This window comes from Budorcas taxicolor, chromosome 7 (assembly GCF_023091745.1).
Source record: "Budorcas taxicolor isolate Tak-1 chromosome 7, Takin1.1, whole genome shotgun sequence".
NCBI classification, from domain to species: domain Eukaryota; kingdom Metazoa; phylum Chordata; class Mammalia; order Artiodactyla; family Bovidae; genus Budorcas; species Budorcas taxicolor.
Genome location: NC_068916.1, coordinates 46,339,622 through 46,483,800, shown reverse-complemented (window position 1 = coordinate 46,483,800; position 144,179 = coordinate 46,339,622). Strand labels below are relative to the sequence as shown.

Below are 144,179 nucleotides of genomic sequence, written 5' to 3'. Positions count from 1 at the left end.
TGTATAATATCATATATGAAACGAATCACCAGTCCAGGTTCGATGCATGATACAGGATGCTTGGGGCTGGTGCACTGGGACGACCCAGAGGGATGGTATGGGGAGGGAGGAGGGAGGGTAGTTCAGGATGGGGAACACGTGTATACCTGTGGCAGATTCACGTTGATATATGGCAAAACCAATACAATATTGCAAAGTAATTAACATCCAATTAAAATAAATAAATTTATATTTTAAAAAAATTTTAAAAATGTGTAGTTTCTGTACAGCACTGTTGGATCCTGTATGAGAGTCAAAGAAATAATCTAAACAGAAAGAATGAAGGATTTAGATACAGCCACCCCCCCCAAAAAAGTGAATATATGTTTAGATTTAAAACATTAGATATTCAAAATAACCTTATGAAGATGTTAAACCATTCTGTGCAACAGATGAAGAAACCAAGGCTGAGAGAGGAGATGCATGCCCAAGTGACTTCAGCTGGTCAGTGAGGGAGCCAGCATCTGATTTCTTCTAGATCCTTACTCTTCTCCCCACCCTCTTCTCCATGTACACTCACTAAGGGGCACCCGATCTGCTCCAGTCAAGCTCGGGTTGCAGAGCTCCGTTGTCAATGCCCATCTCGCAGATGTCATCAGATATGGTTCACAACTGGACTGCTTGTGCTGGGGCTTTGCAACAGGGGTGATAAGTAGGAGACCACGCTCACTTCTTTCCTGGGAGCTCTTTAAGAGTCTGGGGTGGTGACGGATTGCCTGGCATTTAGAGGAAGGAAAGCACAGCTCTCTGGGCCCCACCCCATTTCTCATCCCCTTTAGACAAAGGATACTGGAGTCTCTGGTTTATTGATCAACAGAGGGGTTTCCCACTCAGTCTCTGAGCTATAGGCAAACTCCAAGGCCTGCTGGATGCTGACAGTGGGGCATGCCTGGTTGATCCCCTAGGCAGTGTGTGAGCATTACTCAGCAGCCCCTTGGGAGGCTCCAGACAGGCCACCCATCAACCCAGAGCAATTAGCAGTGGTTTCTAGATGGCATCAAAACCTCCAAACTCATATGTGGCTAGAAACCTGTCCCTACAAAATCCTCCAGTGCATCGTGAGTCTCTCCCACCTCTCACCTTCTCCCAGCTTGGCTACCACCTCTATGGCTTTTGGGTAGGAGAAAATCAGGTTATTTTTAATATGGCCCCATTGCCCAGGCCATATCCCCTCAATCCTATGTCATTCCAAATTTTCTGACATGTAGGTTTGGTATGCTTGGCCCTTTTAAACATCACGCTTTATGGCCTTTTGCAGTGTAATTTTGTTCCTGTCCTGCCATTCAATTTGAATTAAATATCAAACAGATGTGAGTCATTTTTTTGCTCTTTATAAAGAAAAAGTTTAATATTAGGGAGCATGCCCTCCTATATGATCAGGAAAGCCATTCGGAGAAATAAGCCCCTTCAAATTAAAAAAGAATCACATTGGTTAACGTTAAGATGCTTTCAAGTGATACATTTCGAAGTGCTAAGGGAAGGTGTTTCCAGCAAGCTATAAAGCAGCCAGGAGAAAGGAGGAGAAGATATACGGCCCCAGGCTGATGGGGAAATTGGAGCTCAGAGAGGGGGCAACCCCACCGGGGCAGGAAGCCCTAAGCATGGAGATGAGGTTCACAGATGATGGTGGGGGAGGCCATCTTCCCCAAAGGCCTGGGGGGTGGGTATGCTCTCTTCAGCCTGTGTGGTCAGCGTGGGAAGGGAGTCAGGAGGAGTTCCATTCTGCTCAGAGAGCCGACCTGACCTGGGTAACCACTCCCCATCCTCACATACTTGCACCAGCTTGGCACATCTCCCCCAACCAGCTGTGCCAGGGATGGGCTTATACATTTGAGCGTGCTGAATGGTGTAATCCCTTTGTTCCTACTACAGTCTTCTTGGATAGTGTGGTCTTTGGCCTCTTGTGGGTCTTGGATACCTCTGAAAATGCAGAGAAAGCTGTGGCTCCTCTTCGGACACAGAAACCTACATAAAGCTTCATACAGTCACAGAGGCCTATGGTCCCTGATTAAGACCTTCCATCCCCCAAGATGGTCAAAGTACAGGGCATTTTATTATTATGACCAAGACCCTCAGCCCACAGGACCAAGGCCCTTTTCTAACAGAGAACAGGCAACTATGTTCCTGAGTACCTACACGCCCAGCACCATGCAGGACCTTGGCATGCAATGTGAGAGCTGGTCAGTCTCCAACCCCCTCTGGTTTCTTGGCAACACTCACGCCTGGAGTTCAGCGTTATTGGACATGCCGCCATTCATGGCCATGAGCCAGGGCTTCTCCAGCGCCGGCTCAGGCTAAAGTGATTCCATGTGGTCCTTTGACTCACTGCACCTAAAAGGCAGTTCTCCAACTACAGCCGCTGACTACAAATGACATTTCCATGTGGTGGGGAGAGGGGCCAGAAGGCCTCTGACTCCAGCTAGTTCTGGACATTTTGGATCCTGAGACGAGGCTCTGCACACCCAAGGCTCCCCTCTAGGGATGATGTGCAAATGCCCAGAGGCCCTGCTTCATGGGGAGCGGGAGGCCCTGCTGACGAGAACCAGAACCGACACTTCCTAGAATTCCACAGACAAAAGAGAAGGTTCAGTGAAGGGATTTAGAGCAAAGAAAAGCCTAGACTCTGGAGTCAGATAGCCAACATCTGGATCTCAGCTCTACCACTTACTACCTCTCCCAGCCTCAGTTTCTTCCATCTGTAAAGCAGAAATACCTGTCTCCTAAGGTGTTTGGGAGGAGGAAATGGGTGGAGGCAGCACTTAGCATGATACTTGACCTACAGCAAGTGTTCAACATTTGGAAGTTATCTTTTTTGCTTTTCTTTCCAAGATGACAAGCCTCCTATCTGATGGCGTTTGTGGGGTCTGAGGTCTGGAAGGTAGGTCAGAGCCAAGCTTACTCCCTGCAGTAACCATCCTGATAACCACAAGGTGCAGGAGATGCAAAGGGAGGGGTTGTGAATTACTGTCTCATAATTCCTGTCTGTTGGGTGGGGTGGGTGGGGAAGAAGAGGTGGGAGGGAGAGGGGAGGAAAGCTGCAGAAATATTTACAAGTGGTTTTCAAAGAGGAATTGAAATTCACAAACCGTTGCTGCTATTCCAACCATTATTTTGCATCCAAGGCAATTCAATAAGAATGAACTGAGGTCCATTATGAAAGCCTGGAGGGATACAGAGGTGCAACAGAGAAAGGGTGAGGGGCCCAGGACCACAGCCAGATTCTAGAAGGGCTCTGAGCTCAGACAACCAGAACTGGACTGGTCAGGTTTCTGCTGGGAGGATGAAGCTGTGACTTGAACTATGGGGAGTCTGTTGAGAGAGAGAGACGCCCACCGTCTATGCCTTGCAGTTCACCAGGCAGGGGCCCGAAGATCAGGCAGGGAGCTCTTAGTTTAGGCTCCCTCCACCTTCCAATCCTCTTGGTCCCACCCAGCAGCCATTCATTTATGCTTCACTCAGAACAACAAGGTCCGTTCCATAATACTGCCCAGACCGGGAACGCAGAAAAGCAATGAAAATGCAGTTCCCCACCCTACCGCTAGGGGCAGCCGCGCGTCGGTCGGAATCTTGAGGACCGGGCCCAGGACCCTGTCTAAGCGACAGGGGCAGGGGATGTATGTAGGGATCTTGGGCAGTGAAAGGAGGCTGACTGATGAGGGCTCAGCCCCATTTCCCTTAGGACTTCCTGCCTAACCCTGGAAGTTCACGCGGGTGGCCACACACATTCTCATGAGCCTGCTTTTGTGTTCTCTGCATGGGCAAGGCCCCAGCTGCAGGCTTTTCTCCAGCCTTTGTGATCACATACTTTGTGTTCTGGACTCCTGAGGTAGGCTCTCATACTAGAAGAAACTCGATAACGTAGACACATTCATATCTATCTCTGTTCTCATTTAATTTTCATTTTTATTATGCATTTAAATATTGAATGACTTAAATATATTTAAATAAGCAATTACTCACATCTCCCTTCAGTCTTCTTCATACCTGTCATGCATTTTCCCACAGTCATAATTAGCAGTGTAGACTTGCTTTCTTCAGCTATTTCCTGAGCATTTGACTTGGCTTCATACTTGTCATACTGATCTTATTGGCTGTTCATTAATGGCATACCTCAGTGTATAACCAGTGATGGGCATTTTCATTGGTTACATTTGTGTGTGTGTGCTTAATTATTGTTGTTCCGTTGCTAAATCATGTCCAACTCTTTGCAACCCTATTAATTACAGCAGGCCAGACTTCCCAGTCCTTCGCTGTCTCCTTGAGTTTGCTCAAATTCATGTCCACTGAGTCAGTGATGCCATCCAACCATCTCATCGTCTGTCATCCCCTTCTCCTCCTGCCCTCAATCTTTCCCAGCATCAAGATTTTTCCAGTGAGTTGCATCTTTGCATCAGGTGGCCAAAGTATTGGACCTTCAGCATCAGTCCTTCCAGTAAATATTCAGGGTTGATTTCCTTTAGGATTGACTGCTTTGACCTCCTTGTTGTCCAAGGGATGCTCAAGCGTCTTTTCCAACACCACAACTCAAAAGCATCAATTCTTCGGTGCTCAGTCTTCTTTATGGTCCAACTCTCACATCCATATATGACTACTGGAAAGATCACAGCTTTGACTATATGGACCTTTGTTGGCAAAATGATATCTCTGCTTTTTAATATGCTGTCTAGGTTTGTCATAGCTTTTCTTTCAAGGAGCAAGTGTCTTTTAATTTCGTGACTTAAGATAATACTCTAAACTATTTATAAAATAATTTTCCTTTTGAATGATTCCCTTGGACAAGTTCCCAGGGGCTAGAGCCCAGTTGAGAGTGGTGTGAATATTCTGTGTGCTAGTTACCCACTGTGGGCCCAATGTTCTATGAATGGCCTCTTATTTATCCATGTGCCAACCCAGCAGAAGACCCTGGGTCTAATTCCTCGTTTTACAGTTGTGAAAACTGAGGTGCAGGATGGGTATCTCCCGTCTCATTTCCCAGCATGTGCTTTCCTCCCCGCTGGGGCACTCTGAGTTTAACAGGAGCCCTGAGTGCCTTTACCCAGGGTGATGAATGAGTAATGGTGGAAGTGTCCAGATGGCAGAATGGAGATAATTATGGGATGAAGAACACCACTTCTTCAGCCTCTGAAAGAAGCCTGCAGATGGCTGTGTCTGACCAAGCCCAAGGCCGCCCTCCTCAATTCCTCCAGGGACCCTTTAAGCAAGGGAAGGCATGCTTTTTGGATCTCTAAGCCCTTCAGAAGATGTGAAAATGGGGGCAGGTCAGCCACATGAAGTGCTGGCTACAATGTGTAAACACCACCTCAGGGCGCTGCTAATCTCCCAGGTCAGGGCCTGGTGCCACCAGCCACCCACTGCAGGCACAGGGGCCGGGGTGGCTCTCACCAAGGTGCCGATGTGATTTCATGGCGGTGGCAGGCAGTCTTTGGGCCCTTAGGATGAGTTGGGGACCCATTTGTGGATAGCTCTGTCTGCCCTGTGGCCCTGATCATCCTGCCCAGCCTTCTCTAGATGCGAAGCTGCCACAGCTGCCGCACCACAGAGGCCCCCGGGCTCACACAGGCATCCCTGGCCCCCAGTTGTGCCCCTGGGTGAGGTGCATGGGGCTAACCAGAAACACCTGTGTACATGGAATTTCCTGCCCCAGTTCAGCCTTCATTTCCTCCGCCAGTAAAAACCCAAGGCGTGCAAAGGTGAAAGAAACCAGCCAGTCAATCACCCAGACGACGGCCACCAGGGCTGCAGAGACGGGACTGTCTAAATTAAATTTTAATTTCCACCCGATGGCCTGGCCGGGACAGCCATGATTCAAACTGCGTAACGGCCACCACAGCCAGGCACATCCCCACCCGGGTCCTTGAGAGAATTAACCTCACCCCTGGGCCGGCGGACAGGGGCATCTGCCATGGCCATCAGTGTGTGGAATGAGACCCCAAGAAGAGAAGCACCCCCTTTCCCCTCAACCTCATCGTGCAGCTGCAAGGCCTGTCCAGCTGGTTAGCTGCTCACTGCCCCAGGCTGTTTGAATTATTAGGTGCTGGAGAGATCAGAGCCCACTGGTGACTGGGGGACATTTACCAAGAAAACATCAAAGCCAGGGGCGGCTGGGTCCAAAGTGTAGGGTAATGGTCAGAGCCCAAGGGTCTGTGCTCTGTCCTGGCCCAGCGGGTTTAGGTGAGGAGAGAGTCGTAAAAATGCCTCCGTTTTTCCCAAGAACATTTTTCCAGAGATTCCCGCTGATTGGAGGAGGGAGGGCTTGAAGCAAGAGATATTGCGCTACCTGTTGTATGATTAAACCCACGGAAGCATCATCAGAGATAATGGCTCGCCTGACATGATAGCTGGCTGGGACCAGGCTGCCAGACTGAATCCATCACTGGAGATGGAGTCACGACTCCCCTCTTCCCATGTCAGCCAGCGATGAAAAAGGTAGGGGAGTGGCCTTGATGGGGCGATCCTGGGGTCCACACAGACCTGAGCTCAAAGCCCAGACTGGGCTCTTACACAAGCTAACTTCTCTCCATCTCAGGCTCATGGTGATGAAATGGGAACTCATGATAGCCCCACCTTTATATGGCTGGTGTGAGAAAGTGCTCATGGGGTGCTTGGTGCTGAGGACTGTGACAAGCCAGGCAACCAGATGAGGCTGCTTTTGCCAGGAAACTTCTGATTTTCTGCTGATGGCATGTCAGCCATGGTCACTTCAGGAACAGAGGTGAAGACTCTCCCTTCAGGAGGACCTGACCCCATCCTGGACACCCACGGCCCCACTTCCTGCCATCTTCAGTCTTGTGCAAGAGACACACGCCCCCTTCCCACCCACCCTGTCTTATTGGTTTCTTCAAGGAATTCAGACACCAATATATGTCATCGGTGATGGCAAGTGAGCCAGGGTCTGGTGGGACTGTCAGAGATCCATCCAAGACCTGGAGAAGTAACTGGGGAGAGAACTTTCAGGGGAGTGGGCTGGGGGCTGGAAGACATGACCAACTTCCTAGAAGAAGCACTGTAGAGCCCTCACCAGGAAGTGAAAGCATTCAGATTTTTAACAACATCCATCTGCCATCTTTTAACAAATAGCTTTATGATTTAAAATCTCTATATGCTCATTATAATATACTATAACTAGACTCCATAATGTGGGTGAATCTCACCAACAATGTTGAGCAAAAGCAGCTAAACAGGAAAACAGGTCACACTGCATGCAAAACCATCTATATAAGGTTTTAAAATAGGAAACAGAATCTGTGGTGTGTAAATCAGGAAGCAGGTCATCTTTGAGAGCAGTGGTGACCGGACGGGAAGACAGGGGGACTTCTGAAGGGCTGCTGACGTTCCGTTTCTTGAGCTGGGTGCTGGTTACACAGGTGTATTCACTTAGTGACAATCCACCAAGCCATACGCTTGTGATTTGGGCACTTTTCTGTGTGTCTTTTGTTATATTCCATAATAAATTTCATTAAAATAAATTGCCAGGTCCATGGCAAAACTGTGTTAAAAACTAATATAAAGCATTCATGTTCAGTGTAGAAAAGGTTGTGGAAACTTGGAAAAAGATCCCTCATCCTACCATCCTAAGTTGCTTCCACTTATCTTTTAGTCTGTTTCCTTCCCACCTCTTGCCATGTATGATGCATGTGTATTGTATATATTTAGTATTATTTTTTATCTTAAAAGTACAGATGCGACTTTTATTTTCTCAATATGGTACTGTAAGGACTTGTGGACATGTCCTTAATGACTCTTGAAAGCTATCCTATGACTCTGTACATGCCACCAAATGGACATACTATCCTTTAACCGAGTGATTCTCAAAAAACCGAGTGATTTTGCCCCTTCCTTGGGGAGTATTTTGCAATGTCTGTGGACATTTTTGGCTGTCACCAATTGTGGCGAGTGGTGGCTACTGGCATCTAGTGGGAAGAGGCTAGGGATGCTGTTAAACATCCCATGATGCCCAAGATAGTGCCCACAACAGAGAATTATCTAACCTCAAATGTCAATAGCGCTGAGGTTGAGAATCCATGTAGGTGATAGTAATTAATAAGTAATAATAAATTATTAATAAGGCTGTTGTGCACCTCTGATTATGTCCTTTGCATCAGTTTCTGTGAGAGAAACTCCATATTATAGCCACTTTGAAGAGCTGGATATGTACTGCTAGTCTGTCCTCCAGAAGGGAGTTTTTATTTATCCACACCATCCTGATTCTTCCCAGGCCTCAGCCTTTAAGAGGCTCATGGACCTCCCATCCCTAATGATATACTTCTTTGCCAGGACTCCCTCTCTCACCATGGCCCATTTTCTGGTGCCTTCTCAACAGAGTTTCCTGAAAGAGCTGTCCATATCCCTCATCCTTCTCTCCACCCAGTGCTCAGGGTACCACAAAAGGACTCCCCACTCCCATTATTCCACTGAGACTATCCTCAGGGTTACTGCAGGCCCCTTGAACCAAATGCCCAGGTTGGTTTTTGATGCTTGGTCACCTGACCCTCAGACACCTAGGCCACAGGCACCTCTCCCCCATCTCTCTTAGAAGATTGCCTAAGAGTTCCATGCCTGCCACCTCTCAGGGCTGGTCCTTCCCTGGGCTCAGACCCCATCCTTTCTCACCTAGAAACACAAGAGATGATCCCAGCCCAGCCTGCTCTCCTGAATTTCACACCCGTATTTTTAACCAAAACAATGCAGCTTGGCCTCTCTCCCAAGCCAGGACACTTGAGCCTTTCAAACTTCACCTTCTCTAGTGACCTTTCTGAAACAAAGTCACAAATGTAATATGTGGGCCTGATTGGAATCCTGAATCACACAAATCAACCTTAAAACAAAAACATTTTGGGGACCATCTTAGCAATTTGAATATGAACTTCATATTTGATATTAAGAAACTACTGTTAATTGTGTGAGATGTGATAAGGCAGTGTAGTTGTATTAAAAAAAACTAAAGTTCAATTTCAGTATGGGTTCATGGGAGGTTCATTACACTCTTCACTTCTTACAAGATTTTTCAAACATTAAAAAAAAAAAAAACACTGCAAATCTGACCACATGGCTCTCTTGCTCAGAGTATTCTGTTATTCTCCACTGCTTAGAAGATACAGTCCGGACTAAAATGTCATACCAGCGCTCAGAACCTTGTCTTGTATTCTTCTCCAGCCTGCACTACTCCAGAAAGGCTCTTCTGCTCAGTCTGGCAAAAGCCAGGAGCAGGGGATGATTTGGGTTCCAACCACCTCCTGGAGTTGGTCATGCTGTCTTCTTTCACACCAATATTCCTGCTGCTGGAAGTTCCACTGCAAAGTGAATTGGCCATTGAAATAACATAAAAGATAAAATAATGAAAATAAAAGAGGACATTAAAAGAGACATAATGAAACATGAAAATTAATAACAAAGATTTTAAAAGATTTTATTGTGGGAAATGAAAATACAATAACTATTTGAATACATTTAAAATGTGTGTGTGTGTGTGCTAAGTCGCTTCAGTAGTGTCTGACTCTTCACGACCCCATGGACTGTAGCTCTCCAGGCTCCTCTGTCCATCAGATTCTCCAGGCAAGAATAATGGAGTGGGTTGCCATGCCCTCCTCCAGGGGATCTTCCCGACCCAGGAGTGGAACACAGCCTCTCTTCTCCTGCATTGTCGCTAGGTTCTTTACCACTAGCGCCACCTAGATAGGCCAAAATGTGTGTAGGTTTATGATTACAGTTGTACCTGGGTGTATCTTAGAGATCTTCCTTGTTCAAAGTTGATCACTAAGGGCTCAGGATCTAATGTCAGATGTATGCAATTCTTTACAATATGAAATAATCTGCCATAAACCTCTTCAAGTTTCCCTGGAAACAAATAGGTAAGAGTTTCTGCAATTTCTCAACCAATATGTGTAGCCCATATAACTGATAGTACTATTGGACTATATTTAAATGCTTCATCACATGTACAGTCTTTATGTTTCACCAAATCACCTAAGGCAAATTCTGTGCTAGTACCAAAATTCTGTCTACATCATGTTGAAGTGAAAGTCCCTTAGTCATGCCCAACTCTTCGTGACCCTGTGGACTGTAGCCTGCCAGGCTCCTCTGTCCATGGAACTCTCCAAGCAAGAATACTGGAGTGGGTAGCCCTTCCCTTCTCCAGGGGATCTTCACAACCCAGGTCTTCCCCACTGCAGGCAGATTCTTTACTATCTGAGCCACCAAGGAAGTCCCTCCATCAAGTTGCTGCTGCTGCTGTTGCTGCTAAGTCACTTCAGTCGTGTCCAACTCTGTGTGACCCCATAGACGGCAGCCCACCAGGCTCCTCCATCCATGGGATTTTCCAGGCAAGAGTACTGGAGTGGGGTGCCATTTCCATCAAGTTACCTACTATCAAATAGCAAAAATTTCCCCCACTATTTTCAAGAAACTTATACCAAATCATGTAACCATTTATGAGGGGGTAGGGAGGTAGGAAGTGCTCCATTCTTTTGCCCCCAACTTCTAATATCACAAGAGAGGGAATGCCCTGACTGTCCAATAGTTAAGACTCGGTCCTTCCACAGCACGGGGCCTGGGGTCAGTCCCTCATGGGAGTACTAGGATCCCACATGCTGAGTCCCACAACCAAAAAATTTGCATGATAAATTTGATAAAGATGGTATTAGGAAACAGTTAATCTAAATTAGCCGAAAGAATCAATTATCAGTGCTCTGGAAGACCGTTATGAATGACGAGCGGCCTCTTATATATGCACTATCTTTTACGACATTGAAACCAGTCACTTACTTGACCTTACTTACTTCACGGCAGAGGTGCCTAACGGCCAACTGGTGCGGTAAATTTCTCACGCGAAAGAATTTACCGCAAAGATAACCAGACGCGGGTCAGATTCTAGAAACAGAGTACGGTTAAAAAGACACATCTTGGGACGTAACCTGGACTTATTGACTCAAGTCTGTGAGTAGATTTCAGGAATATGCATTTCAGCAAGCTCTTCAGGTAAATTCTTAAGCAAAACAAAACAAAACAAAACTGTGGTAAATATATGTAACATAAAACATGCATTTAAACCATTTAAAAAATAATTTTATTTATTCATTTTTGGCCACGCTCGGTCTTGTTGCTGCGGGGGCGTTTCTCTAGTTGTGGCGAGATGGGAGCGACCCATGGCGGTGGCTTTTCTGTTGCAGAGTGGACTCTAGGGTGCACACAGCCTTCAGTAGTTGCGGCACGTGGACTCAGTAGTTACAGCTCCCCGGGCTGTAGGGCACAGGCTCAATAGTTGTGGTGCACGCACTTAGTTGCTCCTAGGCATGTGGGATCTTCCCAGGCCAGGAATGGAACTTGTGTCTCCCACATTGGTAGGTGGATTTTTTACTACTGAGTCACTAGGGAAGCCCAACATTTATACCATTTTTAAATGAATAATCCTGTACACGTGTTAATCGCATCAACACTTGTGTAGTCATCACCATCTATTTCCAAAACTTCTCTATCACCCCAAATGGAAGTTCTGTAGTCATTAAGCGATAACTCCCCAAACTTCTGGTAATCTTCTCTAATCTACTCTCTGTCTTGAGTTAGCCTTTTCTAGATAGTTCATGTAAGTGAGATCATACAATATGTGTCCTTTTGTGTATGACTTGTTTAACTTAATGTAAGTATTTTCAGTTTCATCCACAGTGTAGCATGTATCATAACTTCATTCCTTTGAATGACTGAATAATATTCCATCTCATGGATGTATCACATGCTGTTTTCCCATTCATTTTTCTACTGATTGACAAACACTCCCCCCTTTGGCTATTGTGAATAATGCTTCTATGAACTTTGGTCTTTGAGTATCTGTTCAAGTCCCTGTTTTCATATTTTTTGGTGTATATACCTAGTAGTGGAATTGTTGAGTCATAGATGATTCTATGTTTAACTTTTTGAGGAATGCCAAAGTATTTTCTACCACATGTTTCATTTTACATTCCCATGCACAATGGTTCCATCCCCGGCCTCACCAACACTTGTTATTTTCCATGTGTGTGTTTTTTTTTTAACTGTAAGCATCCTGGTAGATGTGAAGTAGTACCTCATTGCGGTTTTCTTCTGATAATTCTCATACATACTAAAGTTGGAGAACTCTACTGTTTAAAAAGGAGACAGAACTTTCAACAGAGAGAGATAGGACTCAGGTAAAGGGAAGGGAATCTTTGTCAGTTTTTCAAAGAGTGAGTTTTCTTCTTTGTTGTTTTAAACAAACACTGGTTCCTAGTGCTGAGTTCAGTGTCCCATCAACAGCACCTCATAGTCCTGAAGGAGCTTTGAAGAGTTTGGGAGTTGGGAGGGAGGGCATGAGATCTTCTAAGAAGACTGGGCAGACAGTGACTGACCTGGGAGCAGAGGTGCAGGATTAGTGGCGATGAAGCCCTGCAGTCGGGGACCCACTCTCGTGAAGCTCTTACCAGTGGAAGGGACAGAATCTGATCCTCTCTCCTGAGTCTAATGTTTTGTGTGTTGTCTTTGAAGGATAACTATGCCTTTTTAGGAAGAGCTACAATGAGAAACCTATATGCAGGTCAGGAAGCAACAGTTAGAACTAGACATGGAACAACAGACTGGTTCCAAATAGGAAAAGGAGTACGTCAAGGCTGTATATTGTCACCCTGCTTATGTAACTTATGTGCAGAGTACATCATGAGAAACACTGGACTGGAAGAAACACAAGCTGGAATCAAGATTGCCAGGAGAAATAGCAGTCGCCTCAGATATGCAGATGACACCACCCTTATGACAGAAAGTGAAGAGGAACTAAAAAGCCTCTTGATGAAAGTGAAAGAGGAGAGCGAAAAAGTTGGCTTAAAGCTCAACATTCAGAAAACGAAGATCATGGCATCTGGTTCCATCACTTCATGGGAAATAGATGGGGAAACAGTGGAAACAGTGTCAGACTTTATTTTTTGGGCTCCAAAATCACTGCAGATGGTGACTGCAGCCATGAAATTAAAAGATGCTTACTGCTTGGAAGGAAAGTTATGACCAACCTAGATAGCATATTCAAAAGCAGACACGTTACTTTGGCAACAAAGGTCCCTCTAGTCAAGGCTACTTTTTTTCCAGTGGTCATGTATGGATGTGAGAGTTGGACTGTGAAGCAGGCTGAGCGCCGAAGAATTGATGCTTTTGAACTGTGGTGTTGGAGAAGACTCTTGAGAGGCCCTTGAACTGCAAGGAGATCCAACCAGTCCATTCTGAAGGAGATCAGTCCTGGGTGTTCATTGGAAGGACTGATACTGAAGCTGAAACTCCAGTACTTTGGCCACCTCATGCGAAGAGTTGACTCATTGGAAAAGACCCTGATGCTGGGAGGGATTGGGGGCAGGAGGAGAAGGGGATGACAGAGGATGGCATGGATGGCATCACCGACTCAATGGACATGAGTTTGTGTGAACTCTGGGAGTTGGTGATAGACAGGGAGGCCTGGCGTGCTGTGATTCATGGGGCCGCAAAGAGTCAGATATGACTGAGCGACTGAACTGACTGACTGACAATGAGAATAGCCTTTGCTCATAGCTCAGTCGGTGAAGAATCTACCTGCAGTGCAGGAGACCCAGGTTCGATCCCTGGGTCAGGAAGATCCCCTGGAGAAGGAAATGGCAACCCATTCAAGTATTCTTGCCTGGAGAATCCCATGGACAGAGGAACCTGGCAGGTAACAGTCCATGGGGTCACAAGAGTTGGACGTGACTTAGCAACTAAACCACCACCACCATAATGAGAATTAACAGTGGGAAGAGTGTCATCCAACTTTTTAATAAAAATCTGTAACAAACATGTGAGACAGAGATGGTGAGAATAGCTCCTCTGCCTTCCCACCAGCAGTGTCTATGGAACAGTGCTTGGTGGGCAAGATATCAGGCTCTGGATCCATTTTGAGAGATGTCCAATCAGAGAATTTTTCTTGTATTCCAGGACTTAAGTCCAGGCTGCATGAAAATCTATCTGGAGGTAGGGGATCCTCCCCCATGACCCCTTATCACCCTCATTGAGAAGCTGCTGCCTATCAGCTATGGGAGTTCTGAGTGTCTGGGAAGCATTGGATGGGCTGCAGAGCTAACCCCTGTGTCCCCATAGAGGCTGCCTTCTCCCAAATGCCAAATCCTGCCAGAAAAAACAGTCATTTCAGGTGGAATTTTGCTTCTTGGGCTACACTGGGCCAATTAGCATAGCAGGGCTTTGTGGGTAAGCACACTCTCAATGGGACTTGTAAGAGCCACAGTCAGGAGATCAAATAACCCCCTTGCTCTCTGTGCAGCAGGCCTGGACTCCATCAGAAGGACACGCCCAGCCAGCCAAGACGTAACTTTGGTGCAGACAGCAGGGCAATGAGGCAAGCAATAAAAAGGCCTAATCTCTTAAGGCAACATGAATTGTTGGCGAGAACATAAGGGGAAAGCAACATTAGCCAAGGATCATTTTCCTCTTGTTATAGATGCCTGCTGACTGCTTGGAAAAAAAAAGGGGGGGTTGTGGGGGGTGGGGTGTGTGTGTGTTAAATCCTGCTAACATCAGTGGGCGGCAAGATGCAATTTACAGAACTGGTTTCCCCCAAATTTTAACACCTACACAGTTTTATTATAATAAGTATCAGTGACTACTGTTGACTGAGTACTCCTTCTGTGACAGGTATTTTCTATTTAATAGCTTGCCTAATCCTTGTGATCCTAAAAAATTAGCAGTATCATCATCCTATGTCAAGTTCAGTGCAAGAAATAAGTTCTAGGTATTTTGAGCAAAGGGGGATTTTTGTATCAGAAATCAAGTGCCAATAAGATCATGGTAAGAGCTGCATATGCGAAGGGGTGATAAAAGCTGTATCTATAAGGACCTATTACATGGCTGAGACATCAGGAAGCTGCTATAGCTGCTAACATGGCTACTGTCACATGACTTCTCCCAGCCTGAAGCTGATGACCCCTTTTTGGACTGCCCCTAGACTGGCAACAGCCAAGCATGCCTTGGCAGAGGAATTGGTTCCTTCCTTCAGCTCCAAACCTCCCATGAGAACCACCAACTAGTGGGACTTACTTCCCATCCATAACTTTAGCTGCAAGGGAGCCTGGGGAACTTTCCAGGCTCTCCAAGGAAGGAGGGTTGAATTGACAATAAGTGTGCCTCACCTTCTCATTTTTAAGGAGGTTAAGTCACTTGTACACTTCTAAGTCACTTGTACAAGGTCACATAGATAGTGGGTAGTGGAGCCATTATTTAAGCCCAAGATTGCAAGACCTGGAAGCCTGTTTTTTCTCACTGCTTTCTGGGAAACATAGGAGAAAAAACACTCTACATGTTCTAAGCATTCTTATTAATTATAATTACATCAGTGGTTATTATCAGATCTCAGATTAAATTGCAAGGAGATTATTATGGATAAAATGACTCTGGCAATCATGAGAAATGAATTGTTCCAGTACCAGGGGAGAGATAGTTCAGAGGGGGTGGTAAGAGAAAATAAAGGTGACTATTCTGGACTTTGCTGCAGAATAAACCTATATCCTCCTACATCTCTGTTCCAGGCTATAGGTTTCTGACCCTTTATCATGAGGGAAGAGTTATAGCACCCTTGTTGGAGGATTAGCATGGAAGGGCAGTTCTCCCAACTAATACTTACTAGCGTGTAGATTCCAGGTATGATGCCAAGCATATTTACAGAGATTAGGCTCATGTCACCTGCACAAGAACTTTTAACGTAGGTGACTGTATCCTTTGAATTTCATAGATAAGGACATTGAGTCTCAGGGAGAGTAAATCCTCATCCAAGGTCGCATAGTCAGTCTGTGGTAAAGTCAGAGTCGCACCCAAGTGTATCTAAGTCCATATTCTGAAATCCTTAGCCCCAGGCTATTCCCTGGAGAAGGAAATGGCAACCCACTCCAATATTCTTGCCTGGAAAATTTCATGGACAGAGGAGCCTGGTGGGCCCCAGTCCTTGGGGTCGCGAAGAGTCGGACACAGCTGAGCAACTGAGCACACACAGGCTATGTGTACACCTCCTGGACCCTCCAAGATCACCCCTCAGTACACACAGAACTGAATTAAGGCAAAAACAACTTGAACACCAGCTGGGTGGACACCGTTTGTAACAGAGCAGTGGTGACCTGCTCCCAGGAGGTCAATCTGGAGAACTCAGTGGAGGTGGCTTCCATCAGGTCTGGGAACAGCTTGGGACTTGAGCATCTGTCTGTCCCAGGGGTTCCTTTGTGATCTGTCATATATTGCCCCCACCACCCCCCATCTTGTGGGGTTTGTGGTAAGTCTTAAAACCTCATTGTTTCAGTTTGAGAGACCTTCATGGCTTGCTAGTCAAGCCTTTCATTGTACACATGGAGAAAGAGACAGACAGGGGAAGTGACCTGCCAAAGGTAATTCTCATGGCTAGAATCAAGGGGAGGGCAGAACCTAGGCTGCTTCATCTTCTTCTCAACTTTGGAGCTAATATTTAATGGAGGAGGCATCATAGCCCAAACTCAGTGCTGCTAGAATTCCTTCATCACTAAGAAATCCTCCCCAACCCTTACTTGTTAGCTTCTGAGATCGTGGTCATGTTCATTTTTTATTTCTTGATCTGGGTGATTGTCACATGTCTGTATTGACCCTGTGAAAATTCACCGATCTGGTTACTTATGGGCTCTTTTCTTTTTTTAATATTATATAAATTTCAATGAAAAAGTTTAGTTAAAAAATAATGTGGGCTGATTTGCAACAAACATGGATGAACCTAGAGAGTATTATGCTTAGTAAAATAAGTCAGATGGAGGAAGACGAATACTGTGTGGTCACTTAACATGTGGAATCTAAAAAACAAAACAAAAAACCCAAAATAAGTGAACTAGCCAAACCAAGTGAAAACAACACACAGATACAGAGAATAGAGTAGTGCTTACCAGAGGAACAGGGGCGAGGGAAGGGAGAGAGATGGGTAAAGGGAATCAACTTTATAGTGATGGATGGAAACTAAATTTTTGGAGATAAGTACACTGTAGTGTATATGAAGTAAAAATATGGTGTTGTACACATGAAACTTACATAATATTATAAACCAATGTTACCTTAATAGAAAATGAAATAATGTTGGCTGATTAGACTTCATGTAGGACCAGGAAAATATCCCATGTTTTAATTTAGAAGTATTTTCCTTCCAGTCTTAAAAGCCTGAACAAACCATTTCCAGTGCTGCTGTTAATTCAGGGTTTTTGAAAACTGAGGAGTGAAAAAGCCAAGAGGGTTTAGGGGCTCTTTGGCAAAAGCAAAGACATTGGTTTTACTTTTTCTTCAGAAGGCAGAAAAACAAAACACATACACATACAAATGAGGCCTGTGGCAAGCACTGAGCTATACTTCCTAGCCTCCCTTGCAGGTGGGGGCAGTCACGTGACTAGATTCTGGCCAGTGGAATACCCAGAGTAGGTTGAAGTGATGGATACAGATTCCTTGTTTGACCCATAAACCCTCCCATGTACAGCCCTTGCTTACTTTCTGTGTCTACTGGCTAATTGAAGAGTTCTCTGAAGAGGACTTACGTTTCTGTAAGACAGAAGGAGTCCAGGTCCCTGTGACATAATGTGGAGGAAGGCCATGTAGAAAAGTCACCTGATCAGGTAAACCGATGATAGACATTGCACAAGCAAGGAATAAATTTTGTTGTGTAGAGTGTTGAAATGCATAGCTTACTTGTTACAGCAGTTAGTCTAAATAATGCAAGAATCATTCTGAAATTAGACAAATCCTGGTCTCCAGATCACCCCTATTTTCACAACATAGAGCCATCTCTGAAGAATTTTTAAAAATCTGAGAAGCCAAAGTGGCCTCTTGCCTGTTACCAATTGACTTTTAATTCAGAAACAGTTGTAATAGGTACTATTTACCAGATTCCCAGATGAGTTAGGACAAGAGAGCAAAGAGGTAAGATTCATTGTAAGATAAGAGACTTGGCAGTCCTCTCTCTCTTTTTTTTTTTTTAATTGTTCTGCCATCTCCTTTGTTGACAAAGTTCTCAGAACAGCAGCATTCTGGATACGTTCACTGCAGGGCTAACAGTTCTGTACCACCAGAGGGCAATACTATATAATAGCTGGTGTGCGTATAGTAGCTGAGTCCTTGTGAAATGGAGAAATGAAGTCAATATTTATGAAAAAAGTCAAGCTGACACGAGGATTGTGAGAGGTCTCTGGATGATGGGGTGGGGGGTAGTCAGGAAAGCTTCCTTGAGATACATGCCTCCACCTCCATCTCCCTTGCAGTTGTTCCAAGGACTAGCTCTGCTTGTATTTTTCTCTCATATCTAAAAATTCTCCAACTGAAAGATCCAGCTGCATGATGTAAGGAAAAATTGTGCTGAAACTACCTTCCACCAAATATACAAACATACAGAGCTATTAGAAAACAGGCATTGAGGGGGAAAAAACAGAAATAAAAGGAGAAGCACATGAGAGGACAAAGTCCCATTTTGTTTTCTCTTGGGCTGGGGGCCTGCAAGAGTTTATAAGGAAACAGCAGTTTCTCTAGCAATACCCTGTGGTTTCCTATTAAAATCCAAGGCTGTGAGTTCTGCTTCCTGGAATGGGTAGTTGGGTGGGGGGCCAGCTTTTTTCCAGACCAAGCTTCTAGCTGAAAATAACTAGAAAAGGAGACAGATGTGTGTGTGTGTGTGTATATATATATATATATATATATATATATATATATATAATATTTTAAACTGTTTGATGGCATTAAAGAGCAACAAAAGATTTCCAGAAGCAAGATCTCAAAGAGAAGGGGAAGCCAGGAATCTGAGCCTAGTATTTGGCATCCCTTTTCTCCTTGAGATGTTTGCCAGTTGGGACTTTTTGACTGAAGCACTGATGAGAAAGCATAGAATTGTTGATAGCCTCTCACCAGGTTGCAGGAACGAAAGCTGGACTCAGACCTGCCAGTCAGGAGAAGATACGATGAACAGCCCAGGTTTTCAGTGGGGATTTCAAAAATCTGCTACCTAGAACAAGAAGGTCTTAGCCCAGATTTTCTAGAAGACAGAGCCAGAGGAAAAAACTTGCATGCTGTCACTTTGCTAGGAAACACACTTGCAGGGGAAGCTGGAGTGAGGAAGAAAGGGAGTGAGTCAGAGAAAGGAGAACGTGTGTAAAGGAGGGTATACTGAACTCTACAAAACACCAGTTCTCAAAACTCCCAAAGTTGTCCACAAAAAGGAAAATTTGATACTGTCAATGACTAGATAAGATGTGATGACTAAATGTAGTATTCTGGAACAGAAAAGGAACATTAGGAAAAAACGAATGGGAACCAAATAAAGTGTGAAGTGTTGTTAATAGTGACGTACCAGTGTTGGTTCTTTAATTGTTACAGATATGCCTCAGTAATATAAATTGTTATCAACAGGGCATAGTGGGAGCAAGGTATACAGAACTGTCTGTACTATCATTGCCACTTTTCTGTAAACTTTTTTTTTTTTTAATTCTTCACTTTGTTGTTGTTGTTTTTTTTTTTTAATTTTAAAATCTTTAATTCTTACATGTGTTCCCAAACATGAACGCCCCTCCCACCTCCCTCCCCATAACATCTCTGTGGGTCATCCCCATGCACCAGCCCCAAGCATGCTGTATCCTGCGTCAGACATAGACTAGCGATTCAATTCTTACATGATAGTATACATGATAGAATGCCATTCTCCCATATCATCCCACCCTCTCCCTCTCCCTCTGAGTCCAAAAGTCCGTTATACACAGCTGCGTCTTTTTTCCTGTCTTGCATACAGGGTCGTCATTGCCATCTTTCTAAATCCCATATATATGTGTTAGTATACTGTATTGGTGTTTTTCTTTCTGGCTTACTTCACTCTGTATAATCGGCTCCAGTTTCATCCATCTCATCAGAACTGATTCAAATGAATTCTTTTTAACGGCTGAGTAATACTCCATTGTGTATATGTACCACAGCTTTCTTATCCATTCATCTGCTGATGGACATCTAGGTTGTTTCCATGTCCTGGCTATTATAAACAGTGCTGCGATGAACATTGGGGTACATGTGTCTCTTTCAATTCTGGTTTCCTCGGTGTGTATGCCCAGCAGTGGGATTGCTGGGTCATAAGGGAGTTCTATTTGCAATTTTTTAAGGAATCTCCACACTGTTCTCCATAGTGGCTGTACTAGTTTGCATTCCCACCAACAGTGTAGGAGGGTTCCCTTTTCTCCACACCCTCTCCAGCATTTATTGCTTGCAGATTTTGGATCACAGCCATTCTGACTGGTGTGAAGTGGTACCTCATTGTGGTTTAGATTTGCATTTCTCTGATAATGAGTGATGTTGAGCATCTTTTCATGTGTTTGTTAGCCATCCGTATGTCTTCTTTGGAGAAATGTCTATTTAGTTCTTTGGCCCATTTTTTGATTGGGTCGTTTATTTTTCTGGAATTGAGTTGCATAAGTTGCTTGTATATTTTTGAGATTAGTTGTTTGTCAGTTGCTTCATTTGCTATTATTTTCTCCCATTCAGAAGGCTGTCTTGTCACCTTGCTGACTATTCTAAAATACAATTTTATTTTTAAAAAAGTAAACAGATAGGTTAAACCAAATGAATTTTTCTCTATTGAAAACATGAATAATAATAATGACTTGTGGGATTATAAACAATAATTTAACATCACTTGTCATTAAACTAAATACACATTAAATACTAATAAACACATATATTACATACATAATTAAAGCACAGCAGTAGCTCAAAGGCAAAAGGATGGGGATACACAGAGTTAAGATATCTTAAAATTCTTGTATTGCCTGGAAAATTGTTGAAATGTTTATTTATGTTAAATTTTAATAAATCGTAAGACATGTTGTGAGGAGATCCAACCAGTCCATTCTAAAGGAGATTAGTCCTGGGTGTTCTTTGGAAGGAATGATGCTAAAGCTGAAACTCCAGTACTTTGGCCACCTCATGTGAAGAGTTGATTCATTGGAAAAGATTCTGATGCTGGGAGGGATTGGGGCAGGAGGAGAAGGGGACGACAGAGGATGAGATGGCTGGATGGTGTCACCAACTCGATGGACAAGAGTTTGGGTGAACTGCAGGAGTTGGTGATGGACAGGGAGGTCTGGTGTGCTGTGATTCATGGGGTCGCAAAGAGTCGGACACGACTGAGCGACTGAACTGAACTGAACCACTTCTCAACAGTGAAAGATTGAGAACACAGTTGACCCTTGAGCAACATGGTGTGAAATGTGTGGGTTCACACACACACACACACACACATATATATACTATAGTATGAATTTAACACATATATATACACATTCCCTGATTGTTCAGTTGGTAAAGAATCCGCTTGCACTTCAGGAGACCCCAGTTCAACCCCTGGGTTGGGAAGAGCCCCTGGAGAAGGGAAAGGCTACCCACTTCAGTATTCTTGGGCTTCCCTTGTGGCTCAGCCGGTAAAGAATCCGCCTGCAATGCAGGAGACCTGGGTTCGATTCCTGGATTGGGAAGATCCCCTGGAGAAGGGAAAGGCTACCCACTCCAGTATTCTGGCCTAGAGAATTCCATGGACTGTATAGTCCCTGGGGTCTCAAAGAGTCTGACACGACTGAGCAACTTTCACTTCACTTCACTTCATACTACAATACTATACAGTTTGTTATTGGTTGAATCCAAGGATGTAAGACTGGATATGGAGGACTGACTGTAAAATTATACTAGGATTTCTGCTTCTGTGCAGTCAGTGCTCCTAACCCTCTGGTTGTTCAGGGGTTGACTGTACATTATTTTCAAGTGTATATGAACATTTGCCAAAATTGAACATATGTTGAGCCATAAAGCACATTTCAAAGAACTGAAATCATACAGAAGATATTCTCTAACCACAGTAGAATTAAGCTAAAAATCTTACGCAATCTTATGCAAATTTTAAGCGATAAACTTACTAGAAAATACTCAAATGTTTGGAAGTTAAACAATATACTTCTAAATAAATCTTGGGTCAGAAGAATGTCACAAGGGAGAGGAGAAACTAACTGAATCATAATGAAAATATAACATACTAAAACTCATGAGCTGCAGACTGAATGTTTGTGTCTCCTCAGAGTTCATGGGTTGAAGCCCTAATCCCCAGTGTGATGGTATTGGAGGCAGGGCCTTTGGGAGGTAATTAAGATTTAGATGAGGTGACATGGAGTTCTCATGGTGAGACTGGTACCCTTAGAAGAAGAGGAAGAGACAAGACCCCTCTCTGTTTTCACCACATGGGGATACAGAAGGAAGGTGTATAGACCAAGAAAAGGGCCCTCTCCAGGCTTTAAATCTCTTCACACCTTGACCTTGGAATCTCAGTCTCCAAAACTTGAGAAAATACAGTTTGTTGCTTAAGCCATCCAGGCTATAGATTTTGATATGGAATGGCTAAGATATGGGATATAGTAAACCTGGACCTAGAAGGAAATTGTTAACCCAGAATGCCTAAAAGAGGAAAGATCATCTGTCACCACGAAGTTAGAATATCAACAGCATATTCAACACTAAGAGGTCCACTTCCACATGCATGAAGTAGTTTGTGGCAAGGCAGTGCTCCCAGTTAAAAAAAAAAAAACAAACCTGGAAACACAGACAACTTATAAAGAAATCATATTCAAAAGCTTTAGAAAACTATAGAGGCAATAGAGGTAAAAGGATATAAGATTTAATTGAGGGGAGAAATTTTTACCAAATGAGTTCAGAATCCACATTATTTTCAAGAGACATGTATGTGGTCAATTCATTTTCAGTAAAGATGCCAAATCAAACCTGTGGGGAAAGAGAATTCTTTTCATCAAACAGTGTTAGAACAACTAAATATCCATATGAGATCAAATGAAACTTTACCTCCCTACCTCACACTATATATAAGATTTAATTTGCCATGGATCATAAACCTAAATACCTATAAAATAGTAAGGAAAATATCTTCATGATCTGAGGCTAGGCAAAGACTTCTCAGAACTATATATTTATATAACTATAAAATAAATCATTGATTGAGTGCAGTTTATCAAAAGCAAAAACGTCTGTTCATCAAAAGACACCAGGAAGAAAATAAGCAAGTCGCAGACTGGAAGAAAATATTTACAAGATAACTTGGAAAGAACTTATATTCAGAAAACATAAAAACTCCTACAAGTTGATAATTTAAAGGGAAAACAACCCCATAAAAATAAGTGAGAGGCTCAACAGGCATTTCACAAAGGAAGATATTTGAATGGCCAATAAATTTGTGAAAAAGTACTCAACATTATAAGGCATTAGAAAAGTGGCAAGAATGTAGAGCTACCCAGTCTCTCTTGTCACTAGTAGGAACATGAAGGAATACAGCCATTTTGTGAAAAACTCTGGCAATTTCTTAGCAAGTTAAATATGCACTTAAACACTTTGACCTAGCAGTTCCAATCCTAGTTATTTATCCAAGAGATAAAAAAACATACATTCATAAACCAACTTGTACAAGAATATGCCACATGTCTTTATTCACAATAACAAAAAATTGGGGGAAAAAAACCCCTCAAAACCAAATATTCATCAACAGGAGAGTGGATAAATCATGATTTATTTATACAGTGTGGGGATATTCAACAATAAAAACAATCGATGGACACAGCAACATGGATTGATAGCCTAAGCAAAAACAACTGAAGGCAAAAGAGACATACTCTCTAATTTCACTTTTATGAAGTTGATTGCAGCCATGAAATTAAAAGATGCTTACTCCTTGGAAGGAAAGTTATGACCAACCTAGATAGCATATTCAAAAGTAGAGACATTACTTTGCTGACTAAGGTCCATCTAGTCAAGGCTATGGTTTTTCCTGTGGTCATGTATGGATGTGAGAGTTGGACTGTGAAGAAGGCTGAGCACCGAAGAACTGATGCTTTTGGAGAAGACTCTTGAGAGTCCCTTGGACTGCAAGGAGATCCAATCAATCCATTCTGAAGGAGATCAGCCCTGGGGTTTCTTTGGAAGGAATGATGCTAAAGCTGAAACTCCAGTACTTTGGCCATCTCATGCGAAGAGCTGACTCATTGGAAAAGACTTTGATGCTGGGAGGGATTGGGGGCAGGAGGAGAAGAGGACGACAAAGGATGAGATGGCTGGATGGCATCACTGATTCGATGGACATGAATCTGAGTGAACTCCAGGAGTTGGTGATGGACAGGGAGGCCTGGCATGCTGCAATTCATGGGGTTGCAAAGAGTTGGACACGACTGAGCGACTGAACTGAACTGAACTGAAAACAGTCAAAACCAATATGAAGAACAACATCAAAACAATGGTTGCCTCCAGAGGTAGAGATTAACTGGAAAGGAACTCAAGGGAATTTTCAAAGGTGATGAAAACATTCTGTATCATGGTAAAGTAAACAATTAAGTGATGTATGTACTTGTCAGAATTGCACAGTAAAATGTGTGCACTTTTATGCATGTATATTTTACCTTAAAAGAGCTGTTAAAAATCACCATCAGGTTGGGGAGTTTGGGAGTATAGACAATGACAGAATTTAATTGTTGTAGATAAGTGATGAATATACTGGAGTTAATTGTATTTTCCTGCTTACTTTGTAAATGTATGACTTTTTGCATAATATGATTTATTAATGAAAATGAAATAAAGATATTAAGGAAAACAATATGAGAGAATTAGTTGTCAGCAAGTGTTTATTAAAAGAAAAAAACTAATGTATTTTAAAGAAATGAAAAGGAATCTATAAAAGAATAAATAAATGTATAACTGTAGGAAAGTAGGAAGTCAAGAGATACCTGGAGTAACAGGCAAATTTGGACTTGGAATACAAAACGAAGCAGGTCAAAGGCTAACAGAGTTTTGCCAAGAGAATGCACTGGTTATAGCAAACACCCAAATCCAACAATACAAGAGAAGAATCTACACATGGGCTTTACCAGATGGTCACTACCAAAATCAGATTGATTGTATTCTTTGCAGCCAAAGATGGAGATGCTCTATACAGTCAGCGAAAACAAGACTGGGAGCTGACTGTGGCTCAGATCATGAATTCCTTGTTGCCAAATTCAGACTTAAATTGAAGAAAGTAGGGAAAACCACTAGACCATTCAGGTGTGACCTAAATCAAATCACTTATGATTATACAGTGGAAATGACCAATAGATTCAAAGGATTAGATTTGATAGACAGAGTGCCTGAAGAACTATGGTAAGAGGTTCATGATATTGTACAAGATGCAGGGATCAGAATGGTTGTCTGAGGAGGCCTTACATATAGCTGAGAAAAGAAGAGAATCTAAAGGCAAAGGAGAAAAGGAAAGATATACACAATTGAATGAAGAGTACCAAAGAATAGCAAAGAGAGATAAGAAAGCCTTTCTCAGTGATCAATGCAAAGAAATAGAGGAAAATAATAGAATGGGAAAGACTAGAGATCTCTCCAAGAAAATTAGCGATACCAAGGGAACATGTCATGCAAAGATGGGCACAATAAAGGAGAGAAATGGTATGGACCTAACAGAAGCAGAAGATATTAAGAAGAGGTGGCAAGAATACACAGAAGAACTGTACAAAAAAAGATCTTCATGACCCAGATAATCATGATGGTGTGATCACTCACCTAGAGCCAGACATTCTGGAATGTGAAGTCAAGTGGGCCTTAGGAAGCATTACTATGGACAAAGCTAGTGGAGGTGATGGAATTCCAGTTGAGCTATTTCAAATCCTAAAAGATGATGCGGTGAAAGTGCTGCACTCAATATGCCAGCAAATTTGGAAAACTCAGCAGTGGCCACAGGACTGGAAAAAGGACAGTTTTCATTCCAAGCCCAAAGAGAGGCAATGCCAAAGAATGTTCAAACTACTGCATGATTGCACTCATTTCACACGCTAGCAAAGTAATGCTCAAAATTTTCCAAGCCAGGCTTCAACAGTACGTGAACCTTGAACTTCCAGATGTTCAAGCTGGATTAGAAAAGGCAGAGGAACCATAGATCAAATTGCCAGCATCCACTGGATCATGGAAAAAGCAAGAGTTGCAAAAAGCATCTCGGTTCAGTTCAGTTCAGTTAGTCGCTCAGTCGTGTCCAACTCTTTGCAACCCCATGAATCGCAGCACGCCATGCCTCCCTGGTCATCACCAACTCCCGGAGTTCACTCAGATTCATGTCCATTGAATCAGTGATGCCATCCAACCATCTCATCCTCTGTCATCCCCTTCTCCTTCTGCCCCCAATCCCTCCCAGCATCAAAGTCTTTTCCAATGAGTCAACTCTTCACATGAGGTGGCCAAAGTACTGGAGTTTCAGCTTCAGCATCATTCCTTCCAAAGAAATCCCAGAGTTGATCTCCTTCAGAATAGATTGATTGGATCTCCTTGCAGTCCAAGGGACTCTCAAGAGTCTTCTCCAAAAGCATCAATTCTGCTCAGCCTTCTTCACAGTCCAACTCTCACATCCATACATGACCACAGGAAAAACCATAGCCTTGACTATATGGACCTTAGTCAGCAAAGTAATGTCTCTGCTTTTGAATATGCTATCTAGGTTGGTCATAACTTTCCTCCCAAGGAGTAAGCATCTTTTAATTTCATGGCTGCAGTCACCATCTGCAGTGATTTTGGAGCCCCCCAAAATAAAGTCTGACACTGTTTCCACTGTTTCCCCATCTATTTCCCATGAAGTGATGGGACCGGATGCCATGATCTTTGTTTTCTGAATGTTGAGCTTTAAGCCAACTTTTTCACTCTCCTCTTTCACTTTCATCAAGAGACTCTTTAGCTCCTCTTCACTTTCTGCCATAAGGGTTGTGTCATCTGCATATCTGAGGTTATTGATATTTCTCCCAGCAATCTTGATTCCAGCTTGTGTTTCTTCCAGTCCAGCGTTTCTCATGATGTACTCTGCATAGAAGTTAAATAAGCAGGGTGACAATATACAGCCTTGACGTACTCCTTTCCTATTTGGAACCAGTCTGTTGTTCCATGTCCAATTCTAACTGTTGCTTCCTGACTTGCATACAGATTTCTCAAGAGGCAGGTCAGGTGGTCTGGTATTCCCATCTCTTTCAGAATTTTCCACAGTTTATTGTGATCCACACAGTCAAAGGCTTTGGCATAGTCAATAAAGCAGAAATAGATGTTTTTCTGGAACTCTCTTGCTTTTTCCACGATCCAACGGATGTTGGCAATTTGATCTCTGGTTCCTCTGCCTTTTCTAAAACCGGCTTGAACATCAGGAAGTTCATGGTTCACGTATTGCTGAAGCCTGGCTTGGAGAATTTTGAGCATTACTTTACTAGCATGTGAGATGAGTGCAATTGTGCGGTAGTTTGAGCATTCTTTGGCATTGCCTTTCTTTGGGATTGGAATGAAAACTGACCTTTTCCAGTCCTGTGGCCACTGCTGAGTTTTCCAAATTTGCTGGCATATTCAGTGCAGCACTTTCACAGCATCATCTTTCAGAATTTGAAATAGCTCAACTGGGATTCCATCATCTCCACTAGCTTTGTTCGTAGTGATGCTTTCTAAGGCCCACTTGACTTCACATTCCAGGATGTCTAGCTCCAGATGAGTGATCACACCATCGTGATTATTTGGGATGTGAAGATTTTTTTTGTACAGTGCTGTGTATTTTTGCCACCTCTTCCTAATATCTTCTGCTTCTGTTAGGTCCATACCATTTCTGTTCTTTATTGTGCCCATCTTTGCATGAAATGTTCCCTTGGTATCTCTAATTTTCTTGAAAAGATTTCTAGTCTTTCCCATTCTTTTCTTTTCCTCTATTTCTTTGCATTGATCACTGAGAAAGGTTTTCTTATCTCTCTTTGCTATTCTTTGGAACTCTGCATTCAGATGCTTATATCTTTCCTTTTCTCCTTTGCTTTTCACCTCTCTTCTTTTCACAGCTATTTGTAAGGCCTCCCCAGACAGCCATTTTGCTTTTTTGCATTTCTTTTCCATGGGGATGGTCTTGATCCCTGTCTCCTGTACAATGTCAACCCCATTCCATAGTTCATCAGGCACTCTGTCTATCAGATCTAGGCCCTTAAATCTATTTCTCACTTTCACTGTATAATCATAAGGGATTTGATTGAGGTCATACCTGAATGGTCTAGCGGTTTTCCCTACTTTCTTCAATTTGAGTCTGAATTTGGTAATAAGGAGTTTATGCTCTGAACCACAGTCAGCTCCCGGTCTTGTTTTTGTTGACTGTATAGAGTTTCTCCATCTTTGGCTCCAAAGAATATAATCAGTCTGATTTCAGTGTTGACCATCTGGTGATGTCCGTGTGTAGAGTCTTCTCTTGTATTGTTGGAAGAGGGTGTTTGCTATGACCAGTGCATTTTCGTGGCAAAACTCTATTAGTCTTTGCCCTGCTTCTTTCCGTATTCCCAGGCCAAATATGCCTGTTACTCCAGGTGTTTCTTGACTTCCTACTTTTGCATTCCAGTCCCCTATAATGAAAAGGATATCTTTTTTGGGTGTTAGTTCTAAAAGGTCTTGTAGGTCTTCATAGAACCGTTCAACTTCAGCTTCTTCAGCATTACTGGTTGGGGCATAGACTTGGATTACCGTGATATTGAATGGTTTGCCTTGGAGACGAACAGAAATCATTGTGTTGTTTTTGAGATTGCATCCAAGTACTGCATTTCAGACTCTTTTGTTGACCATGATGGCTACTCCATTTCTTCTGAGGGATTCCTGCCCACAGTAGTAGATATAATGGTCATCTGAGTTAAATTTACCCATTCCAGTCCATTTTAGTTCGCTGATTCCTAGAATGTCGATGTTCACTCTTGCCATCTCTTGTTTGACCACTTCCAATTTGCCTTGATTCATGGACCTGACATTCCAGGTTCCTACGCAATATTGCTCTTTACAGCATTGGACCTTGCTTCTATCACCAGTCACATCCACAGCTGGGTGTTCTTTTTGCTTTGGCTCCATCCCTTCATTCTTTCTGGAGTTATTTCTCCACTGATCTCCAGTAGCATATTGGGCACCTACTGACCTGGGGAGTTCCTCTTTCAGTATCCTATCATTTTGCCTTTTCCTACTATTCATGGGGTTCTCAAGGCAAGAATACTGAAGTGGCTTGCCATTCCCTTCTCCAGTGGACCACATTCTGTCAGACCTCTCCACCATGACCCGCCCATCTTGGGTTGCCCCGTGGGCATGGCTTAGTTTCATAGAGTTAGAGAAGGCTGTGGTCCTAGTGTGATTAGATTGACTAGTTTTCTGTGAGTATGGTTTCAGTGTGTCTGCCCTCTGATGCCCTCTTGCAACACCTACCATCTTACTTGGGTTTCTCTTAGCTTGGGCATGGGGTATCTCTTCACAGCTCCTCCAGCAAAGCACAGCCGCTGCTCCTTACCTTGGACAAGGCGTATCTCCTCACTGCCGCCCTTTCTGACCTTCAATGTGGGATAGCTCCTCTAGGCCCTACTGCTGCTTTATTGACTGTGCCAAAGCCTTTTGACTGTGTGGATCACAATAAACTGTGGAAAATTCTGAAAGAGATGGAATACCAGACCATCTGACCTGCCTCCTGAGAAATCTGTATGCAAGTCAAGAAGCAACAGTTAGAACTGGACATGGAACAACTGAGTGGTTCCAAATTGGGAAAGGAGTAGGTCAAGCATATTGTCACCCTGCTTATTTAACTTATATGCACAGTACATCATGCAAAACACTGGGGCGGATGAAGCAGAAGCTGGAATCAAGATTGCCAGGAGAAATATCAATAAACTCAGATATGCAGATGACACCACCCTTATGGCAGAAAGCAAAGAAGAAATAAAGAGCCTCTTGATGAAAGTGAAAGAGGAGAGTGAAAAAGTAAGCTTAAAACTCAACGTTCAGAAAACTAAGATCATGGCATCTGGTCCCATCACTTCATGGCAAATAGATGGGGAAACAGTGACAGACTTTATTTTGGGGGGCTCCAAAATCACTGCAGATGGTGACTGCAGCCATGAAATTAAAAGACGCTTGCTCCTTGGAAGACAAGTTATGACCAACCTAGACAGCGTATTAAAAAATCAAAGACATTACTTTGCCAACAAAGGTCCATCTAGTCAAAGCTATGGTTTTTCCAGTGGTCATGTATGGATGTGTGAGTTGGACTATAAAGAAAGTTGACCGCCGAAGAATTGATGCTTTTGAACTGTGATGTTGGGGAAGACTCTTGAGAGTCCCTTAAACTATGAGGAGATCCAACCAGTCCATCCTAAAGGAAATCAGTCCTGAAGATTCACTGGAAGGACTGATGCTGAAGCTGAAACTCCAATACTTTGGGCACCTTATGTGAGGAATTGACTCATTTGAAGAGACCCCGATGCTGGGATAGATTGAAGACAGGAGGAGAAGGGGACGGCAGAGGATGAGATGGTTGGATGGCACCACCAATCCAATGTGCATGAGTTTGTGTAAACTCTGAGAGTTGGTGATGGACAGGGAGGCCTGGTGTGCTGCAGTCCATGGGGTTGCAAAGAGTCGGACATGACTAAGCGACTGAACTGAACTGAACTGAATATATACATATATTGTTGTTCAGTCACTAAGTAGTGTCCAACTCTTTGCGACGCCATGGAACGCAGCAAGCCAGGCTTCCCTGTCCCTCACTGTCATGTCCATTGAGGATTGTCCATAATCCCCAATCCCTCCCAGCGTCAGAGTCTTTTCCAATGAGTCAACTCTTCGCATGAGGTGACCAAAGTATTGGAGTTTCAGCTTTGGCATCATTCCTTCCAAAGAACGCCCAGAGCTAATCTCCTTTAGAATGGACTGGTTGGATCTCCTCACGGTCCAAGGGACTCTCAAGAGTCTTTTCCAACACCACAGTTCAAAAGCATCAATTCTTTGGCACTCAGCTTTCTTCACAGTCCAACTCTCACATCCATACATGACCACTGGAAAAACCATAGCCTTGACTAGACAGACCTTTGTTGGCAAAGTAATATCTCTGCTTTTTAATATGCTATCTCGGTTGGTCATAACTTGTCTTCCAAGGAGCAAGCGTATTTTAATTTCATGGCTGCAGTCACCATCTGCAGTGATTTTTGGAGCCCAGAAAAATAAAGTCAGCCACTGTTTCTACTGTTTCCCCATCTACTTCCCATGAAGTGATGGGACTGGATGCCATGATCTTAGTTTTCTGAATGTTGAGCTTTAAGCCAACTTTTTCACTCTCCTCTTTCACTTTCATCAAGAGGCTCTTTAGTTCTTCTTCTGCCATAAGGGTGGTGTCATCTGCATATCTGAGGTTATTGATATTTCTCCCAGCAATCTTGATTCCAGCTTGTGTTTCTTCCAGTCCAGCGTTTCTCATGGTGTACTCTGCATAGAAGTTAAATAAGCAGGGTGACAATATACAGCCTTGACATACTCCTTTCCTATTTGGAACCAGTCTGTTTTTCCATGTCCAGTTCTAACTGTTGCTTCCTGAACTGCATACAGATTTCTCAAGAGGCAGGTCAGGTGGTCTGGTATTCCCATCTCTTTCAGAATTTTCCACAGTTTATTGTGATCCACACAGTCAAAGGCTTTGGCATAGTCAATAAAGCAGAAATAGATGTTTTTCTGGAACTCTCTTGCTTTTTCCACGATCCAACGGATGTTGGCAGTTTGATCTCTGGTTGCTCTGCCTTTTCTAAAACCAGCTTGAATATCTGGAAGTTCATGGTTCACGTATTGCTGAAGCCTGGCTTGGAGAGTTTTAAGCATCACTTTACTAGCATGTGAGATGAGTGCAATTGTGCGAATACCAGAGTGGGTTGCCATTTCCTTCTCCAGGGTATCTTCCTGACCCAGGGATCGAACCTGCGTCTGCTGCATTGGCCAGCGGATTCTTTACCACTGATCCACCATGGAAATTTGATTGTTTCTTTGCCATCTGCATTCAGTATGATTATAGTATTCATTTGGAGCACAATTGAGTTCATTGGTATTAGTTTGATTTCAGTTTTAGAAATGTTCTCCTTGTTCATTCTAATAAATAATAATTTTAGTTTTTGAGTATATAGAACTCTAACATACTTCCAAAAGCCAAAAGTATGCAAAATAGACTCAGAGAAATTTTATCCATCTCCCTTGCTTTCTACCCATTATCCCTTATAGGTAAATATGTTCTTTGTTTTCTGGTTTATCCCTTCTGTGTTTTCTATGTGGGCTTCCCAGGTGACTGAGTGGTAAATACTTTGCATGCCAATGCAAGAGACATGGGTTTGATCCCTGGGTGGGGAAGATCCCCTGCAGAAGGAAAGGGCAACCCACTCCAGCATTCTTGCCTGGGAAATCCCATGGACAGAGGAGTCTGACGGGCTACAGTCCATGGGGTTGCAAAAGAGTTGGACACGACTAAGTAGGCATGCATGCTCATTTCTATTTGTAGAGATATATGTATGGTTTTTTTCCTTTAACTCTTTTACTTGATTTTGGCTGTGCTGGGTCTTCATTGCTGTGTGGACTTTTCTCTAGTGGTAGTGAGCAGAGTCTAAGCTCTAGTTGTGGTGTGTGCTCTCACTGCAGTGGCCTCTCTCGTTGCAGAGCAGGGGCTCGGCAGTTGTGGTGCGGGCTTAGTTGCTCGGCAGCATGTGGAACCTTCCTGGGCCCAGGACTGAGTCCATGTCTCCTGCACTGGCAGGTGGATTCTTTACCACTGAGCCACGAGGGAAGCCCCCATGTATGTTTCCTTTGTTTTCCTTCTTTCTTATACAAAAGGTAGCACACTATGTATGCTCCTTTGCTCTTTGTTTTTTTCATTTAACAATATCTCCTGGAAATCACCCCATGATCAGTTCATAGAGATCTTCATCCTTAATTTGTACAGTGTGTAGTGTATACTATGTATATGTATCGGAGTTGATTCAACCAATCTTATATGCTTGGATACTTAGATATTGTTCAATATTTTGCAATTACAAATAATGAAGCAGTGAAAAATCTCATGAGCAGGCATTTTTGTATCACTGGGGTGCATTTTCAGGGTAAATTCTAAAAGCAGAATTGCTTGGTTAAGGGTAAATGCAGAGATACTTTTATTAAATATTGTAAAATTCCCCTCCATAGGTCTGTAATAGTTTGTATATCTACCAGGAATGTATGAGAGCCTGTTTCCTACAGCTGTGCCAACAGAATGCAGTTTCAAGCTTTTGAACTTTTGTTAGTCTGATAAGTGAGAAATATCTAGGTGTATATTTATTTATAGTTTTCTTATGAGTGAAAATGAACATCTTTTCATATTTTAAGCACCATTTAAAAAATTATTCATTTTCGGTTGGGCTAGATCTTCATTGCTGCGCACGAGCTTTCTGTAGTTGCAGTGAGCAGGGACTGCTCTAGTGGTGCACAAGCTTCTCATTGCAGTGTCTTCTCAACTTGCAGAGCACACGCTCTAGGGGATGTGGGCTTCAGTAGTTGCAACACATGGGCTTAGTTGCCCCACAGCATGTGGAATCTTCCCAGACCAGGGATTGAACCCAAGTCCCCTACCTTGTCAGGTGGATTCTTAACCACTGGACTACCAGAGAAGTCTAAGCACCATTTTTATTTCTTTTTGTTAATTGATTGTATCATTTGAGCATTTTTCAAGAGAATTTTAAATCTTCTCCCCCAGTTTTCCAAAGATACATTTATATGACTACTATGGACAGGGAGGCCTGGCATGCTGTGATTCATGGGGTCGCAAAGAGTTGAACACGACTGAGCGACTAAACTGAACTGAACTGATGGACTGAATTGTGTCTCCCCCCCGCCCCCAAATTCATATTGAGGCTCTAACCCCGCTATGTGACTATATTTTGAGGTAAGGCCTTTAGGAGGTAATTAAGTTTAAATGAGGTCATAAGGATGGGGCTTTAATCCAACGGGATTAGTGTCCTTATACAGGAGACACCAGAGTAACCTCTTCTCTCTCTCTCTCTCTCTCTCTCCCCCTCCCTGAATACGTGCACAGAGGAAAATTCATGTGAAAGCAAGTGGCCATGTGACCTGGAAGAGAGCTTTTATCAGAAACTGACCTGTACCAAAACCTTGATCTTGGACTTCCCAGTTTCCAGAACTGAGAAAATTATTTAAGTCACCCAGTTTATGGTATTTTGCTATGGCAGCCTAAGGAGATTAAGATAAGGATAATAACTTACGTGTGTTATATTTTGCCAGTATTTTCTTCTAGTTTGTCATTTGTCTTCTGACTTTATTATGGTGGTGTTCTTTTCCCATGCAATGTTCTGTTTTGTTTTTAATGTAGTCGAAAGATGAGTATCACATTGGGTTGGCCAAAAAGTTCATTTGGGTTTTTCCATCAGATGTTACAGAAAAAACTGAAAGACCTCTTTTGCCAACCCAGTAATAACCTGTTCAGATAATTATAGATATTGTTCTCTCATTCTGTATCCAAACTTAAAGGTAGTGATATTAAAACATATCACTGGACTTTTCATCCTCTGTGCCATTAAACCCATTGGTTTTTCTTTCATTTTGGATGGATTTTTTTAAACCAGTGCATAATGTTGTAACATCATACATTTGTCATTTGGAAAATATTAGTTCACTAAGTTGTACTATATTATATATCTCTAAGATAATTAAGATTTTTCCCAATGTTAACAGATTTTTATAATACAGAAAATTATATTACTTAATACCATCAGCGATATTATCAGAAAGGTTCTGAAGGTTCGGGAAGCTGTCAGCTGTTAAGCTCATGGTGGCAGACACAAGCTTTCAAAATTTTCAAATCTGCTCATTTAAAGACACTTTTAATTCTTAAGTGAAACTGTGTGTGTGTGTTAAAGAATTCTATGACTGCTAACAGTTTGGGACACTGCCTTGATTTATGCTAAGACATGGTCTTACGCACCAGTGCTTTTTGTACTATTAGTGCAAATGTCAACACAGTGAAAAAGGCAAATAAGGCCTTAGTATTATTAGAAACATAGTCTTGACAAACAGACCCCATTAAAGAGTCTCAGGGACCCCCCAAAGGTCTCTGAGCACCACTGCTCTTCAGGTAGCATGAATTTTTCATACCATGTTTTCAGTCCAGCTCTAACCTGGGGGTGGGTGGGAAAATATTTAAATCTTGAGTTGCCTGTAGGTCTGGAAAAATGTAATACAGCCCTTCCTACACCACAGGATGGTTTTCCTTGATCCCTTTGTTAACTTTCAATCAAGGGTAAATATTCACCTGTACTTCTCTTAGAGAAAGGCATTAACTGCTTAACAAAGACAGGAGGGCGCGGGGATTGTTGAGAACAGGGATAAGAGTCAGATGTTGCCGCTAATTACAGATCAAAGCGAGACAACTTATCTCTGAAGTAATCAAGTAAGGAAGAAAGGCTCCAATGGAAGAGACGGTGGTGCATCTGTTCCGTGGAAAAGGGTGCATCTGTTTGCTTGTGGAGGCAGAGGGTGGTGGAGAGCAGTTTCTTTCTTTCCTGGGATTGCTACATGTGCCCGTGCACATCCACACCCACACACCCACACCCACCCCTTGGCTTGATCAGAAGCTTGGGAACTAGCTAGAGACCTCTCCCTGCCCACAAGTAAGGTCACAAATAAGGTCAAGCTAAACCAGGGAAATGGTGACACTCCACCATTTGACTCTCAGATCATCAAAGGCCTTGGAGAATAGTCAGGGTGGGGCTAAGAGGTGCTGGGAAAATGCAGGAATGCTCAGTCCTGCCCATTGCCAGCCCAGTCCCAGGATCTCTGGAGGGCCACTTGGCTACCTGCATTAAGACTTTTAAACTGTGGATCTTTGATCCAGCAGTTCCACTTTTAAGAATTAACCTTCAGCCGTCAGATGTGCACGAAGATGTATTGCTAAGGACCTGCATCAGGTTTTTCTAATAGAATGCAAAACTGCCTGAAAGAAAAACAGTAACAAGAGCAATAACCAGTAATAATTGGTTAACTAAGTGATGGTACAGCCCAGGATGTTTGGAATAGTGGTTCCCAAAATGGGGTCTGCTGATCGCCGAAAGTCACTGTGACCCTTTGCAGGGGTTCACAAAATTCAAACTTTTCGTGATAATGTTAAGACAATATTTAGCTTTTCCATTGTCTTAGTGTTTGCACCAGTGGTGCAAAAACAACTGTGGGTAAAACTGCTGATGACTTAGCACATATCAGCAATGACACCAAACTGTACTAATAATCATTTTATCCTTTATTGCCAAGCACTGCCAGAAAAAAAAAAAAAAAACAGTTAATTTAAGAATGTCCCTGATAAAGCAATTGTTGTTTAGTCACTCAGTCATGTATGACTCTTTGAGACCCCATGGACTGCAGCCCTCCAGACTCCTCTGTCCGTGGGGATTCTCTAGGCAAGAATGCTGGAGTGGGTTGCCGTTTCCTTCTCTACAATAAAGCAGTAAAAATTACTAATTTTATTGATCTCGACCCTTCAGGACATACTTTACATTTTAAAATGTTCTCTGTGACCACATGAGAAATATATGTGAATTACTTCCTGGGTCGGGAAGATCCCCTGGAGAAGGAAATGGCAACCCACTCCAGTACTGTTGCCTGGAGAATGCCATGGAGGGAGGAGCCTGGTAGGCTATAGTCCACGGGATTGCAAAGAGTCGGACTCGGCTGAGCGACTTCACTTTCACCCACTCCAGTATTCTTGGGCTTCCCTTGTGGCTTAGCTGATAAAGAATCCACCTGCAATACGGGAGACCTGGGGTTCAAAACCTGGGTTGGGAAGATCCCCTGGAGAAGGGAAAGGCTACCCACTACAATATTCTGGCCTAGAGAATTCCAGTCCATGGGGTCGAAAAGAGTAGGACACGACTGAACCACTTTCACTTTTCACGGTCGGCTATTTAACAAATTAGGATGGTTGCCTTAAGGAAAAGCATTTGTGTGATTGAGTTGTGGGCTAAACTAGCTGCTTTTTTCGCGAAACACCATTTTACTTGAAACGACGATGGACAGCAGGGCTATGTTAATATTTTCATGGGCTCCAGGCACTTTTGTCTTTGCAGGCCCCTTCCTTTATAAAAAGATAACAAAGATGCTATTTTACAACTGTGTTGGCATAGGGACAAATATATGAATGTTGTATATTAAAATATTTTATTTGATCTAAAAGAAGTGAATTTCATTTTCTTCTTCTGATTTTAAAGAAATGGGAACACTTTCATGGTCCCATAAAGTCATGTGGGCCTTGGCTCTATTCCTTATGGTGAAGGTGAGCCTGCCTGACAGATGAACTGTGATTGAACTGTTCAGACTCTGGTGTGTACCAGGCTGGAATCCCCACTAGGCACAGTTGTATATTTCACGCTAATATACTTGTCTTTACACCACTGCTGGAGGATTTTTGTTTTTATTTATTTATTTATTTATTTATTAAATATATTGTTGCTGTTTTTTTTTTAAATTTTAATTTTTACTTTATTTTACTTTACAATACTGTATTGGTTTTGCCATACATTGACATGAATCCACCACGGGTGTACATGCATTCCCAAACATGAACCGCCCTCCCACCTCCCTCCCCATAACATCTCTCTGGGTCATCACCGTGCACCAGCCCCAAGCATGCTGTATCCTGCGTCGGACATAGACTGGCGATTCGATTCTTACATGATAGTATACATGTTACAATGCCATTCTCCCAAATCATCCCACCCTCTCCCCCTCCCTCTGAGTCCAAAAGTCCGTTATACACATCTGTGTCTTTTTTGCTGTCTTGCATACAGGGTCGTTATTGCCATCTATGAGCCCAAGAAGGTAAGAATGCCTGAGGCCCAGGAAAGTCACAGTGCAGCCCTGAGAACATGGTGGACGTTTTCTTGAAAAGGAATGAAATGAACTTGTCACTTCAAGAAAAGTAACTGTGATGTTATGTTGCCAATGATAAATTTGAACTTTCAACCAAAAATTACAGTATTGGGAAATTTTTATCTGCCACCATGAACTTGGAAACTTCTCAGTACTTAAAAACCTCTGCTGATATCCAGGATATCAGATATGTGGTTTTCTGATTATACCATGAAAGGAGTTCACATTTGGAAGATTAGGAGATCTGTATAACTCAGTGAACCACTATTTTCCAAAACCCAGGAGACCTACCGAGGAATATACACTCGCGTGACACAAACCAATGAGTGAGTATATCGAATCATGCATTGCTAAAAGGTCCATCAAAATAATGGATAAAAATTAAGATAGATTATAAATCCATTAAAAATAATAAAAATATAGATTAATGGATGTTACCAAATCAGTTGGTCTCAGATTCTATATTGTTATTAACCTTTAAGAAACTACTACTTTTGGGGTATTGGAGTAGTATCAAATAAGAATATCCAAAATTATCTGAAAAGGTTATTAAAATCCTCTATTTTCCCCAAATACATATCTGTATTTTTTATATAGACTGTAGTTTTTCATATACTTACAACAATAGATAGCAATTACTGAATACAGAAGACATGAAAATCTAGCTATCTTCTGTTAAAACAGACATTAAAGAAATGTGCAAAGTTGGAAGACAGTGATACTCTTCTCACTAAAATTTGGTTGTTTGGAAAATATAGTTATTTTTCATACAAATACATTGTTTAGCATGAAACTTGTTTACAGATTAACATTTAAAAATGAATAAGTTAATATTTAAGATTTTTGTTTTAATTTCTAATAGAGCAAATATTGACAGATGCAACCTATGTAAAACTGCTCTTTGCAGTCCTCAGTAATTTAAGAGAGTAAAGGTGTTTTCAATTTCAAATACTTTGAGAACTGCTATTGTAGAATACCTACAACAGGTTAAATGTTTATAAAGGACAATTAAGTTTAAAAAGCAGGTGACGAGTCCTAAATGCAATAGAAACACAAATACATTTACTACTAAGTAGATAAGGACTTCCCTGGTGGCTCCGACAGTAAAGCGTCTGTCTACAGTGCCGGAGACCCGGGTTCGAACCCTGGGTTGGGAAGATCCCCTGGAGAAGGAAATGCCAATCCACTCCAGTACTATTGCCTGGAAAATCCCATGGACAGAGGAGCCTGGCAGGCTGCAGTCTATGGGGTCGCAAAGAGTCGGATACGACTGAGCGACTTCACTTCACTTTAGATATGGATACAAAGGCTGAAAAGGAAGCAGTGGTTTTCTTCTAGGTATACTTATGGTGATTTTTATGCTTTCGTGCATTTTTGTTTTCCAAGTTTTACATAGTGAGCATGCATTTCTTTTACAATTATAAGGAAAAAAATCTGATGGAACCCTCTGAACCTGACTGGGGGAGAGGGCATGCCACCGACATGGAAAAACAGGACAGACAAATTAGAGGGAAGAGAAAAGGGGTGTGGAGCTTTTGGGAGAGAGGAAGAGAGAGGGCATCTTGAACTTCTCCCAGGGACAATATTCCCAGTGAGTTCTGTAAATGGCACACTGTGGAGGGATGAGGGGCATGAGGATAGCACCAAGGTCAGCTCTGGAGGGGTGAGGACTCTAACCCAAGGACAGTGGTGCATGACTGTGGGGACAAGAAGACCCACTCCGAACTCCAGGGGCGGGGGTGGCGGCACGTGGAGGATGGATACTGGGTGTGGAGGAAGGGCACCCCTAGAAGGGCTTTATTCAGGACTGAGTCATGAAAACTCAGGTCCTGGATGAACCTGGATTTGAACCCCAGTGCCAGCCTACCCCGGAGAAGGCAATGGCATCCCACTCCAGTACTCTTGCCTGGAAAATCCCATGGGCAGAGGAGCCTGGTAGGCTGCAGTCCATGGGGTGGCTAAGAGTTGGACACGACTGAGCAACTTCGCTTTCCCTTTTCACTTTCATGCCCTGGAGAAGGAAATGGCAACCCACTCCAGTGTTCTTGCCTGGAGAATCCCAGGGACGGGGGAGCCTGGTGGGCTGCCGTCTATGGGGTCGCACAGAGTCGGACATGACTGAAGCGACTTAGCAGCAGCAGCCAGCCTACCCACTCTCTGATCCCCAGGATGTTTCATAGCTTTCCGAATCTATAGTGCCTTCATCTGTAAAATGGGGATAGAAATGTCCCACAAATAGTGTGCTTGCTGGGGCTGTTGTGAAACAGAAATGATGGGATATATCTGATTTGACACATGGTGAATGTGCAATCAGCCCTGGGATTTCTTTGGAAGGAATGATGCTAAAGCTGAAGCTCCAGTACTTTGGCCACCTCATGCGAAGAGTTGACTCATTGGAAAAGACTCTGATGCTGGGAGAGACTGGGGGCAGGAGGAGAAGGGGACGACCCAGGATGAGATGGCTGGATGGCATCACGGACTCGATGGACGTGAGTCTGAGTGAACTCCGGGAGATGGTGATGGACAGGGAGGCCTGGCGTGCTGTGATTCATGGGGTTGCAAAGAGTCAGACAAAACTGAGCGACCGAACTGAACTGAACTGAACTGAACTGAATGTGCGATAGGATGGAAAGAAAAGCCAGTCTTGTAGGCTTGACCCACTTCCAGGTCACCAGGGAAACCAACTTAAAGACCAAAGCTGGGATCGAGGTGAACGAATTACTTCTTGGTCCGCTAGCGTTGCAGATCTCTAAGACAATCTTACTGTGTGTTTGGCCTTCACCATCACTTAAGGACCTGGGGAAGAGGAAGCCTCAGGTCTGTGCGCGACTAGGGCACCAGCAGACTGTAGGTGTCTCCCCCTCTCCGCACATGCCTGGGCTTTCAACAGCCCGGTTGGTCTCTCCAGCTAAGGTTTCCAGGAGTACTGGACTGCTTACATTTCAGACCAGAACCTAGGCAGTGTGGCAGTGCACCTAGAGGGTTTTTGGTCCACAGCAGGCATTCAGCAAGTGTTTGTTGAATGACTTACTGAGTCTGGCATCCTCCTGACTCGCTGTGGCCTACAGAAGCCTCACCTGGTGCTGGCCCTGGTAGAACTGAGGGACCTCCCCAGGGAGGAGGGAAGCACAGAGCAAAGGTGGGTGGTGGTATCTCTGTCCCTCTTCTGAGACCTCTCTGCAGCTTCCATGGGGGAATCCTCACACATCCTTAATGCTTTGTTTTTAGACCCGAAGAATGATCATTTCTGCAGTTTCATCTCCTGTAATTCTCCTTTCACTCATTCCACAACAACCTCACACTTTAAAAGTTGAGATATTATTGACATTATAACATTGTGTGAGTTTAAGGTGTACAACCTGTTGATTTGTTACACTTATATACTGCCATATGATTACATAGAGTTAACACCTCTATCATGTTACACATTATCTTTTCTTGTGAACACACTCATTGTACTTTGATTTCAGAGATGCTTCTGTCTGCCTCATTTGCTGTTCCTGTGCTTAGAATATGCCCCCACCCCAATCCCCCAGATATCCACTTGGCTTGCTGCCTCAATTTTTTGGGCTTCCCTCATAGCTCAGTTCGTAAAGAATCCACTTGCAATGCAGGAGACCCCCCAGTTTGATTCTTGGGTTGGGAAGATCCCCTGGAGAAGGGAAAGGCTACCAGCTCCAGTATTCCAGCCTGGAGAACTCCATGGACTGTATAGTCTATGGGGTCGCAAAGAGTCAGACACGACTGAGTGAATTTCACTTTCACTCAATTCCTTAAATGTCTCCTTATCAATGAGGCCTTTTCTAAAATTTGAAGCCCCATCCCAACTTATACCTCTATCCCGCTTCCTTGCTTTGTCAAGCCCAAGCTCATATTGCTTGCTACATGACAGGCCAGTAAATCGAGAGATGAGTTATTGGGAGAAAGAATGGCGACTTATTTAGAAAGCCAGAAAACCAAGAAGATGGGGGACTCTTGCCTCCAAAGAACCATCTTGCCTGAGTTAGAATTCAGGCTTCTTTTATACTAAAAGGGGAGGGAGTAAAGTCAAACATTTCCTGGTTCTAGTCAGCCTGGAAAGAGGTTGTGTTAATTTCTTCCAAGAAGCCATTCACAGGTGGGCCTGGTCAGGATATTTCCCTTGAGTTAAATCTAAGGCAGAGTTACCAGAAATGGGCCATTTTGTATAATTTAAGCTTATAGGCAACACTCCTTTAGTGATTAACTTGTAATAGAATACAAGAGGTTCTTGCCAGTTACAGCTTTATTTTTCTGTATTGCATTTACAGCATCTGATACATCACCTCTTTTGCCTATAATCTTTCTTTACCAGCTAGACTGCAAACTTCTGGAGTTCAGGGATTTTTGCCTGTTCTATTCACTGCTTCATCTTCATCACCCAAATTGGTGCGTGGCACAAAGTATGACCACAGTAGTTACCTGAGTTAATGAATGAATGGCATGTATTGGACAGTGCTTTGCAGACTTTTGAAGTACAGTGTAAAGCATCGTGGTGAAGGGAGGAGGTTACCACCACTGCTACCGGGGCAACCTGAGGGAAAGGAGTGGTCATTAATGACTCATAATCTTCCACCACCAACTCAGCAGTCTCAGAACAACTCTGCAGGGTCTGTATTATTATCTAAATTTGGTTCAGCTGGGTCTAATGCCTCCCCCCTCCCCCTTTGGTAGATGGAGGGGAGAGGAGGAGGAGCCGGAGGGCTCTTACGTTAGAACTTGGGATGGGTCACTAAGGTCTTAAGGCCAAAAACCAATTTAGAAATACAAGTTGGGTTTTGCAGCGGGCCCCTCTTTCTGCTTGTCTCAGTCAAAACTAAATTAATTTTAAAAAATAAAGGGGAAGGGAAAATAATTAAAAAGCAAACAAAAATGTGTGTGATGATAGAGAATCACTGTTTAGTAAATCTCAACTTGGGTCCAAGAGTGAACATTTGCTGAATCTAAGTAAACGGCTTCCATGCAACAAAGCAAATCAATCCAGACTTCTAGGGGTCACTGGGAAGAACTCCAGGGGAGCCGGATGCGCAGCAGTTGGTCGTGGGGAAGACCAGGTTTGATAAGGGCTTGGGTCCAAAGACAGCGGGAGGTTCTGAGGTGCGAGGGAGGTTTGCATTGGTTAGGGAGGGAAAAATCCTTGCTTATAACAGCAATTTTGCCTCCGTCCCTGCGTTAATGAGAAGGCTTCTAGAGCTCGGCAGGAAAAGCCGCCCACCCGCACCCCCACCCCCGCCCCAGTAGGCGCTCAATAAGCGTTCCTCTAGTCGCACAGGCTGGGACGCGCGCTGGAGAAGCGCCTCTGCCCAGGGTCCCGACCCTTTCACAGGACTTAGCTCAGGGCGAGTCCCCAGCTCGGGCGGGACCCTGCGTGCGGCGTCCAGGCCAGGTGACAGAGGACCAGAGCTGGGGCCGCCGTGCGGCCGGGAAACTAACCCACCGGCGTCCAGGAGGTACAGCATGGAGGGCCCCCGCGCGCGCGGCTGCTGGCTTGGGGTCAAGGCTGGGGCGCCCAGGTGGCGCGGGAGGGGTGGCCGGACGCGCGGGGACGGGATGGGATGTGACGAGCGGCGCGCTGTGCATTGTGGGAATCCCGGGGCCGCGGCGACTGGTTCCAGTTCACTCGGCAGCGGAGCCGGGCGGAGGGGGCGAGCGCGGGTCGCGCAGGCGGGAAGCGAGGAGGTGGGCGGGCGGGCCAGCGCGGAGCGCGGAGAGAAAAGGCGCGAGCGGCCGAGAGGGCACAGGCCGGACACCTTGCTGCTGCTGCCGCCGCCGCCGCCGCCGAGCCGCCCCGTAAGTGCCGCCCGGGCCCCCTCGCCGCGCCGCGTCCCCGCCGCCCGGGTCCGGCTGCCCGGCTCTTCCGGCCGAGGGTGCATGGGAGCGGCCGGGCCTGGCGGGCACCTGGCGGCGCACGGCCGACTCGGGCAGCTGGGTTCAACGCGGCCCACGCCGGGGCCTCGCGCGCGCACGGCGTCCTCCCAGGCCCTGCCCGGGCCGCGCGGGATCCTCTTTGGTTTTGTTCAAAAAGCAAACCCGGAAGCCAACTTGTCTTAGAACCGCGTCCTCCTGCCCGCGCCTGGGCGCTTTTGTGAGCAGGAGACAGCCCCGGCTCGTGCCCCGGTGACCCGTCCTGCAGCGGGCGGGCTGGACTCGAGGCCGGGGGAGGCGTCGCGGCGGGAGCCGGTCGGCCTGGGCCTGGGCGCCCGGGAGCTGTTGTGCGCGGAGTTGTACTTGGTGAGGCGCCCGCCCGCTCGCGAGTTGCCGGCCCAGGGCACAATAAGTGGGGCTCGAGCCCCAGGTGGCGGTGGTGTAGGCGTCTGGGTGGTGTGCTGGGAGAGTGGGATGGGGGTTTGGGGGGTAGTTGCAAGACTGGAACCAAGGCGGGGTGGGGAGGGGTTTGTCCAGGGACTGGCTGGGGAGGGGCCACAGGAACCCCCGCTGCCCTCTCATTTTTATGAACAGCCTTTTGTTTGCTTTGTGGTTGGGAGGTGGTGTTTGGTTTTTGTTTTTGTTTTTGTTTTTTCTCAAGGTAACTCCAGAAGGCTGTAGGCTCTTCCAGTGGAGAAGGCCAGGAGGGAAGTCTCTCTCTCTGGGGGGTGGGGTGGAAAGAGGAGGTGAGTGCGCAGGATGCTGCTGGTCATGTCGCCTGACAACAGGTGTGCGGGATGGCGCGTCCCACCTGCACTACTGCAGGGACCACAGATCACTCAGGAAGGATCTTGTCAGCAGATTGCTTGAAACGTTGTTTCAGACAAGATGTTAGGGAAAGATACTTTCCCGAGTGTGGAAATAAGAGACACAGAGCTGAGACAAGCCTTAAATTTAACAATTACAGTTACCACGAAGTCCTTGTAAGACTTTAATGATCGAATAAACAGCGTATAAGAATAGACAATTAGAGGGGCGCTCCTGCTAGCTTCTCTCTTTCTTCTACCTATGTGGTTTGAGGTTTCATCATTAAAGAGGGGGAAAGTGCTTTGTTCCAAGATTTCCTGCTCCAAGGACTCAGGAAATTTTGAACAGTTTTAAATTAAAATGAGTGGGAGACTCTATTTGTGAATTAGATGGAATCCACCTACTCCAGGCCACCTTTAGATTACTGGTCTGCTTTCAGAGGAGTTATTAGCTCTGAAATGGACCCTTCTTTGCTGCACCTGGAATTAATACATGTACACTACTAACCAAAGCTGGGCAATGGCATCTCAGTCTTGCACAAGAGGCTCCCTAATGAACAGAGATGTATTTTTCAACCTATTTTTCTTTCTTCCTCTTTTCCTAAATCCTCAAGACTTTAAAATCTTATTTACTCTATTTTTAGGAGGAGAGTAGGAAATCTCTCCACTTTGTTACTGTTTTGATCGCTTACCATTGTTAATACTGATCCTTAGATAAAGGTATTTAGAAGGAGGGAGGGGGTTAAATGAGTGAAAATTGTTTGAGGCAGAGCCTTTAGAATGAGGATGGGATGGCTTACGTTTTATTAAACTTTGAGTTGTCTAGACCATCACACACGACATTCTATACTCCATACAACTATAAGTCACTGGCTTGGTCTATACCCAGTGGGCCAGGGTCAGAGAGTGGTATATCTCAGGCTGCCATTTTTTCTGGTCCTCCAGATAGCAGATCTCTGGAAGACCCTTTCACCTCTTATTTCAAAGAGAGGCTTGGACTACATACATGACTTTTGGGACCTACTTCTAATATCTTCAAAGTTAATGCTACCCCAAGCCATTTAAAGGAGGTTTACTTAAATAAAAGCCCAAACTGACAGCCCAACTTGACAAAACCCAACAAGAATCTATATGTGGTATTCATCAGAATGGTCGCAGCTTCTAGTTCTCTTTGGATTGTGCCCTTGGATTTGTGTCAGATTTTTCAGAGCCCTGTTCTTGGCACATGGGCTGGGAAAGGGCAGAGGTCAATGGGGCCCATGTCTGTCTTATGGGTCCTTCCCGAGTTCTGTAGGTTTAGAAATATGTTGGGCCCCACCTCAGCTCTTATGTGTGAGTCCAAGTGATTAGCTCTTCATTCCAGAGAATTGTATAGCTTGTTAGCTTGGATCAAGCCTGCCAGATCAGTGCCTTGCGGTCTTCAGGGAATATTTCTTGGGAATCAAGTTTCTTGGGGCTCAGGCACTGGGGACAGAACTGGATGAAGAAAATGTCCAGTTTTGCCACATCCCCCTACCTCCTAGGAGGGGAGGGGGCTGGAGCTTGAGTCAATCACCAGTGGCCAGTAATTTGGTCAGTCATGAAGTGAAGTGAAGTGAAGTTGCTCAGTCGTGTCCGACTCTGTAACCCCGTGGACTGTAGCCCACCAGGCTCCTCCGTCCGTGGGATTCACCACGCAAGAATACTGGAGTGGGTTGCCATTTCCTTCTCCAGGGATCTTCCCAACCCAGGGATCGAACCCAGATCTCCCACATTGCAGGCAGATGCTTTAACCTCTGAGCCACCAGGGAAGCATGGAATCTCTGTAAAACCCCCAAAGGAAAAGGTTCAGAGAGCATCCAGGTTGATAGACAAGTGGAGATTTAGAGAGAGTGGCATACTTGGAGAGGGCGTGGAAGCTCCATGCCCTTCCCTGGACTGCCCTATGTATGTATCTCTTCCATCTGACTGTTCCCAAGTTATATCCTTTTGTTAATAAACTGATATGTAGTTTAAAAAAAAATGTTGAGTTCTTACCCTTGGGAAGCTGACAGGAGGAGCAGAAGGCAGGCAAGTGGCCATTGCAGGGTCAGTGCAGGAAGCCACAGTAGCTCTCATAGCAGCTCCCAGGACAGTAACCTAGCCAGGGGCAAGCCCTTACTAGGCACAGAAAAACCAAGTAAGAGTTGGCTGGGCAAAGGAGGGCAGGTGGGGACAAGTGTGTGAGACCTGGCCCACATGTGCAAAGTCTGAGAACAATAAGAATAGAGTTCATATGGGGGAACTGCCAGAGGCTCAAGATGTCTTGATTCTAGAGGGAAACTAGTGAAGCCAGAGGGCCAAACAGACCAAATCACAGAGGGGGATCCTGATCAGAAACACACTGAGGGATTTAAATTTCTTCCTAAGAACAGTAATCCTGCAAAGGCTCTGGATAGGAGGAAGATGCCTTTTATCTGTTCAACAAACATTGAATAGCTTCTAGATGCTAAGCCTTACCAGGGTCTTGCCCTACTGCAGCTCACATTTTCCTCTGATGGCCTTCCATTGGGGTGACTGTCTTCTAGTTGGCACAGCCTTTAACAGGGAGAGGAGGTTTGAAGGAAAATTTCCTTGCAAAGGAGGCAGGGAGTGCCATACTAACTATTGAAATGTAGTGCTGGTTCCGAGTGTTGCTCAGGATGCATACCACAGAGTGGATTTGCAGAGGTGAACATTTTAATCCCAGACTGCCTTCCTGCTAACCGTTCCTGCTTGTAGTAAATAACACTCTTCATTTTGGCTTTTGTTTTTTTCCCACCACTAAAATCCTGACACATGAGAAGAGTAAAATCTGCTGGAACAAAGTGTTTGGTTATGGTTTATTTATTATCTCAGTTTGTCCTTTTCTTCTTGTTTGCAATCCCTTGGTTCACTGAGGATGGACCGTAAGTTCTTTAATCATCCCTTTCATTTTATGGTATAGTGTTTTATGAATGGAGAGAGATGTTTTTCGTGATTGGCCAAAGTACCAGAGCAAGTCTCTGTTCTGAGCCAATCAGAGTGCATCTTGTGAACCCCAGCTCTGGGAGTGATAGTTGTGTAGTATATCCACATGCCTCTGGGGGCATGACAGCAGTGTCACCGTTAATCATTTGGTATGATGGGAGTAAACGGAAGAGAATGCTGTAAACAGGATTAGTGTCCTGCACTTCAGAATTAAGTGTCTCAGGTTTGCCTTCGTGATTGGAGTTGATGGGAAGGTGACAAATGCATGTGGACATGTGGGCACTTATCCAGTGGCTGGGAATGGATGGGATAGTCCTCACCCTGTTAGTGACCTGAGCGCTGATAGCTCAGATTCTTCCATCCTCGGGGGCCAGAGATAGGGCTGTCTGACCAGCAGCCCCCCAGCAGTTCTAATCAATATTTTGTTCAAGATCAATAGGCACACATTCATTGCTTAGATAATAAAAGACTTTACCACTGACCATTCCAATGGTTTCGTGAGTGCCCTGATTATTTGAGAGTTTCCTAGGCGGCAGCTTTGACAGAGGTCAGGAATGTAAGTCTTTTCCGCTGGTCTGTGTTACTGTGCTTGTCTTAACGGCAGAAAGGGAGATTGCTGGAATCATAGGATGGTCACCGAAGGCCTCTGCATGCTCATACCTCAGCCATCAGGGAAATGGTGGTGGTCCCTTCTTGGGAATCCCCAGGGTAGCCCTTACAAGCTTACTGAATTGTATGGGTCTGGGCTCCCACATGAATGGTCCCAGAGAAGCTCCCAGATTGGTGTCTCACTTGCCACATCTGAGTCCTGTGGTCCTTGCAAATGCTGCCCTCATTTTTGTTAAGAGAGCCCCCAGCCACTGTAACTTATCAGTTACCACCCAGCTAGCACTTGAGGGCCTTTCAGGAACCAGGCAGGATGGTAGGTTCTAAGAGATACAGTCAGTGAGCAGAGTGGCCTGGTCCATCCCGTCAAGACAGGGGAGAACAGAGGCAGTGGTGATACAGTGTAACAAGTGCTAGGAGTGGGGTAGGTGGCTTTAGAATATTTGTATAAGTTGGCTCTAGAGTGACAGTCAGGGAAGGGCTGGAAACTGCTTGTGGAGAGCCTTTTATATAAGACTGAAAAGCAATTGCACATATTTCAGTGGTGGCTGAGGTTCATTGAAAGGGATTTCTCACTGGACTCAGGGGCCACTGCAGGAATGTCTACTGAGTAAACAGTGATTCAGCCTGGTGGAGCCCTCATTTGCTGGTATAGGGAAGATGGGCCAGAGTTCGTTGGGTCTTGTTGTACAAAGCCAGAGTCTGGGCATGGGGCTGCTCCACACTAGACTAGAACTGGGGGCCACATTGCTCAGCCACTGCAGAGAGGCAGAGCAGGGAGCTCCTTGATAAATCTCCATCAGAGAAACGTTGGATCCACTAGGCAGGGTCGCCCCCGACTGAGGGCAAAAGAGAGTGTTCCACACCGAGTGAGCGGCATGTCCTGAAGGGCGGAAGTGGGGATGAAGGTGGTTTGTGGCACACGGAGGAGCCGGCTGTGCTGCCCTGTTGGCAAGGAGAACAACAGTGTGGCAGGCTGACCCTTTGCCCTCCTTGCCTCTGTTGCCCCTTCCCTTTGTTTTTGTGTCTGTCTGATTCACGGGATCCTCACAGCCAGGCATCTCATTTGTCCTGTGCTTTGAGGACAGATCACGTTGTCACATCTTGATCATTGAGGGGCTTGATGTCAAAGACCTGCTTCTCACTGAGCCTGGCTCTTCTCTGTAGAGGCCCCTCCGCCCCTGTATCTGCGTGAACTTTGGGTTTCTGCAAACAAGGTTCATGTCTATTGTGATTGATTTATAGTTAGAGGAGTTGCAGAGATAAAGACCACAGAGATCCCTTCAGGATCAACCACAAAATCTTCATTTCCTGACCTGATAACCGTCAAGCCTAATGTTCAGTAATGAACAGATGCGAGGGTTGCCTGAAGACCTATCATTGTCTTCAAAGCATGTGGGACCCTCTGCAGGGTTGAGGGCTTCTGGTTTGCTGAATGGGGTGCTCTCCTGGCTGATGAATCCAGGAAGGAAGGACACAGTTTTGTCAGTTTGGCAGGGTACTGTTGCTGTTTGTCCTGTGAACAAGGTCAGTGCCCCAATGAGAAGCTGAATGCATGGGAAGCCACTTTCTGCATCACAAAGGACTGTCCACCTCTCAGAAAAGGCTCAATGCAGGACATGGGTCAAAGTAGGCTTTGACTGGTCACTCAGACCCTGGCTTCAGGGTCAGCTCTCAAGTTGGTTTGTCAGGTTACAGAGACTGGCTGTTTCCTCTTTTCTTGGTAGGAAATAGCTGGAGGACATTTTCCAACCTCTCTTGCAGTAGGTGTGGCCATGTGACCATGTTCTACTTGGTGGGTCATGATCAGGAGTGGTGTGCTCCACTTCCAGACCTGGCCTCTGAAAGCCCCCAGGTATTTTCCTCCATGACCCTTACCTCCAGTGGTAACCCCAAATTGTGCATTGAAGGGTGGGAGGAGTCTGGACCCATGGATCATCCTGCAGAGAAACACCAGTCACGGACTTTCCCCAAGTGAGAAATAAGACGTAGGGGCTTATTTGTTACAGCAGCTGACCTAGGATATATAGGCTCTCAGTGGTGGAGCTATGACTTGATTGGGTTAGTCTGACTTTGGCACTCAAGTTATTCATCACAGTGCCCAGCAGCCACTTCTGTCACAGTTACTCTTCCCTCCCTGCCTCCCCATGCTGGTGCTTGGCCATAACCGACCTTGTCTCCTAGACTTCTGAAGAGCAGGATGCACCTGCCACACTCATGGATTTACCTGGAGTTTGCACCGCTACAAGGCGATTTTCCAAATGATGTTTTTAAAATCACCACACATTATTGGATATCATGAAGCTGCGTGGCTCAGTTAGAATTCTTTCATAGCTGTGGCTACAGCTTGGGGATTTACTGCTAGAAGTGCAGCAAGAACGTGAGGAGGGGCAAGGAACAGAACTTTCTCAGGGCAGTCTTGGGGAGGGAATGAAGACTCAGGGCTGTTTTATCAGAGAAGGAGTCTGATTCTGAATGAGACCTGAAGATGGCTCTGGCGTTTAAGCACGGATGTTTAAGGTCTTTCGTGGAACCGGGTTACCTGCAGATGACTGCAGCTCCTGGCATGGAGTAGCTCCCAGGTGAGTCGAGCTAGGGAGGCAGGCACACATAGAGGTGCCAGGGTATGTACTGTGGGAATACGGAGCAGTGAGCAATCCAGTCCACGGTCGGGACCAAGAAGAGAGGTTGTGTGAGCGTCAGTTCAGGTTTGGCAAGAGGACCAAAGGGTGTTTCAGGCAGGAGAAGCAGCATGTGTAAAAACATTCTGGACATGGCTTCACAGGTCAGGAAGTCAAGGGCAACTTGGGCATCTGAGGCCAGACAGGGGTGATGGGAAGCAGTGCTGAAGAAGTAAAGGATGCTGTTTGTGGCTGGCTTGGGGAGCTGGAGAACCAGCAAAGTGGCAGAGATCCTCTGGCATCCATGGAGAGAGACTAGTGGTGTGGAGAACAGGCAAGGAACAGGAGCTGAACCAAGGCAGAGAGGGCAAAGAGAAGGGAAGAGGCTTGTGAAGTTATGGAAGTGGGTTCAGCGGAGCCTGGCTAATGACTGGGAGCTGTGGAGGTGGGCAGAGAAGTAGGGACAGATTGGCTCCTGACTGGTAGCTTGATGCATGATGTTGCCACCGCTGGGGCTGAGAAACCCACAGGAGTTCACAAGGGACTTAAAAGCAGGCCCTGCCGAGGGCAGTCAGAACAGAGCCCTGGGGCTCGGCAGCCAGGTGTGCGCTGGGATAGGGACCCGGGAGTCACCAGCTTGTTGACTAAAGACTCTTGGCTTGAGTCAGAGGGATCCCCAGGAATGTTACTTTTGAAGACGAGGCGTGTCAGGTCCCCGGGTGCTAGTGGCTCCTGTCTGGCACAGGACATTGTCCGAGTCCCACAAAGTCCGCCCTAAACATACCCAGGCAGGTCCACCCAGAGATGGAGCTGGAGTCTGTACACCAGGAAGAACAGGGCTGAGCTGCATAAACCATCCCTGGTCACTGGCCTCTCCTGCTGGAAGAGGGGAAAACTCTCGCTCCAAAGGTCTGGGGTAGGTCTGTGAAACATATTTGTATTAAAGCCAAAGACTGCTGGGAGCTCAGATACAACTCTTCCCTACAAACACATGCACACACAAGTACAAATACCATTTCCTGCTCAGAGTGAGTGTGGGCACCTGTTTGCCAAGAATGTTTAAAAACAGAGCTCATTACAGAAGAAGTGGAGCCAACTATTTGTTTCAGAAAAACCAGACCCTTCTGGGACTCTTTAGCAATCAATGATCAATTAAGACTTGGTACCTCCCTTGACAGGGTAAAATACAGGGTTCTCATCACACAGGCCTTGAGCCCCCTTAATTTTGGTGGGCCTGTCAGCGTACCCAGAAATTCTGCCTTCTGCTGTTTTGGCCATCTCCGTCAGGCAGACCATCCAGGCTGTCTTGCGGGTCATACTGATGTTAGGTATGGACCATATATATCTTGAATGTAGGGTCAGGTGTCAGGAACAAGGACTCCTAACTAATTCTGTGACTTCCATGGTCACAGAGATAGGGACTGTTACAGCCAGAGGAGCCCACACACTGTGGAGCTTGGCCTCAGTTTACCAGTAAATGGGAGACCTGACCATTTGGTTCGGTGGTCTGAGCATCTGTGTCTTCTAGGGAAGTCTTGTCTGGTGCCCTGGAACAGGCTGAGGCCTCTCACAGCCCCTTCCGCAGTGCCCTGCACTGGCCTTTCACAGTTCCCATTTGAATGATGAGGGTTATGTAGTATTTCTCTTGCCCACCAGCTCTGGGAGAACAAGGGCCCCACCTGCCTTGTGCATTGTCGTCTCCATCCCAGGTGTGATTCCTGAAGTGGATGCATGAATGACTCGATGCTCTTAGTAAACGTCTGCGACCTTGCGGTGTGGTGCTGCGCCAGGACTGCAGTCAGGGGCAGCGCTGTAAGGCCTAGCGGTGAGATGAGAGAGACAGGGCGGGGAGCGTGTGTGTGTGCATGTCAGTGCTGTGGTGTGAAGCACGTAGGAACCCGGAGGGTGGAGCACGCGGGAGGGTTGGCAGAAGGCAGAAAGCGCGAAGGATAAAGGAGGTCCTGGCTAAAGGGCACGACTGCTGTGGAGGAGGACATTTGGGGGTACTCCCTGTGTTTGCGTTTAGACCTCAGGAAGCACAGGTAAAGCTTGGTGGGTGTGGCAGGCCTAGATTTCTAGGGCATTGTATGACGGGCCAAAGGTTCTGATTGCATCTTGGGAATTGTGGCAGCAGGGAAAACTTAAGAAGAGTACCACAGCATGTTCAGATTTGTGTGCACGGAGACAGCTCAGCCAGTGGAGAGCAGGTGGATTAGAGTGTGGCCTGCGGTGGGAAGACCTTTTCAGGACCAAATGTGTGATCATTTGGTTAAGATAGTGGTGACCTGGATTCCCACAAGAGGTATGGGGCATTTTGGATGGCGAGTGGGTTGGGGAAGGAAGGAAGGACTTTCTTCTCTGAGGACAGGCCTGACTAGCAGTCAGGGAGTGCTCAGAAGGCCTCATATTCCAACCTGGCTGCCCACTTAACTCCTGTGAGCAGTTCTTGCCTCTCACAGATAAAGGACTGCAAGGGAGAGAGGCTGCTCTCATCAAAGAACCTAACTGTCTGACTTAACGTCTTCATTGTAGAGGCAGGTGACATAGTTTTCTTTTTATCAAGTGTTCAGCAAATTTATCAGTGCTGGTCTCCAGTGTATGAAAATACAATTATTAAGCAAGCATATAGATCTCAGCCAAGAAACCCCATTTTCTTTTACATCATGTGGCATAAAGGCGAGGCGCTTAAGAGCAGTCATTGTCAGAGTAACGTTTAAATGGAAGTGGCTGATAAAATTGATGTCATGGTATAAAATGTGAAAAGCTAAGCCATTCTTTTTTCCAGGGCTGAAGCACGTGGATGGAATGAAGAAACTGGGCTCGCAGGGCTCCGTGACTGTAGGTGGTGGCATCTGCCAGCACAGCCCGTTTCTTCCAGGGCCCAGAGGGTGTGGGGAAAGGGGAGGTGTCCCCAGTAATCCTGACCCGAGCGTTCTCTTGGCCTCCACAGTGTACTTGCTGATCCATCTCCAGGGCCACCGCCATGTCCAGCCGGGGTGGGAAGAAGAAGTCCACCAAAACTTCCCGGTCTGCCAAGGCGGGAGTCATCTTCCCCGTGGGCCGGATGCTGCGGTACATCAAGAAAGGCCACCCCAAGTACCGGATCGGAGTGGGGGCGCCCGTGTACATGGCCGCCGTCCTGGAGTACCTGACAGGTGAGTATGCCTGAGTCGCTGTGGACACACAGCTTCCAAGGAGTGGGAGGGCTTTGCTCGTTCATTTTGAAAATGTGCAGACTTGTGGAAAAGTTACAAGAACAGTGAGTGAACGTTTTTACCTAGACGCACCATCTGTGAACATGTTGCCCCATTTGCTTTATCTCTCTCCACTCTGTGTGTGGGGGGGGTGCACGTGCATGCATGTGTGTACATTTATTTTTGCCTGTTACCTGTTTGGTTGTTACCTATTATAATAATGTCTGTTTTGAAATTTCGTCAGTTGTCCCAATAACGTGCTTTATGATTTTGTTCTATTTTCTTTCGTGATCCAGGATCCATTTTAGGATCATACATTGCACTTGTCTGTCGGCTTTCTTTAGGTTTATTTTTTAAAAATTCTCTAGCTTTTCAAAAAATCTCTGATAACATGGATGTTTTTGGAGGGCATAGGCTAGATATTTCGCAGAATGCCCTTTAATCTGTGTTGGCCTCAGGCTTGGATTCAGGTTAAATGTTTTGGCAGGAGAATTCCGTGAGCGATGTTGAGTCCTTCTCTGGCATGGCACCTGCCGTGGGTTTGTCCTGTCACTGGTGACCTTCGCTTTGGTCATTGGCTTAGGGCGGTGTCTGCACTTTTGCACATCCTGGATCGCAGCCTTTCGCCCATGGCTTTAGCGTTCCTCAGTGATCTGTTATCACTAGGGTGGTTAGGCTTTTCTATTGCTGTCCTTTCTCCTACATTTATTAGTTGGCATTCTCTGCTAAGAAGAGCTTTCCTTCTGCCCTTTCCTTCTTTTCTTTTTTTTTCTATCCATGCTGGTTCGTGGATTTTTAGAGTTTAACATGTTGGGTACTGTCATGTCTTTACTCATTATTTCGGTCACATTGTCTCAGATTGCATCTTCAGGCTGGCTTTTATGTGCTTCTTCCCCCTCTCCATCACTCTCTGTACATTTCCTTTCTTTCCAACAAAATGGGATATTCTCATCTCCCCCTGACCTTCCCGTCGCAGTCTTGGAATCAGCCATCCCTCTGGGGCGAGGTGGCACGGTTGGGGAGGGGGGAGAATCCTTGGTCCTTTTCCCAGATAAAATGTTGTTGGTCTTATTGGTGACTCCATAGCAACTGTGGGAGGTCATCTGGGCAGGATTCACGCCCACCGCCCCCCAACAACCCTGGCCGCCATTTTTAGTATTGAGGAAACCAACCTCAGGGCATACACAGCTTTGCCACATATAACCAGGAAGTGCTTGCAAAGGGACACATCTGCTGTCCTTTTGTAATGCTTTTACCAGTTTTTTCTCCATACATCATCAGGGCAAGTGGCAGGTGGGGGCAGCTCTAGAGAGAAGGAGAGACTGGCTCAGCAAGACAAGGCTGGGTTGCTTCCTGTTCTCCCAGGGCTCTCGATAAGACAAAACCAAGGCTTCCCCTCACAACCATGAGGGTTCTAGAGTTTTTGTGTTCTGTAAAAGTGTCTAGGCATAAAAAGTAATTGGGGTTCTAGCTGTGAGGCCTTTGCACATATTTGGAACTTGGACCCTGTGCTTGTCCGAGACTCATAGGTCGCATGCCTGGGAGCATGACATAGGCATGGTTCTTCTCACTATGCAGATGAGGAAACAGAAGCCCAGAACATAAGTGTCACACCCAGGAAAACCACATGTAATGCTGGCAGTTAGCCAGGGAGACCAGGGGAGAACTCGCTAGGTAGGACCCAGAGGAGACTTTTAAGGTCTGGCCTGGCAGTTTACATGCTGTGTGACCCAGAGAGAGTCGTTTAACCTCTCCGGATCCCAATTTCCTTTCAACTCATTTGGAGACAACAGTCCCTGCTTCACCAACTCCAGGCGGCTGTGAGATCCAAAGGGACTTTGTTTGAGCACAATGGGGAAAGCTGACATGATGTGTAAATCCAGCCAACCTGTGTTTCTTGGTTCCCGAATCCTGTGATGCCCCTGGCACAGGCATGACACTGGGATGTTCACAAACACATTCATTAGGTCAAGTACCGCAGCAGTTTCATTTCTTCCATCAAGCTTCCTCTTGTTAGTTAGCAGGGCATTGGTGGGGGGATACCGCTGCTCCATCATGTTTGAGGCAACAACTGTCTGTGCTGCACAGAAAATCTGTTATGTTTTCTTTGTCTACGTCTGGTTGGCTCTGAAACTGAGTGCAGCGCACATGAGGGCCAGGTCAGCAGGTTTGTTCTCATGGGGGCCGGGCACCTTGACCGTGAACCCCCCCAACTGTGCCCATCTCTGACTGTCATGGGTGCAGCAGTGGTCCCAAAGTGGGGTGGGAATGATCAGGGCAGTCCAGTGCTAGAGCTGGGCAAGTCACTCAAGGCAAATCCTTACTCTGGTGTTAGCCATGTTAACCCCTGTGTATTAAAAAGTAATACATATTTTGAAATTTTACCAAGTCCTTCCAGAAGAGCTATAGTTAGCTGAATCTGAGCCATCTTCTCTGTCTACACACAGTGTTGAGTCATTGGAGTGACCACTGCCCGGGGCCCTGACTTGTCATCTGGTCTGTGTGATGGGGCCTTGGGGGATGTCCTGAGCCCTCGGCGCTATACTTGATCACTGCTAGTCACTTGTGTCCGGTTGTCTGACGGGCAGGAGCTGAGTTTCAGGGCCGCATCAGTGGAGCGTTGCTGCACTCCACCATCTGGACTCTGCTGCGCCCCGCCCCCCCATGACTGCCCTCAGGGCGTGATCCGCCCTGAGCCCCTCTGGCTGGGCTGTGGGAGCCCATCTGCCTGCTCAGAACTTGGGCTTTGGTCCCTGAGAGAGAAGCGGAGGTGGCCCAGGTCTGTTTCTGCTCTGCTGTTTGCTCCTGTTTCACAGAAGACCCTTTCCCAGACACTGCACGTGCTTACATGTGCCAGCTCCAGAGCACAGGAGTGGCTGGGGCAGAAGTCGTCTCTGCTCCATGGAGCTCATGCTGTAGTCTGAAAGGAAGAGCCAGCCAACCCAGATGGTTCCCGACTGTGCCAAGGTCTGTGGAGGCTGTAAATAGGCCAAGGAGCCCCAGTGCCTGGGGGCCTGGAGGTGAACCGACCCAGGAGGGTTTTATTTGAGGAGGAGACATAATCAGCTGAGACCTGGACAGGGAGATGGTGCCAACCAGCCCTGTGAGGGATAGGAAAGAGCTCTGCCACCTTCAGAATGCACCCACTGGGTGCCAGCCTCTTCCCAGGGTTGGGAAACGCTAATGTAACTTCGGGCTCAGACACTGTGCTCCAATACACGGCATCTGAGCAAAGTGCCACCCATTCCACAGGTCCTCAGGAGAGCTGCATTGTGTCCAGTGCTGAGAATCAAGCCAGAGCAAGACCTCCCCTGACCCTCAGAAGCTTTGTCCAGAGGCAGGTACAAACCAGGAAAAGGCGGTGACGATGCAGGAACACACGTGCTGAGATCAGGCTTCAGGAAACTTTTCCTGGAGGATGTGTGTTAGCCTGCTGACCAGAGCTGCCCTGCTTGTCTGGTTGTCACCTGAAGGGTCCCCTGGAGGATTTGTCTCCTTCTCTGACAGGTGGCACACAGTTGCAGGCATGGTGATGGGGTGCCACTCAGTGCTCTTCTGACGTGGCTGGACCAGGCCTCCTGTCAGAACACCCTGGTGGAGAGTTGAGGAGGGGTCTGGATGCTCGGGTGCCTGAGCTGCAGGGCCCACCTGGGACCAAGTAGCTCTGGAGCAGGGAGCTGACATCTCCGGCCAGCCTGCGGCACCACTTGGGATGCCATGCTGTCCAGTAGAATCTGGTAGGGGTAGCGGAACCAGGTGGTCAAGAGTATGGACCTTGGTGTCAGAGCTGCTGTTTCCTCATTATGGCCTAGGCAGCTCACTCACATCCCTAAGCTGTGAAATCTATTATCTGTGGAATGGGGGTTACAGTAAGAGGCACAGACTTACTATGAGGTGGGAATGAGAGGATGCACGCAAAGTGCTTGTTTGTATCTGCACAGTGTTAACCTGGTGACGTTAGGGCAACAGCAGAGAGGAAGTAATCCTGCTCTGGCTGCTGAGGTGACTGAGGGTGCCCACTTGCCTTGGGGATGCTGGTGGGGCTGTCCCTGCCCACTCCGTCCCTTTCACCAAGCACCTGCAGAACGTCCTGGCTGTTACAACCTACTCCCTCTGGTTTATTCCAAGCTGCCATCTAACTCCTCTTCCTAAAGCTGGCTTAGACAGCAAATGATCTGCCTGCCAATACAGGAGACTCAAGCTCGATCCCTGGGTCAGGAAGATCCCCCAGAGGAGGGAATTGCAACCTACTCCAGTATTCTTGCCTGGAGAATCCCATGGACAGAGGAGCCTGGAGGGCTACAGTCCATGGGGTGGCAAAGAGTTGGACACGACTGAGCAGCTAGCACACACACAGACACACACACACCTAAAGCCGGACCCACCCTCAACACCAGGGGCCCTATTACCAGACTCTTACTCTGTCTGGTGTCAAAAGCTACTTGTGTCTTGAGCTCTTGGCACACTCATGAAAACCTTGAGGGGCTTTCTGGTTAACTGGGAGCTGAGCATGCCCAGCCCTGGGCCTGGGTTAGGCTGGAGCTGAGGCCAGACCAGCATGAGAGCATCAGGACAGATGGCAGCCCTGCAGACCAGGGGCCATCATCCCCTGTGAAGAGCATGTCTTCAGGGGTGAGGGACCACGCAGTACTCCTGCTTATGGTCTGCTCCAGGCTGGGGTGGTTGTGGGAGGAGGATGGGGCCTGTGTTTTCTCTGAAACTTGAAGCTGGCATCTGTTTCTTCTCTTGGGTACAGAGCCCAATTATCTGCCAAACTTAAAAGGAAGAGGCAACATCTGGAACTGGCTTGAGTCTGGCTACCAGACAGCTCCTTCCCCAGCTCTCTCTGTGCCTGGCTCTGCAGCCCTGCTGACTCTTCCCAGAGCTCCTCCCGAGGAATGTTATGCTATCTGCTGGGCTTCCTGGTGCCCCAGCACAGTCCATTCTCCATCCCAGGGCCCTTGACCTTCCAGCCAAGCGGTGATAGTAGCCCCAACTCTCAGGTTGCTGTGAAGATTGATACTGCATCTTATGAATTTGGCCACCATTCTTAGTCAACACTCAATAAATTATAAATAAAAAGAAGTATTATCATGGGGAAACTGAGGTAGTTTCTTTGAGGCATTGTCTTTGCTCCCATATTACTGTGGTACTTTTTTTCTTAAGTGATATTTGGAGGAACTTCAATTTAGTTCAGCTCAGAAAGCCTCTTTGGAGTCTCTTCCCTGTGCCCAGCACAGGCCTGCTCAGTGCTGGGAGGTTTCAGTTAAGTTCAGTTGTTCAGTCATGTCCGACTGTTTGTGACCCCATGAATCGCAGCACGCCAGGCCTCCCTATCCATCACCAACTCCCGGAGTTCACTCAGACTCACGTCCATTGAGTCAGTGATGCCATGCAGCCATCTCATCCTCTGTCGTCCCCTTCTCCTCCTGCCCCCAATGCCTCCCAGCATCACAGTCTTTTCCAGTGAGTCAAGTCTTCGCATGAGGTGGCCAAAGTACTGGAGTTTCAGCTTTAGCATCAGTCCTTCCAAAGAAATCCCAGGGCTGATCTCCTTCAGAATGGACTGGTTGGATCTCCTTGCAGTCCAAGGGACTCTCAAGAGTCTTCTCCAACACCACAGTTCAAAAGCATGAATTCTTCAGCGCTCAGCTTTCTTCATAGTCCTACTCTCACATCCATACATGACCACTGGAAAAACCATAGCCTTGACTAGACGGACCTTTGTTGCTGTGCGGGTGCAGGAGGGCCTAGAGGAGCTATTCCACGTTCAAGGTCAGGAGGGGTGGCGGTGAGGAGATACCCCTTGTCCAAGGTAAGGAGCAGCGGCTGCACTTTGCTGGAGGAGCTGTGAAGAGATACCCCACGCCCAAGGTAAGAGAAACCCAAGTAAGATGGTACGTGTTGCAAGAGGGCATCAGAGGGCAGATATACTGAAACCATACTCACAGAAAACTAGTCAGTCTAATCACATTAGGACCACAGCCTTGTCTAACTCAATGAAACTAAGCCATGCCCATGGGGCAACCCAAGACGGGCGGGTCATGGTGGAGAGGTCTGACAGAATGTGGTTCACTGGAGACGGGAATGACAAACCACGTCAGTATTCTTGCCTTGAGAACCCCATGAACAGTATGAAAAGGCAAAATGATAGGATACTGAAAGAGGAACTCCCCAGGTCATTAGGTGCCCAATATGCTACTGGAGATCAGTGGAGAAATAACTCCAGAAAGAATGAAGGGATGGAGCCAAAGCAAAAACGATACCCAGCTGTGGATGTGACTGGTGATAGAAGCAAGATCTAATGCTGTAAAGAGTAATATTGCATAGGAACCTGGGATGTCAGGCCCATGAATCAAAGCAAACTGGAAGTGGTCAAACAAGAGATGGCAAGTGTGAATGTCGACATTCTAGGAATCAGCAAACTAAAATGGACTGGAATGGGTGAATTTAACTCAGATGACCATTATATCTACTACTGTGGGCAGGAATCCCTCAGAAGAAGTGGAGTAGCCATCATGGTCAATAGAAGAGTCCGAAATGCAGTACTTGGATGCAATCTCAAAAACGACACAATGATCTCTGTTCATTTCCAAGGCAAACCATTCAATATCACAATAATCCAAGTCTATGCCCCAACCAGTAACGCTGAAAAAGCTGACGTTGAATGGTTCTATGAAGACCTACAAGACCTTTTAGAACTAACACCCAAAAAAGATATCCTCTTCATTATAGGGGACTGAAATGCAAAAGTAGGAAGTCAAGAAACACCTGGAGTAACAGGCAAATTTGGCCTTGGAATGCGGAATGAAGCAGGGCAAAGACTAATAGAGTTTTGCCACGAAAATGCACTGGTCATAGCAAACACCCTCTTCGAACAGCACAAGAGAAGACTTTACACATGGACATCACCAGATGGTCAACACTGAAATCAGATTGATTATATTCTTTGCAGCCAAAGATGGAGAAGCTCTATACAGTCAGCAAGAACAAGACTGGGAGCTGACTGTGGCTCAGATCATGACCTCCTTATTACCAAATTCAGGCTTAAATGGAAGAAAGTAGGGAAAACCACTAGACCATTCAGGTATGACCTAAATCAAATCCCTTATGATTATACAGTGGAAGTGAGAAATAGATTTAAGGGCCTAGATCTGATAGATAGACTGCCTGATGAACTATGGACTGAGGTTCATGACATTGTACTGGAGACAGGGATCAAGACCATCCCCATGGGAAAGAAATGCAAAAAAGCAAAATGGCTGTCTGGGGAGGCCTTACAAATGGCTGGGAGGTTTAGGAGATGTGAAATAGGAACATGTGACATGATTTTTGCCCTTGGGAAAGTTGATGTTGGGAACACACAAGTCCATAGACTAGTAAGGGAATAGGGCAAAGTCTAAGGGACAAGTGGAAAGCACTGGAGCCCTACAGTGGGGGTGGTAGGGGGATGAAAAGCATATGAGTAGCAAGCAAGCATGCTCTGACTTGACTAGATGGGCGCAGAGCACCCTGGGTCAGCGTTGCTCAAACTGTGTTCAGCAGAACCCAGGCATTTGGTGAAATGCAAGAGGCAGTCCACCAAAACATAGGGCTCTGTGCATGAAACTGGGAGATGGCTGTATTCACATCCCCTGTTTTGAGATGGATATGTGAATACCTTTTGTTGAGTTCCTCAGTAAAGCAACTGGTTTTAGTTTGGGAACTGCTGGGAAACAGCTTTCTTTACTGCAGAACTTTTGGGAGCCTTTAACATGGGTGTTCTCGTGAATCCCCAAGGGGAGGAACTTAGATATATAGTGGTTCTCAAGCTTTTATCAGAGAGCCTTTCAAGAAACAGCTATGCTGTAAACGCCTTGCATGGTGCAGTGTGGGGACACTTGTGGTTTAGGGTGTGAAATGGCACCATGAGGAATGCCAGCTTGTCTAATAGAGCTAGGTCTGCCGCCTCCATACAGGGCTCAACACCCTAGAAGGTGCTTCAGCATTTGTGCCATGAGGCTGTGGCCTGGGGAAGCTGTGCACTTACTCTGCTAAGCTGAACCACTCACTTGCTGACTTGGGGAGGGCCCACCACTCTTCAGGGCTGTGCTCATCACTGAAGTGCCAGATGAGAGTCCTTGCCCACTGGGCTTACCCTGGAGGGAAGTGCCTTTGGAGTTGCTCACCCAACTCCTGAGAGGACAGACCTGGTTCCTGGTCATCAAATCCAAAAGGATGTGTGATGACATCTTATTTTGGGCAGGGGAGTCTAGAGACTGCTACATAGCCTGATCACACAGCTGCCAACCTGCCTCCTAGGATGTAAACTTGTTTGCAAAATCAAATCTATTCTCAGTTGAGTTCTCGACAGTAAGGAGGATGGGAATTCGCATCTCAAGACTGAATGTCGACACTTTGTAATAAGTGTAGACCCTCTCAAGTTGATCACTATGAGAGATCTGTTGATTTGGATACCCTGCTCTGGTCTGTTTAAAAACCTGCGGTCGTAGAATTATATTTCCACCTCTTATAGGATAAGGCCATGCCTACAATTTTTTTTTTCTGTCATGTTTGGCTCTAATCTACAGAACAATGAAGACATCCAGGTTTGCATATTCTTCACCTACCAGTCCTTTTCCATTTCCCCATTCCCTGCCCCTGCCCACACCCTGTGTTTCAGACCTCAGTCTTCTCTCTCCTGTCTCCTGCTAGTGACCAGGAAGGACCTGCACACATTTCTTGCAGGCACCTGGCGTCTCTCACAGCAGGTGCTCCATTCTGAAGCTGTCTGTAGGTACTAGGCTAACCATGGTGAAGTTTTCAGGTTCAGGTCCTGACCTGGGGAACAAGCAGGGTTCACCAGGGGACCCTTATGGCCACTCTGCAGACTGGATGTATCCTAGCCTTTGTGCCTGACTACATCCAGTAGTAAAACCCCGGGGAAAAGGAATGGTGGTTAAAGATACACGTCTGCTTGGTGTTAGCTAGTAAAGTGATCATCCGCGTCCCGAGTTTTCAGTTTGTTTGCTTCTGATCTATAACTCAGGTCAGCTGTTGCCTATCCCTTTGGTGTTATCATTGTCTGCACTCCATCCCTGCCCCCTTCTCTTGTAGGTATGACAGGGAAAGGCCTCCTCTGTCAGCAGTGTGTCCGGTTACACAGATATTCATTTCAACAAACATCCATCACACTTGGCATTTCTGGCCTGGGAAAGAAAGGATCCGACAAGCCTGGAAGATTAGGGTAGGAAGAGCCTGCCGTTGGCTCTGTCACTTACCTGGCCTTTTTTACTGCTTTCCTATCCGGAACAGCCAAGTGTGTCCTGTACTCACACAGCTAAAAATAGGGCAGGGAGAACAGGACAGGCTGGCTCTGTGATGCTCGAAGCCCTCTGAATGGCTGTGTCTCTCGCTTGTTTGCATGGCCACGCAACCTTAGACTTACACTTCTGGCCAGGACCCAGCTCACTCTTCTTGCTAGAGACTTCATGTTCTCCTGAGGCTCCCAGAACCCCATAGGGCTCACTGTTCTGCAAAGCCTGTCAGCAGATGAAAGCGGGGTCTCGGGGGGACTGGATTTTAATAAGCCAGAGGGTTACAACTAGAAAAAAATTGGAAATACAGAAGTTGAAACCCCAGTATGCTGGATACCCAGTGTGTGCAGACTATATTTAAATGTATGTTCCCTTTTCCAGTTATGTGAGTAATTTATGTTTGAAAATTTAAGAAGCGAAAACTCATGATCTCAGTGCCTAGAGATAGCAGCTGGCACCGAATGCCTTTTGTGTATATGTGTACATGCATGAAAGAGAGTTGGAGTTTAGTCTGTTTTTAGTGGCATCTCTTGATCACTGTACATGATCATCTGAAGCAGATCATGAAGTCATTAAGCGGGGAGCTGCATTGGCAGTCCTAGATGATTCCATGGGGGATGAACCTTCAGAAGGTGCTTGGAGAAGCAGCAGTTTAGCATTTGCCATTTCCCTGGTGACTTGTCAGATGGCCAGCCTGTTAGCAGACCCAGGTGAGTCGGACCTCGGGGCCGAGGCCAGGCATGGACAGCACTGAGGAGTGGGGCACCTCAGCACCCCATTTCTCCGTCCACGGCTTGGAGGTGGCAGCGCAGCTTGAGGACGCGCTTCTCCCAGGGCCTCCTGAATCTGCTGTGGAGACCAAAAACTGGATTTTTATCTGGTCCTTCACCCAGTCCTCCTAAGGAGGCCGTGAGGTTGTCCAGAAGAGTGTAAGTGTGATCTGGGCACCCTTCACAAAACAATGGCCCCCTGCTCTCCCAGCCCTATGGGTTAGACCAGAGAAAGGAAAGGTCTCAGTTGCTTTCTTTGACAAACATTTTCTCCTGCTCTCGTGACTTATCTTATTCTCTCAACACTGTCTTTCACAGAGCAGAAGGGTTTTTTTTTTTTCTTTTTTTTTAAATTAAAAAACACCTTTCAATTCTTTCATGCATTGTGCCTTTGGTGTTGTATCTACAAAGTCATCACCGAACCTGAGATTATCTAGATTTTTCTTCTATGTTATCTGCTAGGAGTTTTATAGTTTTGGATTTTACATGCAGGTCTCTGACCCCTTTTCTGTTAATTTTTGCAGAGTGTTAGGTCTGTATCTGGATTCAGTTTTTTGCATATGGATGTGCAGTTGTTCCACCACCATTTCTTGAAAACCTCTGCTTTCTTGAAGATAAGCCACGTGGCCTAGTAAACCTCAGTGGTCAAGGAGTCTCGCTGTTACTCCATGATTTCTCTTTGAAGGGTGGTATGCAGCCTTTCATTTCTGTCATTGGGGTCTGCATGTACTTAGATGCGTTCTCATGAGGGGTTCTGTTTTTGCCTAGGCTAGTAGGAAGGCTCAAAGCACTACAAAACTGATTCTGGATGTGGGCAAGGAGAAGTGTGTGAGCCAAAATGTGCATGCCTCTTTCACTTCAGGCCTTCTGTCTGGGTTCACTTTCCATACATCCTTTAGAACTTCATTGACTAAGGTCTTCTGGTGGTAAATTTTCTCTGATTTTGAACATGTCTTTATATCTTATCCATAAAGTTTTTAGCTGTTATTTCTTCAGTGTCTCTAGTCTCTCCTTATGGAATGCAGATTAATGGTTTGTGAGTGTTTTTTCTAAGCTCCATATCTGTTTACCTTGTTCATGTTTTTCATTTCTGTCTTTTCAGATTACTTTCTGGATAATTACTTCAGGTCTGTCTTGTAAAACTGTCTCCCACTTTACTAACTCTCTTCAGCTGTGTCTTATCTGCTATTTAATTCAGTCACTGAATTTTTAATTTGTTTTGTTATTTTTTAGTCTAGAAGTTCTCTTTGGTTCTTTTGTGAATATACTTGGTCATTCCTCACGATATCTTGTTTTCTCTTCATTTTCAAATTTTTCTTTATATTTTACACATAGTTCTTATGTATTTATCTGAATAATTTTTTTCCCTGAGCTTTATTAAGGAATAATTGACAAATGTAATTATATATATTTAAAATGTACAAAGTGATGACTTAATATGAGTGAAATGATTAGCCATTTTATCTGAATAATTTTAGTATCAGAAATTTTTATGAGCCTGTGTTGCTGGATTTTGAGTTATTGTTCAGAGTGTCTACCTCTCTCCAAGGCTGCAAAGGAATTCCCTCATGCTCTTGCTTAGTACTTTTTATGGTTTAGTTTTTTACATTTTCACTTTGACCCATTTGGAATTTTTCCTGATATAGTGTGGGAGAGGAATCAACTTAATTTTATTTCATATGGTTACCCATTTATCTCAACACAATTAATTGAGTATTCCAGCTTTTCCTCAATGATCTAAGAGGCTGCTTTAATCTTACATGAAATTTCTATATATACATAGGGCTATTTCTGGACTTTCTTTTCTGTTTCAATGGTATGTTTATCTTGTTATGCATTTTGTAAGACGTTTCTCATATCTGGCAGGTTTTTCACTGTTTTTATTTTTATAGAAAGTAATTATTTTCTTTGAGCTTCCCTGCCAACTCAGTTGGTAAAGAATCCACCTGCAGTGCAGGAGACCCGGTTCGATTCCTGGGTGGGGAAGATCCCTGGAGAAGGAATAGGCTATCCACTCCAGTATTCTTGGGCTTCCGTGGTGCCTCAGATGGTAAAGAATCTGCCTGCAATGTGGAGACCTGGGTTTGATCGCTGGGTTGGGAAGATCCCCTAGGGAAGGGAATGGCTACCCACTCCAGAATTCTGGCATGGAGAATTCCACGGACAGAGGAGGCTGGCGGGCTACGGTCCATGGGATCACAGAGTGTCAGACATGACTGAGTGACTAAGCACGCAGCACATTATTTTCTTTAATAAGGAATATATACCAGTGATAAAAATCGTGTTCCCAAAAGGCATACAGTGAGATATGCATTTCTTTTCCTACTGTTTTGCACACCCAGTTCTCCTCCCAGGAAACAATCAGTATTGCCAGTTTCTTATATATGCTATATATGTTTAAAAATATATTCCTCCCCCTTTTCAAGATAAACCTAGAAAATGTAATGCCAAAAAATAATAGGTGCATGTGAGATGCAGAGATTGACATGTATACATGTATCTGAGCCCAAATCTGAGGGTGTCTCATCTGCCTCTAACCTGCCCCAGCATCCCTGTTCCATCCCACTCCCCACTCTCCTGAGCCAACCTCGAAGCCTGCCTGGATCCTGGGCCATCCAGGGGCTGCCTCCCCTGGGATGACAGCTTTGTAGTTCACACTGCAAGCCAGGGATCCTGAGTGTTTGTTCTAATCCATGAAACCAGGCCAGTGCCTCAGAGAGTGTCCCTGCACTTCTATCCTGCATCACCCTCTGAATGCTGCAGTGCTTGTTCAGTGGTTTAGTAATTCATCTGTAATGACCTATTTGTGAAAGAGTTACCAAGCTCTGACCAGGTACAAGATTCTGAGCTGGGTGCTGGAGTGGTGGTGGGGTCCGAAGAATCACTGTTGATTTCAACAGATGTGTACTGACTGTCTGACAGGCCAGACATTGCAGAAGACTTACTAGTGACCCCCAGGGCTGGGACTGTGCCTTTCTCACCCCTCTCTCATCATTGTATACTCTGCTGCTCAGCACTTGGATTTTTGTTGAAGGGGGAAGAAGACCAGTTAGGGGAAGGATAAGTTTCTGGAGGGGAAGGGATGGTGCTAATGGCAGATGCTACCAGGAAATTGGTAAGAATGAAAGCTGAACTAGACCCCTGGAGTTTTTAATGATGGGTAATTAGGATTAACCTCAGGGCATCATGGCCCAGCCCAGCCTGAGGATAGGCCAGTGGCAGAGCAGCCGTTGGTGGCAAAAGGAAGGCACTGGGGGTATTTCAAGAGATGATCTCTCACTCCCGCCAGAAAAGGATGTCTCAGCTGTACCTCGCATCGCAGAGGGAGCCAGGAGCTCTGGTTAAAGTGGCAGTATCCCAGGAGGGGTGCTCAAAGTATACATACCCCCGGGTCCCCCTGTGTATGAACATCAAGAATGGCTTTAAAGGAACTACTGACTAACAGAGGAGGAAGTGGGTAAGAATTCCACAAATATCTCTTCTCTCAATATCTTCCCATTAAAGTTATCAGCAACTAATAAAACATATTTATAGCCCTCTTACTTTCTTTCCCTGTCTCAAGGCTTCTGTGTCTAGTCAATCCAGAATAAAATACTATAGAGCAAAAAGCCACTCCTCAGAGCTATAAATCAGTTCTAGCAAGTCGACAAATGCAAAGGGGCAGTAACCACAGGCGGCCTCCCTCCATCTCCTGGCCTGTCTCTCCCCACCACCCCCTCCAGCTCTGGTGCCCAAGATGATGACATACATTCTCCTCGGGTTTGCCAGGCTCAGCCAGCCTACGGCTCTGACCTGCCCCCAGCTTCCCTCCTTCCCTCTCTCTCCCATCATCTTCCACACTACCTTCTTCCTTTTCAGACAAGTGCCCTCCATCTAGTGGCCAGAAAGCGTTATGTTCCCTGGTACTTCGAGAGGCCTGTGGGGTCTCCTGGGGGACCTGTATCGAATGGCCTTGATAGAAGACTTTTCTATGTGTCCTCCTTAGAGAAGGAGGCTCCATCTCTGCCAGAGCCCACGTTTCTTGCCTGCAGAACTGTGAGAACCATGTGGAAATCCAGGGTCTCTGGAAAAGGTTAGCTTTCGGTTTCCCTTGCCGCCAGTGTCCTGATTGATGGGTGCTCCCTGTGGTAATTGGTAGCTGAGGTAGTCTTTGGTTAACAGCTCTCTGTTGGCTCTGTAAATCTGTATGTTGACCGCCAGAAGTCAGTGTCTGCTGTTCATTCAGAAAATGCCAGTCCTTAACTCCAGTAGCATTGTTTTCTTTGCCCTTCCACCTCTGCCCCAGGCCCTGGCAGTCTCCCTCCCAGATTAAAATTGTGGCTTGTCAAAGTAAGAGTTTGGAGGCACAGAGGGCAGTGCTTTGAGTGCAGGCAAAGGCAGGGCAGTTTAGGTAATAAAATGCCTGCCATACATGGAGCGTTTACTATGTATCAGGCACTGGCTAAGTGCTTTACATCGAGTAACTCACTAAATCCTCAAACTACCTATTTTGCTTAGGAGGAAATTGAGGCTCCGGGAGTTTGAAGTACTTCTCGAAGGTCACTGAGCACAGTAACTCATCTCTAGCAGAGCATTTCTGTAGGCTGTCAATGGAACTGAAACCTTAGCTGTTAAAAGGAGAGTGATGGACTTGGGACCACTTGGTCCACTTTGCCTCTCCTCTGGCTTCAGCGGATGTCTCCAGAAGATGGGATATGCCCAGTCCTCCACGCTGGCTCCGGTCCTCATAGCCCAGCTAGGGATGCAGGCCCTTTGCTGGGCTATGAGGATAGGAGCCAGCGTGGAGGACTGGGCCTATGAGTGATAGAGGGCACGTGGTGTGGCTGTGCCAGGCGGGAGACAACCCCATGGTCTGGGATGGGCAACGAGGACAGGGGTCCTAAAGGATGAACCTGGAAGGACAAGTAGTCCCTGACAGGAGGGAGGAAAGTTAAAGGCTGGTGGGAACGAAGTGCATGAGCACAAGAGGGGTGATGGTCGTTGGAGTGACATGTGCTGGGCTTTAGGGAAGGGGCAGTCTGATCAGTGTAGGAGGAGCTGCCTATAGCAGCAACAGGACGCAGAGGTCCTCGGGCAGAAGCTTGCAGGTGGCCAGAGGTGGTCTGATGGCTGCAGTGAGGAGAGCAGATGGCAGTGCCCAGTCAGTATGCAGTGGTTATAGTGCTTAGCAGCACCGAGAGTGGACGGAGAGCCAAGTGAGAGCCAGAAAGCTTATTCCTGATGTCCCTTCATTGTCCTCTTAGTGAACGAGAGGTGGAATCCTGGGTGACGGAGCTTAGACAAGTCCTTAGACCAGTGGCCCTCAGCGTTGGGAATCCGTTTGGACAGATAGAGCTGGGGCAGGGCTATTAAAGGTGACCCCAGGCCCCTTCTAGGGGACCTCCCCTACTATGACACCCTTGCTGCTGTGTCACTTCAGTCGTGTCCAACTCTGTGCGACCCCATAGATGGCAGCCCACCAGGCTACCCCGTCCCTGGGATTCTCCAGGCAAGAATACTGGAGTGGGTTGCCATTGCCTTCTCCAATGCATGAAAGTGAAAAGTGAAAGTGAAGTCGCTCAGTCGTGTCCGACGCTTAGCGACCCCATGAACTGCAGCCTGCCAGGCTCCTCCGTCTGTGGGATTTTCCAGGCAAGAGTACCGTTATATGGCTCTAAAAAGTCATTTATGAAAGAACCTAAGAAGTCTCAAGTGCTCAGATTTTTCTTTTTTTTTTAACCCAGAAGCATGATGAAGCATGCCAGGACAGATGCCAAGGCAGGGGTTGCTGATGACACGCAGTTGCCAAGGCCAGTGGGGCGGCATCTGGCATAGTCGCTTCTTCTCATTCATGCTATGTTTTCAACTTATTTTTTACATTTTGAAAAGGTAAATTGCGCACCAGATAAGCTCAGTCAGCGCCCAAGTGGGTAGAGTAAAATGTCTCCCTCAGACCTGGTCGCCAACTGCACTCCCAGGCAGCAAAGCTGTGCCATGGCTCCTAAGTGGCATGTGTAAGCATGGGCGACGGGCATCGCCAGTGATGGGCGTGCGCCTCCCCACGGGATGGCAGCTCCAAGGCCCTGCTCTGCTCCTTGTTTCCACTTTAGAAGTCTGTCAGGGTTCTTTAAATGAGTTTCCTCTTTACATTACACTCTTCAAATCTTTTCATTTCAGCAGACATCTCTGATTGTTCACCCCTTTTTGAGATAAGAACAAATGGCTATGATTTTCCATATCAAAAACAAACATACATGTTAACCATCTCCTTGTAAATGAATTTCAAGTCCTTGAAAGCAGTGAGCCGTGAGGAGAGGGCCCTGCCCGGCTGTCGGCCAGGCCCTTGGTTAGAGCGGGTTCCTCTGGCCTTCCCCAGCCACCTTGGCCTCCCGCCTTCCTCCTGGGGCCTCAACTTGTGCTGCCTCAGCAGCTGGCTCTGCTCCTGCCCCACCACGCCACCCCCTGCCGAGTCAGACAAGAGCCCCAGACCCCATCCCTAGGCAGAGGCTGCCTGTGGGGCCGCCCTGGGTGCTGCGTAATATCAAGGCAAGTCTGGCAGCACTGAGGTTAAGCAGGTTCAAGTGCATTTTTCAAACATATGTAAACTGTTAAGTGTAACAGCAAAGGGTAAACTATCAGGGGAGGAAACACCAGGTTTTCCATATTGCATCTCTCTTCCTCCTCTCAGTTCTCACGTACATCCCATCTATCCACCTAGCCAGACAAGCCAGTTATTTTGATAGAGGAAATCGAGGAAAAGAAAGAGTTTTCTTCTAGAAATCAAGCCTGCTATACTCTATTAAGAGATAAAAGTGTGTGGTTGTGGCGTCAATATTTGGAGTTGACTTTTACCAAGCATTCTAGGCATGTAATTTGGTAACTCATTAATCCTCACAAGCCTAGAGGTGATCTCACCCCCCGTTTATAGAATGGGAAACTGAGGCATGGGTGTTTCTTGGCAAATCTCACAGCTTAGGGCAGGAGCTGGGATTCGCACCCAGATTGTCTGACAGCATGCCCCTGCTTAACCATGGTGCTGTGTGGGACTGTAGCCACCACTGAAGATGGACCCAGGAGGTGAGCTCATGCAGACCCTCCAGTGATCTGGGGAAGGAAGAGGAAGACTTTCCTGAAAGGCAAAATACTCAAGCACCAGACTGGGTTGGCGGGTTAGGTGATGGTAATATTTGCCAAGAATCATAATCTTTTTCTTGTTAATGTGTATAATGCAAAATTACTAATTATTTATTTTAAAATGTGTAAAAGAATTAGCTTACTTTAGAAACTTGATATTAAGCTGCATTTCCTTCTTACTGGGACACTTTGTGGGGAAGGTGGGATACTGGCCTACATGCTGCCACCTGGACCCTGAGGAGGGGGGTCTGTCATGTGGGCATAACAGCAATGGCTGAGTTTGTGTGAGACTCAGAATATCTGCATAAAAGTGACAGAATGGCTCATTGCTGCAAAATACCTTGTCTTCTGCCCAGAACACAACACCCCCAGTTACTGCTATTCTGGGCAGAAGACAAGGTATTTTATTTTCCCTGTGGAGTCACTGGTTCCTTGGAGGCCCCCGGGACCAGCAGAGTGGAGAGCTTTGCTGTGGCCCACAGGCGAGGCCCTGGTGCTCCAGGCCGATGGCTCAGTGGGCTTCAGTTCCTGCCACTCATCACCCGAAAAGGTGGATTCTGGGCTGCCGAGGGAATTGGAGGAAACTGGTGCAGTCAAGATGCAGGAAACATGTAGCAGTCAGTCTCCGATTGGGGTTGATTGGGTTAAGGCCTTCCAGAACAGTGTAAAACAGCTCTGAACTCAATGAACTGCTGATGGCAGCCTGATGAATGGAAGGCAATGCAATAAACAGATTCCTTGTCATGTTGTTGGCTTCATAGCACATATCTGCTCTCCCTGGGAGTACGTGAACATTTGCTTTTCTTTGATTTCTGGTTGTTTTTTTCAATATTTCTTTTGTGAGAGAAGACTCTTCAAACAGTTCTGTAGGAGCCCCCGACTCTTTCCTTTGCGAGAGTTGTGTTTAGAGTTTGGCGCAGCCTTCATGCATCACCTGTTAGTTGTTAGGGGTCTAATTCTGCAAACCATGACTTCATCTCCCCGAAGGAAGATAGACACAGTGCTTCAGTACAGCAGATAGGACTACATGCAAGACGCTTGGAGAAGAAAAAAGACACTAAGCCTTTGGTCTCTGGGTGAACTTGGAAAGTAGGTCTGTCAGAGGCATTCACGTTCAGACAGCTGGGCTGTAGCTGAGAAGGCTGCCAGACAGTGCTGTTACTCAAGGCTGTGGGGATCTCGCCAAGTGGCCCAAAATGATCGCATTCCTCGTGGACCAGGGTATGGTGGGCCCAGGGGTGCCTCTGCCCTGCTTGCTGCTCTGAGGAGAGAACAAGGTCGCATCACTAGGCATGTGATGGAGCCAGTGGCTCACCACTGGCCAGGGACTGGCCAGGAGTTGGAGCCAGAGATGCTCAGGTGTTTTACCAATTAGATCGTAAAGAGATCTTAGAACAGAAAACTGGCACACGAGTTGGCTAGTGTAACTCATCATTTGACCTGACCCCTTTGCAGTGTCTGTCACTGCGGAACTTCACCAAACTGAGAGTCCTCTCAGAGGTGACCCCCCAGGCTCTGAGGCCCAAACCTGTCCCAGCGTTGGTCATTGGTGACAAAGTTAGACTGTCATTGGTCAGGAAGTCTTAGCTTGCAGGGGTGCAGACCCTGGTCAGGGGTCTGTTTATTTTCCTGCTAACCACTCTTTGCTGATTCCTTACAGATTCCATTTGTTTCAGTTACAGTCTCTGCTCTGTGGCTCCTGAAACTCCCTCCGAGGCAGGATCCAAGCACAGAGCACTGCAAACCGTGGAGAAAAGAATTTTCATCTGTAAATGTGGTGCTTGTCTAGTTCTCTTTCTCAGAATCCCTTTTCTCTCAAAATAGAGACAAAAAAAAGACACACAAAACCTTCCAAAATACAAGATTAATCAAGTGCAGCAAATCCTCCCTGGTAGGAAGGCATGGGTTCCATTCAAGTCCTGGTAGAGCTGAAGCTGGCTCTGGCCTGGCCCAGGAGGGGCCCATCCCCCTGGGCAGTGGGTACAGTGGCAGGAACGCAGGCGTAGCCCTGAGCGTAGGGCTTCCGCAAATGTGTCCTTGCTATCATTTGCAAAGCCGAGGATCGCTTAACTAGGAAGGAAACTTAATCAGGAAATCTCCTTTAGTGGCGTGTGCCCTGCCCCAAATCCTGAGCACTCAGCGCCCTCTCTCCCGCCCTCCTGCAAACATGCCCTGGAGAGCAGATGGGAGCTGATCCATCTTGTTGAGTTGCTGGCATTTTGCACCTCTCCTCCCCCGCTGCAGCAGGCAGCCCTCTCTTAGCCAGGAAAGCCCTTTACAATTGCCGTTTCTAAAACTGGACTGAGGATGAAAGAGGAGAACATATTACTGAATCCTTGGCAAGGGGCGAGTTTGTGCTCTGGGTTCCTGCTTCTTTCTGGTCGCTTGTCAACTGCCCCAGCCCTCTGCCTGCTGCAGTGCAGGGGTAGGGTGGAGCCAGGAACACACTTCTCATAAAAGGTGTGTCCCTGAGGTGCTCCATCTTGTGTGTCCCTTGACGAAGGAGTTGCTATGGTAACTATCCATCTGGAAAACATGCAGGAGTAAACAGAAGATAAAGCTCTGGCTCAATCAGCCAAAATGTGAACCTCTGCCCTTCTTTGTTACCCCATATGATGCTGCTCCCTCCCTCCCGACGGGGCTGAGGGTCCACTCTTTGAAGGTAGGGAGTGGGAGGGCCAGCTATCTTGGTCTTCACAGATCAAAAGCGAGCTGGAGTTTTGCAGAAAGAAAGGGGGTTTCTGGGTCCCTGGTGAAGAGGCAGAGGAATGACAAAGGAGGGACACTTGAGCCCAGCTATTTCCAAGGCGCTAGATACTCCGCGCCCCTCTCCACACACCTCCCCAACCCCTGCATGTGCGTCTCGCCGTCACTCCCAGACGGATCCTGTCTGGCATCCCTGAGTCCATGCTGAATTAGCAGTTGTCACCGTTTAGTTGCTCAGCCACGTCCAACTCTTTGCAACACTATGGACTGGAACCCGCCACGCTCCTCTGTTCATGGATTTCCCAGGCAAGAATACTGGAGTGGGTTGCCGTTTCCTTCTCCAGGGGATTGTCCCAACCCAAGGATTGAACCCATGTCTCCGGCGTTGCAGACGGATTCTTTACCACTGAGCCACCGGGGAAGCCTTGAATTAGCAGTCAGCACAATCCTTGAAATATCACAAGTGGAAAGACTTGGCCCATTGGAGATTTTCAGCATAATGGGAGAGTGTAGGGGTGTGTGGGGGGTGTGAAATCAGTGGCAGTTCAGAGGATTTCCTGGAGAATTGGTCATATTTCTCATCTGCGGGTGCCGCTTAGTGGGAAGCGCACTGCTTCTCGTGCTTGTGTTCCGTACGGCCTATCCCTCACCCAGATGCTGGAACACGCTGGAGTTCTGCAATTCATCGTCACCACCTTCCCCACAGGAAAAAAGCTAAAGTAGTGATGCCAAAAATAAAATGACCACATCCCTCTTCCCCCTACCCCCACCAACGGCCACGGTGCCTTCTCTTGGGGAGAGCTTGCACCAGTACTCTGGGCAGGAAGAGGAAACAGGCCACCTCCACTTTCCCGAGAAACCGTAATTTCAAACGACCTTCTTACCACAGGGATGGGCTTAGGGCACTCTGGTGGGTTTCTCTTTGTCTCTTTTTTAATGAGGGCCTGGTAACGGATTCTTAGCCCATCATGGGGACAAAGTTGTAATCCCCCAGCCCCCTTCTGTATATTCCTGCTGTAGAGAGTGATGGCCCCATGTTTCCTGTGGCCCCACAGTGGAGAAAGGCTGGGGAGGTGAGGGGGTGGGAGAGGTCAGGAAGCCAGCCAAGCGGGCTGCAGCCTAGTGGTGCCAGCAGCCCCTCTCCAGCCTCCCTGCCACATGGGCTGGCTGTGGCTGGCTCCCCTTCCTGGGCCCTGACTCCCAGGGTCTGGGCTCCTGCTTGGCTTCCTCCAGGCGGGGAGTTAGACAATAGTGTTGTGGGTATACTGCCTCCCCCATGAACGGGGGCGAGTGCAGTCCAAGCTGGGCTCATTTCTGCAGCTGTACATCAGACCACTTAAGCATCCCAGGCGCTCGTTCTTGCTTGGTCATGACAGGGTCATCTCCTCTGGGCTTCGGCACACACAGCCAACCGTCAGTTACAGGGAAGCTTCGGTAAAATTGACGGGGGATCCTGGTACTCAGACTGTTCGGGGGACAGCCCTGTTGAAGCTACTGGATGGGGGCAGGAGATGTATTGACTATATCGCCTTCTTCCCTGGGCCTCGCTCTAGTGACTTGCAGGTGTGCCTTTCAAGCACATGCACGTAAGGATCCCTATGACCTGGGAGCATCAAGCAGGCAGAGCCTCAGGTGTCCCTGGTGTCCACTTTTCATCAGTGCAGCGATTATTGAATTCCTGCCTTGGATTGAGGGGAACCCTCCTGATCCAGCTATGGGTAGCCAAGCAGTTGTTCAGTTTGACACACGGACTCATTTTTGCATTGGGTTCGGCTGTAACAGTAGTTTAACATTGTAAACCATGTAGGTTTAGTCACTAACTTGTGTCCGACTCTTGTGACCCCATGGACTATAGCCCATTAGGCTCCTCTGTCCATGGGATTCTCCAGGCAAGAATACTAGAGTGGGTTGCCATTTCCTTCCCCAGGGTAAACCATGTAATATTGTAAATTTTAAATATGTGATTTTAATGTAGCTAGAATTTTTTTCCTGCAATTATTTTATAATGATGCCAAGTTTTAACTTTGCTGGACAAGTCTAGTGTTTACAACATAACTTTGAATATTATAAATCCTTTAGTACTAGGAAGAGGCCAGACTTGAGTTGAGCCCAGAAGGGTGGGCTAGATGGATGTTGCAGGCAGGGCTGTGGTGTGGACAGAATTGCAAAAGTGGGGATGTAAGATACATTTGGGGACAGTCTGCATTTCTCATTAAGAAAATGAGACGAAAGTAATGAGGTAGACAGTTCACAAAGAGAGCTAGGCCACCAAGGAGGGGAAAGAATCTCTTCCTGAAGGGCATTTCCTCATTTCTCCCATCTTTGGTGCTTTTGTCTTGTCTGCTGAGACCTTGTCCTCAAAGACTGGTCAGTAACCTCTAACTTAGCACCAACTATAGGTCAGGCTCATCTCCTTCTGGGTTCTTAATTATTTTGTGGAAAATGTCAAATACACAGTATGTTGAGAGAGGAACTCTGACGTCTTACTCTCTCACAGGTGTTAACGTTAACACCTTTGTTACATCACCACATTTGTTTGCCTCTGTAGACTCTTCCAGAATTATTTGAGTAAATTGCAGATACCAGGGCCCTTCACCCCTAAATACTTCAGCATGTATCTCCTAAGGACAAGATGCTCCCTTCAGAGTGGTAATACTGTTATCACACCCAGGAAAATCAGTGACTCCTTTGTGTCTACTATCCAGCCTACACTCAGATCTCTCAGTTGTCTCCAGAATGACTTCTATAAATTTTTTTGCAATCAGGATCCCAGTGAGTATTGACACTTTGTATCTGGCTGTTGTGTCTGTGTAGCCTCTTTTAATCTACTACACCCCACCTCTTTTCTTTTATGTTTTTATGATGTTGACTTTGTAAAGGGTGCAGTCATATCCTTCCAGTTTTGAATCTGAGTGTGCAGGCGTTCAACATTGATTCTGTTACATTGATTCTGTTAACAGAAATGTACTGAGTAACATGCCACCTCCCCCTGATGTCCCGGAAACCCCTGCTTGACTCCTCGCTCAGGGACCACAGTGCTGGCCCCAGGGGGTTGCTGCTGATGATATCTGGCATGCTGACTGTGGGCAGCCCTGTTCTGGGAAGAGAGTTCAAACCTGAGCTCTACCACTCCTCACTGAGGGCCTTTAGCTAGTACTCCTTTCTCCTCTCTAAACCTCAGTTTTGCATGTCTGCAACAAAGGGGTTGGGCCAGGGGTCTCGCTTATCCCCCTCAGCTTTGCCTCTCAACACCATTGTGACTTGCCACCAAGTGTTTCCAGGCAGACCACCTGCAGCTTCGTGGCTCAGGCGTCAGGACACTGCTGCCTGCTCCCCTTCCCGCCACTGAGAACAGGGGATTTGGGAGGGTGCACACAACTCTCTGATGCTATAATGTGACCATACGCCCTTCCTCTCCTCTCCCCAAAGCGGAGATTCTGGAGCTGGCTGGCAACGCGGCAAGAGACAACAAGAAGGGCAGGGTCACGCCCCGGCACATCCTGCTGGCTGTGGCCAACGATGAAGAGCTGAATCAGGTATGGGGCTCTCCTCTGCCTCCCCAACCCTAACACCCCAGCAGGCAGTCTTGAGGCCAAAGAGCTGTCTATCCGGAGGGAGGGTGGTGTTTGGCTGGCTGTCGAGGGTGTGGACTGCTTGTGACTATTAGCCACTTACCTGCCCTCCCCCCACCCACCCCGTGGCAATTTTTCCCTAAGACTTTATTGGTTGGGGGTAGGGGGAATAAAGAAAGATATTTGACTCTCCTGGAAGAAAGATGGTTTGGAAACTCCACCCAGGTGAAGGAGTCTGAAGCCTGCTCCCTGTGTAGTGAGCCAGGGTCCTGTTAGCATCCTTGTAGATGCCACAGAGGAGAGCGCTCTGCCAGCCAAGAGCAGGAGCATGGGTGGGAGGACTGACTTCTTGAAGGTCATGGACGGGGTGGTCCGGCTCACCGTCTGCTCATTTGGTTTTCCTGCAAGCTGCTAAAAGGAGTCACCATAGCCAGTGGGGGTGTGTTACCAAACATCCATCCAGAGTTGCTAGCGAAGAAACGAGGATCCAAAGGGAAGTTGGAAGCCATCATTACACCACCCCCAGCCAAAAAGGCCAAGTCTCCGTCCCAGAAGAAGCCCGTGTCTAAGAAAACAGGGGGCAAGAAAGGGGCCCGGAAATCCAAGGTGAGTATGTGATTTGGCAGGGATGTGTGAGGTGTGGAGCCAGGCAGGTGCAGGTAGGTGGGGTCACAAGGGTGCCCCTTCCTGCTGAAGGCTCATTCCCCTCCTGGGTTGGGGGCCTGTGGAAACAAATGGAACTGACGACAGCTAGTCCAGCTCAAGTGGCCAGAGTCTGGATGCAGGTGGGAAACTAGATTTCCCTGGGCAGAGGTGATGTGGGGAGGTGCCGGGGCATAGAGCCCCAGGCTGGAAGGGGCCAGTGCCTGCCCTTCGAGGAGATGCCCACGCCTGTGGCGGGGGAGGGGGGGGTACCTGTGTGTGCAGGGGCTTCCCTGTGCAAGCAGATATCAAGCCCTGCCCAGAGGTGCTGGCTGCAACACTGGCCGTTGACACGTCCGAACTGTTGTTGTGTTGCCATGGCTTCGTGTCCTCTTCCGAGCCTGTTGTAGCAGGAATGGTTCAGACAGTCAGCTCTTTGAAATGATTGCCTTGTTAGGAGGAAAATGGATGCGTTGTCTGGGTGCCTCCTGCCGGACCCAGTTTGAACTGAGACTAGGCCATAGGTGCTGATCTTGTGGGGAGCGAAACCTCCTCGTGAGTGTGACCTAGTGTCTTACGGAGTAGGGCGGGCCGACTGATCCCAAGCCAGGATCTAGCTCATCCACCCTCGGGAGGCCCACACCTATAACTGGTTGTGCTCAGCCATCTGAGACTCTGGGGTAACTGGGACGCATGTTCTCTGTTCCTCCTGGCTGGGCTCTGCCTCTCAGCTGTTGTCACAGACCCCAGGACCAGCAAGCTAGGACCAGTGCTGCTCTGTGTTTAGTGAAATGGAATCTGAAGGCTGCCCTGTCCTGTGGTGTCCTTGCAGGAATCATCCTTCCGGCCCCCCAGCCAGACTAAGGAAATTCTTTGTGGCGGAAGGTGGCTTTCCTATTTTGTAAGTCGCATCCCTTGGAAATGCCGTGAGGGGTCTAATGCAGTGTCAGCGTCAGGACGTTTTCCCTAGAGCCCTCACTGCAGGGAGATGGTGAGACACCTTCCCAGGACAGGTCCAGGAGCCCTGACCCAGAGCCACGCACCAGCCCACGCTCCCAGCATGTCCCCTCCTCCAGGCTCGTCCAGAGACCAGGCAGGCCTTCACCAAATGGAGGGGCACCTTCTCAGACCTGTAACCTCCCACCCACACAGTTCATGGACTCTTCAGCTAAGGTATTAAGAGGCTATATTTTTCGTTCACCCTTCTGTATGTAGACAGTCACTTCCCTCATTCCCTCAGTTCAGTTACTCAGTCGTGTCCGACTCTTTGCGACCCCATGGACTGCAAAAATGCTGGGCTTCCCTGTCCATCACCAACTCCTGGAGCTTGCTCAAACTCATGTCCGTTGAGTCGGTGATGCCATCTCATCCTCTGCCATCCCCTTCTGCCTTTAGTCTTCAAACACTTCCCTGAAAACTACAAAATTTAAATTCTTCTTGCCCACAGAGCCTCTCAACCCCACCCCACCCCACCCACCAGGCTCAGAATCACTCCCGCTTCTTTGAGAGAGAAACCTAATACTGGAGAGTGTCCTGTAAGTTATTTCCAGACACTGCATTCCACCTAGCTCACAAGTCCTGGAGGAGGCTTGGGGCAGGCTAGGGGCAGGCAGGGGATTTCACAGAATACTGTTACTCATTCCTGCTAACTATAAAATTAGCAGATTGAACGGTTTTTTTTTTTCCCCTTACAACATTTGCATTTGTGGGGAGGGGCAGGACAGGGCAAAGCCAGGGCATCCTGGCTCTTTTAAATGTTGAAAAATAAAACGAAGATGCCAAGTCCATCATCTCTTGATTGTGGGCCTCAGGGAGCTGGCTGCCCGCAGAGCAGGGGCCAGTAGGGGCAGAACTGCGTCCCTGCACGTAGCCTTCCTGTGCCATGGCCACGGTGTGGCCTTGCTCACGTGGGCCACTGCTGCTTGATGTTTGAGCACCTCTTCAACGCCAGTGTGTCTGGCAATCCTGGGTTGAACCTCACTCCCTAGCACCCCCAGTCTTCTGCCATAGTTTTTGCCTCATGACTTTATGAACTTGACGACTTACCAAACATTGGGAATGCTTTTTCTTTCTTTTTGCATTCGAAATACAGAGGGCATATGTGTGTGTGTCTTTAGCTTCTAGTAGCTATATTTGGAACTCGGTGTTTCTAATAACCATATGCCAATAATCACTTGAACACTCAACTTCTCCCTTGATTACAAAAGCAGGAAGTCTGTTATGGTGGTCTGTTTTTCTTCTACACAATAAAACACATTGTCTGCTTACTGTACCAGTATTTGGCTAACATTAAACCCTGGGGGAAGCTGAAATTGGAACCGTGAACAGCTAATTTTCAAAACATTTGTTTAATGTAAATTGTGGTGTCAGCTCCCAGAAACAGCAGAGAACCCTGCATCTCCAGGTTTAAGTGGAATGTTCTGAAAATAACCTTTCCAGAGACAAGCAAAAAAAGCCTTAGTTACATGCTAAAGCACTTGTAGTGAAAGGGAGTTGGTATTTTTCAAGTGTCAACACTTGAATTCCAAATCATAATTTTTCCCCCAATTCTATGTAATTGGAAGGTTTTGAAAGTCTCCAGTTGTGACAGCTGAGTCAGCTATAGTGGAAACTGTTAGAGAAGGCGACACAACCCACTGGGTGCTGGGCGTCCAGGGCCCTTGCAAGTGCCTTGGGGTTTCTCCTAATTGGGTGGCCTCAGGCGAATCTGTGCCTCAGTTTACCCACCCTAGTGAAACAGTGGGTTCCATTTCAGCCCTACAGTTTAGTGACTTTAATGAGTATTTGTGTGGGTAGTGTGTGTGAGTTTGGATAGTATGAAAGAGTATGTGTTAATAAAATCTCACTCACACCACAGTCCTCCCACTTCTCCCCAGAGCAGAGTTCTCATGCACCCTTTGAGAAAGTCTAAGCACATGAAAGCATATGGATATATAAAGCCTTCCTGATACTACTAGCTTTAAATATATATATATATACACACACACACACACACACACACACACACACACACACACACACATCTTTCAGTTCAGTCACTCAGTCGTGTCCGACTCTTTGCGACCCCATGAACTGCAGCACGCCAGGCCTCCCTGTCCATCACCAACTCCCGGAGTTCACCCAGACTCACATCCATTGAGTCCGTGATGCCATCCAGCCATCTCATCCTCTGTCGTCCCCTTCTTCTCCTGCCCCCAATCCCTCCCAGCATCAGGGTCTTTTCCAATGAGTCAACTCTTCACATGAGGTGGCCAAACTACTGGAGTTTCAGCTTTAGCATCATTCCTTCCAAAGAAATCCCAGGGCTGATCTTCTTCAGAATGGACTGGTTGGATCTCCTTGCAGTCCAAGGGACTCTCAAGAGTCTTCTCCAACACCACAGTTCAAAAGCATCAATTCTTCGGCACTCAGCTTTCTTCACAGTCCAACTCTCACATCCATACATGACTACTGGAAAAACTATAGCCTTGACTAGATGGACCTTTGTTGGCAAAGTAATATCTCTGCTTTTGAATATGCTGTCTAGGTTGGTCATAACTTTTCTTCCAAGGAGTAAGCATCTTTTAATTTCATGGCTGCAGTCACCATCTGCAGTGATTTTGGAGCCCCCCAAAATAAAGTCTGACACCATTTCCATTGTTGCCCCATCTATTTCTCATGAAGTGATGGGACCATATACCATGATCTTTGTTTTCTGAATGTTGAGTTTTAAGCCAGCTTTTTCACTCTCCTCTTTCACTTTCATCAAGAAGCTCTTTAGTTCCTCTTCACTTTCTGCCATAAGGGTGGTGTCATCTGCATATCTGAGGTTATTGATATTTCTCCCAGCAATCTTGATTCCAGCTTGTGCTTCTTCCAGCCCAGCGTTTCTCATGATGTACTCTGCATAGAAGTTAAATAAGCAGGGTGACAATATACCGCCTTGACGTATTCCTTTTCCTATCTGGAACCAGTCTGTTGTTCCATGTCCAGTTCTAACTGTTGCTTCCTGACCTGCATATAGGTTTCTCAAGAGGCAGGTCAGGTGGTCTGGTATTCCCATCTCTTTCAGAATTTTCCACAGTTTATTGTGATCCACACAGTCAAAGGCTTTGGCATAGTCAATAAAGCAGAAATAGATGTTTTTCTGGAACTCTTTTGCTTTTTCCATGATCCAGCGGATGTTGGCAATTTGATCTCTGGTTCCTCTGCCTTTTCTAAAACCGGCTTGAACATCAGGAAGTTCACAGTTCACGTATTGTTAAAGCCTGGCTTGGAGAATTTTGAGCATTAGTTTCCTAGCGTGTGAGATGAGTGCAATTGTGCAGTAGTTTGAGCATTCTTTGGCATTGCCTTTCTTTGGGATTGGAATGAAAACTCACTTTTTCCAGTCCTGCAGCCACTGCTGAGTTTTCCAAATTTGCTGGCATATTGAGTGGAGCACTTTCACAACATCATCTTTTAGGATTTGAAATGGCTCAACTGGAATTCCATCACCTCCACTAGCTTTGTTCGTAATGATGCTTTCTAAAGCCCACTTGAGTTCACATTCCAGGATGTCTGGCTCTAGGTGAGTGATCACACCGTCGTGATTATCTGGGTCATGAAGATCTTTTTTGTACAGTTCTTCTGTGTATTCTTGCCACCTCTTCTTAATATCTTCTGCTTCTGTTAGGTCCATACCATTTCTGTCCTTTATCAAGCCTGTCTTTGTATGAAATGTTCCCTTGGTATCTCTAATTTTCTTGAAAAGATCTCTAGTCTTTCTCATTCTGTTGTTTTCCTCTATTTTGCATTGATCTCTGAGGAAGCCTTTCTTATCTCTTCTGCTCTTCTGTGGAACTCTGCATTCAGACGCTTCTATCTTCCTTTTCTCCTTTGCTTTTCGCCTCTCTTCTTTTATGAATCTTATTCCCCGATGACTTGGCAGTGTGGCTTCAGTGGTTGCTGGTGCCAGCTTTGTATTCCAGTTCTGATAGTTCCTGGTTGTGTGACTTTGGAAAGTTTATATCTCTAGCATCTCAGTTTCCTCATCTGTAAACTGGAGGTATGTCACAGGGTGGTTGGGAAGCTTAAAAGAGAATCCATGTGGAATGCTTGCAGCAGTGTCTGGCACACGTCAACTGTTTCTCTTAACTCCCTTGGCGGTTCTTGTTCATCTTGGCATGTGAGCTGCTTTAGTATCTCATGGTGTGACCCCAGTTACTGATACTGTAAACAGAACCAGTGTACCCAGTTCTCTGTGGATTGTTCCTTGTGTCCATTCTGAGAAACCATGCCATAGTGACCATCACTGTGCCTGGGTCTCTGTGTGCAAGTGCATCTGTAGGAGAAAGGCCTCCACATGGACTTGCTGAAGGAGACAGTGTATTTTTAACCTTGATGGCTATTACTCACATATACAGCATATTATCCCATTAAGAAATTTTGAAAGTTGCCTTATTGTTTTCCCGTTTGACACTTGAGTAGTTGAAGGAAGATGCACGCGTGCGATCTGTGTTTTCTCGTCGGCCTGTGCTTGCTCCCCTTCTTGGTAGTGAGGGTATAGCACCTCGGTGCTCAGTGAGCTCTGGTCTGGTGAGGGAGGCAGAGTCATTACAGAAGCGGGGTGGGCAGCGAGTGGCTCTCTGCCCATGGTAAAGTGGAGTGACAGTAGGGCAGCATCGCCTTACATAGGTGGTCGGGGGAGGCTTCTCTGGGAAGGCAACATTGAAGGAGAAGGTGTCTAGGCATTCCAGTGACAGAGAAGAGAGCTCCTGGCACAGGGCGGGAGCACACCTGACTCCTCCCAGAGAGAAGGGGGCAGGCCTTCGTGCGGGGTCCCCAGCACATCAGAGAAACCTGGGGACTGAAGATTCAAAGGAAACTATGCCTAAATCTTCTAGGTTGAGACCCCTTGACAGAAGGCTTGCCAAGATTTACAGGATAAGCTTTAGGGCATCGCCAAGAAGATAATTTTTGCCAAAAATTCTGATAAAAAGTTATCTCACCTCAGATTTTTCAAATATATATCCATGCTACCACCTCAACTGAATTCCACCCTCATGTGTGAATCTCCTTGATCAAGAAAATACACTTGCTCCTTTTTGCCTGGCAAAAAGCCCAAGGTGATTTTGGGAGAGTGCCTCTTTCTTTTTTGAGAAATATTTTAAACTGCAAATGAGGGATGAATGTTCTGATAAGGGATTCCAAAGAAAGGGATGGGTTCTTTTGTGAAGATGCCATCCTTGCAAAATTTTGCTGACTTTTTAATGAAATTTCCAGAGATTCAAACATCAGAGCAGATGAGACTTGGCCGAGATCATTAAGATCTTTTTTTTGTACAATTCTGTGTATTCCTGCCACCTCTTCTGAATATCTTTTGTGTTAGGTCCATACCATTTCTGTCCTTTTTTGTGCCCATCTTTGCATGAAGTGTTCCCTTGGTAGCTCTAATTTTCTTGAACAGATCTCAGTGTTTCCCATTCTATTGTTTTCCTCTATTTCTTTGCATTGTTCGCTTAAGATTGCTTTCTTATCTCCCTTGCTATTCTTTGGGACTCTGTATTCAGATGGGTATCTCTTTCCTTTTCTCCTTTGCCTTTCACTTTTCTTTTCTCAACTATTTGTATAGTTAGTATTCATCGTCTCATATACAAAAAAGAAGTTTTTTCTCCTTGTGATAACAACTCTCAGGACCTGCTCTCAACAAATTTCCTGTGTCTCATACAGCAATGTTAACCATAGTCTTCATGTTGGGTATTACATTCCTAGTACTTACCTGATAACTGGAAGTTTGTACCTTTTGACCACTTTCCTCCAATCCCTCCTGCCTGAACCCTCTGTCCTTAGAAACAGATCTGATCTTTTTTTCCTGTGAGTTTGGTTTTCCTGTTACTGTTTTTAAGATTCTACATACAAGAGAGATTATATGGTATATATGGCATTTTAATTTCTCTGACTTACTTTACTTAGCAGTGCTGTCAAGGTCCATCCATTTTGTCACGAATGGCAGAATTTCCTTCATTTTTATGACCAATTAATACTCCTTTTTGTTTACATAGGGGAGTGTGTGTCATACTTTATCCATTCTTCCATTGATGGCCATTCTGGTTGTTGCCGTATTTCTGTATCTTGGCTATTACACGTAATGCTGCAATGAACATGGAGTGCATATATCCTGTTGCAGACAGATTCTTTACCAGCTCAGCCACCAGAGAAGCCTGAGAATACTGGAGTGGGTAGCCGATCCTTCTCCAGCGGATCTTCCTGACCCAGCAATCAAACCCATTTCTCCTGCATTTCAGGCGGATTCTTTACCAGCTGAGCTACCAGGGAAGCCCTTATATCCCTTTGAGTTGGTGTTTTTGTTTCCTTTGGATGAATTTTCAGAAGTAGAACTGCTGAATCATGTGGTAGTTCTATTTTTAATTTTTTGAGGAACCTCCACAGTGCTTTCCATAGTGGCTGCTCCAATTTATGTTCCCATCAACAGTGAACCAGGGTTCCTGTTTCTCTACATCCTCACCAACACTTGTTATTTCCTGTCATTTTGATAATAGCCACTCTAACAGGTGTGAGGTGCTATTTCATTATGGTTTTGATTTGCATTTCCCTCATTTCCAACATTAGTGATGTTGGCCATTTGTATGTCTTCTTTGGAAAAGTGCTCTTGAGTTTTTAGCTCTTGTGTTGTCAGAGTTTTTATAAAGGTCCATAGGTTGCCTTTTCATTTTGTCAATTGTTTCTTTTGCTGTGTAGAAACCTTTTAGTTTAATATAGACCTACTTATTTATTTTTGCTTTTGTTGCCTTTTCTTCTGGCATCAACTCCAAAATCATTGCCAATACAAATATCAAAGTGCTTACTGTCTGTTTTCCGCATGGAGTTTTATGGTTTCAACTCGTATGTTCAAGTTTTTAGTCTGTTATGAGTTGATTTTTGTGTATAGTGTAAGATAGTGGTGCAGTTTTATTCTTTTCCATTGCTTGTTGAATTTCCTCAACAGTATTTATTGAAGACACTGTCCTTTCTCCATTGTATATTCTTGGCTCCTTCACTGTGCATTAGTTGACCATAGATGCCTGTGTTTGTTTCTGGGCTTGTTATTCTGTTCCATTGTCTGACTTTGTGCCAGTATCATACTGTTTTCATTACTACAGCTTTCCTAGGTAGTTTGAAATGCGAGAACATGAGGCCTCCAGATTTGTTGTTCTTTTTCAAGACTGCTTTGGATAGTTGAGGGTCTTTCACGGTTCCACACAGATTTTAAGATTGTTCTATTTCTTTTTAAAATGCCATTGGAATCTTTTTCACATTTTACTGTTTTATTTTTTTTTAATTGAAGTATTATTGATTCATAATGTTAATTTCTGCTGTAAAGCACTGTGGTTCAGTTACACACACACACACGTTTATATATGTATTTTTTAAAAATTATTTAAGAGCAAATTTTTATCTTTTAAATTTTATATTGAAGTATATTTGATTTACATTGTTGTATTAGTTTTAGGTGTACAGCGAAGTGATTTTTGTTATTTACATACCTATTCTTGTATTTTTTTAATTGGGGTATAGTTGCTTTACAATTTTGTGTTCGTTTTGCTGTACAACAAAGTGAACAAGCTGTGTATACATACATCCCTTCCCTCTTAGACCTCCATCTCTCCCCCACACCCCATCCATCTAGGTCACCACAGAGCACTGAGCTGAGTTCCCTGCTTGGTCATTCTGACTGATGTGAAGTGATAGCTCATTGTGGTTTTGATCTGCACTTTCTGTAATAATTGGTTATGTTGACCATCTTTTCATGTGCCTTTTGGCCATCTGTATGGGCTTCCTAGTGGCTCAGTGGTTAAAAAACAAAAAACAAAAAACTTTGCCTACAATCCAGGAGTTTGCCTGCCAAGCAGGAAACATGGGTTCAATCTCTAGGTCAGGAAGATCACCTGGAAAAGGAAACAGCAACCTACTTCAGTATTCTTGCCTGGGAAATCCTATGGACAGAGGAGCCTGGCAGACTACAGTCCATGGGGTCACAAAAGAGTTGGCTATGACTCAGTGACTAATGGCAACCCAATCCAGTCCTCTTGCCTGGAGAATCCCATGGACAGAGGAGCCTGGTGGGCTGCAGTCCCTGGGGTCGCGAAGAGTTCGACATGACTGAGTGACATTGCTTTCACTTTTCACTTTCATGCAGTGGAGAAGGAAATGGCAGCCCACTCGTGTTCTTGCCTGGAGAATCCCAGGGACGGGGGAGCCTGGTGGGCTGCCGTCTATGGGGTTGCACAGAGTCGGACACGACTGAAGCGACTTAGCAGCAGCAGCAGCAGCAGTGACTAAACAAAAATAGTTGTCTTCTTTGGAGAAATGTCTGTTTAGGTTCTTCTGCCCGTTTTTTGATTGGGTTGTTTTTTTGTTATTGAGCTTCATGAGCTGTTTATATATTTTGGAAGTTAATCTTTTGTCAGTTGCTTCATTTCCAAATATTTTCTTCCATTCTGAAGGTTGTCTTTTTGTCTCATCTATCGTTATCTTTGTGCAAAAAGCTTTTACATTTAATTAGGTCTCATTTGTTTAGTTTTGTCTTTATTTTCGTTAGGAGGTGGGTAGAGAAAAAATCTGCTGTGATTTATGTGAAAGAGTGTTCTGCCTGTGTTTTCCTCTAGCAGTTTTATAGTGCCAGGTCTCACGTCTAGGTCTTCAGTTCATTTGGAGTTTATTTTTGTGTATGGTGTTTTTGTTGTTGTTCAGTCTCTCAGTCATGTCTGACTCTTTGCAACCCCATGGACTTCCTGCCGCACGCCAGGCTTCCTTTTCCTTCACCATCTCCCAGAGTTTGTTGAAATTCATGTCTGTTGAGTTGATGATACAATCCAACCATCTCGTCTTCCATCGTCCCTTTCTTATGCCCTCAGTCTTTCCCAGCATGAGGATCTTTTCCAGTGAGTCGGCTCTTCACATCAGGTGGCCAAAGTACTGGAGCTTCAGCTTCACCATCAGTCTTTCTAGTGACTCTTCAGAGCTGATATCCTTTAGGATTGGCTGGTTTGTTTTACTTGCTGTCCAAGGGACTCTTAAGAGTCTTCTGCAGCATCACAATTTGAAAGCATCAATTCTTTGACATTCAGTATGGTGTTAGAGAATGTTCTCATTTCATTCTTTTACATATAGCTGTCCAGTTTTCCCAGTACTGCTTATTGAAGAGACTGTCTTTTCTCCATTGTATATTCTTGCCTCCTTTGTCATAGATTAAGTGTGTGGCTTTATCTCTGAGCTTTCTAGTCTGTTCCATTGGTCTATATTTCTGTTTTTGTGTAAGCACCACACTGTCTTGATGACTTTGCTTTATGCTATTGTCTGAAGTCAAGGAGCCTGATTCCCCCAGCTCCATTTCTCTTCCTCAAGCTTGCTTTGGCTATTTGGGATGTTTTCTGTTTCCATACAAATTATAAAATTTTTTGCTCTAATTCTGTGAAAAATGCCATTGGTAATTTGATAGGGATTGCATTGAACCTGTAGATTGCTTTGGTAGTATAGTCATTTTTGCAATGTCGATTCTTCCAATCCAAGAACATGAACTGTCTCACTATCGTTTTGGGTCATCTTTAATTTCTTTCATCAGCGTTTTATAGTTTTCTGAGTACAAGTTTTTACCTCCTTTGGTAGGTTTATTCCTAGGTAGTTTATTCTTTTTGTTGCAGTGATAAATGGGATTGTTTCCTTAATTTCTCTTTATGATCTTTTATTGTTAGTGTATAAGAACAAAACATTTCTGTGCATTGATTTTGTATTCTGCAACTTTACCAAGTTCATTGATTAGCTGTAGTAGTTTCCTGGTGGCATCTTTAGGATTTTCTATGTATACTATCATGTCATTGGCAAACAATGACAGTTTTACTTCTTTTTCAATCTGAATTCCTTTTATTTCTTTTTCTTATCTGATTGCTGTGGCTAGGGCTTCCAAAACCATGTTAAATAATAGTGGTGAGAGTGGACACCTTTGCCTTGTTGCTGTTCTCAGAGGAAACGGTTTCAGTTTTTCACAATTGAGAATGATGTTTGCTGTGAACTTGTTGTGTGTGGCCTGTATTATGTTGAAGTAGGTTTCCTCTATGCCCACTTTCTGGAGATTTTTTTTTTTTTCAAGTTATAAATGGGTGTTGAATTTGTCAAAAGCTTTTTCCGCACCTATTGAGATCATATAGTTTTTATTCTTCAGTTTGTTAATGTAGTATGTCACAGTGATTGATTTGCAGATATTGACAAATCCTTGCATCTCTGGGATAAATCCCACGTAATCATGGCATATGATCCTTTTGATGTATTGTTGGGTTGGTTTGCTAGTATTTTGTTGAGGATTTTTACATCTATATTCAGTGATATTGGCCTGTAATTTTCTTTTTCTGTTATATCTTTATCTGGTTTTTGGTATCAGGGTGATGGTAGCCTTGTAAAGTGAGTTTGGGAGTGTTGCTTCCTCTGCAGTTTTTTGGAAGAATTTGAGGAGGATGGGTGTTAATTTTCCTCTAAATTTTTAATAAAATTCACCTGTGAAGCCATGTGGTCCTAGACTTGTGTTTGTAAGGAGTTTTTAAGTCATAGTTTCAATTTCAGTACTTGTAATTGGTCTGTTCATAGTTTCTGTTTCTTCTTGGTCCAGTCTTGGGAGATGGTACCTTTCTAAGAATTGTCCATTTCTTCTAGATTGTTTATTTTCACTGGCATATAGTTGCTTGCAATAGTCTCTTATGATTTTTTATATTTCTGTAGTGTTTGTTGTAGCTTCTTTTTCATTTTTAATTTTATTGATTTGAGTCTTCTCCCTTTTTTTCTTGATGAGTGTGTCTAAAGGTTGGGATTTGATAATATCACAAAAGCACCTCTCCTACCATCTTGTTGTGGCTTCTTTTCTTTGAAAATACCTTTTCTTTTGGTGCCTTCTAGTATTTTTTGTCACTGGTTGCTCAACAGTTAGTTTTGATTCTGATGTTTTCACGAGAGGAGGTGACCGCAGGCCCTTCTATTCCGCCATCTTGCAGAGATCTCTCTCTATTGGAATTTTGATAGGGATTGTAATGGATCTGTCAATTACTTTGGGTAGTATAAACATTTTAATGGTATTAATTTTTCCAATCCTTGAGCATAGAATATCTTTCCATTTATTTGTGTGTTTAATTTCTTGCATCAATGTCTTATAGTTTTCACTGTACAGGACTTTCACCTTCTTGTTTAAGTATAATCCTTGGCATTTTATTCCTTTAAATGTTGTAAATTGTTTTCTTAGTTTCTGTTGATGATAATTTCATTATCAGTGTATGTTTTGAAACACCACATAAAACCGTGTATTGATTTTTTTGTCCTGCAACTTTACCGAATTCATTTATTTCTAACTTTAGAGTTTTTTGTGTGTATAATATGTCATGTTCAAATAGTGACAATTTTACTTCTTTCTTTCTGAGTTGGATACCTTTTCTTTTTCTTGCATGGTTGCTGTGGCTAGAACTTCCAATACTACATTGAGTAAAAGTGTCAAGAGTGTGCATCCTTGTCTTGTGCCTAATCTTAGAGGAAAAGCTGTCAGCTTTTCACCATTGAATCTGATATTAGCTATGGGCTTGGCATATATGGTCTTTATTATGTTGGGGTATGCTTCTTCTGTACTTACTTTGCTGAGGCGTTTTCATCACAAATAGATGTTGAAGTTTTTCAATTGCTTTTTCTGTATCTATTGATATGATCATGAGTTTTATCCTTCATTTGTTGATATGGTGTATCACACTGATGGATTTGCAGATGTTGGACCATCTTTCTATCCCTGAAGTAAGCTCTACTTGATCATGGTGTATTATCTTTTTAATGTATTGTTGAATTCAATTTGCTAATATTTTGGTGAGCATTTCTGATCTGTGTACATTAGGGGTATTGGCCTTTAATTTTCTTTTGGTGTCCTTGTCCTGTTTTGGTAGGATAATGCTGGCCTTGTAAAATAAGTTTGTGAGTGTTTCCGACTCTTCTGTATTTTGTAAGAGTTTGAGAAAGATTGGTATTAATCCTTCTTTAAATCTTTGGTAGAATTCACCAATGAAGCTGCCTGATCCTGGACTTTTGTTTATTGGGAGGTTTTTAATTACTGATTTGACCTCTTCAGTAGTAATTGGTCTGTTCAGACTATCTGTCTCTTCACAATACACTCTTGGTAGGTTGTATGTTTCTAGGAATTTATCCATTTCTAGATTTTTTTTTTTTTTTCTCTTGGTTTTCTTCCTGTTGGTTGTTCAGTAACATGTTGCTTAACCTTCACATATTTGTGATTTTTTTTCAGTTTCCTTCCTATAATTGATTTCTGGTTTTATACCATTGTGGTCAAAAAAAGATACTTTATGATTTCTTACATTTATTAACACTTGTTTTGTGGCCATTCATGTGGTCTATCCTGGAGAATGTTATATGTGTACTTGAGAGGGAGTGTGTATTCTGTTGCTTTGGGTGGAATATTCTATATGTATCTTTTAAATCCATCTGGTTTAATATGTTTTTTAAGGCCAGTGTTTTCTTACTGATTTTCTGTAAGGAAGATCTGTCCATTGATGAAAGTGGGGTATAAAGTCTCCTATTGTAATTGTGTTGCTGTCTATTTCTTCCTTTAGGTCTGTTAATATTTGTTTTCTATACTTAACTTGCTCCTATGTTTGGTGCATAAATATTTACAAATATTATATCTTCTTGTTGGTTTGACTTGTTTATCATTATGCAGTGTCATTCATTTTCATGGCAATCATTTTTTTTCTGCTTTTTAAAAAAATTTATTTATTTTAACTGGGGGCTAATTACAATATTGTGGTTTTTGCCATATATCAATATGAATCAGCCACGGGTATATATGTGTCCCACCATCCTAACCCACCCCCACCCCACCCCTCTGGGTTGTTCCCAGAGCACCAACTTTGGGTGCCCTGCTTCATGCATCGAATTTGCACTGGTCATCTTTACATACGGTAATATACATGTTTCAGTGCTATTCTCTTGTATCGTCCCACCCTTGCCTTCTCCCACATAGTCCAAAAGTCTGTTCTTCACAACTGTGTCTCTCTTGCTGTCTTGCATATAGGATCGTCGTTACCATCTTTCTAAATTCCATATATATGTGTTAGTATACTGTGTTGGTGTTTCTCTTTCTGACTGACTTCACTCTGTACAATAAGCTCCAGTTTCATCCACCGCATTATATCTGACTACAATGTGTTCTTTTTTTATAGCTGAGTAGTATTCCATTGTGTATATGTACCACTACTTCCTTATCCATTTGTCTGCCAATGGACGTCTAGGTTGCTTCCATGTCCTGGCTATTATAAACAGTGCCGCAGTGAACATTGGAGTACACGTGTCTCTTTCAATTCTGGTTTTCTCGGTGTGTATGCCCAGCAGTGGGATTGCTGGGTCATATGGCAGTTCTATTTCCAGTTTTCTAAGAAATCACCACACTGTTCTGCATAGTGGCTGTACTAGTTTGCATTCCCACCAACAGCATAAGAGGGTTCCTTGCTTTCCGCACCCTCTCCAGCATGCATTGTTTGTAGACTTTTTGATAGCATCCATTCTGGCGTGAGATGGTACCTCATTGTGGTTTTGATTTGCATTTCTCTGATAATGAGTGATGTTGAGCATCTTTTCATGTGTTTATGAGCCATCTGTATGTCTTTGGAGAAATGTCTGTTTAGTTCTTTGGCCTACTCTTTGATTGGGTTGTTTATTTTTCTAGTATTGAACTGCATGAATTGCCTGTATATTTTGGTGATTAAGTCTTTGTCAGTTGTTTCATTTGGTATTGTTTTCTCCCATTCCGAAGGCTGCCTTTTCACTTTGCTTATAGTTTCCTTTGTTGTACAGACACTTTTAAGTTTAATTAGGTCCCATTTGTTTATTTTTGTTTTTATTTCCGTTACTCTGGGAGGTGGATCATAGAGGATCTTGCTGTGATTTATGTCAGAGAGTGTTCTGCCTACGTTTTCCTCTAAGAGTCTTACAGTTTCTGTCTTACATTTAGATCTTTAATCCATTTTGAATTTATTTTTGTATATGGTGTTAGAAAGTGATCTAGTTTCATTCTTTTCCAGGTGGTTGACCAGTTTTCCCAGCACCACTTGATAAAGAGATTGTCTTTTCTCCATTGTTTATTTTTGCCTCCTTTGTCAAAGATAAGGTGTCCATAGGTACATGGATTTATCTCTGGGCTTTCTGTTTTGCTCCATTGATCTATATTTCTGTCTTTGTGCCAGTACCATACTGTCTTAATGACTGTGGCTTTGTAGTATAGTCTGAAGTCAGGCAGGTTGATTCCTCCAGTTCCATTCTTCTTTCTCAAGATTGCTTGGCTATTTGAGGTTTTTTGTATTTCCATACAAATTTTGAAATTATTTGTTCTAGTTCTGTAAAAAAATACCATTGGTAGTGAGAGTCATTTCCTAGGCAGGTTGATAAGAAGTCTAGGGGTCCCCAAGGAGAGAAGGGTCTGGAATTCTCAAGGAGGAAGAAAGGACAAGCTTTTTTTGTCCCTCTACATTCCTTAGGATTATATAACAATAATGTATCCTGCTTGAAGACTAGTCTCTGTAAAAAAACCTTCTGGCTAATCCTGTTATCTTAAGGTGTAAATTATGGGAATAGGTCTAGTGAGGTCTTTACAACCTCCAGACATTCTTTTGATTCACTGTAATAACTAATTAGAGAATATATAACTCCATGGCTAACACTAGCAAGGCGGTACTCTTTGTGCCCCCTTCTGATGCCTATGTCAGAAGCTTTCTCTGTCTCCTTTCAGTTCATTTCAGTTAAGTCGCTCAGTTGTGTCCGACTCTTTGCAACCCCATGAATCGCAGCACGCCAGGCCTCCCTGTCCATCACCAACTCCCGGAGTTCACTCAGATTCACGTCCATCGAGTCAGTGATGCCATCCAGCCATCTCATCCTCTGTCGTCCCCTTCTCCTCCTGTCCCCAATCCCTCCCAGCATCAGAGTCTTTTAACTTTATTACACAAAAGCTCTGAGCAGTCAAGCCTCGTTTCTGGCCCTGGATTGATTTCTTCTCCTCCAGAGGCCAAGAATCCCGGCATCTTTGCGTGGTTCAGCAACAAGTTTTCAGTAGCTTGATAGGGATTGCATTGAATCTATAGATTGCTTTGGGTAGTATACTCATTTTCACTATATTGATTTTTCCAATCCACGAACATGGTATATTTCTCCATCTATTTGTGTCATCTTTGATTTCTTTCATCAGTGTTTTATATTTTTCAATATATAGGTCTTTTGTTTCTTTGGGTAAATGTATTCCTAAGTGTTTTATTCTTTTCATTGCAGTGGTGGATGGGATTGTTTCTTTTGATTTTCTGTAAGGAAGATCTGTTCATTGATGAAAGTGAGGTATAAAGTCTCCTATTATAATTGTGTTGCTGTCTGTTTCTTCCTTTAGGTCTGTTAATATTTGTTTTATAAACTTATTTGCTCCTATGTTGGGTGTATAAATACTTACACATATTGTATCCTCTTGTTGGGTTGACTTGTTTATCATTATGCAATGTCATTCATTGTCTGTTGTTGTTTTAAAGTCTATTTTGTCCCATAGAAGTATAGCTACCTTAGCTTTCTATTGATTTTTATTTGCATGGAAAATGTTTTTCCATCCCTTTACTTTCAGTCTGTGTATATTCCTACATCTGAAATGGGTCTCTTGTAGGCAGCGCATCGATGGGTGTTATGTATTCATCCACTCAGCCACTCATTGTCTTTTGATTGTAGAATTGAGTACATTTACATTTAAAGTAACTATTGATAGGTATGTACTTATTCTCATTTTAATTGTTTTTGTCTGTTTTGTACTCCCTCTGTTCTTTATTTTCATGCTTTCTTCCTTTGTGGTTTGATGATTTTCTTTAGTAGTATGCTTACATTTCTTTCTTTTTGCATATCTACTATTGGCTTATTCTTTACCTTGAGGCTTATGTATAACAACATAACAGTCTATTTAAAATTGATAATAAGTTTGATCCCATTCAGAAGCTCTACATTTTACTCTTCCCTCCATTTTACATTTTTTTTGCTTGTGTGTGCTTGCATGCATGCTAAGTTGCTTCAGTCATGTCCAACTCTTTGCCACCCTGTGGACTCTGTCCATGCCAGGTTCCTCTGTCCATGGAATTCTTCAGGCAAGAATACTGGAGTGGGTTGTCATGCCCTCTTCTGGGGATCTTCCCAACCCAGGGGTAGAACCCACGTCTCTTGTGTCTCCTGCATTGGCAGGCAGGTTCTTTTCCACTAGCACCACCTGGGAAGCCTCTTCTTGTGTGTGTCCTTAACTAATTATTGTAGTTAGTTATTTTTAGTACTTTTATCTTTTTAACTTTTATGCTAGCTTTATAAGTTAATAATCTACCACCTTTGCTATGTATTTGTAAATCTTTACCAGTGACACATACTTTTGTAAATTTTCCTGTTGGTAAATTAGTGCCCTTTCCATTGAGCTTAAAGAAGTCTTTATTATTTCTTGTAAGGTGAGTTTAGTGGTGATGAACTCCTTTAGCTTTTGCTTGTCTGGAGAACTGTTATCTTTATTCTTCACTTCTCAAGTAGAGCTTTGCTGGGTAGAGTATTCTTAGTGGGAAGTTTTTTTTTAACTTTTAGCACTTAGAAAAATCAAGGCATTTCCTTCTCGCCTGCAAAGCTTTTGCTGAAAAATCTGCTGGTAATTTTATGGGTTTTTTTTGGGTAACAAGTTGTTTTTTCTTGCTGTTTTAAAGATTCTCTCCTTATCTTTAACTTTTGCCACTTTAACTATAATGTATCTTGGCATGGATTTCTTTGCATTCATCTAACTTGGAACTCTCTCAGGTTCCCAGCAGGATTTTCTTTTTTATGGCTAAATAATATTCCATTGTTTGTATGTGTTTGCGCATGTATGTGTATCACATTTTCCTTATCTGTTTATTTGTTGATGGGCACTTAACATTGTTCCCATGTCTTGGCTATTGTAAATAATGCTCCAGTGAACATGGGGTGCAGCTATCTCCTCATATGTTTTCATTTCCTTTGAATACATTCCCAGAAGTAGAATTGCTATAGCACATGGTAGTTCTATTTTTTATTTCTTGAAGGATCTTTTTTTTTTTTTCCCGTAGTGGCTGGACCAATTTACAGTATGGGGCAGCAGCTTTAGTGCAGATGACCATATGCAGATGAATGCTTGCTGAAAATTACCAGTTTTATCACAGGCTAAGCTTTGTAACCTGACTGCATAGGCAGCTGCTGGCTTGTATGAGGGGCACAGGGAGCCATTCAGGCCCCTCCTCCCAATAAAACCAGCTCCAGTTCCCAGATGCCTGAAATTCTATCATTTAGGGCTTTCTGACCTCTTAAAATTCATGTATCCTTGGACAGAAGCAATAAATCTATGTCTGTTTATCAACTACACTCCATTCCCAAGCATTTACTGAATATCTCCTGTATGAATGGTGTTCACTGGGTAGAGTATTGGCTTTAACAGTTTTTTGCTTGCATACTTCGTAAAGCAGTTTTGAAAATCTTCATATCTCATACATCTAAAATTTGACAACTAAACTTCTCATACTAATAAATTTAAATATATATAAAGGGCATAATTTTGATATATAATAAATATTGAAATTTAAAAAGAAAGCTCTTTCATTGCTCATTTAAATGTATCCAAGTAAATCTAATTACTGTGATGGTTTGATATACCATAAAATACACAAGCAGGCTCTTTTTTTTAACAGTTGGAAAATCTACATCATTTTTCTTCTTTGAGCCCTTGTTTCCCTTCCCTTTCCCCAGAAAATTTTATCCTAACATAATACATTTTTCTTTGCTTGTACTGTATTAGTGATTTGCACAACAAAAATAATTAACATAAATTTAAATTCATTAAAAAAATTTCCTGTGATCATAAAAGCACTAAATGTTATGGTTTACACAGGATTGGATAGTTATCATCTTTATTAATAATACACAGTTGATCAAGCTGATAAATAGTTGACACATTTTAACTATTGAGAAAGTAAAAGTTTTTGAAGCTGTATCATGTCATAGGATTCAAGGAGATAGTTTTTTCAATTAACTCAAGTACCCTAAGATGAACGTTGCTTATTGTAAAAATGAATCATCATCCTATATTTTTATACTTTTAGGTACGGTACAGTGCCTGGAAAGTCTTGCTCACAAAAATAATTAAATGAGAATGGAAAGGATTTTGTTATAGCAACATCACTCAATCCTCTGAACTCTTTCTGAGTTACATGCCAACAATCACATAGTAATCTGTCATCAATTTGTTTTAATAAATGTTTTATTTTAGAATTGTTTTAGATTTATAGAAGCTACAAAGCGTGTGTAGAGAATTTCTGAATATCCCTCACCTAGCTTCACTGTTGTTAACATCTTCCATAACCCTGGTACATTCATCACAACTGAGAAATTGGCACTGGTACACTACTATTAACTAAACTCCATCAATCCTTTCTTTAATGATGAGTCAGCTGCTAACTCAGTTTGGTATTTCTTCAGTTTTGTTGAAAGCACAGAATTAGAAACATCTGACTTGTGAAAGGATTTGTCATCCAGCCTTTGCCTTTCTTGTTTCCTGGAAAGTATATCAAAAAAGGCTTTACTAAGACTTACTATGTAATTGTTGATTATATGTGTTTTTTTACTTGTCAAATCTGATACACTCAAATTGTTAGGAAATCCAGAATAGTGATAATTTTAATAGATCTTTCCTAATACCGTGTCTCTTAATAAAATGCTGTCTTATTTATATAAACACCTTGGAGCATCAAATTTAGTTCATTTTATAGAAAATGTTCCAGGTTAGCCATGTAACCTAAATGGCAAACCAGTCCTTATTTTTAAAGCACTTAGTAAAACTAGACCTTACTTTTCAATGTCAGTAAAAATGTTAATATGTTAATGAATTTGAGTATTAAAAGGGCAAATGGATAGGGCACGGGCCTTGCCCTGAATTTACTGTCCAGATCCTTCTTTCAGGAAGGCATAGCCACGTATATTTCTCACCCCCTACTTTCTTGATTTGCTCCCATTAGACCATCCTTCAGGAGTGATGTCCTTTTTGATAATAATTGGGGGAAGAAAAAAAGTGAAGTACCTAAACAAAAATTGCCATTGTGCTCACCTTCCTCACTCAACAATATATCTGAATATAAAATAAATCCCCAAATGAGCCAAAATATCCATTTCTAATACACGCCTCATCCTTAAGAGAAATGAAAGACTGAGAAAGGCACGCATCCCTACTGGAAGGGTGGTGTGCCACACAATATCCACTCTTGGGAACTGAGAAGTGGTTGTGAGGGGAGGCCCAGCATGAAGCCTTGATTGCTGCTTAGACCACTCTTAGGACTGATCCATTTCAGGAAGAGGTAAAGACTTTAGGAAGCTGAGGATCTAGAGAGTCGTTAAACCTCTCTACACAACATACCCTTGCAAGGCTCTTAGAAACCCCAGGAGAGTACATCCTTCACTGTGAATGATGCCAGAAAGAGGCCCAGGAGCCTGCCAAGATTCATGCCCACTGCTGGGGGTTGGGGCATTTCAAGGGGGCAGATCAGCTCACCAACAGCCCCTGTATGGAGGCTTCTCCAAGGCGAGTCTTAGTGAAAGAAAGTGGGAGAATCTTACCTCTTGAGCTGGGGAGGCTTGGAGGGTGATGGTCCTTGGTCTGCTTTTTTGGCTCTTTGAGAACTAAGTACCCAGAGCAGTTTGTTTTTTCCTCTCAGATATGAATACTGTACAGGCATCTAGAAAGTAAAGACCCTGAATTAAGAGATATTTGCTTAGTCTACAGTTATACAAGTGTTTCTGTTGTAAATTATCACTGTGAAGTTTTGCCTTTAAGTAGCTTTTTTTTTTAAGACTCTAAAGTGATGAAAATACAATTTAGCACTGTGTGGAATTCTTGGACTTGAAAATAGGCCTGCAGCCCCCAAATGCTGAGAGCTGGTAGTGATTTAGTTTCCTGTTTTCTCTTGAGTATTATGGGCAAGGCTTTCTTTTCACCTGTTAGAAAAGCCCAGATTCATGTGGCCTCCACCTGTGCGGGCCTCATACTGACTCTTCTGTTTGTGTAAGAAGAAGCAGGGAGAAGTCAGCAAAGCCGCCAGCGCCGACAGCACGACCGAGGGCACGCCCGCCGACGGCTTCACTGTGCTCTCTACCAAGAGCCTCTTCCTCGGCCAGAAGGTAGGCCAGCGCCCTCCCCAGTCTGCTCACGTGCCCTGGGACTGATGGGTGCCTCTCCCAGCAGAAAAGCTGCCTGGGGACCACTCCTGGCCTCGTGGGCTGGCGGAGAGAGTAGGGGCGGGCAGCTTTAGGAAAGAACTCTCGGGGAGGGCTGGGCCAGGTGCTGAGGGGAGATTGGCAGGTGGGGAGAGGAGATAATGGTGGTGAAGAAGAGGGACAGGAGCTCCTATGGGGTTGGAGACACCCTGGGCTCAGTCTGTGGAAGGAGCTGCGTACGTGGGAGGACCTGGTCATCCTGTAATCCTGACCAGAAAGTCAAAACCAGGGCCTGGAAAGAGAAAGATGTAGCTGGCAGCCCAGGCATTCTGGTGAATACTGGAGGTGGAGCCTTGATCCAGGGGCTGGGATTGTTGCTAGACACACCGTGCCAGCTGAGGAGTCCTCAAGCCAGTTGTTTGTTTGTTTTAACCATGGGCAGTATGTTTTCAGCTGCCCCAGTGGTGCAAATTTGCCAGGACACTACATGGTTTTGTAACAGATGATTCACTTTTGTTGAAAATAAAAATGATGCAAAGGCTTTTAAGACCACAGAAGGAGGGTTACTATTTCTCTGTTAACACCAAAAAAGGGGGTGGAGAGACAGTGGGAATTATTTGGCTGATTTTTATTTTTTAACCCTACATTAAAAAGTATTAAAGGCATGGATCTGAACTTCCACATAAATTGCATTTAGTCTGAATGTGGTGAACAACTTGGTCCTGAAGCTGCATCATTTTTAAAAGCTCACCGTCAGTTTGCTTTTGCATCTCAGTGACACAGTCCCCCTGCTCACTTCATTGCAAGCCTCCTCCTCCCCTCCCGCTTCCCGTCACTGATTGCACTCAGGCTCTCATGACGCAATTCCTGTGGTGGACTCTGTGTTCCAGCAAATAACCATTATAGTGTACATTTTATAACCATTGTCTTCTGTATTTTGTATGCATTTTTCAAAGGGAAAATATAAGCAGCACTAGTTGTCATCTTAAGGTCTGGGGCTTTGAAAGTTTTTTTGTGTAAAATATTTTTTATTGATAAAATTTCAGCACAGCAGTGAAGGCAACCACCTGGGTTTACTTTCACCCTTTAACCTGTCCTTTGGGTAATATATTGAAAGTTAATGTGACCTGTCACCCAAATTGCTTTCGTTTGAACTAAAGTGTGAAAAAGCTCTGCGATTTAAGGACTAGCTCCAGTGTGCTTTAGATCCCAAATGCTATTAGCCGGGACGTGGAAGCCTGTTAAACAGGTACAACCGTTCAGCCCAGGAGCCACCCTCTCCCTCACTCCTTCCCTTGCCCCACCCTTGGGTGCCTCTCCCTCCCCTGTGTTCTTCTTGCTCTCTCCTGCTGTTTACTCCAAAACCTGCCTCAGATCGGAACTCCTCGCACCCCCGTGCAGGATCCCTACAGTGGCAGTGCTCGGCCATACGGCGCCTGTGTACACATAGAAGCGCTCTTCTTGGCCGTGGGATCAGCGCCTCAGGTGCTACATATGAGGCCTGGGAGGGAGCCAGCAAAGGCTGCAGATTCATGGCTAGCACTGCTGTGACCAGGCAGCGCCACCTGCTCCGTGCTGGGTTCAGTCTGCCCTCTGACCTCAGGGTCAGCACCACAGGCAGGAAAGTACTGGAAAGTACAAATCCAGTGAACACTGACTACACCCGACTTAGGTTGGAAGGGGAAGTCCAAAATGTTGTAGAGAGGCACTGATACTCTAGAGTAATTTACAGGTGTGTTATCTAATCCTATATAGGAAATACAGGAAAATGGAAGCAGTGGGCTCGACAGTAAAGCTAACGTGGCTGTTTGATATCTTGACTTTTGGAGGAAAAGCCTGAAAGGATGGGCTGAGCTGGAGCCCAGTGTAACATGGTCAGCTGTGAGAGAAGGGGCTGAGTGCAGAGCTGGAAGAAACACCCACCTTCTTTCCCATCCAGCTTCATGACCCCAGATACACACATCCAGGATGAGCTACCCCAGACCCAGTCCTGTAGGCACCCTTTAGCAGAGTAAACTGTGTCTCCCCAAAAGTGCTGTCACAGAATAAATCAACATCTCAAGTCAGCCGGGGCACCCTGTTAGAAAATAGTGTCCTTGGAACCCTGAGCCTCTGCAGCATGAGAAAGGGAGTAAATAGTCACAGTTGGCAGCATTACTTTGAAGCAACACTTCCTGGCCCTCTGTTAGTTTCTACTGTCAGGTGAAAGTGATGGCATTCAGTGCAGAAGGGGCCTGAGCTGTCAGACCGACACACGGGAGTTTTCACACAAAGCACATTTTAAAATGTCACTAGTACAGGCATTAATTTTGACTTGGATTTTTGGAAATGTTTCAGAAAGGGTACTTCACAGTGATGGCTGTATGGTACCCTATGTTCTACGAGTCTTGTTTGCCACCTGTGACAATGGCACCAATGCTAGAGTAGTGCAGGCAAGCTGAGGTCAGAAAGGTGATACTGTGCTCACTACAGTCCTGAAAGGCACAGTTGCTAAGCTCCTCACAGGAGACGCTGGCCCAGGGCTTAGGAGCCGGGGCTCTAATTGTTGTTGATGATGATGGATTTCACATACAGCTGTCTCAGGAGTAATCACTCTCATTATTCTTTGATTTTACCCAGTGTTCACACACATTGTTGAATTGTTTTCAAAAGGGAAACGGTGCTGCGAATCCGAGTTGACTAGATGTGTTTGCTTTGTGATTCAGTGGAGATTCTCAGCGTCTTTTCAGAGATTTTAAAAGCTTTCTGTTCAAAAGCAGTGCTTCCAAGGTGCATTATAAATCTTCGTCAGTGGTAGTAAGTGATGTCGACTTCCCTGGATGAGTCAGTGTTACTAGAAGCGGCTGGGGAGGCGGTGTCAGGAGGGCGTGTGTGTGTGCCCTCCCCGCCCCCACCGCGCACTATCAGGACTGCAGCCAGACCCCTGTAGGCTGCTCGAGGCAGGAGTAGGCACCAGGGGTTTTCTTCCTCAGATCCAGACACCCAGGTTCCGGGGGCTAGGGAATAGTGAAGAGAGGGAGGGCTCTTGAAGCAGCAACATGGAGGAAAGGCCCACCACCCCCTTCCACCCTACGGCAGACAGTTGGCTTCTGAGACAGTTTAGGACACGGGCAATCCCATGCTTTTCCTCCAGCAGTGTCCTGAGTCCTCGGGTGGTACATTCTAGCCTGAAGTGCACCAGATGCCATCACCAGGCCTGAGCCTCTGGGGGATTCAGACCAGGCATACTTGCGGGCCGGGCAGCATAGCACAGAGGAGGAAACCCCTTCACCTGAGAGGCCGGGGCGGGAGTGGTTCCTGAAGCAGGCCACAGGGACACGTTGTACTCTGTGAGGACGTGGAGACAGTTCTGCGGAGGACCTCTGCCTCTCCATCCACCTTAGTTGAAGTGGACCCTGGGGACAGGAGAAGAGTTCCATTTTATGTGGTGGATACAGGGAAAGAAGTCTTCCTTGTCCATTGTAAGCGAATGAGAGAGACAAAGCTTGGACTATGACAGGCTATACTCAGTGAGTCACTCAGATAATCTTTAATACTGTTATTCCCTAAAATTGAATTTTTGATCACATATGTTTAAAAAAAAAAAAAAGGATTGTACTGCTTCCTTTAGCCAAGGAGGTCATGTCAAGATATCCCAGATGTCCTTCCAGTAGCCCCAAGCCACCAGCTCCTTCCTTACCACAGGCAAGCTGCTTCCCAGCCAGCTCCAGGATGGCCAGGTCAGCTCTGTGCCACCCCAGGTCCCATCCAGGACAAGGGCAATTCCTGAGCTCTGACCTCTCCATATTCCTGCTTTCAGGGAAGCGGTTTGTACATCTCATTACAGAGTTGTGTCTGGATGTTTGATCAATCCCAGCACTGTTTGTGGGCCTAGAGAGACCCGAGCACTGTCTTATGCATTGGATGGCCCTCTCTCTGCCATCCAAGGAGAGCTTACACCCTAACGAGTTCACATCAGAAGTAGACAACAACGATTGACTAGGCGTAACTCCTCGAGGGAAGACTGGGGCCGTAGACATCAGAGGCTGGCTTCAGCAGAGCCCAGTGACCTGGGCATCATCAGGTCCCCGTGGTGGAGGAGAGCCTGAAGGACCCTTGGCTCAGTCCTCTTCCCCCAGCCCCACAGCCAGGTGGGACCCCCTTTCTGCTGTATACCTGGCAATGCTCTTTGGTCACTTTCTCCAGTGGCCAGTAGTCTTCACAGATATTTTAAATTCACCATTCTGGGATTTAAAACTTAGTTTTCCATCTTTCTCAATATTAAGACAAGGAAGTAGTCACCTTACTCACATTCCAAAATCATTAACAAGCCTCCCCGCTCCCAGAAAATCAGACTCAACTTGGGAATGTTCACAGTGCCCCAGACATCTGATTTCCCAGCCCACAAACACCCCTGCTCTGCCATATGCTTCAGACAGCTGTGCACCCCTGTGGGTGAGAGGCCCAAGTGGATTTGACCCTGGGTGGGTCTTGAGGGGGGCGGTCCTGGGACCTCCTACTACTGGACATCTATTCTGGGCCTGCCAGGCCTGTTGGCATATGTCCTCTGCACATCCAGATCCTTTCCAGGCATGTGCATGCACGGCCTCTACTTGTCCTCCTGTCCAGGGGAGCTTCTGTCCTTGTTTGTGATCAGAGGATCAGATCACTGTCAGCTTCTGCACCTGGTCCAGCGTGCCCAAGCCAAGGTAATTGCCCATGTACCTTTCCAGGGTGCCTGAAGCAATCTATCCTCTCCCCTTCCCATTCCTCTCCCCCACACAAACACAGACTGGGCCTCCCCCAAGCACAAACATTTTTAATAGCATTACTGTTTTGTGGCTCAGCCCCTCACCCTGAGGACTTATGCTGAGCCTGGCACCTGGCAGAACAGAGCTGGGAAGTCAAGGCTCGGATGTGGCTGAGAGTGAAGGTGCACTTGATTAGCTAGGGCTTCTCCATGCTAGGGGCAGTGGCTGACAGGCAGGATTCTGTGATTCCAAGAGGGGGACTGCTTCCACTCAGAGGGAAGGTGAGCCCAGAGAGAACTCGAAATTCTCTTTGCAACCTCTCCCTCACTTCAGCAAGGCCCTGAAGCCCTATGGTTTCCCCAGAACAGCCCTCCCCCTAAAGAGCAGGGGCGGTTCTCCCCAGGCAGAGGCAGAGAGAATCTACCAGGGTCTCCCCGGCTAGTTGAATCAGAGCCCATGGAAATAGCTGATTCTCCATTGGGGCATTTCTGAATACAAATCCAGAAGCATCTATACAATTGGGGGAAAAAAACAGCATGAATTTTAAAGACTTAAACATGTATGACTTTAAAACAAACCAAAAAAAAAAAAAATCTAGATGTCTTTAAAGCGTATTCACCCATAACACCAAGTGGACTGTTTCCCCTGCCCCCGTCTCTTTCTCCTTTCCATTCCTCCCGCTAGAACCTCCTGCTGCTTCACACAGTGTGAGTTTTTATTTTCGGTGGAGGGAGCAGGGAATATTGGCTTAATTTGAGCTTTTATAAACAGCATTTGCTTGATGTCATATGCAATACGTACATGATACATAATCAAACCCTTTGCCTTGTCCTGAAGCTTCACTTGCCTTACTCTGAGATCACACCCCACGCACAACCCTTCCCCTTGAGCACAACCATGAGTATCCTCACCCCGGTGCCATCCCTTCTGTGCCTCTGTCCTGGCACCAGGGCCCACATGTGCTTCTGAGCACATCACTGTGTGAGGTCACCTCAGTGGGCATCCTCCAGCTGCAGGAATGTCAGGGCCCTCGATCACCCTGCAGAGCTGGGAATCACACCGCAGAAAGTCTTAAGTGGAGAGAACTTGGGCCTCTTCTCCCTTTGAGCCCTAACTAAAGATGAAGCCTCCCTTTGCTGTGGCGGGGCCTAGCCAGGGTCCTTCCCTGGCCATAAGACCAGTTCATTTCCACAACTTTTAGTCTAAGCAGGTCCCTGTTTTGAGAATCTGCCTATTGCTTTTGGGAATCAGAAATGGGGGGTAATATTTCTATTGCTTATAGAATGTCAGGGTTTGGTTTGTTTAGTTTTGTTTGCACAAAATGTCTGGCCCCAGAAATTCAGTCACTTGGCGCTCGTGGCCAGGAGCATCCCAACCGAGGGTCCGCACATGGCCATTTCCTGAGGGGTGAAGGCCTGCCCCGTGGGGCCCAGTGGGTGTGGTCAGCTCTCCTAGCCAGGCTTGCAGTTTGTCTTGGTCCGCAGCTCCTCTGGGGGCCGCTTGGGCATGGCTCTCTGTGCAGCTGGTCGGAATTTCTGTCACTGAAGAACAGCCATCTTCCCTGGGAGAGATTGAGCACTCTGCTACAGGCCCTTGGGCCTGAGAGCAGGAAGGGGAGTCCTAGGCCAGCTCAACTGCCTGGCACCTCTGACAGCCAGTCAAGATCATAGATTCCTCTCCGAGTGAGGGTTGCTATGGCAGCAGAATAGCAGCAGGGAGGCAGGACGTGCAGTGGCAGTTTACGAGGCCTCGGCTGGTGGGGTATTCATAAAAGCCACTCAAGGAAAGCACTCTACCCATTGCGCCTCAGAGGAGCCTCACCAACAAGTGAACACAGTTTAAAAGACACACTGTCTTGATGGAGAACTGCTGTGTCTCTTCCTGGGTTTGGCCAGATCTTCAGCATCACATAACTAACAGGCATGTAAAATTAGATGTTACTAAATAACAGACCATTCTTGCTCCTCACCACCCCCGAGCAGGACATGGGAGCCACTTAGCCAGTGTTCACAGTGACATGAAGAGCCTAAGAGACCCGTGGCCACTTGGAAGAGAATGTCAGAGCTGCTAGGTGTTTGCCCAGACCAGCTAGGACTTCTGCAGCATCCCAGTGCTCAAAAAAGAGGACGGCTCCCTATACCCCCCTACCCTACCCCAGCCCTGAGGAGTTGCCTCTGGGTCCTGACAGCTGCTGTACCTTGGCACCCAGATCACAGGTTCTTTTAAACAAAGGTGGATCCCCCAATCTGACTTGGCTTAGGCTTCCCTTTGGCCCCAGGCATCACCAAACAGGTTCTGGACCTTCAGCCTAGCTTGCTTCTTTTTAGCATCCTGAGTGGCATTTGAGTCTTTTGTTTGAAATGGATTCATTTTAGCCAGCGAGTCCCTCTTCCCCTTTGTGCCCAGTGCACCTGGAGTGTCCCCTGCCCTTCATCTATATCCCAAGGCTCCCATCTCTGTGACTTCCCAGCTGTCCTGTTATTTCCCACCTCATGCTTTTCTTTTCAGCTGAACCTTATTCACAGTGAAATCAGTAATTTAGCCGGCTTTGAGGTGGAGGCCATAATCAATCCTACCAATGCTGACATTGACCTTAAAGATGACCTAGGTAATTGGGGATGGGGTTTGGCACCATCAGCTGTCAGTTGAAAAGTTATGGAACCCAGAATTTAGGCTCTTCATCTTCTCAAATTACAGATGGTCAAACTAAATTCCCAAAACTGAGATTAATATTTGAGAGTAGACACTGAATGTCTACTTACTGTAAGCCCTTCCAACTGGGAATGATGTGATTATGTTTTGTTAAGCCCTATTGGCTGCTTTCCCTTTCATTATAAATATATTGCTATCTAAATTCTCTTCCATAATGATCACACTGACTGCTGGTTACTTTGGGGGGGATTTTTTAAAACTGTGGTTTTTTTGTTTTTTTGTTTTTTTTAAGAATTGAAACATCTCAGGTAACTACAAAATGAGTTTCTCCATTTAAGCCTTAATTAGAAATGACAGTTAAACAAAGCATGAAAACACTTGAGAAAGGAGACGGTTAAGCTGCACATCAGTATATTATTAGGTTGTCTTTCATCCACCAGCAAATTGGATTCCCCCAAATTTACCACGTACTGCCACTTCAACTTTTTCTACAACTGAAAACAGTATATGACTGGGTGCCACCTTCATGAATTATTTGGCTTGAGTATGATATTAGAGAGAAGGCACTCATTCTTTTTCTGAGTGAGTTCCTCCAGAGGAAATCTAGCCAGAGCTGTGGAGTCCCTGTCCAGGAGGGTGGACGGTTCAGGACAAGCTGAGAGGTAGCCCTCAGGAGTCCCACTCTGTGGTCTCACCTTCGCAGAGAGGAACCGTCTGCTCAGGGCACAATGAAGGCTTCTATCTCCTTAGCTGTGAGCCTTGAGGGGGCAGCAGCCACCCACCAAGGCAGCCATATATCTGATACTGACTTAGGTATGTTTTGTGTGCCTTTAGCTCTTATTTTTGGCCACCTTTGTAAGATGGCAGATTTCCTTCCTGGGAGAGACGCCCATGCCAGAGCCCAGGCCGGACCCACACAAACTGGGTGCAGTAATGGGCTGAAGACATGAAAACTGGGACTCAAAAATGCCCTGCTTGAACTTGTTTTCCAATTGCCTTAAACAGATACTTTCTTTTTTTAGGGGTGGGGTGGGGAAAGCCCACAAGCTAGAAAAGGCGAGGATTAATCTATTCACAGTATACATAAAAACAAGATTAGAATAAGAGGTAGGCCTAGAAAAATTACACCTCTAAGGGGAAGAATAAAGGCATTCCTCTGTGCACACCTATACTGTTTTCTCCGTTTTCAAGAAATGTCCCTTGAAGGTAGACAAAATGATGAACTTCACAGGAATAAAAATCAAACCCTAAACGGTGACTGCTGCCAAGAAAATGGAGAAACTTGTTGTTTTGGTTGGCCTGATAGTCCACATTTAAAAAAAAAACAGATGCCATGTTTTAGTAGCCTTCTCAGTGGGGTGCCAGTCTTACAGGCTTTTGCGAAGTGAAACGGGGCATTCGTTGTTCTTTCTTTTAACCTTTGGAAATGATCTCGTGTGTGTTTCTCTTTTTTTTTGGACCTGTCATTCAAATGTTTAATTTAAACATGTCACATTTGATATCCCTCCCCCTCCTCCGCTCACCCCCACCCACACGTGCGCACACCTCGTGGACTGACTGCCCTTTGGCTCGTATGTTGGAATCGACCAGGTAGGCCAGCCCTGCCACTGGGGCCTTAGTAAATGTGCCTGTGCGTGGGTCTCGGTCCAACACAGTTGATATACATTTGTTTACCTGTTATAGTTGCAAGTTGTACAGGCTGACATTGCCTCGATCGACAGTGATGCTGTCGTTCACCCGACAAACACTGACTTCTACACCGGTGGTGAAGTAGGTAATGCCTAGCCGGGTGCTGCCGAGTGTGTGTGTGCATGGTCAGTCGGCCGCTGCAGACAGCTTGATCCTTTGACAGCTATGCAGGGCTGCATTCATTTCACACTTCCAGCTGTCCTGACCTTCCCCAGGTCTCCCATTCCCGGGTCGTGAATGCGAGAAGTACAGCTAACTGTCAGCCAGGTTGCATCATGCCGCTCCCAGCTGGGCCCACTTCTGGTTTGGAAACTGGTTCAGCAACATCGTGTCCTCACTTGCTTCCTGAGGCACAGCTTTGTTGGAGACTGGTTTCACGTGTGATCTGAAGCTGCCAGGGGGATGCAGCCCAATGGGCTGCGTGGCATCCATGACCGCTTCTGTGCCCTTCTATGGACCAGACATGCAGGAACGCCTGTGCACAGGTCTGTGTCAGAAGCACACTCGTTCCTGACAGTGGCCTTCAACCTTAAGTGCATGCTGGGGGAACTTGACAACCCTCTCCCACACTTGTGTTCTCAGACCTTAAGTGCACGAAGGTCCCCTCATTCTGATGTCGTGTTTCTAGACACTCTTGAGAAACACTCTCCTGGACCCAGAGAGCCCCTTCCTCGCCCCAGCAGCTGACCCACATGGTGGCATCTGGCACTGAGTAGCTGGCATCTGGCCCTAAGTAGCTGTGGCTGGGGCAAGGCAGAGTGAGCACACAGGGCTCCAAGAGTCTGTGGCTGCAGACTGGCATAGACAGTGCCCTGCTGTAGCAATGTGTTGAGGGGCTTCTGTAATGTGGGTGTGAAGGCATCCAGGTGTGATGGTAAAACAGCGCAGGTTTGGAGCTAGGTAGAAGAATCCTGAATCCTAACCTTACCATCTACCAGATTTGGGGCCTCGGCAAGTCACCTAATTCCTCCTCAGTGCCTTGGTTTCCCTATCCATAAAACAGTGTTAACAATGAGAATTGTGTTGAATTATGTTAAATCATGTAAGCAAAGCACCCTGCTTCACGTCTGGCTCGTGATAGGGGCTTACTATGGTCGTCTTGCTCTCAGGTGCATGTATGATTTTTACAGTAGCCGTGCTGATCCTGAGAGCAGCATGTCTGAGTGTAGATTCCAACACCAGCTTCCAAAAAGAATTGGCTACATTTCTATTAAGGACAGAAGTGAAGTCATCTTGAAGGATGAGGCTGTAGGGATCTGCCTGAGTGTCCCAGACACTAGAAGCACAGCAGCTTAGCAATCTGTAGCTGTCCAACTCTGCTCAGTGTCAGTCACAAAGCCCGCTGTTCACAGTCTGCCCCAGCCACTGGGATTTGGGCTGATTGCTCTCCTGGGCATTTTGGATTTTGGATAAGGATGGAAAGACAAACTGGATGGAAAGTCGGGATTTGCCAAACCTGCTAGGCCCAAATGAAATCAGGCTGTAGGCAATTAAAATAAACTCCCCTTTCTCAAGATTTTGGAGGAGTTTAAGAGCTCCTAAGTCAGGCAGCTTAAGTGAAAGATACTTCCTTTCTTAACCAAGTGAAAACTTGATGGGAGGGAAGTACTCATTTTGAGGAAAATAAATAAACGAACAGCTAAGGGCTTATCTTTTCAGCCAGGATTGGCTAAAGCCTGGGTTCATCCTGCCATCCCGGACTTTGGGTGAAATGGAAATTATGAAACTTGCTGGGCAAAAAATCTTGCCCAGAGGAAAGAAAGGAAGGGCCAGCCTGCTGCTGCCTGGGAAGTCTTTCCTCAGGATTAGCCACACCAGGAGGTGGAGCTGGAGGCTTTGAGGCCAGCAGGGGCCAGCTGGGGTAACAGGCAGAGCCAACTGTCCCCATCCCACAAGAGCCCAGTCCTTCATAAACCATGAATGGAACTGGTCTCCTTGGAATAATGACGGTGCTAGTGCTTTTCTCTCTGACACACATGCCCTTAACTCACTCACGTGCACAGGGCAGGGAAGAGTAGCCTCAGTGACATGTGATTAACCTGGGTCTGAGAGCTCTGCCAAGGCTACCTGGCACGTCACTCACAGACACTATCAAAACAGGTCCAGACAGCCTGACTGGCCAAGGGGCAAGATTGTGCCAGGACTAGAACTCAGGGCTTCCAAAGCCCACCTCTGTGCTTTTTCTCTGAACCAGTCCAAACTAGAACTGAACCCAGATCTCTTACAATACCAAAATAATGGTCAACCAGATTCACACATGGTCTCAATTGGTTCCAGCTCCCACTTTGATGTGTGAGAGGGGAAAAGAGGAAGCGAGGATGTAATCACTCCACTTCTCATATTTGGTGTGAATTCCCGAGTCCCGAGACCGCTGGAAGAAGGAATGCGAGTGCAGGAATGCTTAGCCCCAGTGATTAACTTTTACCCATCAAAAAGTTCTTTCTAACAGTGAAATAGACCACAGGCTGAGCCTGACGTTTGTCCAAGCCTACATTTTTGCTTAGGCTGTTTTGAACACTGATACTTATGCCTGCTTTCTAAGCATGAAATAATGTTCTTGTTCTCATGGGAGTAACACATGTTTATGCTTGGGGGCAAATAAGCCAATTGCTTTATGATTAACCCTGAAGTTAAGCCTAAAAAGCAAGAGTCTTACATTAAGAGTGTTGACAATACAGTTGAAATGGGCCTGTTTCTTGTTAAAAAGTACACGTGTGTCTACATGAACATGTGCATACATATGTGTGTGTAGGAGTCAAGTCCTGACCGGGTTGATTGCCTGCAATCTAGGATTCAATTTTTAAGTTTGGGAAATGCATTAAGTGTAATTTAACGTGCAAATTTCACTTCTAATTAAAGCAAGATTTAATTATAAGTAAAAATTTTAAAGTAAACACTCTTCCTAAGATAAAACACCTTTAATTATAAATCAGCCCATTTTCTTAATATTTTCTATTTCAGAAAGGTGTTGGTAGTATCAATACAGCACTGATTTTACTTTATCTTCCAAATTTCTCATTCCTCCTGAAGAGTAGGTAGTCTAGAGAATGCATCCTGAAATAGTCCTGCCTAGAGCATGTTGGTATCCATCCCTCAAGCTGGAGGATGGATGAGCAGGGAAGGCCAGACCAGGTGTAGCTGGTCAGCAGTGTGGGATCCAGTGACTTTAGATTCATTTCTCTCAGTTGCATGGATGTTTCGGATAATCCTGTAGCTGGGCCTCACTCACCTGGGTTGTAGCCTCAAACTCTGCACTTCCCAGTGGTGGAAGCATGAGGCCCAAGCCTGCCCCCCTAAGCCCATTGGCCACTGTCCCGGATGCTGAACTTTGTCACAAACACCGGAGGCCACTGCCGCTGTCAGTAAAAGTCTCTGAAGCGGGTGGATGTGTGTTACTTCTGCACGCCTCTGCCATTTAAAGCCCACTTCACTGCTTTCCAAGACAGGTGAAGGCTTGTGGGCAGTCCAGGCTCACAAGGAGGGGCACTGGATCCCACCTCAGGGATCCCACAGTAATCTCTGCCTGAAAGCCAGGCCTTCCCCTAGCTGAGAGCTCCTCGTGGGTGATGGCCTGGTGCTCACATTCATTCAGGCCCCCAGACTTTGTAGAGTGGGCGGCTTATAGGCGGTGCTTGCCAGTAGCCCTTGTGCTGACTTATTTGTGACAGTGCCCAGGCCATCTGCTTTTCCTTCTAGACACTTCCTGGGGTTACTTCACCCCTCCATAATAACATGCTAATGAGGCAGGTTTCTCTAAGATAATCAGACCTAGTCATTCCAGGGTGAATCCATAGAGAATCTGGGCTGGTACATCCCAGTGCACCCTGACTGACCCATAACAGAATGTGCCGGGGGCACCTGGAATTTTCCATTACAAACGGTGAATCTTAAGGGGAGTATTTTATCCTCTTGTGAGGAATGTACTTTAAAATGTGCACAACTGAGGAAGCAGAGCTTAGGGAAGACCGAGACCCCGTGCTGGCCAAACTTAAAAGGATGATCCTGATTGCTGCTACCTAGTGAGACATTTAACCCACAGACCTTATTATAGGTGTTGATAATCATATTTGGGAACTTGGCTTTCATAGGCGGAATTGATTACTTAGTAAGTACCCTAATTTAAGAAGAAGTGCTCCCAAAATCCCATTTGATTTTTAAAATCTGGTCCTGAACAGACATCCCTCTTTCCAAGCTTTGATATAAGTTCATCTTTAAGCTCTGTTTCTGATGTTGCCCTCCTTTACCTGAAACAATTCTGAATCATTAGTGTGATTAAGGAAATACTGTCTGAGGCCATTTTTTTTTTTTTTTTAATTCACATATGACACCAAAGCTGCAAAATAGAAACTAAGCATGGTAGTAGAGCTAGTCCAAAGGTGGCCAAATCGGAATGCTTTCTTCTGGGCCTGCTGCCAAGAGGAGAGCTAGCTGCCTGATGGGAGCCTGGTGTGCTTCTTCTAAAACCTCCTTATTTGGGGGTTCTCCCCAGAGACAGAGAAGAAAATCCAGGGGGAGGCATCAGCCTTGGAAGCCAGCACCATCTGGTTTCTCACGCTGATGGAAAGCATGCGAGACAGGCGTGCTTGCAGAGAACAGGCGTCTCCTTCACATCTCTGGCACGTCCAGGATCACCACAAGTCACCCCCACGTGAAGGGGCAGCAAAGGTGGCCCAGTGGCCAGCTGTGCAGAGTGGTGACTGGCCGATAGTGAATCTCTTCTAAATTTCACTTTTCTGACTCAGCCACAGCTTTGTTCCTATCTTGCAGCTGCCTGGGAATTTAGCTGGTCAGATCATTTTTAGTATGTAATCATCTGACATGCTAAGTGTCTGTGTGTGCCCTGGGACCCAGGGATGGCAATCTGACCTCGCCCTGTTCTTGTCTAGGAAACACGCTAGAGAAGAAAGGTGGCAAGGAGTTTGTGGAAGCTGTCCTGGAACTCCGGAAAAAGAATGGGCCCTTGGAAGTAGCCGGAGGTGAGGAGGGGCGCACCCTGCTTATCTGGGAGTGGTATATACTGTATCACGGAAACCATTTTACAGGACAGATTAGAATTCAGAGGTGTATGGGTGTCTCCGAGATGAAGGCAGAAGAAAGCCTGGTAGACTTTTTATCACACACTAATTGTCAGGGGAGTTAAGGGTTGTGAAAATTGCCTTTCTAAAGTTTTTTCCTTATTACTTAAAATAGCTTCTAAATGTTTGATGTCTAGTCCTCAAATTTTAAGCAGTTACAGAAGCCAAACTTGGCAAATCTGAGAGCCAAGAATTATAGTGATACTGAGCCATCTGTGAAATTGCTGATGAGAGATGCAAATGAATCATTTCCATTCAGCCATCTGTGTTTTTAATGGGAGTAATATAAATACACATCTCTCATTTGCCAATTACACCTTTCTTGATAAGAGGGGTAAGAAAATGAAGTGTGAGATGAGGAGAATTACTGCTGAGAACTCAAGGCAGGGCACTGCTCAACGTTGCCAGCCTGGACTGGGGGATTTTAGGTGGACACAGGGTTTCCTGAGCACCTGAGAGTCAGGACAGGGGGCAAGGCTGGCTCACCCACTAGCTGTGTGAGAACAGACCATTCCCTTCCTTTCTCTCTGGGCTCGTTTCCTCTTCTTTCTAGATGGTTCCCCAGTGCCCATTCCACATCCTATTTATGATTTTTAAAATGAATCTTAATTAAATATGGGCATCAGTGGTTCCTAGGTCACAACCACACAGGCTTCTCTGAGGGTCCCCCAGGCCTTACACCTCCTTCCCCAGTGCCTGCACATGACCTCTCATCCTGGGCTAGTCATGGGTCCCAGCAGGAATAAGAAGGTGGCATTGCATTTGACCTCTGCTCTGCCAGTTCAGTTCAGTTTTGCCTACAAAGGGCAAGGCACTGCAGAGAGTTTGTGGGGGCACAGTTACCAGGCTCTTGCAGGAAGTTGCCCTTGGAACTGCCCACACTGAACAGGGAGGACACACACAGCATAAAGCACCCAGCCAGGGGCTCCTGGCCTTTCCTCAGCCCCCTCCTGGCAACTCTCTGTGCCAGCCTGGTGTCCTCCATTGGTACTTCAGTTCAAGCCCGTTTGGTGGCCCTCAGCGTGAGGTGTGATGAGAGGGGGCCCTGATGCTGCCACATACCATCTTAGCTGGTGACAGAGGAGCCACAGCTGGTGCCAACCCATTAGACTTAGCACAACTAAAGGTACGTCTGCTTATTTCAAAAACAAGAACACATTTTGTTCTTTAAGATCTATTTTAGAAAATGTTTTAAAATATTTTTAAGTATGAAGGAAATAGATAATCACTGCTAACACAGGTTTTGTCTTTTCCAAGCATGGTTTAGCAGTTACTTCTCACGTGGGCAGACTTGTGAATTAAGTCCCACAGTGTCAATCAAGCCCGCAGTTCTTGAACCAGTCGGCAGAGCCAGGACTCAAAGTCAGACCTGTGACTTTGGGTTCACACTGTTGCTACTGCACCATGAGACACTTCTCACAAATCCCTCTTCTCTGGATTCTGCTGGTCAAATAGCAGACCCAGTAACAACCAAGACCCCTGGATAGCACTTGGGTGTTCTTCACAAATTGGGTTTGGGGAACATTTGATCAAAAAGGTTTGGGTGTCTTAGTGGAACAGTGGGTGGAGATGTGAGTGTGCTCCTGTACAGAAATCTGGCAGGCAGCATTCATCAGACGCCTTGGTTCTAGAACCGCCTTCTTTGTGCTGCAGCTTGTGGGATAGGAATCCTGGAACATGCTCTGGGAGCCATGGGCTGACCTGTCACATTTCCTGGTGGGAGCAGACCCAAGACCATTGTCTTTAGATCTGACCCAGGGCAGAGAGTGAGAACACACCTGGAAAGGCAGGTCTTTAGCTGGAAAGAGGTGTCTTCTAGGAGAGGAAAAGAGTAAGATGGAAAATAGTTCCATCCTAAAAACACCGTCCAGTTAATTCTGTCAAAACGAGCAGGATGGGTCAGTCAGGGAGACGACTAGAGCAGCAGACATGCTATTTAGATTACTTTCCCAATAGGTTTATTCTGAGCTGTGTCTGAGAGATTTATAGATGCATCATAATTAAATGCACGTGAATTCACTTGAGGAAAAGGCAGCTGGAGACCCCAGAAGGCAATTAATTGGAGGCTACAAACATTCTGACACATTTGGTCAAGTTAGATGGTTAAGGCTCTGCCTTCTGGGAGGGTAGGGAGAGGGTTTACTGTGACCTTGGCTGAAGTTCCTGGTGGTGATGGTCCTCACGCCAGCTTCCCGGGGGTGGGGGTGGGGGTGGGCATCCCCCTTACCGAGGGAGGAGGCTCTGGGGCCACGCAGTCTGGGGGGATGTGCTGGAGAGTGGTCCTTGTGCTCTGTGCAGGAACCCCACTCACTGCTCCTCTCGTCCCCTGCAGCTGCTGTCAGCGCAGGCCATGGCCTGCCCGCCAAGTTTGTGATCCACTGTAACAGTCCCGTCTGGGGTGCAGACAAGTGTGAGGAACTTCTGGAAAAGACGGTGAAGAACTGCTTGGCGCTGGCGGATGATAAAAAGCTGAAGTCCATTGCCTTTCCATCCATTGGTAGCGGCAGGTAAGGGCATGTGGCGCTCGCCCCGGTGTGTGTGGGCCACACTTGAAGAGAGCTCTGTGCACACGGTCAGCTGAGGCTGCGTCCAGCACTCTAGGCAAAGCCCTCTGCCCCTTACCCGTGGATTCCCGAGCGGTCTCCAGCTCCCTCTCTACCTGTGTCTCACTGCCCTGCTCATGAGGTGGATCTGAGTGGGCAGGTACGTTAAACAGGGCTGTCCCCTCTTCCCAGCCCTGAAATCTCCTCAGGGAGACTTATAGAGGTTGTGGGGAGCAGTACAACTGCCCCTAAGACAGACCCAGAATCCAGAGGGGCAGCCCTGGAAGGGTGTAGTTGTTGAACCTCTAACGGGGCAGGTAGGACTCAGCCACAAGCCCCCAACTCCCCCCACCCCAGATGTCAGCACATAGCCCATAAGGTCCCTGCCTGTCAGCAGCACTGCGCTCGGGCTTGGGCCTGGCTAACCAGCCAAGTGATAGCAGGCAGACGAACCCCACCTTTGGCTCTAACCCCCTACCCTGTAAAGGAAACGTGATCGTCCCCCCCATCATGCAGCATCTCAGGACCGCTCAGACATTAAGGTGCTCTCTGAAAAGAGCATGCTTTGAGAACTCTGCCATGAAGAAGGTGGGATGGCTGCCTCTGAGGCTGTGTCTCACCATCCGTCACATCTCCAGGCTCCTCCCTCCCCAGGGTCTGAGCCTCAGGCCTCTAGAAGCCTCACCCTCTGGACAGAGCACAGTAGCAAGTGGAAAGTGGCCTTCCGAGCTGCTACAGCCCAGGGCACTGTGTCAGCAGGTGGCTGTCCCTGAGGCGTCCTGTGCACATGGAGAGCCTCCCAGTACTTGAGGAAGGCGGGCTGTGCAGTATAGCATGGGTCCAGCACACTGACACCCCATGACACGGCCAGCTACATTGTCCTCCTGGGCCAGAACCATTCCTTGTGCATACAGAAAGCTGCTCTTCTCAAAGCGCTCCCCTTCCAAACCCACGAGGAGGACAGAGAGTGGACTTCGCTGGTTTTAACCTTGTGCACACCTTGTAATGCTGCTTCCCTGAACAGTGCCATCACTGAGGGTCCCACAGCCCAAGTGCCAGAGCTGGTCCTGGGACGTCTGCTTGAGCAGAGCTTAGCCGCTGTACGCAAAAGGCCTTGCCTGTAGGCAGATGGGCACCATGCGCCAGGGCTCCCCGGGGTCACGGTAGTCACACCAGAGGAGCCGATACGGGAAAACTCTTCCTCTGGAGCCTCTGCCTCTCCCCATCCCCCTTCAGCAAGGACAGAAGGAGCATCCCCCTCCTGGAGCTTAGCTATGGGTGCCACGCCTCCCCTCTGGCCCTGCGGTTCTGGGCAGTGGGAGGGGCCTCTTCTGGGGCTTACTTGCGAAGCTGGTGTGTGGGAGGAGAGACCCTGCACAGAGGACAAGTGAAAGTGCACGCCACCCCAGCCTCAAGTTCCCATGCCCACCCTGCCCTGTGCTCTAGCCCCTTCACCTCCAAGTGCAGGTAAGTCCAGAACGGACGCCGTTGTTGTTTGGGATTGCCGTTTGTCTAGTTGCCATAGATCTTCATTCTGTTTTCTTCTGCCAGAAGCAAAACTTGACCATCATTTTAAAAGCCAATACCATGTAAATGCATATTGAAAAGAAAGCAAAGCTGACAGAGCTAGAGCATCTGACAGCCCTTTCGGTTGGTTCTAAGAGCACCTGGCAGACACGCACCCTCCATAAAGCAGTCAGCAAGCACCCAGCAGAGTGAATCTCCCCAGGGACTGACCCTACTCAGTCCCAGAGTCCTTGCGAGATTTTTTTTTTTTAACAACGTGCTCTTGAATCTGAGCATAATTAGCCAGCTTCCTGCTTCTCCCACTTTCCCATCCTCCCACAGAAATTCTATTATTTGGCATGGCTCTGCTGTGTGACCTTTGGGAAGTGAATCACCCTTTCTGTCCCTGGCCTGCCTTATCAGCTAGTGAGGCTAAGGGACTACCCTTCCTCACAGACGGTTCTAAGGCACAGTTAATTAGCATTTCGGATGCACTTTGATCTACTCTGATGAAAGGTGCTTCCGAGGAGAGAAGCAATAGAGGAGTCTTTATTGGAGGTAATAATTTCACGCTCTTTCATATGACTATTGGGAAATTTTTAATTGAAGCATAAAAGTCATACCCATAAAAAGAGCATCTGTTATTACAAACTTATTTACATTTTTCATGGAGTAAAATGTTTTAAAAAATAATCAGTTGAAAGCTTTTAAGAGGGCAGAATGCCAAAGACAAGCACATGTGCATTGCCGCCTGGCCCCACATCTGTGGGGCAGACCTTGCCCCACAGAGCTGTGTAAACAGCTGCCCTCCCTTTCATGAGCAGAGAATGGGATTACACCAGAGCTGGCCAGTAAATCACAGTGGGGTTTAGGAGGGGAAATAAAACAGCTTGTTTGTGGCATCCAGTGTCTCCAGCATAAAAGCCATGCTGGAATGAAAACAAGATAAACGCAGACATGTTGGTGGAGGGCTGTGGGATCACTTTCTCTCGGCCAAGGCCCGGTGTCACGGGCGTGTGGAGGCTGACCACAGCCCTGCACTGCCTTCCTCCAGCCCCCAAGAGTAGGAGCCAATCCTAGAGCCCACTGAAGGTAAATGAGACCCCACAGTGTAACCCCGGGCTCGGGAAACCGCCTCTGGCCCTCCTGTCCTTGGGCATCCTGCTCACAGTATTTATGGATCCCCCCAACTCCTCCTGTTCTGTTTGACATTAGGGGACGACCCCTCTCTGGAGGGGCAGTACTTGGGGAATAGCTAGTGTGGGGCTTTGATTAAACTCCCCTTAGATTTATGAGCCTAAAAAGGAAAGCCAGTTTGTTTTCTTCAAACTACCATTTATGGCTGTTCATTGAGTTTCAGGAGTGGTGCTAAACCTTCTATCTGCAGTATCCTCACAGCAGTCCCACAAGGTGAGCAGCACTGTTAATTCTACTCAAAGGCAAAGAAGGGGAAGCTTAGAGCGGTTAGGTCACTCACCAGAGGTCACATAGCATGTACTTGAAGAGCCAGCATTTCATCCAAGGCCCTTGGCTTCAGTGCTCTTGATATTAGGCACATGGAACCCCCACCTACTGTCTGGTCAGCCTTGCCAGAGGATCACACCACTCCTTGCGCACTCTCTGTGGGAGTAGACTTTAGAGAACCTTGGAAACACTGCTTGGAATTCCCTGACCTGCCCAGGCACAGCATCAGCTTCCCTGTTCCCTGGGCATGGGCCTTAGAAGACAAATAAAAGAACAGAGACAAATTCTCTTGGGGAGAATTGCTTATATGAGCCCTGAAGAGAAGGTAAGAGGCCTCTGGGGGGTTGTGTTGCCCTGGCCTCTCTCTGGCTTTGGAAGCATTGTGTTGGATGCCAGTGCCTTCTGAATTTTAGCTTCACCCTCTCGTAACCCACCGCTCTCAGCTCGGACCCTGAGAGCCTGGTCTTTACCTCTGGATGGAGTTATTCAAAGCCAGCCAGAGCACAGGAAGGCCCAGGAGCACGATGTGAAGGAGACCTACTCCCAGCAGACGGGGTCCACATGGGGCGACAGACACTCTGCCTGCATCACCCAAGCTACCCTGCCCTATCCACCTTCCAAACAGCCGAGACAATTAAACAGGTGGCCTGGTCTAGTATGAAAACCAGAGTCCATCCAGAAGCCACTTTTGTTCTTAGCCTTCAGGCTTGGACCTCTACTCTTGACCTCCAGAAAATCCATCTGGGGTTTCCAGCTCCCAAGACGCAGCCTCTCCCCACAGGAATCTCTGGGTCCCTGGTCAGCCTCCTTGGCACTGCCCCTGGCCTGCAGTCATGCAGGCCTGCCTTACCCAGCCCTGGAGGCCAAGCTCACTGGAAGCAGGGACGCCTGGCAAAGCCCTAAATGAAGAGGGGCTCAGCCCAGCTGGAGGCAGGAAACCTTCTTCTTCGCCACGTGAACCTGAATCTCTGCTGTCCAGATGGGACAATGGACAGGAAACCAGTGTGTACACACAGCCCCCAGCCATCACCGAGCAGGTGACCCGGGAGGTAGCCCATGGGGTCCACTTGCAACAGCCACGGAGACTGAGGCCTCAGACACAACTGGAGTGACTTCAGGGAAGCTCAGACACCTTCTTAGTCTGGGCAAGACAAGGCAATAAAAAAGGTCAAAGTGAAGATAAACTCTCCGAGGGGTGGGAAGCCCTTTCTCAGAAAGCAACTTAAGACACTGAGCATAAGCACAACCGGCTGGGTCGGGGCCGCATGGAACATGGGGGGCTCCCAGCTCTCGGGGAAGCCCGCCTGCATCCCCATCATCAGCACCACACAGAACCTGCTTCCCAGTGGAGGAAGCTTGTGCTGACAGAGGTCGGCACGATTCAGACTGGGATCTGACTGGAGTGGGAGCCCGTGTCCGCCCTCGCTCTAGAGGCAGCAGCGACTGGTCTCAGCCTGGAGGCAGACACAGCGCGGTGGCGGTAAAATGGAGTGACAGGAGAGGAAGCCCCAGCTGAGCAGAGGCAGCGGTTGTTCCACCCAGGAGGGAGGCCAGCCAGCCCACAGGCCATGAGAGGGGTGCGACACGCAGACGTGAGCGCCTCCCTCCAGACTGGTTGGTGCTGCACCAGGGGGGCCAGCGGAGCCCCTGCCCACACCACAGCCACTGCAGCAGTCAATGGCTGACAGCCGTCCAAGAGAACTGGGCGTCTTGACTACAACTTTGTCAGCAGAGATAGCAGCAGTCACCCAGTCCCAGGCATCACAGGGCCTGGGAGGCCATTTTCCACCATGTGTGCCTTTAGAAAGACCTTGTTCCCGCTTTATAGAAGACACTATTGATTGAGGGCTCTGGGTAGTATCTTGTTCAATGTACACAGCCTCTCCAGGTAATAAATGCTTAATTACCTGCCTTATTCCACCAGGTGGGGAAACAGGCACAGAGCCAGGGCCCAGACTCAAGTCCTGTGGGGCTCCAGGCTGCTGCCCGCACACAGCTGCCCCTGTCCTAAGGGTGCAGGGCCCCACCTGTGAAAGCATCCACTTACACCTTCCATTCTGCTACAAATACTTCGAAGTGTGCCTACTAGAAATCGTTTTGCGGGCCTACCTGAAGACAAGAGGAAAGCTGCTGCCACCCCCATTCCTTCCTGGTGGCCTGTGTGGTCCAGAATGGCCACAGTCCCGTGGCTGGGTCTCTTCTTCAGGCTGTGACTGCCTCGGACACAGGTCTAGGTTTGTCAGCAAGAGGTTTCCTGGGAACAGATCACATTCATAGTCACCCAACAGCAACCTTGCAGGACAAGGCAGATCAGCCTGTGCTCCCTTAACAGTGGGGCATACAGGCCTGGGCACTGCAGCTCTATGACCTTCGACCCCCTCCTTTTCTTCCCACTTGTAGGTTCTTAACCTCTGGGCCCACCCTACAAGCTCAGATTATTAAGTCCACCCTGACTGCGTGTAGAACAGTAGCTCTCAGAGCATGGTCCCTGGGCTCACCTCATCAGACTTCTGGCTGGAGCCTGCAAACTGCATGTTGGCCACCCCTTCGTAATCCTGATAGAAGCTAAAGTGGAGAACTGTTGACTGAGAGGAACAGGGATTAATGTCCCTTCAGTCAGAATCACATATCTTCCAGGGCAGAGGAATGGGAAGCTGGGGGAGAAGGTCTGTGTCAGAAAGTGCTGGGCCCAGTTGCAGTGGCTGGCCTGGTGGCGCCCCAGGGAGGCCCCGTCACATCTCTGTACCACACCATCTCCCCTGGCTCGGGCAGAGCAGCCTCAGAGTGGCACGAGGGCAGCTCACGAAGCCTTGCCCAGAGCCAGCTCCAGCGGGGCACATGCCAGAGGAGGTGAGCTGCAACCATCAGGCCATACAACAGAGGCCCTCACCTCGGCCCAGCTCACCTGTGCAGGTGCAGGCAGGGACGCCCGGGAGGGCATCGCTAGTAGGGTGTCTGGGGCTGGTGGAACCTGGTCTTGGGCTTCCAGTGCAGAGGCAACTCCTCCCAGTGCTGCCTGGCCCCTACCTAACCAGGTGGTGTGTACAGGCCGAGCTCTGCCTGGTCAGAAGTCCCTGGAGTTCCTGGCCTGAGTGCAGGCTGCCCCCAGCAGTGGGTGGAGCTTTGCAGTCCTGCCACCACCCCCTCTGCGACCCCACTCCGACCTGTCTGCCCAGCGGCAGCTTCCTCCTCAGGATCAGAACAAGTGGGATCGTTTTAATTGAGTTCTCCGGACAGCATCTGTATTTACAGCAGGAAAATAAACATTTGCTCTTGGTGAGATGCTTCAAGTGGGCCCTTATTCGGGTGACCCTGGGACCCTGTGCCTGCACGCTCGCCCCCAAAGTGGGCCTGGTCCCCCTTTCAAGAGTTGGGGGTGGGAAAGGAAGGGTAGCCCCTCCGGGGTGTGAGCTGGGTGCCCCACAGCACACTCACCAGAGAGAAGCGCCAAAACAGAAGGTCGGCTTTACATCGTGCAGTCTTTCCAGCCTGCGTCTTGTCCTGGACAGCATGGCCTCTGTGCTTCTCGACTCCTGTGAGGAGAGTCAGGGCAGCTGAGCCAGGCTTGTGAGAACAGCTTCTTGCCAGGCTGAGCCTGCAGGTCCCGGAGTGAGGATGAGAAACTTCTGCACCGTTCCCACCACCCTCCACCCCAGGCCGCTTGTTGGTCACCCCAACTTTGCTGGTGCACAGAGCCCCAGGGGGTCCTCAGGTGGAGGCTGCCTGTCCGGAGCACCTCTGCAGCTCCCCCTCAGCTTCTGAGCCTGGTCTGGTCACAGGCTTGTGTGTGCTGCCTGCTGGCAGGAGTGCCCTGTGCTTGGGGTGGGGGACCTGTGAGGGAGCCCCAACTCTGGGGTGCACCTACTACAGCCCGCAGGCTCCTCCACACAGACTGGGAACAGGCCTGGGGTGAGGCCTGTGTCTTTCAAGCGTGAACTTCATTTCTGAAGCATTCAGGAGTTAGTAGGGGTCCATTATCAAGCTGAGTGAAGCCCTGTTTGATTGAAAGCAAGTTGCAAGAATGGTTTTCTCCTCGGCTCTGAAAGGCTCCGAGTGCTGACGAGATTAAGTGTGACCCTCCAAAAGAAGCTACGGTGGTGCACATCTCGCAGTGCTTGGTGAGTGAGCCGGGGAGAAATCCTGTACCTGACACACCTGAACGCCTCTCGCCTGGCAGCAGGCACATCATTCGAAGCAAAGTCCCAGCCGAAACTGGCAAGTTGGCCCCACACTTCAAACTCCAACGTCAGGTCGGATGGAAGACGGTAGACCTGCAGATGAACTAAGAAATCCCCATGGACTCTAGCCCCTCGCTCTTGCCCTCAGTATCCTGAACTGTAAACTGGGGTCAGTAAGAGCTTGAATCCAGGGCCACTGGCTCCAAAGGCCATGTTGTCTCCCCTAGACTAAGCCTAGCGCCACAGTCCTGGATGCTGTGCCCAGGAACGGCCCGGCACACACGGAGCAAAGAGCGCTCATCCTGTTAGCTCTGCTTTCAGATTCTTGCCCGAGTTCTGAGCCACGTGACGTTTACTTTAAATGGAATTGTATGTGAATTCAGGTCATTTTGGCCTGGAGACTTGGATGCTGTCGCTTGGGATGAAAAGCCTACTTGTCCCAGAGTTGTTCCCTCACACAGCTCCCTGACACTCAGGCCTACGGGGTGTCCAAGCTGGTGTGTGCTAGGAGGAGGATGCTCGGCACCCATGAAATCAGAAGGCCCATGGGGAGGGTGCAACCCTTTACCATGGACAAGATGGAGGCTGGTGCTTCCTGGAGAAGCTCCAGCCTCCATTACCCCTGAGACTGAGCCCCCCAGGGAGCTTTTGGGAACCTGAGCTGTTATCTCAAGCCCCATGCTAGTCCCACTGATACTGGGAAGAGAACCGAGTGTTCACACTGCCCACAAGAGATGGCACACACCCCACACGCTGTGAACCACAGACCCTGTCACCTTGCTAACTGCCTCTCAGAAAGCGTCATGTCATGCCCCCTGTTGGGAGCACACAGCGTATTCTCCTGTAGGACATAGTTCTCCGCCTCCTCATCCTCCCCCTGCCTGGTGGCACTGGGCTCTCACACCTGTGTCCAAGCAACCAGAGGTTGAGGGCCACTCGTGAACCCTGACACAGCACCAGGCCACCGCAGCACAGGGAACTTGGGCTCTTGGAGGGAGGTGGTGGCTGGGGAGGGTGGACCCATGGCCGCCGTGGCCCCATAGTTGCTGAGCCCTCGTTCTCTCTCTCGCAGGAACGGTTTTCCGAAGCAGACAGCAGCTCAGCTGATCCTGAAGGCCATCTCCAGTTACTTCGTGTCCACAATGTCCTCCTCCATCAAAACGGTGTATTTTGTGCTTTTTGACAGTGAGAGTATAGGCATATACGTGCAGGAAATGGCCAAGCTGGACGCCAACTAGGCTGAGGAACTGCAGGCCAGCCCGCACCATGCCCCCGCCTCCAGTTTGAAAGAAAGAAAAGAAAAAAAAATCCCCTCCACTCCTAATGGAAGGCGGGAACCCTTTCATTTTTTCCCCCGCCCCGTTTTGCTCATCTAGGGAAAATGAGGTTTTGGTTTCCAGTTTAATTGTTTTGACCTTCTAAAATGTTTTTACGTTAGCACTGATAGTTGACATTACTGTTGTTAAGCACTGTTCCAGACCGTGTCTGACTTTAGTGTAACCTAGGAGATTTTATAGTTTTATTTTAATGGAATCCTGCCTGACGCAGAGCAGTGGGGAGAGCAGTGTCTTCTGTGTGGGGCAGAGTGCAGGAAGCCCGTTTGTAACCGTGTGTCGTGGTGCTTTATTGTACACCCAGTGGCGTTCTTTTTACCATAATGTTCTTTTTTCCTCCCCTCAAGAAGAAAAATCATGAATTTGCAGCAGACTTAATTTTTGTTTACTTTTTGTCTTAATGTTGGATTTGAAAAATGAAAGATTTAAAAGGCAGAACAGAATCTGTTGTCCTTAATTATATTTGCAATTTGGAATTTGTGTGAATTGATTTAGTAAAATGTTAAACTGTTCTGACTGGTGTGTTCCAAGTTACTGTGCCCTTGAGTCCTAAGTTGGTCTCTCTCATCACAGGAGTGGGGGACCCTGGGTGGGGCAGCCCACCCCGAGAAATACCGCAGAGGTCACTGCACCCTGGGGCAGGGAGAGCAGCCTCAGACCCTGATGGTCTCTGGGGGCGGTTCGTATAAAGTCTCCTTTCATCCTGTGACACCGGGCAAGGGTGAGATCCCATTTCATGGATGAGAAAGCAGATGTTCCAACAGCCATGTGGGTGGCAGGTGGCAGGCTGGTCGTCCAGCCTGGATCTCTAGGCTCTGAGCTCAGCTTTCTCCTGCCACCTCCTCCCTCCTGACCATCTCTCTGACTCATGGCTGGACCCAGAGCCCCTGGGCCACTTACTTGCCAGATGGAGTGACAGAAGCCTTGAGCCGTCAACCCGGGCCACGCTGATTCCTACAGGACGGGGTCCCTGTTACTGGGAGCTTTCCAAAGGCAAGGAAGGTGCTGTCACCAAGGCCCCCATCATGCCGTCAGCTTTGTACACGCCCTCCTACAGCTGTGGGTGTTTAGGGGTGATCCCTACCACACTAGAGTAGCAAAACTCTGGCTATCTCAACTTGTTAGCAAACTGCAGACACTCTGTGCTTCAGAAGGTACATTCACCTTAATCTAAATTTGCCTAAAAGGCACAAAGAAATGTGCCTGATTCTGAAGCAGACTTTACCCAGGAGGAAATACATAGCACACTGCATATCTTGGATGAATGTAAAGGATCGTTTTTCCTTTCCAAACTGTGCCTAATGAAATAAAAATAGAATTCCTAAGCCATCACACAACCAGCCTTTTCAATGAAAAAGCAACAACAACACTTCTCACTCAAACCTGAAAGATTGTTTGGAATTTTCCTAAACATAAGGTGTTATTAAGACTTAAAAAATTTCCCCCAAGATCTTCACTGTGTCTAGATTACATATTCCTACTTATTAATTATATTTTGGCAAAAAGTTTTTTTTAAAGACACATCTTGGGATTAACATATACACACTACTATATACAAAATAGATAATCAAGGAAGACCTCCTATATAGCACAGGGAACTATGCTCTAATAACCTAAATGGGAAAATAATCTGAAAAAGAATACATACATGTGTAACTGAATCATTTTGCTGTACAGCTGAAACACACAACATTGCTAGTCGACTATAGTCCAATATAAAATAAAAATTTTTAAGTAATAAGAAAAAAGATGCATCTTAAAATGATATCGCTCCATCAGTAATATCAGCACACATCTGCCTGGACAAACCATACTGAGTAGCCATTCACCCAAGAGTGTTGTCCGTGCAGATGAAATCTGTGATGTGGACGCTGTGGCTTCCAGGAGCTGGTTATTTACTGTGTGTCAGGCACTGTGCTGAGTCTCTTCCAGGTATCATTCATTCTGTCCTTGTGACAACCCTGAAGGGCAGGTCCTTTTGTTAGAGCCATGAGAACACAGACTGGGAGAGATTGAGTACCTTGTGATCACACTGCTAATAAGTGATAACCAGATTTAAACACAGAAATGCTGACCACCATAACAAGGCCCAAGATGGCACACTAACCAACAAAGAGAGGCCATTTGGCCTCGGTGCCATTTTCAACTCAGACGGAAGCACAGGTGGAACAGAGGTTTAGGTAGTTTCCAGGTAAATGGCATTTCCTTCACCTTGGAAAAGGAACACCTTAAAAACCAGTCCTGTGTTTATCAGAAATCGTCCACTAGATGTCACTCAAAGGGTGGGAAGCCAAGAGGAGACAGCTTCAGGTTTCTGCTCTTCCAGTGTGCACAGAAGAATAGACTGCGTTCCTCAGGATTTGTGTGAATTATTTACCATAATCACCTAAGTGTTTCTCAACTTTCGATAATCCAGAGTGTGTTGTGCCCCTGAAATGTGGGCTCACTGAAGAAATTCTTTTCAGTGACACTGAGGGAAAGCACGCCAACCCCTCGCCTGGGATCCCCATCATCTCTAAACCACCCCGTCTGTTTTCAAAACTGAGATCATAAACTGTTCTCTGATGTCGGCCTCATGTTTACAGGGAAAAAAGAAAACAGCTCATTACTTAAAAAAAAAATGGTATGAGTGCAAGGAACCACTTGAAACGTACACAGACCTCAAATGAAAAGACATGTCTGCAGTTAGTAAAATTAACCAGAAGTGAGATTATTCTGGTAAGGGAGAAACCTGCAGCCTCTGCAAAGGTAAGGGCTGTCCCGGCCTCCCTGGTGCTGTGAGCTGTGTTGGAGGCAGGCTTGCAGTGAGCAGGGAGGGAGTCATTCACCCCACGGCCACACGGCCACCACGCCTGAGACCCAGCCCGACCTCAGGATTGCAGCCTGCAACGCAGCCTGTGCTGGTGGCTGGGCAGACAACACCCCCTCCTGCTTATTTCTGAGGAGCAACCTTTGCCCTCGGCAGCCGGGCTCTGCCCCGAATAATCCAGACGATTTCATCAGAAAGCCTATGAGCTTCCTTAAATGACATCTGAGATCTAACACGGTGGCATGGCTCCAACTGGGACCATACTGACAACTACTGTGTGTGTGTGTGTGTGTGTGTGTATGCGTGTGCATGTGGACACGTGTGTGTACTGGTCCTCTATATCCATCATTTCATCTACTTCTCATGGCAAGCCTAGGAGGTTGATTATACCCTCCCTATTTTATAGATGAAAAAATTACAACAGAGAGGTGAAGTGTATCCCCCAAGCTATCAGTGGTGGAATGGGGTTTGAACTCAGCTGTCTATGTTTATAGATAGAGTTCTTCCCACCCCCTCTGCCCTGGGGACTGGCCCCTCCTATGGTATGCACTCCCAAATTTTGCTCCAGTGAGACATGGCTTCTTGCCTATTCAACTGCTAGGTCCTATGCAGCTGGCCTGGGGGTATACCCAGAACCTGGATGATAGACAAACAGAAACATGTATTTAAAACAATCCAGTGGCTTCCCAGGTGGCACAGTGGTAAGGAATCTGCTGGCCAATGCAGGAAGATGCGCGAGACTCAGGTTCATTCCCTGGGTCAGGAAGATCCCCTTGCGTGGGAAATGGCAACCCATTCCAGGATTCTTGCCTGGAGAATCCCATGGACAGAGGAGCCTGGCGGGCTACAGTCCACGGGGTCGCAGAGAGTCAGACACGACTAAGCACACACCACACACGTGCAGTGGGCATCAAGGACTCACGGGGCGCTTACTCTGAACGAGGCTCAGGCCAGGACCTCCTGCAAGGACAGGTGAGATGCTGCTGCTGCCCGGCAGCATGGATGACCCACAGCCAGCCAATGTATGGGCAGGGGCTTGGCAGGGGGAGCTGCACCCACGGGCCCACAGTGCTCAGGAAGACTTTCTGGGAGCAGACAACCTACAGCCAGGCTGTGTGGGGAAGGTTGGAATCTTCTAAGCCAAGACAGCCAGGAGATAGGGATGAGTGGCAGGATGGCACACAGGCATCTCTGTCCCAGCCAGGGAAGCTCACCGTGTCCCTGTGCTGGGAAGCCCGGGTCTGTGGCCTGCTCACAGCCAGGCAGCCACGCCAGCCCTAGCTCTGCCCCATCCCTGCCCCCAGCATGTGGAGCTGTCCATCCATGGGTGTGTTTACCTGGGTCAGGTGACTGTGTTTGGTTAGCCAAACAGCCCTGACAGAGAAAAGAAGGCAGGAAGGAAAGAAGAGAAGTAGGAAAGGGAAGGGATGGGAACAAGAGATGCGCAGTAATTGCCCTCTCTCATTCCATCACATCCCTCAAAACCCTGAGGCCCCACGGCTGGTCTGTTGTTGAGTCTGGCCTTCCTGGAGAGGGTAGCAGCCTGGACCAGTTGATTCAGAGGGCTGGTAGCCCCCTTGTTTCCTTCTGTGTCATGCAGGCTGCATCCTCAGTCACCGTGAGTGGTCCAGCTCTCATCAGAGGCCACAGTGGCTGGGGGATGGCATGGCCCATTTATTCTTTAGCTACCATGGTGTTTAATTTTCATGGCCAGGCGCCACTGACCGGTGTTATCTTGGGGGCTGGCCTCGGAGCCGCCTCGAAGCGATCCACCTGAAGGCACTGGGGGCGGGAGGAGGGTCCCGGGCCAACCCTGGCCGAGAAGAAAGGGAAACGCTCAATGGCAAAGGGTGAGGCTACCTTTTCTTTGGCTTTTCTCCCATTTATAACCTAGCCTGTTGTGTTTGCTTCTGGGGGCCCCGATATCAAAATAATATCGCATGACCCTCCTGACAGGCAAGGCAATAAAACTGCTCATTAATCCCGGCCCCCATCACCGCCCCTCCATGCTCCTCAGCAAAGGTGTGTAAATAGACTGGCCTTTCCCTGACCCCTGAAAACCAACCTAGCTGGGCGCCTTTGTCAAACTCAGTGAAAGAATCTCAGAAACTCTCTCTCCATAGACGGCACTTTCCCCTCACTCCCCTACTCCCACCCAAGTGACCCACCATCATACACAAACATGTTCACTCACACCCACGCTCACACGTGTACGCACACAGCCTCCCACACATGTGCACGTGCTCACTCTCACTCACCTAAGGCAGGAGACTCCAGGCCCTGTGTGTCAGAGGGGGCAAAATCAAGAGACAAGCAGAGAAACATCCACCTTGAACAGAATCAGCCAGGACTCTGCTCTATAAGACAGCTTACTTACCTGCTCAGCAAAGCCCTCCTTGGCCTGTTTCACCCTTTGAATGTGCTTCTTCTGCTAACACTCCCTTGAGCGTGCTTAGGAGGGGCACCCACTGCTCGCTAGAGCCCGCTGGGGCCCAGCACCCACAGCAGAGGGGGCACCGTCACATGTCCTGGAGCACATGCCGCAGGTAATGTCATCACTGGCGAGAGGCCACCCAAGCCCTGAGCACAGGCCTGGTATTACAAGGTAAAGGTCACTGTTTGCACTGTGGGTTTATGATGACACTTTAGGGAGGCTTTCCTGGTGGCGCAAATGGTAAAGAATCTGCTGGGACCTGGGTTTGATCCCTGGATCAGGAAGAGTCTCTGGAGAAGGGAATGACTAGCCAGTCCAGTATTCTTGCCTGGAGAATCCCATGGATGGAGGAGCCTGGTGGGGTCGCAAAGAGTTGGACACGACTTAAGTGACTAACATTTTCACTTTTCACTAGGGAGGGCAGAAAGCTCAGAGTCCCAGGACGACACCCTCTGAATCTTCTTGTGTCTAAATCTAGGAAACCAGAGCCACGACCCCAACACAGAAGAACGTGGCCCCAGGATGCAGGCGACCCAGGTGAGCCGGCCACATGTGCCTTGCTGGCAGGAGTCCCTTCCAGGCTGAGTTCTTGGGCAGGCAACCTTGATCCCAATGACCTGGGATGTCACATGGCCCTCAATTTGCATATACAACCTTCCCACAGATGAGCCTGGCCTCCCGGGCAAGAACCCTGGTCTCCTCCCAGCCAGGCTGATGGCACAGTCCCCACCAACCAACAGGGCTGGCCCAGGTTGGGCTCCAGGCCTGACCTTCTCGACATGTTCCCCTATGCACACCAGGCCCAGGCTGGCTGGGAAACCTGATATTTCTGTACCTTGAAACGACAAAGCTTCCTAAGCTTAGGAGAATAAATTAGAGTTGAGTTCAAGGAGGCTCAGCTGCGGCCGATGGGCCAATTGATTTGCTTCCCATCTGGGAGATTAAATTCCACTGCCCCAAAATGGCAGCAGGGTAATGAGCTGTCAGTCAAACACTGCAGAGCTGGGCCCGCGCGCCTAATTGAACCCTGGCAGCTCCTCATTAGGGCCCCTCAGGTCCGAGCTATGGATTCCCACCTTGAGACGGCCTCTGAGCCCCAGAAGAGAAGGCACTTACTTACTTGGTCCTGCCACACAGCTTCCATAAAGAGATGCCACCTTGGGCAAAGGCTGGACCAACTTCAGGGAACTTAGACTCAGCCAAGTACTTATGACATGCTTGTCAGCAGCCACTGATGGCCTCTCTAGGATTTCATTATGAGCAGACCCTAACACCTGGAGGATGCTGACAGCATCCACTGAGGTGACACCCAGGGAGCCTCACTTCCCAGGGGCCCCTCAGCTGAACCCTCCTCTGCCTCAAGTGTCCCCAGTAACCCCAGGGCTTCTCAGAGGGCAGCACCCCAAAACCACCACCACACCCCATCACTTGGCCCTTTTTAGCACACAAGACTTGCATACACACAGAGGGTTCAACCCTATCACACCTGGGGTGATGGTCGATGTCTCCATTTATAAAACAGTTAAGGATATGAGACCAGCCATGGAAGTTTTAAAAGCTGTCTTCAAAGTCGATTAAGGCCTGGGAATGGAGGAAGGCTGGTCATCCTCTCCGGCTTCACCTTCCACCTCCGCGCCCCTTTATACCTGTCCTCACTCTGTGTCAGGCCAGTTATATCTTGCTTGCAAGACTTGGCGTGTGTCAGTTCCTTGGCCCAGAACACATGACTGCTGCCTCTGTGTAACCCTGCTTGACCTTTCAGGTCTCTTCTCTTGCCCTTCCCCCTCCTCCAGGAAGCCCTCCTGACCCCGCTGTCCAGCCGAGTGTCCTCCCGCGGTGTAGCCTGCACACCCCCCAGTGACAGCACTGTACCTGCTGGACAGCTGTCCGGCACTGACGGCCATCTCCCCATCAGACAGCAAGTACCGTTCATCCACACACATCCCCGGAGCCCTCTGGGCCAAGCACCGCACTCAGCTCTGATGTACAGCAGTGAGCAAGCAAAGACCACCCCACCCTCCTTGAGTGCCCTGCGGCACCCTCAATGCCTCACCCCAGGGAAGAAGAAGGGAAGAGGGACTCTCTCAGGGTTGCACAAATCACGGTCAAGCCGAGCCTGCTGGGACCCTCCGAGGCAAGCCAGCAGTCAGAGCGCCTGACTCAGAGGGGAAGGTGCATGCGCCCACTCCTGGAGCTCCGGAGCAACACCCTACTGGGTCTCTGGCTCTGTGTGTGCACAGAGATGCTTCAGAGTGAAGCCCGATGTTGGCACTAGACTGGCTTACACCAGCTGGCCAGCTGCACAGCTAACGGCAGCCTGGATCTTGTGTTATCTGCTGTTTCCGCTTCCCTGGACCTTGATTTGGAAAGGGTGTGGACATGGAAACTTTCTGGCTAGATGCTAAATCCACAGTATCAATAGACAGGGACAGCAGCGGGAAGTGTGTGCAGGAGAAACCTCTGAGTGATGGCGGCCGAGAGCCCTGGCCTGTCTGCCAGTGAGGCTGAGGCCACACCCTTCACAGGCAAGGGTATTAACCCCAGAGCAGGTGTCCTAGAGGGGCCATGGGCAGCATTTCCTGATGACCCCGACATACAAGCCTGAGTCAGGAAGCATCTCACAGCCCCAGCCCTGGGACAGGACAACAGGCTGCAGTTCAGTCCAAGGCCTGGATCCTGGTCCCGTCAGGCTCCACACCAGCAGAGAGAGGCTGTGATCACAAGCTCACGGCTCTTGTTGGCCCTGGTGAGTCTCCAAATGACCTGGACAGGACGTGGGTCCGACTCTGCACTGCTCAGACCACCAGGGCGCAGGGCAGGATCACCTGATGCCAACTGCTCAAGACCCTGTCTGCCACCTCCACACTCGGGGGAAACCACACTAACAACACAACCAGGGATGCGATCATGCACGGAGAAGCGGCAGCAGTGTGAATGCCAGGAGCACCAAGGAGCCTGCATGCGTCCTCTTGTCAGGCCTTCCTAATGACCCTGACCATGAACAAGCCTATCCCCACACTCTAGGTGAAGAAACGTGCATCAGAGAGGTGCAGTGACTTGGCCAGACCACACAGCAGGAACCTGGCTGAACGGATTCAAAACCAGGAATAAGTCCCTCTCAAGTCAACTCTTGCTCATTCTAGAATGCCCCACAATGGCCTCATAAGATCCATTATCCCATTTCACAGATGAGGAAAACCGAGGAGGGTGGGGATCAGCCCCTTCCACGAGGCCATAGAGCCAGGGAGAGGCTGGCCTTGGGCGTCCTCCTGGGCAGCGAGCGGGGCCCCCAGCGAAGCCTACACTGACACAGGAAGCAGCACCGCCTCCGCTCCTCTGCAGGCCAGGGACCTGGCCGGGGCCTTCCAGTAATTAGTGGGCTCTTGTTAAGACCCAGTCGCGCCGTGCCTGGGCCAGGACTTGTTTTTGTTCCCAGGCGAGGCCCTCGCAGGAAGGCCAGGCGCACGTGCGCAGCCCCATAAATCCAGCCGGCGTCGCTCATTACAACGTTCCGCTTCACGACTCTGCCGCCCCAGCCGCTCGGGCTTCGCGGCCGCCGGGCCTCCCTGCAGCCCAGCTCGGCTGCCCCGCGCCGCCCGCGGCCTCAGACATGAGCTCATCCAGCGCGCGGCGTGTGAGGAAGTGGCCGGGCGGCGCTCTCGGCACCGAGGGGACAATGTGCCCATTAAGGTTGTCAGCCGTCAGCCCCCCACCCCCCCAAACACCGCGCCCCCTGGAGGCAGGACCACCCCGGTCTGGGCCCCGCCCACCCTCCAGTGCATGAGGATGCGCCCTGGGGTGGAGCCTGTCCACTCAGGGGCTGAGGGTGGCCGCAGGAAGTGGAAGCAGGGTTGCGGGGGAACAGGGGAGGGGGGCGTGGGAGAAGTGGGCTCAGAGACCTAGCCCCTGATCTCCATCCTGCCGCCAGCGACTGTCCACCTCGCTGTGGGATCTTGGGCAGGTCCGCTGACCCTCTGAGCCTGCATCCCCAGAGCTGTCGATGGGAAACCATGCCTTGACTGGCCAGGAAAGCTCCGCTCTGCAGCCTGAGACCTGAGCCTCTGTACTTTGGTATCCTCAGTCAGTGCAAAACCTGGCTCGTCCTTTATCTCTGTGGTCTGAAGAACTGCTCGGGGATGAAGCCCCGACAAGTCACCCTGCCTCTTCCAGGGGTGGTCTCCTCTGTTAAAATGGAGTTGGCAGCCCAGTGTCAGGGACAGATGCTCCATCAAAATCAGCTACTTCTTTCTATTGCTCTGGTTCCCATAAAGGTCAGAAGCCGGTGGCTGTCATGGCTAGAATCCAAACTCTGGCGAGGGTCGGTGTTTAACAGTAGCCAGCTCATCTCCATGCAGCCAGCTTCAAGGGAACGTGGCCACGTGGTTATCAATGCCACAGTCAATTCTAACCCAGCATTGTGTATGGCTGAGGGGCTGGAGTCACTGGCAAGTCCTTCCCCATCTTGTGTTACCACAGCACAGAGAGGAGCTGGGCAATGCCCAGTTTGGGGGGGAACCTTCTAGAACTGTGCCATCTAATGTAGCTGTGTTATTAGCTACATGTGGTTATTTAAAAATTCATTAAAACACAATAAAATTAAGAATTTAGCTCCTCGTTTTCACTGGTCACCTTGTAAGCACTCAGTAGCCACTGTATCGGGCAGCTCTGTTCTAGAACATCAGTGCACGGAGCCCTTCTGAGCAACACCCCAAGCTTTTCATACCATGTAGTGTATGGAGCGACAACCGTGGCTGAGGCATTTCCACCGGCAAATGTTTCTATGCTGCCAATAAGGACAGGGGCGGGGACTGATAATCGCGCTGGTGGAAACAGTAAAATCCACGCACTGCTGCGTGCCTCATACCTGTATGCCATTCAACCCCCACCTTCCAAATACGCTCCAGTTAGTGACATAGCTCCATTTCACTCAAGACAAATGGACTTAAGAGCTCAATCAAGCAAGGCAGAGGGGCACAACTCCAACTGCATAGCCAGCCTCCTCTCAGGTGTGGATTTCCATCTGACCCTCTGTGTTTTGACTAGATTTGCACCCAGAGGAATGCCTGCTCTTTCCCCAAAGTGCCAGTTCCCTTCTGGCCTTTCACGTAGCTCTGAACATTTCTTCCCCTCAGGAAAGCTCAGCCTTTTCTGCGAAGACCCCTCCTGGCCAGGGGGCTGCCATAGCCCATCAGGCCCCCGCGTTCCTAGAGGGACCAGCTCAGTGGACCCACCCACAGCCAGGGACCATGGGGGCAGACTATGGATGAAGCCCCTAGCTGTGCTGCCAGCCCCTGCAGGGAGTGCGGCCCTCTGCAGGGTCAGGTCAGCGGGGTGCAAAGGGGCAGCAGGTGTCAGGTGGACACACGACTGTATATACCTGTGAGCAGGAGGCACTCCTGCCCCAAGCCCTAGCTGTGGCCCATGCCGAGGCGCAGGGGGAAGGACGGGGCAATGGCGGCTGGGCCCTTGGCATGAGCCCCAGAGCCTTTGTTCACTTGTCTATAAGTCACTAAACAATTGCCAGGCGTTGGGCTCAAACAGCCCACAGGCCTCAGGCAGCCCCTGAGTTGGGACCCCTCTGCCTGCTGTCATGCGTCCACCGCAGCCATGCTGGCTAAACCAGGGCTTTCAGGCTTCGAGCTGAGGGGATCACACCCCCATGCTGGAGGCAGAGGGATGGACTGTGCCCTCCCCAGGGCCCAAGGCTACGTGTGTCTCGCTGAAGCCCTAGGACTCCGGTTTAAGAGGCTTTTTATAGACTTCTATAAAGGAGAAAGTGAACTTTTAACATGTTTGCACTCCACTAAGTCAATACACATAAAAGGGACAACAGCTGAGCTTCCTCTGCCCAGATGCGGTCCAGCAGGGCTGGAGGGCAGCGTGGGTACCACCCAGCTGCCGCGGGCATCTGTAGCTGTTTCTCCTCACCTCTGGGCCTGCAGCAGGGCGCCCACTTAGCATGCCACTGTCCACCAGACCATGGGCAGCACTAATGAAGCCGGAAAGCCCTCCCTGGCTGGGCTAATGGGTGGCTCCTGCCCTCACTCAGCCGAGACGGCCCCCCAGACACACGGTTTTCATGGGAAGATTTAGAGGAGGGGAAATGCGGAAGCTGTAAAGTTTTACTAGGAATTCTCAACCATCCTCCCTTGGCCCCGACACTCATGCTGCCCTTCATTTTTAAGAGAGCTTCCTTTCTGCTTTGAACTTACCCCTTAAATCTAAGCACCTCTGTGCCCGCCTCCAGGATCTGGGATCTGGACTCAAGCTCCAGTGATGCTCGCCCAGGAGGAAGAGGATGAGATAGCTCAGGCATCCCAGAGGGCCTTCTCTTGCCCAGCCTCGCCCTGGAACAATCCCCAAGGGTGCCGTCTGCCTGCCATCACACCAAGGTCATGGAAGCCACAGTTTCATGCCTGTGATAGGACGTGTCTCGGGTCAGGTTTGCAGACATGCACACAGCTCTTTCTCTATTCACTCATCTGCATGAGCACCTACTAAGTACAAGACCTCCTGGGCACTTGGTGAGCATGAACTCAGTCGTCAAGAACGCAGACATTTGAGTCGATTTCTGGGATCAAGTTCCAGCTTTGCCACTTATAAGCTGTAACCTTGGATAAGTCACTTAGCTTCTTTGAGTCTATAATCTGTCTCATCTAAGATAGGAACAGTGATGTCCCCAACACACACGCACACCCACCATGAGGTTGCTGTGACTATTATGCCCCAGTGCAAGCTTCCCACCTGGGCTTCCCAGGTGGCACTAGTGGTAAAGAACCCGTCTGCCACTGTAGGAGATATAAGAGATGTGGGTTGAATCCCTGGGTCGAGAAGATTCCCTGGGGTAGGAAATGGCAACCGGCTCCACTATTCTTGCCTGGAAGATCCCATGGACAGAGAAACCTGGCGGGCTACAGTCCATGGGGTCACAAAGAGTCGGACACCACTGAGCACACCACAGTGCAGGCACTCCATCAATGGTAGCTGCAAGCCTAACAGCTCCATGAGGAAGACACCGGTCTCCTCTTCTGGAGAACAAGGGGAGTGAGAAGCTCACATGGGAGAAAGAGACAGAACTGGGTTTAAATCTCAGTTCTTTCACACTCCAAAGGCCATGACCATGAACTCTTTAGAACAGAACACTCCAGGCTGGAAAGCCAAGCAGGCCCTTTCATCAGTAAGAAACACTTAGTGTCAAGAAACTTAGCTGGAATTTCGTAATCAGCAACTCTCCAAAGGAATCATTTTCATTTGAGTTGGCGATGGTTGCGGGGGGTGGGTGGTGGTTTTATTATAACGCTTTCAGGGCTCAGGGAGTTGGTCTAGTGTGTGGGGACAGTTTACTACCTGCTGTAGAAAATCAAACTTTCTCTGTGGGCTCAAACTCCAGGGCTAACTAACCGTGGCTCCAAGAGCCCAGGCCCTGCAGCCAGCAGTGGAGGCCAGGCCAACAGAAGTCCTCTGGCAGTGCCCTCTGGAAGGAGTGGGGTGGAGAGGGATTGCAGGTAGGAATCCGGCTGCCTGGCATTCCTCTCAAAGATCTGACATCTCTCTGCCACACCCTAGTCTGGAAGCACCTGGAAAATTGACTATCTCTTTGCAACTTCTGTGAACTATCTGCTAACCACCTTTAGGGAATTCTTAGTTTCTAGGAGAATTTCTTGAAATCATTCATGAAATATTTTCTCCTTGTTTCTGAATGAAGCAAGACCTCCTCACTGTAAAGTCATGTAAAACACAGGCCCGTGGCAATACTCAGGCTTAGAATCAACTGGTAGTATGAGGTAGAAGTCAGTGGCTGGATGCATGGGGAACCACCTGGATAGCAGGTGGGGAAACTGAGGCCCCAGTGCCGAGAAACCACTCAAGACCCAGTTACCAGCCTCGTGTCAGTTCTGGGGAGGTAAGTGCCACTGTCTTGGTCCATCTGCCTTTCTGTCTTTGCCTCACTCTCCTTTATAACAGCCTTGAAATGCCCAAATCCCAAGGTTAATTGTCTGTGCTAAATTTTTCTTTAGATAAAGAGCTGATTTGTTTTTTCAAGTTTCTAAAATGTCAAGGAATATATGGATCAATCTGGGAGGAGGCCCCCTAGGAGGAAAGGCTGGCCTAGTCATGGAAGATTCCTAAGGCCTTAGAAAAAAGCAAAACACCAAAGCTGATGCACCCCACTCCCACCCCCTGTCCATCACCACAGCCTGCCAGTTCCTCTAACAAAGCCATCTGCCAATTGCATGCCATCTTCCTTAAGCCATGGTGAAGGTGTTGTTTAGGGCTTGCTCTCTGAGTACACCAAAGCCAAAGGCGTTTCTGATAACAACTCACAGATTCCACTCCTGTGCTGGCTTTCTCTAAAGGCCAGAGAGTGGAGTGAGTGGTCCTGTCTTCCCTGAGAGTACATGGAACCCATTTTTGGCTGGCACTCAGCCTTCTGGGAGCTCTGCCCTCTGGAACACTGATATAAAGCCAGAAATTGTAGACAAAGTGCAGCCAAATGGAGAGAAACTGCTGTCACAAAGCTCACAGTTATGACTTGGTAGGGAAAGGGGGCTCCATTCCCTGTCAGTGAGGCCTGATCTTCCCTCAGGGGCCTGCTATCTTTTCTGTTTGCTCCTGATCGGCTGTTGGATGCAACTCTGAAGGAAACGAACACCGAGAAGATAGAAGAGGCTCACAAAGACACGCCAGCAGAGTGTTGGGTCGTGGCAAGGGAAGAAGTGGAAGCCAGTACAGCCAGCAGTGGCCAGGGCCACTTCAGGGAGAGGCTCTGGGGCGGATCCAGAAAGGCCCCATGCTCATCATCTCCTTCAGCCCCTCAGGTCTTAGTGTCTGGAGTTGTTTCCCATTGCTACTGTAACAAATTATCTCGAACTTAGTGGCTTAAAACATCACATGCTATCCTACGGTTCTGCAGGTCCGAAGTCCACAGTGGGTCTCATTATACTAAAAATAACAGTGTCACCAGCTGTGTTTCTTCTGGGGGCGGGCGGGGAGGTCGGAAGGAGAAGCTACTTGCTTGCCTTTTCCAGTGTCAAGAGGCCGCCTGCAGGCTTTGGCTCGTGCCCCTTCTGCCATCTGCAAAGCTGGCCGTGTAGCACTTTCCAGCTCCTCTCTGCCTCTCTCTGACCTGTTTCTGTCATCTCACCCCTTCTGACTCTGACACTCCTGCCTTCCTCCCTTATTTATAAGGGCCCTTATGATTGCATTGGACCCGACCATGCAACCTCATCTCCAAATCCTGAACTTAGTTGCATCTGCAGAGTGTCTGTGCCATGCAAAGGTGACTGGGATTGAGCGCCTTTGGGTGGGAGGGGGTGTGGTATTCCGTCTACGAGAGTCTGTCCTCATGGATCTCGGGGGCATAAGTGGCCCACACATGCCCAGGAGCAGGGAAAGAAGGACTGGCCATCAGGAGAGGGTTTGTGGGATCACGTGTGTCATACAAGGAAGGAAATCCAGTAGATGAAACATAGCTTTCCCTGCAAAGTGCTTTCTCCCAGCATCACTCGATGAATGTGATTCTGAGGGCCCAGGGGTACAAGGCCCCTCTCCTGGGCCAGGGCTGGCTCCAGGGTCAGGCATGCCCTTAGCCTTACTGGGAAATAGAACCCAGGCCCTCCACTGCTTAACCCAAACCTTCCCCCATCAGGCTGCTGCGCCCCCACTCAGATCTTTCATGGTGCCACCTAACAAAGCTCCAAGCGTGGACTCCAGCCACTTGGTTTTGGACCAGTTTTTGACCCTGTGAAGCCCATGCCAGGGAGTGATGTAGGGGATGCAGAGCCACAGAGGGCTGGAGGAGCAGGCTCTGAGCAGCCACACACTGCAGCTCCCATGGGATACACACAGCGAGCAGGCTGAGAACGGACTCTGCAGCCCATGAGCCCAGGATCAATGCCCACCTCTGCAGCTGGCTGAGCCTGCAGGTCCTGACCCGACCCTAGCCCAGGCACAGTGCAGCCTAATGGGTAAGTATCTACCCTCCTCCAAACGTCAGGCATGGTGGCTTTCTCTTAATTCTCTCGGAGGTCCTGGTATGCCTGCTCTTTCTCCAGATTCTCATCCCTGACAGCCCAGGCTCCTCTGCAGCTTTCTTCCAGGAAAGGCCCTTGTCTCCTGGACCTCCTGGAGGCAGGCAGGGTAGACCAGCTGCTTCTGAGTGAGGAGCAGGAGAAGGCTGGCTCACCTGCCAGGCTCGCTGGAGAAGCTACCAGGAGGGCTCTCCCCCTTCAACCACCTGCTCATCCCACTTGGCCTATCAGATGCCCTCCTCCCAGAGTGAGGGGCATCACTGCACCAGTACTGGCGGCTGGCGACTCCCTTTCTACATTGGTGCTCTGAATTATTGAGCTTTATGGTCTGAGCTTTCATCTTGACGCTCAGACCAGAGCCAAGGGAAGTCAGCACCAGGACTCCAGGATTCCTTAACACCGACCACGATGACACCAACAACAGGGAGCACTGACTGACTGCTTAGCATGTATCAGGCCTCGTGCAAAAGGCAGCAGCAACGACACAGAGGAGGGCCCTGCTGTAACTCTCACTCGCAAGGCGGGGGGACAGTGAGCCTGTGAGAAGTCAAGCAACTTGCCCAAGGTCACACAGGCAAGTGATGGGCCACAACCTGAACCCAGGGTCCATTTTCTCTTCTTTTTGAAAAATTGGGGTATAGCTGCTTTATAATGTTGTACAACAAAGTGAATTAGCTATATGCATACATACATCCGTTCTGTTCTTTTCCTCTATTTCTTTGCATTGATCACTGAGGAAGGCTTTCTTACCTCTCCTTGCGATTCTGTGGAACTCTGCATTCAGATGCTTATATCTTTCCTTTTCTCCTTTGCTTTTTGCTTCTTTTCTTTTCTATTTGTAAGGCCTCCTCAGACAGCCATTTTGCTTTTTTGCATTTCTTTTCCATGGGGATGGTCTTGATCCCTGTCTCCTGCACAATGTCATGAACCTCTGTCCATAGTTCAAGAGGCACTCTATCTTTCAGATCTAGTGCCTTAAATCTATTTCCTTTTCTCCTTTGCTTTTTGCTTCTTTTCTTTTCTATTTGTAAGGCCTCCTCAGACATAGTCTTCTCTTGTGTTTTTGGAAGAGGGTGTTTGCTATGATCAGTGCGTTCTCTTGGCAAAACTCTATTAGCCTTTGCCCTGCTTCATTCTGTACTCCAAGGCCAAATTTGCTTTGTTATTCCAGGTGTTTCTTAACTTCCTACTTTTGCATTCCAGTCCCCTATAATGAAAAGGGCATCTCTTTTGGGTGTTAGTTCTAAAAGGTCTTGTACGTCTTCATAGAACCATTCAACTTCAGCTTCTTCAGTGTTACTGGTTGGGGCATAGGCTTGGATTACTGTGATATTGAATGGTTTGCCTTGGAAACAGAGATCATTCTGTCGTTTTTGAGATTGCATCCAAGTACTGAATTTTGGACTCTTGTTGACCATGATGGCTACTCCATTTCTTCTAAGGGATTCCTGCCCACAGTGGTAGATATAATGGCCATCTGAGTTAAATTCACCCATTCCAGTCCATTTTAGTTCGCTGATTCCTAGAATGTTGACATTCACTCTTGCCATCTCCTGTTTGACCACTTCCAATTTGCCTTGATTCATGGACCTGACATTCCAGGTTCTTATGCAATATTGCTCTTTACAGCATCAGACCTTGCTTCCATCACCAGTCACACCCACAAGTGGATATTGTTTTTGCTTTGGCTCCATTCCTTCATTCTTTCTGGAGTTATTTCTCCACTGATCTTCAAGAAAATTAGAGATACCAAGGGAATATTTCATGCAAAGATGGGCTCGATAAAGGACAGAAATGGTATGGACCTAACAGAAGCAGAAGATATTAAGAAAAGGTGACAAGAATACACAGAAGAACTGTACAAAAAAGATCTTCATGACCCCGATAATCATGATGGTGTGATCACTCACCTAGAGCCAGACATCCTAGAATGTGAATTCAACTGCGCCTTAGAAAGCATCACTACGAACAAAGCTGGTGGAGGTGATGGAATTCCAGTTGAGCTATTTCAAAACCTGAAAGATGATGCTATGAAAGTGCTGCACTCAATATGCCAGCAAATTTGGAAAACTCAACAGTGGCCACAGGACTGGAAAAGGTCAGTTTTCATTCCAATCCCAAAGAAAGGCAATGCCAAAGAATTCTCAAACTACCGCACAATTGCACTCATCTCACATGCTAGTAAAGTAATGCTCAAAATTCTCCAAGCCAGGCTTTAGCAACACGTGAACGATGAACTTCCAGATATTCAAGCTGGTTTTAGAAAAGGCAGACCAACCAGATTGCCAACATCCGCTGGATCATGGAAAAAGCAAGAGAGTTCCAGAAAAACATCTATTTCTGCTTTATTCACTACGCCAAAGCCTTTGACTGTGTGGATCACAATAAACTGTGGAAAATTCTGAAAGAGATGGGAATACCAGACCACCTGACCTGCCTCTTGAGAAATCTGTATGCAGGTCAGGAAGCAACAGTTAGACCTGGACATGGAACAACAGACTGGTTCCAAATAGGAAAAGGAGTACGTCAAGGCTGTATATTGTCACCCTGCTTATTTAACTTCTATGCAGAGTACATCATGAGAAACGCTGGGCTGGAAGAAGCATAAGCTGGAATCAAGATTGCCGGGAGAAATATCAATGACCTCAGATATGCAGATGACACCACCCTTATGGCAGAAAGTGAAGAGGAGCTAAAGAGCCTCTTGATGAAAGTGAAAGAGGAGAGTGAAAAGGTTGGCTTAAAGCTCCACATTCAGAAAATGAAGATCATGGCATCTGGTCCCATCACTTCATGGGAAATAGATAGGGAAACAGTGGAAACAGTGTCAGACTTTATTTTATGGGGCTCCAAAAATCACTGCAGAAGGTGATTGCAGCCGTGAAATTAAAAGATGCTTACCCCTTGGAAGAAAAGTTATGACCAACCTAGATAGCATATTCAAAAGCAGAGACATTACTTTGCCAACAAAAGTCCATCTAGTCAAGGCTATGGTTTTTCCAGTGGTCATGTATGGATGTGAAAGTTGGACTGTGAAGAAAGCTGAGCACTGAAGAAGTGATGCTTTTGAACTGTGGTGTTGGAGAAGACTCTTGAGAGTCCCTTGGACTGCAAGGAGATCCAACCAGTCCATTCTGAAGGAGATGGGTCCTGGGTGTTCATTGGAAGGACTGATGCTAAAGCTGAAACTCCAGTACTTTGGCCACCTCATGCAAAGAGTTGATTCATTGGAAAAGACTTTGATGCTGGGAGGGGTTGAGGGCAGGAGGAGAAGGGAAAGGACTGAGGCTGAGATAGCTGGATGAACATGAGTCTGAGTAAACTCCGGGAGTTGGTGATGGACAGGGAGGCCTGGCGTGCTGCGGTTAATGGGGTCTCAAAGAGTTGGACACGACTGAGCGACTGCACTGAACTGAAGCATCCCTCCCTCCCTCGTGGCTGCCCCCTGCTCCCCGTCCCACGCCTCTCGGTCAGCACGGAGCACGAAGCTGAGCTCCCTGTGCTGCGCAGCGGCTCCCTCTGTCTGTCTGTCTGTCTTACTCATGGCAGCGCACATCCGTCAGCCCCAGTCTCCTAACCTATCCCCCACCCTCCCACATCCACACGTTCATTCTCTCCATCTGCGTCTCTATTTCTACCCTGCAAAGAGGCTCATCTGCAGCCTGGATCCACTTTCTGAACCTCTCTGCTCCCTGCCCTGGCATTGGCCCTCCCATCACAGAACTCTGCCCAGAGGCCCAGCATCCAGGCTGCTGTGCCCAGAAAGCTTTGTGGACCTACAGTCAGCTCAGGGCACTACTGTGCAGCAGCTGCGCCTGCCCCTGAGTCCCCGGGCCACCCCCTCCTTAGACAGAGCACCCTGCCCCTGCTGGCCTGGGAAAGCCAAGGTGAGCACGGCACAGGTCTCAGGATCCCCTGACCCCTGAGGGCAGCTTCCTTCTGCTCTGCCTCCAACATCTGCTGAAGTCTTCCCTCTCAGGAAGGGGGATACCCTGCTGCAAAAGAGCAGACAGCCTGGGGGCTGGGGCAGTGCCGCGGAGGAGACAGGAAATGTGGCTTGCTCAGAGGCGAGGCAAAGGTGTACACAGACACTGCTGGGCTGGGGTAGAGAGTCTGAGCCAGACTTGTGTGTTAAAGCTTGCTGTCACCCTTGGGGAAGAATCTAGATTTCAAAAATAATAAAACACCTGAGGATCCTGGGCCCCCTGAGTCCTGGCTGGCGAATGTTTCAGGAGCATTCAGAGCTTCTGAAGAGTGAGCACCACACGGCCAAGCCCCATCCACACCCCCCGCCCCTCCCCTGCCTCTCCACCTGAAGAGTCCGGGCTAGAGTCACCAGTGACTCCACACGCTGACCGTAAAGAAGACAGGGTTTGGGCCATCCTGCCAGCCCCCACCACACCACAGCCCTCTGCCCCTAGAGGATGCAGCGTCTCTCGACATCATTTAAAAAGCATACTT

The 144,179-nt window shown here is 46.9% G+C and overlaps 1 protein-coding gene across 5 annotated transcripts; it reads left to right on the top strand.

Annotated features, from left to right (window-relative positions):
* Positions 1–43,477: 43,477 nt before the first annotated feature.
* Positions 43,478–124,956, top strand: LOC128050576 (core histone macro-H2A.1). Of its 5 annotated transcripts, none has more exons than XM_052642847.1 (9): positions 43,478–43,647; positions 53,696–53,877; positions 77,231–77,337; positions 77,782–77,979; positions 99,127–99,237; positions 106,512–106,611; positions 113,231–113,320; positions 115,752–115,926; positions 124,183–124,956. In XM_052642847.1, the coding sequence occupies exons 2-9, from the start codon at positions 53,706–53,708 to the stop codon at positions 124,346–124,348; spliced, it is 1,119 nt and encodes a 372-aa protein (XP_052498807.1). In that variant the 5' UTR covers positions 43,478–43,647; positions 53,696–53,705; the 3' UTR covers positions 124,349–124,956. The 5 variants fall into 5 exon arrangements, with proteins under 5 accessions (XP_052498807.1, XP_052498810.1, XP_052498808.1 ...); XM_052642850.1 differs by lacking the exon at positions 106,512–106,611 and adding an exon at positions 108,339–108,429 and having other exon boundaries at positions 53,673–53,877; positions 99,130–99,237; XM_052642848.1 differs by having other exon boundaries at positions 53,673–53,877; positions 99,130–99,237.
* Positions 124,957–144,179: the final 19,223 nt, after the last annotated feature.

Bases quoted from the DNA above. Each gene is read 5' to 3' on its own strand.
- LOC128050576 (XM_052642847.1), top strand. From the start codon at position 53,706: ATGTCCAGCCGGGGTGGGAAGAAGAAGTCCACCAAAACTTCCCGGTCT. The intron at 53,878-77,230 runs GTGAGTATGCCT...CTCTCCCCAAAG, and splicing joins CGTCCTGGAGTACCTGACAG to CGGAGATTCTGGAGCTGGCT. The intron at 113,321-115,751 runs GTGAGGAGGGGC...CGTCCCCTGCAG, and splicing joins GCCCTTGGAAGTAGCCGGAG to CTGCTGTCAGCGCAGGCCAT.